At 40.3% G+C, this 144,179-nt stretch overlaps 1 protein-coding gene across 6 annotated transcripts; it reads right to left on the bottom strand.

Moving 5' to 3' along the window:
- Nucleotides 1-23,254: 23,254 nt before the first annotated feature.
- add3a (adducin 3 (gamma) a) lies at nt 23,255-143,091 on the bottom strand. Of its 6 annotated transcripts, none has more exons than XM_022189460.2 (16): nt 142,940-143,091; nt 68,408-68,653; nt 54,034-54,172; nt 53,252-53,403; nt 52,737-52,817; nt 47,816-47,965; nt 47,307-47,450; nt 45,835-45,933; nt 43,994-44,170; nt 41,251-41,505; nt 40,191-40,295; nt 38,313-38,399; nt 36,549-36,572; nt 35,752-35,875; nt 31,924-32,016; nt 23,255-28,485 (listed from the first exon to the last, which is right to left on the bottom strand). In XM_022189460.2, the coding sequence occupies exons 2-16, from the start codon at nt 68,600-68,602 to the stop codon at nt 28,235-28,237; spliced, it is 2,076 nt and encodes a 691-aa protein (XP_022045152.2). In that variant the 5' UTR covers nt 68,603-68,653; nt 142,940-143,091; the 3' UTR covers nt 23,255-28,234. The 6 variants fall into 6 exon arrangements, with proteins under 6 accessions (XP_022045152.2, XP_022045151.2, XP_022045150.2 ...); XM_022189459.2 differs by lacking the exon at nt 142,940-143,091 and adding an exon at nt 110,795-111,076; XM_022189458.2 differs by lacking the exon at nt 142,940-143,091 and adding an exon at nt 74,075-74,470.
- Between the last annotated feature and the right edge of the window lie 1,088 nt (nt 143,092-144,179).

The following is a 144,179-nucleotide window of genomic DNA, read 5'->3' as shown; positions in this document are numbered from 1 at the left end:
CTCATCTGTACACATTCATACACACATGCACACCAGGCCCTGTGATGGCCTTTGGCAGAAACAGGCCCTTGAAAACATGGCAGCAGCTGCCAAATCCTTATAAGTCTAATACTTCAGTGTTGCTGTCAGCAAAAAAAATGACAGTCTTGCCATGCATTTGGTATTACAGGATGCTTGGGTCACGCAAGTTGTGATCAGATGAAGTGTATGTTGAGTGTTTGTTGTGTTTCTCAATCCCCAGTCAGGAAAAAATAACAAAAACATGCAGATATGATAGAACACACAGACGAAAGTCCAATAATACAATCGGAGCTGAGACTGCAACAAGCTGTTTGTAAACCTTCTGGTAACCATTTCAGATTAAAATCACATGTCACTACTTCACACATAAGTATCCTTGTTCATTTATCCTCATAAGAGCCTTCCCTTGACGAAGTTCATCTCGCATCTGGCATTGACAAGCTACTTGGGTGATCCCATCACGAGTGCAGAGTTCAAAGTACATCAGTTCACAGCTGGCATTAGACTGTGTCTCTGCATGACTACTGGTGATCAGGTCCCATTTCCCTGCTCTAAACTGTAAATTATTTTAAATTCATTCATCTCAGATGTGAGTTAACTGCACTTTGGTTTATCAAAGTCATTTTATAAGTTAAGGGAAAATCTAAAACTGAGTCAAATTATCTCAGCTTGAGAAAAAAATTGAATCAAGGAGTTTCTTCTTCGTGTAACATTGAGTCGACCCTCCAGAAAAATGCGATTATGCGATCGCATGAATTCCCGCATTAATAATCAAAATGCCGCTGATTATGCGGGGGTCAATTATTTCCCAAAAGGCCGCATAATCCCAGCAAAACAGCACATAATTCCCGCAAGAATCTCACATTTCCACAAAAAAAAAGAGAAATATGCGGGTCCCGCTTGATTTCACAATTTCCGCATAAAATGAGAAAACTATAACCAATATAAATGGAGTTGTGAGTGAGTTTTTATGTGACACCCGGCCTGACGTCATCAGTTCGCACATTCACACACACACACTAGAAGCACAAGCTGATGCGGAGCGCGGCGCCAGTGTTGCCAACTTAGCGACTTTCTCGCTAAATCTAGCCACTTTCCAAAGCGTCCTAGCCACTTTTTTTTTGTCAAAAGCAACTAGCCACAAATCCAGCGACCTTTTCTGCCGTTTTGGAGACTGACAGGAAAACTCGGATCATTCTGCAGTTACTGTCCTCAGCAAGCAGCAGGTGCTTCTGTGAGCTTCTCCCAGTCCCAAAGCACAGGCTGTCAGTCCAGTAACCCCGCAGCAGTCCCATTGTCTGATTAGAGGACACATCTCTCCGCGGCCAGACGGCAGGTGAATCGCGCATATTTTTGCATATTTCACAACAATTCGCATACTTTACAACTTTCCGCAATTTCCCCGCATAAAATGGCATAAAAAACCCGCATATTTATTCGCATAATCAAGGATTTTAGCCCGCATAATCAAGGATTTTAGACAGCATAATCAAGGATTTTTGCCCACGTTTTTCTGGAGGGTCTAATTGAGAAATGACCGCATCACTTGTTGAAGATATTGTTGTCAATACAAAGACAATCTGTGAGGTTCCTCCCAGGTACAGTGGGATAAATATTGAGTCTATGGATGTAGGGACTGAATTCAACATTTGTCACTGTTAAAATCATTTTGATTATTAGAAGAAGCAACAACCATAACTTAATTTAACATACATAAAAGTCAAACAGTAAGTCTCCCTTGTGATTAATTTCTCAAAGTACAAATATCTAAGAGTCTCTCTCTAACAATGCATCCTGGGAATTTGGCTAACATGCTAATTTTGCTTCTGATAAACTTAATTTAATGAATTCAGTGAACTTTTAGCTGTTCAGTCATTCAATTCATCATTTTAAGTCAAAATGCCTCAAATTGCAAGGATTCTGAAATAATTTCACATAAGCTGTCATAACTCAAAAATACTGATGCAAACTGTTGCATTATTTATTTTTGTTGAGCCTAAACATATCTTTTTAGAATGTACTACTTAGTGTATAGGGAGAGTAAGTAACTTTTAAAAATGTCAAAAATGGAGTGTCAAAATACAAAAATAAATAAATATTAGCACTTGTGAAATCAGTGATATTCTGTAACTGCCCTAGTCATGATTTAGAAAACAACACAGCACTGCTAGTGCAGTAGAAAGTAAAACTAGTGGGATTGTGAATTTAAAAAAAATATTAAGCAGCTCTTTTTTATTGTATATACGTATATATATTGTATATTGTGTGTATGTGTATGTATGTATGTATAAATGTATATATATATATATATGTGTGTATGTGTATATGTATGTGTGTGTGTATATATATATATATATATATATATATATACACACGTGGACAAAATTGTTGGTACCCCTCAGTTAAAGAAGGAAAAACCCACAATTCTCACTGAAATCACTTGAAACTCACAAAAGTAACAATAAATAAAATTTATTGAAAATTAAATAATCAAAAACAGCCATCACTTTTGAATTGTTGATTAACATAATTATTTAAAAAAACAAACTAATGAAACAGGCCTGGACAAAAATGATGGTACCTCTATAAAAGATTGAAAACTATTTGACCAGAGTGACATGATTAACTCAGGTGTGTCATTTAATTGACATCACAGGTGTTTCCAAACTCATAATCAGTCAGTCTGCCTATTTAAAGGGAGACAAGTAGTCACCCTGCTGTTTGGTGAAAAGGTGTGTACCACACTGAACATGGACAACAGAAAGCGAAGGAGAGAATTGTCCCAGGACATCCGAAAAAAAATGATAGACAAACATCTTAAAGGTAAAGGCTATAAGACCATCTCTAAACAGCTTGAAGTTCCTGTGACAACAGTGGCTCATATTATTCAGAAGTTCAAGACCCACGGGACAGTAGCCAACCTCCCTGGACGTGGCCGCAAGAGGAAAATTGATGACAAATTGAAGAGACGGATCGTTGGAATTGTATCCAAAGAGCCCAGAGCAACCTCCAAAGAAATTAAAGGTGAACTCCAAGGCCAAGGTACATCAGTGTCAGATCGCACCATTCGTCGTTGTTTGAGCCAAAGTGGACTTCATGGGAGACGACCAAGGAGGACACCACTGCTGAAAAAAACTCATAAAAAAGCCAGACTGGAATTTGCAAAAATGCATGTTGACAAGCCACAAAGCTTCTGGGAGAATGTCCTTTGGACAGATGAGACCAAACTGGAGCTTTTTGGTAAGGCACATCAACTCTATGTTCATAGACTCAAAAACCAAGCATACGAAGAAAAGAACACTGTCCCTACGGTGAAACATGGAGGAGGCTCAGTAATGTTTTGGGGCTGCTTTGCTGCATCTGGCACAGGGTGTCTTGAAAGTGTGCAAGGTACGATGAAATCTGAAGACTATCAAGGCATTCTGGAGAGATGTGCTGCCTAGTGTCAGAAAGCTTGGTCTCAGTCGCAGGTCATGGGTCTTCCAACAGGACAACGATCCAAAACACACAGCCAAAAACACGCAAGAATGGCTGAGAGAAAAGCGTTGGACTATTCTAAAGTGGCCTTCTATGAGCCCAGATCTGAATCCCATTGAACATATGTGGAAGGAGCTGAAACATGCCATTTGGAGAAGACACCCATCAAACCTGAGACAACTGGAGCTGTTTGCTCATGAGGAGTGGGCCAAAATACCTGTTGACAGCTGCAGAATGCTCATTGACAAATACAGAAATCGTTTAATTGCAGTGATTGCCTCAAAAGGTTGTGCAACAAAATATTAAGTTATGGGTACCATCATTTTTGTCCAGCCCTATTTCATTAGTTTGTTTTTTTAAATAATTATGTTAATCAACAATTCAAAAGTGATGGCTGATTTTGATTATTTAATTTTCAATAAATTTTTATTTATTGTTACTTTTGTGAGTTTCAAGTGATTTTAGTGAGAATTGTGGGTTTTTCCTTCTTTAACTGAGGGGTACCAACAATTTTGTCCACGTGTGTATATATATATGTATATATAGTTACCTCCGCCAGGAGGTTATGTAATCACCGGAGTTTGTTTGTCTGTCCGTCTGTGTGTCTGTGTGTCTGTGTGTGTGTGTGTCTGTTTGTCTGTTAACAGCATAACTCAAAACGTCATTGACGGATTTTCACCAAATTTTTACAGGATGTCCGGAAGAGCAAGAGTAAGAATCGATTAGATTTTGGAGGTGATCCGATTCACCGTCTGGATCCAGGACTTTTTTGAAGGTCGAAGGACAATTGGACAGACAGAGGTCGCTGCAACGATCCCGGGCGATGGCCGAATCCCCGCAGCAGGCTCGGGCTAGTTGGGCGAGTCGGGACCGACGAAACGAAGCGGCGGCGACGTGTACGGTACCGTCACACGCGCGCGCAACAGTACATGCGTGCGGCGGCGCCGCGTGCAAAACACTGTGCTGTTACACTGTACATGCATGTTATGCTTTCTGCACAAACTGTTGAAACTCAATACAATCCATCCATGACTTTTTGAGTTATGCTGTTAAAAGACAGACAGACAGACAGATGGCCTGGCGGAGGTCTGCGCTCTCCGAGTGCTTTTCTAGTTGGTTATACTATGTTTTTTACTCTCTCTGTTGTTTTATTCTTTTATTTTGTGAAGCACTTTGTGTTGCATTTTAAATGGATGAAAGGTGCTATATAAATAAAGTTTGATTTGATTTGATTTGATATTGATTTGTCCAAGACTTTTGACACAGTTGAGCATGCCACATTGCTAAATAAACTCTATTCAATTGGCTTATCTGAGTATACTGTAGGTTGGTTTTTGAATTGCTTGTCAGAACACAAACTTTGCTGGCTCTTCTTCTTCCTTCCTCCTTACATCAAAAGGCGTCCACCCAGGTTCCACTCTAGGACCACTGCTGTTGTAAATATGTTAATAATCTTTGTGGAAATGATCAAATTCTATGTTTTATTATTTTGCAAATGACACAATTATCTGTATTTCATCCACTTGCATATTAGAAACGCCTAACTTCCCGCAGTCTTCCTTTAATGTTGTTCAGTCTCAATTATGTCAACATAAATTGGTTTAAATGTTTAGGATATTTTAAAATAAAATATAAATTGTTATATTGCATTCATGGATCAAACATTATCCTGTAAATCACACTTTGTGCTTTTTTATTCCACTATTACCTGTAAAAACAGCATACACCAGTTCTTTATATGCTGCTGCCATGTCTGCACGGTGGCAAAACAGACAGTCACATTGGCAGGTTTTTATATATAAATCTCTTCTTGGAAAGATTTCTTGTGCTATGTGTGCTTACACTCGAGAAAAACATAGTTAATATGCACAGCACTCTCTGAATGTTCTATAAATGTTTGTCCCCGGCGCTAGGTAAAAAGCTTTCACTACGCTCTTCCTTTTTCCTGCAACAATGTACAGCAGGAGGTGAAATTGTCAGACCTGGTTACTGTGGGGTAATTCAAGGCCATTTTAAAGGGTCATGAAAGAAGCACTCTAAATCTGCAATAAATTCATTTTTGAGATTGTACCCATTTATCTTTTATTGCTTCTGAACTGAATATTGTGTTCTTTCAATTGCACTTTGTAACAGTTATATTTGTCTGTTTGTGCTGCTGCTCTCTTGACCTGGTCACTCTTGAAAAGAACTAAAATCTAAACTTTTACTTTTGGTTAAATAAAAGCTACAATAACAGAAAATTAAAATGAAAAGCAACCTTTATAGTCCATTAAATCACAGTAGACCCACAGTTAATTGCGCTAACAAACTGGAACACAGTATGATTGTCTTCGCCATTTGCAAATGATGCTTAATTTTTTATGTTCACATTTTTACGTAGAAAATCACTTACAGATTGACAGTTTTCTAAAAGTATGCAAGTGTCAAGAGTTATGCAAAGTGAACCAAGATGTAAAAAAAAAAAAGCTTGAGCCTAGCTGCACTTATTACATTGCAATGATGCTACCAAGGCAAGTACGCAACTCAAGTAAACGTGTAGCTAAGATGCTCTTGTTACACTTTGACCACCAATGGAAATAAGATAACCTTAGCAGTTGGTTATTTCTGGGTAAATAGGTCCAGGATGGACCCCGAGCAAACCAGAGGCCCTTTCCAAACAATAGGACCCAAAGGGAAAGAGTGGTGGAGAGGGTCCTCCAACCTCTACAGCCAAAACTAGGTCTTCAATTCACCGAGCTGCTCTCTTCAGACAATGGGGCTGGATGGGGGTGAGTGGGTGAGTCAGTGAGGATTTTACAGCCATGTCGAGCTTACCGGTGCCAGGCCAGCACATTTATAAATCAATCTACATAAGCTAAACACATAAGTAGAGACAGAAGGAGCCCCTATGGATGAGCCATGCAGTCCAGTTACGGGTCCGCAGCAGTCATGTCTTCCTATTGGACATCTGCGCTTTATCAAAAGCAAACGGCTCTCCTCTATTCATCTCCTACTCTTATAGCCTCTGAATGGTGATTTGATGTGTATTGTTCAGCCCTCTGGTCATGAACCCTGTTCTGTGATATTTTACTCCCAGGGAGGTTTTTAAAAAAAGTGGAATAGGTCTTTAGTATTCCATTTCCATGGCTGATTACATGTCACATGTCACTTTTTCTTTTTTGCAGAGTTTTGTCCATTCTGCTCCTTGCAGGACATTAAAATGAGTTATGAGTTAAGCCACAGTTGTCACCAGGGAGGCTATTTTTTCTTCTTTTTTTCTTTATTGTCTCTGCATCATGTTTGATATTCAAATGTACAAATTTTAATCCAGTGGTGTTTGGTGAAAACGACTTTGGAGAGAAGTTATTGCTCTGTTGAATAATTCAAACATTATCTTTGAGGGGCGGGGGGAGGTGGGGGGTGTCTAGTCTTTTTTTTTTTTTTCCCAAAAAAGTCTGGCCAGAGACAATGAGCTATGTGAACAATTTCGGCAAGTCAATCGGCAACTCCCAGGCAAACACAGCCTCTCATTGTGTACCAGCGTGATGGGAGAAACTGAGGAGAAGAAAGAAGACGAAAAAGTTGATATGCCACACTGAGTGAGTGAGAGGAGGGGCAGAGCTGCACAGAGCCAGCTGCAAAAGGCAAAGAAATGAGTCTTTCTTTCTTTCTTTCTTTCTTTCTTTCTTTCTTTCTTTCTTTCTTTCTTTCTTTCTTTCTTTCTTTCTTTCTTCAGGTTGGAGAAGGATGAGTGGAATCCATGGACGGAGAGGAGTCAGATCTCCTCCACCTTGAAGAAAATCCTTATTTCTACCCCCTGCCCTGTCCTATTTGCTGTTGTGTATGTGTGTGAAGGGGTGTGTAGAAAAGAAACAGGGCAGCTATCCCCCTCCTCAGACAAAGGGCGCAGATGGCTGGCCCTCCTCAGCTTTGGGGTGGGGTGGTGCAAGCAGACGCCTGCGACTGAGCGCCATGCCCTCCCATGGAGTTCATTTCAGTTCCCCACTGAAAGAGACGGCAGACGGGGGGGCCCTGCTTATAACAAGAAGGGCTTAGAGATCCTGAACTCACCCCCTCCTCAACACCACAACGCCCCCTCACCGCTGGCCCATGACCCTTGCTCCTCGCCGGGTCACATGCACAGATACGAAGGTGGGAGGAATGCCAAAGCAGAGAAAGGGAGAGAGGAAACACAGTGAGGCAACCTGACCGGACTGTGATTGGTTGGTCATCTGGTTGTAAAAAGGACTAATCATCTTCATTTTGTACAACATACATACATTTCACTATCTACCCTGTCTTTGTGACGTTTGTTATTCATGCTGTGAGACATGTTGCTATACAGTTCTAGCTGCAAAACTGAGAATGGTTCAACTGATGACCAGATATCAAAAGGTCTGGGAAAAGAGTCGTCTTTCAATTTCTGTCACAAAAGTATAAATGCACATAATGTTTTGGCTTAACTCCTTTTCAGTTAGAATACAAGATTAATGTTATCTCGCTTTTCTAAAATACTGTAAATGTATAAGCATTTTTTATATCTGTATTTTACATATACACATTGAAGGCAGTATAAGCTTAGTGACATGCAGTTCATTAATATTAAATCTGTTTCATATTACTTTGTATGGCAAACAAATGCTAGCTTCTCCAACTAGCTACCATTAGCTGCACTTCACATGTGTCTTTGTGTTTTCTAGGTGATTTAGGGAAATATTTCCAGCATCAATGATATAAAAGTACTTTACTTTTTTTTAACCCGACAAAACCTTACATCAAATTGATTTAAATATGCACCTGATGTCTGGGGACTCTACTCTCTTATCATTGGCTTGCACACCTGGGGTTTCCAGATGTGAGGTTTGCAATTACAAAAATTTGCATATTGTACAATAATCAAAATACATCAAATAACAAAGCTAAAAGGATGTTAAATACAAAGTGGGCATTCATTATTTAACTGTTTTATGTAAATGCACTTGTTTGTTTTCTCACACAGCGCTAAATATGAAGCATGAACCAGCAGGTGGTTAGCTTAGCTCTGCTCTGCTGGCCTACAAATAGTTCCAGCATGTAAATGTTTTTACCACTGGGATTATTTTTTGTTCTGGATTAAACAAATGAGATATAGCATGTTACAAAACCTAAAGTGAGCTTTAGACAGAGCCAGGCTTGCTGTTTTGCCCTGGTTCCTCTTATTATGCTTAGCTAAGCTGAGCTGGCTTTAGCTGCATTTGACCACACATGAAGCGTGTGGCAGCCATTTTTTTTCATGTAACTTTCAGCAAGACAGCAGATAACAAACAACAACCATGGTGTTGACCCATTTCTTAATGAAAAATAACTGGTGCCAAGGTGAAAAAAGAAAACATGGCAAAAAAATAATAATCTAAAGCATCAACAATGCAACAGTAAAGCGATATTAAAGAGAGGCTATACAAAGATAGTGAAAAAGACAAAAAAAAGCATATGGAATATACACTAAATTTAAAGTTATCAGGCCCTTAAACTTCTCTCTGTTTTTCTTTCTTTGAAGGAGGTTGTTTTAATGTCTACCCATGTTCAAGTCATAATCATCCCTCTTTAGTTTGACCCAAAGTAGACCACCTTGTTGTGTTCATTTTATCCACTTTAGATAGCTCATTCTGTTTCTGGGCATCACCCAGGTCCTCTGGGATGTTGATTAGCAGTGAGTTGTTTGCACTTATGTTTAGACTGCACCGAAACATGTCAACATACACTGTCTACTTTCCCTAAGAGGAGTTTGATTAAGAGCAGGATTCAATGTGGGATAATCTGCAGGTGATTATCTGTAGTAGATAGGGAAGAGGAGCGGGGATGCACATTCATAATTCCTATGTAATACACAGCACTTAGTCCCTTTGACCCAATGACCCATATCCTGTCTTGTAGAAGGGGGAGCCTATATTGTGATACTGAAAGGCTTACAATGGCTTATCTGGAGGGACCTCAGGCACAGTGAGGCGCTTGTCAGCCCACTCCAGATCCAGGGGGATTTGACCACAATGTGTGCATTATAATGGGCAGTGGGATGTATGAAGGCGCTTTGGCAGCTGTCCCATGCACTGTACGGAACGTGTAGTAGATGTGTACGTGTTCGTGGAAAAAGAAAGGGAAGGAGAGAAGAGAGTTTGCAAGTCTAAGTGTGTAATAAAAACAGAAAAGGCGGGATAAAATATTGTTTGCCAGTCAAAGGGGGCATGTGTTGTGCAGCATATATTGTGCAAATGTGTGCCTGCAGAGAGTGAATGTTTGCATGAGGACATTATGGACAGTCTGTTCAGGTTCAAAGGGCTGTTTCAGAGTTAAGACTTAGGTTTTGAGTTCAGATTAAAATTAGGTTAAATTAGTTGGGCGGCGTGGCTCAATGGGTAGAGCAGCCGTCTTGTTGCCGGTTCGATCCTTGGCCCGTTGTGCTCATGTCGAGGTGTCCTTGAGCAAGACATCTAACCCCTAATTGCTGGGGTTAGACATTTAGAATGCAATGCATCCTCTCAGTGAGTGTCCTCCAAACCATAGAAAGATCAAGGCCTGCATATTTCTGAGTGCATTCATATCTGTAGCTTGTTTAAAATGGCCTACTGAGGCAAGAGAAGGACATGTTCATACATATTAAACATTTATGGATATGTACTCCCAGATTGTTTGCAATTCTGAGTACGTAGTATACAGCCTGTGTGGACTGGTATGGATCTGTGTGCATGCATGTGTGTATTGTAGGGTGGGAGCGATAAAGGGCAGATTGTTTTTAAGGCTGTGTGCATGAACTCATTGTGTGTGACTGGAATGAGGGAGAAGAAGTGCGTAAGAAAAGGTTTTGTGTTGCAGTTGAGCACTGTAGTCCCGGAGTGTTGCCTTACAGTGAGTATTGGTGGAGCCCTCGTTAGTAGCCAGTGAATGGAGGTCAGTGTGACTCTTGAATAGCAGAGCAGAGAGAGGAAAACATGACAGATAGGAGATAAATCAACAGCTACTCCTCTCTCTTATGCCCTTTTACCCTTTTCCTCCCTATTTCCATTTGTCTTCTCCCTTTACTGTTTTACTACTACTCTCTGTTCCCTAAAGCCTTGTTTTGCAGTTGAGGGGAACTGCCCTTTAACTAGTTCTAGAGGACTGAGATTGTACTGTGGAGCTGTTTTATGTGAATGTATGAATGGCAAGCAACAAAAGGCAAAAAGTTGCTCTTGAGTAAAAAATTTTTATTATATTGCAACAACTGCATGATATAGCAACATTCCTTGCTGCTCTTTTGATGGTAAAATTGCAACAGAAGACTACAGACAAGCCTAAAGTCTGACAAAAACACTGTAATACATAAATAACGAAGTAGGCTTTTACACCACTTTTAGGCCTGAGCAGTAATTCAGTATGTTTAATGCTGGTATGAATAGGTCGCCATCTAAACCGACCTCTGACCATGCTGCACACCAGTGTTTAATGTGTGTCACAAACAGCTCGGCTCTGGTATGAAGGGGCGAACAGACCCGAGGATCGGTCAGACGTGGGTGGAGAGCTGGTGGATGATCCCACATCAAACACAGTGTTTTTGTCTGAAAACAGGTTTTAATCTCAGGCAATGAAGATGAATTCCTTTGTGGGAAGCATGAAATTGAACCAGTAAATGTCATTACCGTAATTTGTTTTTCAATTTAATGCAATCAAGAAAAAATGTTACATGCTGTATATTATTTTTTATAATATAATTTTAGGTGATTCTATTAAACCTCTTACCTTATGATCTCTTTTTGATTTAGATGTTGTTTTTTTTGGTTGCTGTCTGTTGTTATTGCCATATTGAGTCGCTTGATCAGCTCAGCATCAGAGTAAATACAATATCTGTAAATGTACAGTGGAGGAACAAGATATCTTTTTTTCCTACTTTATCACAAAATTTTATCTTAGTAACCCGCTCAAGTCATTACAATTAAAATGAGTGTTTACTTTGGATCTAATTCCAGTGTGTATTAAAAATATTCTCTCCTTTTCAAAGTTTTCCCCTTTTATTGCCTTTCAGCATTGAATCGTGGTCCATTTATTCGGCTTTTAAAAAAAAAGGATTTGGCAAAAAGAAAGACTCTTTCATGTCAAATTTTCGGTTGATTAAGTTCTGGGCTCTGACACATCCACTCCAGAACATTTACCTTGCTGTCTTTAAAATCTGACTGTGTAGTTTGACTCTGTGTGTCATGTCATTATCTTGCTGGAAAACAAATCTTCTCTCAAGTTGCAGTTCTCTTCCAAACTGCATCAGGTTGTCCTCCAGTAGTTCCCTATGCTTTGCTGCACTTATTTTACCCTCTACCTTACAAGCCTTAGAGGGCCTGCTGCCTAGAAGTATCCCTACATCATGATGCTGCCACCACCATGCTTTACATTTGTGTTAGTGTGTTTTTGTGATGATGTGCAGTGATTGATATCCATCACACAGAACATCTAGTCTGATGGCCAAAAAGTTCAATTTTGGTATCATTAGAGCAAAGAATCTTCTTCCAATTGACTTTAGTCTCCCACATACCTTCTAGTGAATGTTAGTCAAGATTTATCATGACTTTTATGCAGCAGTAGTTTTCTCTTTGCCACTGTCCCATAAAGCATTGCCTGGTGTAGAACAGGAGATTATAGGTACTGCATCTATAACTGTGAAATTATACATAATACATATAAAAGTGCAGCCCTGTGATGGACTGGCAACTTGTCTAGGATGTACCCCACCTCTCGCTGAATACCTGGGATAGGCTACAGCCCCTATGACCCTCTTTGGGATAAGTATTGATTATGTACAGACAGATTTAAAGATGCAGGTTTCTCAGAAATTGCGAGCCATTTTATATCTTACTCTCTCCTCCGCTCTGTTTTACTTGTTATAATGCCTCACACATCACAAGAAAAACTTTGACTGCATGAAGATTAAACAAAACAGAAAGTTCATCCTGATCCATCTTCTCCCCTCAATGCCGTCCTTCAGCCCTTCGCCACATCTCACCTCCCTCCTGCTGTCTGCTACACCTTTCCTCCCCCATGCCCTTCATCCTCTCCATCCACGTCTCCCTCCTTTCTCACCCTTTTCCTCCTCCAGAGGGTTGGTCTCTAGGTAGTCACACTTCTGTCTCTCTTCCCTCCTCCCTTCAATATGCCCCACTGCTGTTGTTGTTGTTGTTGCTGTCCTCCAAATCTCTGTTGTTAGACTACGGAGGGGCTGAGATGGGTAGACAGAAAGAAATACACTTCTGCCTCCCTCATAAACCCACCTCACCACCCCCCTACTGTTGTCACCCCTCCAAATCTCTGCTGGCAGGCTATAGACACACAGAGAGACAGAGGGAAGGTAGAAGGGAGAGAGAGTCTTCTCAACAGGGGGATGCGGCTCTCAGGACGTCAGGAAATTACCCATGTTGTTTTTCTGTAATCCGTTTTTAATATCAGGTTTTGGGACAAGAGGGATGGGAGAGGATAAGAATGCAGGAGTACAGAAAGAGAGAGACAAAAGAGGGATCCAGACCAGACAAAACGATTGGCGGCTCCCAGGGGGACGATATGGTGTCTGTGTGTACATAACACACATCTCAAGTGCTGGAAATGAATGGCAATATGAGACTCACACAATATGTCTTCACTGCTCGGCAATGCCATTGGTATTCACTGAAATTAATAGTATGAATAGCTTTAAAGTTGCTTTTCTGGGAAAGATAGTGCATTTTTTCTCACATTTTTACCTTTACATAGCTCCTTTCACATGGCTTTGGTTCCAACAAGACAAATTAAAACCGAAATTAAAATCTATTTCACATCCAAATTATTCTGCAGGAAAGAGATGGGATTGTTTGAAACACTAATAACTGCTGGCCTTCCTAATTCCATACCATGTTAGCATTGTTATTACACATTTAACCAAGTTACAAAAGTTTAAAGTTGCACCAATCAAATGATAATTTTAGTAATGGATCAAACCCCTATACGTAAGTGTTATTTGTATCAACAAAACAAAAAGCTCCATTGTGTCTCTTCTGGCTCAGTGTTTTGATTTTCTGGCTCACAAATTGCTTTAATATGTCTCCTTTTCAACAGCAGCAAGACTTTCTGAAAAGAGTTGGTCAAGTTAACACTCACACTAAAGTGAATAGTGGACATAAATTCAATAGGCAGCAGAAAATATGGCTCAGTGAAGGCCAAACTGTCTCATGATTAAAACGGACAAATGTGACCTCCGATACAGCTTTTTATGTCTGCCATTGACAATTGACAAATCAATTGATGCAGCTCTTTTAAAAAAAAAAAAACTCTCATTGTTTTCTTTCATTGAGATAATGGACTCACAGACTAAAAATAACTAAAAATTTAAAAGCTGCATTATATTATCAGTATTTTCACACTAATAACAGATCAGATGACTATGTAATGAGAAAGGTGTCTCTTGGAATCACAAACTCACAAACGATTATCCTTTAAATTCGCATTGTCTCTCAACTTCATGGAGGATTTCACCATTTTACAACTTCTTGTTTTGGTTTTGCAGCCCACAACTTCAATGTTTTGGATGACTCTGACCACTGTCATCAACCTGTTAAAAGCTGCTGTCTTTCACTGATAAAGTGCACATAACATGCCCAATGTCAAACAAACGACAGACATACTTAAAAGCTAGCTGGCGACCGATGGAGCATTTTGTAAGTTAGACCCAAACTAGACCTAACCCTTCTTAAATGACAGAGAATATTAGACTCACATTCTCTTCGTGGTCATGAACACAACACAAAGTGAATGCAAATGTTGTTTCGCATCTGTTGGGCATGTAAATAGGAAACATTAGCTGTTAACTGTTGGAAGTGATAAAATGTCTCTTTTGTGTTTACAGTTTGTTCCACTGCCTTAAAGGAACAACAGAAACTAATTTAGCTGCTTTAGTTTGGAGTACATTTTTTTCTGCACTTCAAAGAATTTTGATATAAGTCCAAAATGTCAAAACATTCCTTCAAAGGCACTTCACTTCATGCATCAAGGCTAGATAAGTACGAGCTCATACTGATAAGGGGAGGAATGATCTGTGCCTGCATTCTCAGTCATTAATCAATGTCATTTAGGGAAATCCAAGCCTCCCATTAGCGTTCTATTGTAGAGATAGGGGCCGACACAAAGGAAGAGGATCAGGCCACAAGACGCAACTCAGTGGTTGTACCTTATTGACCCCCTTTATGGCAGATGTACCCCTTTTCTAAAGAAACTAGGCGTCTGTCTCAGCTGTCTTCCACTCCTCCCCCATCCCCTTTTCTTCATCGTGGTGTGGCAAATAGAGAAGGGACAGAAGAAAGGAAAGATGGAAGAAAAGGGAGGGAAAAAAGAAAACGATGCAGGGTCTCTATTAAGGCATTGTCAACAACATGTATGCTGCCCTCTTTTCAGGAGGCCTCGTGGCCGTGGCGCTAAACACAGAGTTGATATATGCCCATACAACACCCACACTGTACATGTGCATGTCGTTTATCTGTCAGGAGTTGGGCAGTTGCTGGATCTCTGCAGCTGGTGGTTTTCGAAAGATACCATACAACTAAAATCCTGTTCATTGCATGGTGGAATAAATTAGATGTTAAAAAAAAGCCTGCTTTATTACAATCTGATTTATCTGAGTCATGTGTACATCTAACTCTCCTCTTAAATCCCTTCTCACTTAAGTTTATAAAGTTTCAACTTTAAGAAGTTGTGGTGCTAGAAGGCAACAATGTCTGGAATATTGTATCCAAATACATCTAGGTTGCGTTTAAATCTGCTTTTGGTGGCATAAAGGGTCAGTAAGTATCTTCAAGAGGGACATTCAGAAAGCAGGTGGAAAACAGGCAGGTATGCTGAGAGGCAAAACAGGGAAAAGAGAAAAGAGAGGGGAAGATGCAGGACTAAATATGTAAGGGATAATGCCCGACCAGGCGTGCGGTTATACGATTTATTTGCATGACGCGGAGGTAGTAAACCGGTTTCCCTCCGCGGAGTTATGTATGTATAAACACAGAGATCTAATTGGGGAGACAAGACACAGGTGACTCACAGGACACAGTGAAAACTAATCAGGGCAATCAAAAAGGGAGGAAAAAGAAGACAAAGGGAAGAAGGAAAAACACAAGCAACACAGAAAAGAAGCCGATTTCAAAATAAAATGGGAAATAGCAGAAAAATGAAATAGAATGCACGCATGTTATTGTAAACTTTGAACTGTATGTTTTATCATTTGACATGTCTTGTTTGTTTTTAGGATGACTATTTTACATCTGTCCAGGGACTACGGATGAAAAATAGCCTTTTGGCTAATTCTGGTGCATTGACAGAAATGTTCATTAATGTACACTGTCCCTGTCAACTAAATAAATAAATGAAATGAAATGAAATAGACAAACAAATCAAATCAAATCAAATTTATTTATAAAGCACCTTCAAAACAACCACAGTTGACCAAGGTGCTGTACATAGGCATAAATAACAAGATTAAAATAAAATAATAAAAACAAAGATAAAACATTAACTAGGATAAAAACAATAAGAAGTAAAAGCAGACTGCACAATAAAAACAAAAACAATAAATAGACTAAACAAACTGGACTGCCCCTCCCAAAAATATATACATGCACATGAAACAACAAACCTATGTGGTGTGAAATGCCAATGAGAAAAGGTGGGTTTTAAGAAGAGTTTTAAAATTGGACAACGAGGAGGCCTGTCTAATGTGCAGTGGCAGCTCATTCCAAAGCTTTGGAGCTGCCACAGAAAACGCTCGATCCCCTCTGAACTTCAGCCTTGTTTTGGGGATCCTCAGGAGCAGCTGATCAGCTGACCTGAGGGAACGGCTCGGAGTATGTGGATGAAGAAGCTCAGACAGGTATTGGGGGGCAAGACCATGTAAAGATTTAAAAGCAAATAAAAGCATTTTAAAATGAATTCTAAAAAGGACAGGCAGCCAGTGTAGTGAAGCTAAAATCGGTGAAATGTGCTCAAACTTTCTCGTACCAGTTAAAAGACGTGCAGCGGCATTCTGGACTAGCTGTAGACGAGCAATGGAGGACCCACTAACCCCCATATAAAGAGCATTGCAGTAATCCAACCGAGTGGTTACAAAGGCATGGATTACTGTTTCAAATTGCTGTCTCAGCAGAATGGGTTTGATTTTTGCCAGCTGCCTTAACTGAAAGAAGCTATTTTTCACCACAGCTTTAATCTGGTTGTCGAACTTCAGGTCTGTGTCCACTTTTACCCCTAAATTACTAACAGTATGTTTGGTGTACTCTGCCAAGGAACCCAGATCCATTGGAGGAGTCACAGAACTACCACCAAAGACCATCACTTCAGTCTTTTTTTCATTAAAACTCAGAAAATTTAGGGACATCTAGGCCTTGAGGTCATCCAAGCAATTTAACAAAGGTTTGAGGGAAGATGACTTGGCCTTACTGAGAAGGACATAAATCTGACAGTCAGCAGCATAACAGTGGAATGAAATGCCATGCTTCCTGAGGATTGAACCAAGGGGGAGAAGGTAAAGAGAAAATAAAAGAGGGCCCAGCACCGAACCCTGAGGAACCCCACATGAGAGAGGAGCAGTGGAGGACACAGAGTCACCAAGGCTGACACAGAAAGTCCGATGGGAGAGGTAGGACCTGAACCATTTCAGTGCCGTGCCACTGATGCTCACCCACTGCTCCAGACGAGCAACCAGGATGTCATGGTCCACTGTATCAAATGCTGCTGTTAAATCTAAAAGGACAAGGATCACACTGTGACCAGAGTCAGTAGCTAAAAAGATATCATTAAAAACTCTTAAAAGAGCCGATTCTGTGCTATGCAGTCTTTTAAAACCAGATTGAAAAATCTCCAGAACATTTTGTTCATTTAAAAAGTCCGTGAGCTGGGAGTACACAGAGGAAGACACAAACAGGAAAATGTCAGGGACATGGAGAAGGTAAACATAAAGAGAGGAATATAATACAACAAAAACGAAGCCAAAACCCAAAGACCATGACACCCTGTGTGGAAACAGTCACGCACTGAGAAAAAATGAAATAAGTGCACACAAATCAGGTAAATAACCTAAATAAAATACTTTGGTTTGTATAATATGTACTATGTTCTAATTTCACATTTTAACATAGCATCACAAATAGCTGTACAAACAAACTGTATTTAGTAATAGAGTACTTAAAGCAACTTGTATTTGACAGGTACTCTTAAGCATTTGCAAGCTTTTTTGGAACCATTTCTGTCTCCAATATTATCAGAAGCCCTCAAGCTGCATCAGTTTATCACTTAAAGGACTTAAACAACGTGAGTATTAACCAGCGTGTTCTCACAAAGTGTGCTGATATACTTGAATGTAACAGCTGAGGCAATATTACATCATCACTTGTAAGTGTCAGTCTTATCTTATGCAATCTGCAAGAAATATTGCCACATACTGGGGTTATTCAGAAGACGATTATAATTTTAATGGGTAATGCACTTTCTTTGAACACTGCTGTAACTTCTGGTAGCAGCAAGTGTATGATGATACAGTACTACATGTCTTGTAATTCTGGGGCAGCCAACACTTCTTGAGTAGGGTGGGGAGGCAATGTGAAGGTAATAAATTTGAATCCAGATCAGGAATGGTGGACTCCACCACTAAATAGAGAATCTACTATACAGAAATGTAATTATAACAGAGAATGAATTGTTTTTGGCATGTGAATGCCAACCTAAACTAGTATTCACAACGGGGTCCGATTGGATAAAAATTACAACTTTAAACACAACAATTTACAACTTTGCTTGTAGGAAGACTTTCCTTTTAAATCTACTAGATCCTAAATAAATGCAGCTGACATTTTTTCCAAATTATTTAATCCTACTTAAGAACATTTTGGCCCAATTACACTCATTTCAGACCAGCGTTATCCAATAAACTCCTGTTTAGTTCAGTGCAGCAAAATCCAGTTCAGCTGCGGTCAGTCCAATTCAGGCCTCCTCGGTTCAGTTTCATCGACTGGAGTGATGCCCAAGGCAATAAAACCCAGCACAATTTAGCCTACTTTATCCCACATCAGTCCAGCCCGGCAGTGTGGCCCAGTTTACCCCAGAATATTCTTGCCAGCTCATCCCCTCGTCTTAACCTGCACAACAACACAAGTCCCACTGTGCCAAACGAAGCGTAGATCAGCACATTTCAGGCCTTTCTCTGTCTCTTCCTTCCTGGATCCCTGGTTTCTTGTGATAAGGAGGTTATGTAGTGTACAGTGTGTATGTGGTTGACAAGAGACGATAGATCACAATGAGGCGTATTTCTTTCTTTTTCTGCTGAGGAATCACAAAGACACCCTTCCATCATCCCTTTTGCAAAAAAACAAAACATTGATCCCTCAACAGTTTAAAGCAATATTAACAAAAGATCAGGTCAGAATGAGGGCACAGCGTTGACACTCATCAATACACTTTGAGGTCAACACATGACCAAATTACTAGTGTCATATGAATGCTTTTACAATGCTCTCTTTGGGTCATCATATGTGTGTTTGGTATCAAAAAAATGCTGAATTTTAGATAATACTGAGCATAAGTCCAGTCCATGCCACTATTCTATTGAATCCTTGACAAGCAAAGAGGAAATAGGAGGCTATTGATCTCCAATGGAGGATTAGATTTCCAGTAGGGAAAGGATACAGGTTTCAGTGTACAATGGGAGCATATGACAGAGTGCCTATATATAACCCGTAGCAGGGAGTCAATAGCTTGGAGAACAAATGATACCGCTGCTAACTGCAATATACTCCACTAATTCCTCTCAGCAATTGGCAAATTTGTCATATGGATCTCTTCATTGTAAGATAAAACAGCAGCGTTCCATCTATTTCCACTGCACTTCGTGTCCATTATTGTTGGTTGACTAAAACGTGTAGCCACTGTTTCCATTTTTTGGCTATTATTCCTTTGTTTTTGTATCCCTACTGCTTTGGAGCATTGTAAATGTTGAATGTATACTTAGTTTTCTTCAGTCTAATTCTGCTACTTCTGCCTGCTTTATGCAAAGATTTCATGCTTCTCTCTCCTGTTGCTCTTCTCCTGATGCAAACCTTAGATTTTTTGTTAGATAAAAAAAGGCTAAGGATTGTCACAAGTCATCATATACAGTCTTTTTTGTCTGCTGCATGCCCTTGAAATATATGTAGGTGTATAAAGAAAACAAACAAAAAGATGATTCTGAATATATCTTTAGCTGTATTCTTCTACTTGTTGGACAAAATTGACTCTCTTTAGAGCATTAAGTTTAAATATCCTTAATGAGAGACAACAGCTTGATTATCCTGTCTTTAAAGCAATTATCTTGAGGTGTCTCCACAACAGCAAACAGCAGGCTATCAAACTCGTGAATGGACCTTTTTGGAGCTAAAAAGTCAGATGTTTTCCTCTGGAGTTGATGGGAATCAAACAGATCTAAAAGTAGAGAGAATGTTTGTTGGGTAGCCAAATAACCAACTCCAAATGGACAACTCTAATCCCAGTTTTTGACACAGATATTGTACAAGAAACAATTGTAATTAGTTTGCAAATGTCCAGCTTCAGTCATTTTACGCTGTGAACCTGTTGCTCATGTGTCTTTAAATTAAATTGAGATACATTTTTCACCATGTTTCTCAATCTGAAAGCAGAGTCTGACTTTCCCAGACAATTTAGGCATTCACACCAACAACACATCAATCACAAGCTTGTTTCTCGAAGTATCAGGCCATTGTGGAGAACCCTATTGTGTCCCATGCTCTTGAATGTTGATGCTAAAAAATGGCATTGGATTTGCCTGTTGGAAGAACAGTGATAAAACACCAAGATAATGGCGCTCAGCAGATTCCCTTGTCTTGGATTCCAAAACAACATCTATAATGTCTGTCCAAAGGCTTCAATAACGATTAAGGGGCAATAAGTGAGCTTCTTACAGGCTCACAGCGCAAAATGAACATAATACATCTTCAAGGACTTGATAGAGCAGCTGATCAATAACAGTGACTTCACAAAATAATCACATCCAACAAACCAACACATAGACACTGTTGCAACCTTCACTTTTTAACCTGCTCAGTAATGGAGGACAGGGCTATGAGGCAACATTACTGTATGTACTTAACATACAGCCCAATGATGTTAGAAATACAACTGGTCAGCTAATCTTCCTTTATTAGCTATATGTGAGAGCTATTAGCAGGTCACTTCATATCATAGTGAAAGTGCTTGCAAAATGAGTAGCCTAAAGGTCTTGAATTCCTTAATACCTTAACTTAGCATTGCAACAGGTCATTGTGGGTAATGGAAGACATCTGCTGTTATTAGACTACTGTCACTTTGAAATTTGTAAGGAAAATCTGCAGCTACAGCTAACAGGTGATTAGCTTAGCATAGACTAAAGGGGAAATGGTTAGCCTGTGAAAAGGTAAACTAGCACCTCTACATCTCACTTTAAACAATTTATATCTTGGCTGAGTACAATAAGTACCTAAAAATTCATAAATTATGGTTTTGGTGTGGGTCATGTGATGGTCTTCTCACAAAAAGGTGAGCTAACTTAAATTTGATTGTGCTCATATGCATATGCACACATGCACAGCTGCAGCCACATAATTGTTATTGTTGCACTTTACAGGGCAGAAATATAAATGCAGAATGTAATTTTTTTAAATTCCATTTTAAATATTTTTTAAACTAATAGAAAAAGCAATTGTTGTTCCAACACATGGCATCCCTACAACAGAATGGATGTCATGAAACAACCAAGTATGTTGGAAATGGTAACTGCCAGATGGAGAGTAGGGGTCATAGACCAGAAATCATAAGTCAATAACGAGGCATAGAGTTAATGATGGTGTAGATGCTGCTAGAGGAATGTTTTCTAACTCTTCGTGGCATTTTAGGGAACAGAAATTGTGCCCAGACAGAGCATCGCATGGCAGATGTCTGTTGTACAGTGCTGTCTGAAATGATTCCTCTGACAACAAATGGTGGAGTTGTGGATTTTAAAGTGCCTGGCTAATGTCCTGACATGCCAGTATCCAGCATGCCAATAGCTGGCTCTTGTCTTTCTCTTTTGCATCATTACATTTGAATCAAGCTACATTTCAAGATGTCCTTTAATAGTCACATTTCCTGATCATTGTCCTTAGTTAGACATGAATATTGTGTGGATTAACTCAGTGGTTAAAAAAGTTATCACAACAGAAACACTATTTTTAGCATTTTATCTAATTTAGAAAAGACGATATGTATTTTGTATAGTTTCTCATCTGCTGCGTGGATTCAGTCCTCCCCGTGCGCAGCAGGTTATTGTCTACATTTCTGTGCATGTACACCACTGCAGAGCACATGCACTACTGCCCTCGTAGCATAATTGCCACGTGAACTGTCTACTTGCACACTGACATATTTTGGTTTGCACACAAATGTTTGCAGAGTGGTTAACATACAGTCTCAGACTCTCCTAGTGGAACTTCATATACTTCCAGACACAGCACCATTGCATTGACTTTATACTGAACAGACAGATCCAAGACTGGAATTAATCTTTCTATCTAACCCTCAGCATGAAAGCTAATAAGCTTATTTCCTAAAATGCCAAACTTTAATTCGCATTGGAGCTGCCTTGCTTGGGACATGTGAACTCACTGCACTGCATGCATATAAAAGTATCCACACTATCCAGCTTTTATCAGGAAAAATATGCACAATAAAGAATGATGATGATATTTCAACGACATTATGATCTGCCAGCAAGTTAAGGTCTGGCCTCCTTTTTCCTGTCTTCGCTCAACATATTCTCTCAAGCACAAGAGGTGCCGTGCATGAGAAAATGTACCACCAGCTTGCAGCAGTTGTATGACTGTGTGTCTGTGTGGGTGGTCCCATGGGGTGTGCATTTGTCCCCAGACCATACTGACCCCTTATGTTGTTTATCAGTCTCTAATTCATCCCAGTGGCATCTGGGCATCGCTGCAGTCTCTGGTAGCTGCGAAGCTTGGGGTGGTTGGGTGTCTAGCCGGGTATGTTGGGGTGGGGTGGGTGCTTGTGTGTGTGTGGTGGAGGGGAGTTTGCCCCCCCCCCCAAAAAAAAAAATAAAATAAAAGGCCTATCATGGTTTCCACACTCCCCTAGCAGAGCATCCATCTGGACGCAAGTAGGCTCATTGTTTCGACACTCACAGCGTGGTGCAGTCTGGAGAGGAGAGGAGAAACCCCTCCTCACCTCTTTAATTGTACTGAACAGGATGCAATAGGACGGATCTCTGTATAATGTATGAGTGTACTTTTTGCTGTTGGTTTGTAGTGCTTTGAAGAAAAACGCTAAAAAAAACCGTCATTGTTTTAAAAACTTGGGCATGTTGGAACAAATTTTCAGAATTAACATTAGCAATCAATCCTATATTTACTCCTACTTTTTTAGACTGATTTTTTTTTTTAGTAAATTGACAGCATATGATATAATTTTGGAAATAAACATAGCAATAATGAATATGAATTTTACACTTACCATAATTAGAGGAAGGAGATGAAACTTTATTGATCCTTAACCTAATTTCGCCAACATGATCAATATCTCTTCTAATGTTTGTCTTTTCATATAGAGTTAAAAAAGAAACAACACATAAAAATAGGTCAGAATGGTCAGAATACAACATCTATAAGACCAGCAAATGTATGTACATCCCATTGAATTTTTTCAGAATTGCTAAAAACTGCAATTTTCCACCATTAGACACACAAAATGCACAGTGTCACTGGAAAGCTCAAACAGTTTTATTGTTCATAACAGGAACGTTTTCAAATAAAGTGCTGTATACTGCACTGCACTCTGCTGTATAGCACATTCACCAATGCCAGGACAGGATTACAGTGTTTTAAATGCTATATATGGAAGCTATACGTGTGTAAAACATTATATGATCCTTGCATCAACAGGAGAAGTGAGATTAAAAAAAGGAGTCTTCCAGTTTACCTCATCTTATTCTCGCCATTCACTGACACACTCACAGTCTTAGTTGTTGTGTTAACCTGCTTAGAATGCCATGATGAATTTCATTCAGAGTTCTCTAACACTAAAATGATGGTAAATATTTTTTTCCCTAAACATTCCCGCATTCGTTAAAGTGCCAAACAGAACTATCTAACTGATAAAATATTTAATTGTGGTCAAATACTGTTGGGAGCTAAGCAGTGTTTTCCCCAGAGAAAGTTCTTGATATAAACACCAACAGAATGTTGACAGAAATTCAAATTGTTTCACTTTCTCATATTATTTAAAAAAGAGACATCATAAGAAGTGATGGACAGTCCAGAGTGGACCGTCCCACCAAAAATATCTGTAGCAGCTTTGCATCAAAAAGATATCTGAGGTCACTGTAAAAGGTGAGGACAGGTTTGGGGTTAAATAGGAGTAAAAGTGCCTCTAGTTGTACATCAGAATGGAAATATTGAGTCAATTGGAAGATGCTGACAGATCATAGAGACATCTTACAGGGAAGTTAGCACACGCTATCATAATGTTGGTTTTGCATATTTTGATTTGCATCTTAAGATATAAATGCAGTCAAGGCACATTGGCTGCTTGTGTACACACACTGTCCTAGTTTGTTGGATAATGGACAGTCCATGCCGTGTTGTGACTGTGACTGGTTTCCAATAACATCTTGGAACCCTCCAGTTGATTTGGGTGTTAAGTGTGAAGCACTTTTTGATGACAAAGTGACTATACAGAAACGCAACAAAGGGAAATTAAACAAAATGTAACTCCTGTAAGTCTTACATACATGCAAAATACTACACGAGCAGTGGTTCCCAACCTGTGTGGGAACTCCACCAATTATACATGTTTGGATCTATTTCTAGACTATAAAGGTGTTTTGCATTTTGTATAAGGAGCTGTGAGACCTGATATCACATGCAACAGTGTTGGCTGGGGCTGGAGAATATAAGTTTCAAAATGGCAAAAAAACGCTCTTTCCAAACGTCTGTAGCATCTCGGCTTGTAGCAAGCAGCTCCAGGATTGATTTACTACTACTAGTATAACAACATATCCGTTGTTGTTTGGGTTGTATTGTGGGTAATGTAGGTGTCAGGTTTTGAGAAGAATAGTGCCTCAGTTTTGATCCTTTTTATAGACTATCTTTTAGGCAAAGAAATGCAGTGTTAAACTGTTGCAGTTTGCTTTAAATGTAATATATGCAACCCGTCACCGCAGAATGCATGATTATCAATAGTGAGGAGAAGACTTTCCATTGTCATAGTTTGATTTTACCTATTTATTTCTGAGAAAATTGAAATACTTCTATCATTCCCTACTTGTGACCCACTGAGCACACCAGGTTGGGAGCCACTGGTTTAAAAGGTACACTAAAATAGGAGTTCACAGGTAAACAGAATGACAATATTTTTAGCACTTCAGGAAAAAACTTTGTAGCAAGAAATCAGTAAACTTCCAGCACTCTATGAATGCAAAAATCTTCCTACATACAATCCATTTTGATGTAGAAGCGAATCACCTCTTTTTATGGCCATAGGATCATGCCGCACTGCATTTCTCAGTGTATAAGTCAGTGCCAGTGTGCTCTCTCTCCACTTAATAGCATTTCTGTCCTTCCATATTTAATGTGCCTGGTATGATTTATTCACTCATTCAGTGGCAGAACTCTCAGTTTAGCCCATTCACACATACGGTATATACATTCTCATGTTAGCATCATTAATAAAGACAACAAAGGCACCAGTTAGTGTTTTTTCCTGCTCATTCAACACCGACGTCCTGTAAGTCAGCGTAGGTCCTTCCACATGCAGCTGCTCTACAAATCAGAAATAATGAATTTGCAGCATTAAGCTTGTCAAACCACTCAATTCATGATAATGGTAAAGTAAAATGAGAGTGTATGACTTATGCTGAACTCAACTTGAAGAATGGCATGGATTGTGATGCACAAATATGAAAAAATGAATGAGCTTCCATTTCTTAAAATACAGTTTTATTTGTGAATTTACACGGATTAGCAATACATCTAAAAGCAACTCCATTAGATAACCATTTATATAGGATTTTCACAGGTCACAAAGTAGCTTGGCTCATTCTGGCATGCCAAAGCAAAACTCGTTCTTTTTATTTATTTTTTTAAAAACAGAAAAAAAAGTGTGGATAGAGAGGCATTAGTAAAGCAAGGTGCAAACAGTCAGAAACAGAAGAGGAGGGGAAAAAAGGATGCAATGCACATTCAGTTCATCTGGGAGCAATTTCTGCTCATGAAATGGTTAATAAAAAAGAAAAAAAAAGCCTAGCGCTCTCTGCAAACTAATAGAAAAAAAAGCATACTGCGATACAAATGGAGGATGAAAGAAGAGAAATTTCCAGGAGAGATGGTATGAAAGAAAAAAAAAAGAGACAGTCTGAGTGATAAAACATGGTGTGTTAGTGTCAAGTTGTCCTTTCCCCCTGCCCGTCTCTGCTACGCACACACATGCAACTTCCATTTCCAAACTCACACCTCCATTCTCCATCTTTCAGTTGTGTGACCTCGGCTCTTTGCCCAGAGCCAAAAAGCTAGCGTTTAACGCAGCTAAAGGTGCCGCCCGAAACCCTCCCGCCCTCCCTCCAAATCCAATACTTCACATTGCTAGCTGGGATATTGGTACATCTGGTTAAACTGTGGGGGGAGGACATGTGGCAACCCATCACACTTTGGCTTTGCAGAGTTCAACTGTGGGTCATCGGACAGTTACAGCACGACTGTGTTTACTAGAGAAATTACATGAGGGGAGGCTTTAGAAGCTGACATATTGAACTGGGCTCGCAGAGTGATCCAATAAAAAATACCATGTCCATATGACCTCCTTATAATGTTCCAGTTCTAGGAGGAAATAAATGGCGAATTAAGCAAGGAAGCGTAGCTGCTGTGAATGTAGCTACAAGAAAAAAAAAAACGATAATAAAGTTACATTTTGGGGAGCCTGAGGGGTGTCGATGCAGTCACTGGGGTGATTTAACAGAGGTCTTCTTAGGGTCCATGACGCCTTGGCAGGCAGATGAGAATCGCAACCCTTGTCTTATTAAAAGTAATGGAGGAATAAAATTACAATATGGCTTTAAAAAAAAAAACACACAAACATGCACACAAAAACCAAACAAAAAGACGTCAGCGCTCCACTCTCTCTGACCCATGAGTTGAGGAGTAGAAATCTTTTTCTCATGTGTGACACCAATAAAAGATTTATTCTTTCCGCCTTCATTTGACTCACTTTCTGGGTCCTGACCTCTCTCCGACACCATGCCTCGCCTGCTACTTGCACAACTTTTACCAAATACTTCACAATCTCCTTCACTGGTGAAACCACCTGCAACGAAAATGTGTTATATAACCATAAGAAAAGTGCTGCACAATAAAATAAAAAATATATAGTTAAAAATCTATAGCCAACATATCCAGTTTTCTTTTTCATACGTCTGTGTTATATAGTAACTTTGTGTACTCTGAAGATTAGAATATAATTTGAGCATTCAGCCATCACTACAGAACATAGTCAGCCAAATAAATTCAATCCTTGCAAAAAAGAGAAAACATGCGTAACATCTGTATTCTCTGTAAAAGCTTAAAAAGGAGTACAAAACACAGTCGACTAAATTTGTGTTCAATAAAAAAGATCAAATTTCATGAGATGACAAACGAGAAACAAACAGTTATGCTCGACTAAAATGAGATTGCTTCGTTTCCATTTCATTTGGCCAAAAAAAAAAAAAAAAAAAAAAAAAACACACCGAGATGAAGAGGAGGAGATATGAAAATGCTACATAAATATTTAGTTTGAGATCAATGTTGCGATAGACTACCAGACTTCCTCCCGTCTAGTCTAGTCTGCTAACCCTTTATAACCCATCTGCAGATCAACCACAATCAGCTGAAGAGAACGTTTGTATCAGAAGCCTGCGCCTAAAGTAGCCTGAAGAATGTGAGAGTCAGAACAAGGAGCAAACTCTCACGGTAAATAAATCAACACTAACCCAGCGGCTGTTTTTCTGAGACCACTTTTCCAGTGTGACTTGAAATTTTATGTAACCTCTTAGTTCTCTATCCAGAGTCAGGTGACCAGGAAGTTAAAAAAACAGAACCCACAAGCCTCAAAAAGACAGGGGAGTTTAGTTTCAACTTATGCATTTTTACAACGCTCACGCTGCAATCCAAACATTTCATAAAATTGGATTTTGAAGCAAGAAAATACGCAGCACGGTTTCAAGTTCTGTTTTCAGCCTGGGGAAGAAAAAAAAAAAAAAAAAAAAAAAACACAGGAGGAGCCAGTTATTCAGGATCTAAAATGGCCTCAAATGACACTTCCAAGGCGCCCTGTTAGAGCACTGCATAGGTGATGAGGAGTGGAGACAAACCAACACCTGCTCCAGTCACCCCACATCTGCTGCACTTTTAACTTGTGGACCCACATACCCACCCCGAAATCTCCCAAACATTCTAGTCTTTTTGCAGAAGGAGAGACCTTTTCTTTTTTGTTACAAACCAACAGCTCTTTTTCCTTTCCTCTGCCTTTTGCACATAAAACCTTTTGTTAAAAAAAAAATCAAATAAAATTAAAAACATAAAAGGACATTGAAAACGGAGACAAAATAAAAACACAGACATTAAACAGAAAAGGAGGCTGCCGCCTCTCTTTCTTCTTCTACGCAGATGGTCTTCCTGCCTGCCTCGCCCATGCTGCCTGTTTGCTCTCAGGCCTCCGTCTTCTCTTTCTTTTTGTTTTTCTTCAGGAAGGACGGGGTGCGGAACTTCTTCTTCTTCTTGGTGTTGGGCGACTTGGAGGGGGAGCTCTCAGGGGACAGCGCCTCCTCGATCTTCTCGCCGGAGCGCACCGTGATCTCCACGCTCTCCACACTGGTGGTCAGCTGACTGACGCGCTTCGACAGCTCCTCGTCCACGTCACCGTGGTCGTCTTTGCCGTTCATCAGGCCCGTGTGGTTCTCTGAGGGGAGGAGGAGTTGGACACCGGTTATGTGAGGACATGGGTGAAATCATCTGATACTGTATTACTAATTCTCTATTATTGATCATTTGATGTCCAACATTTTCAGGTTTTTGCTCCTGTCACATTTGAACTCAAAGCAGGCTCATTTTCCACTGCAAAATAAAGTCCTGCACCTCCAGGGAAACAGCACAACCATCGCTAGAAGTAGAGAGAATTCAAAAATGGCTTATATGCAGTTTAAAAAGTTATAATTAAAAAACAGCAGAGGCAGATGAACCAAGAAAACAAGGCACAAAATGAAACGTTTCATCACTCCTGCACCTCTAAAGCTTACACAGTTTTGAGGTGTGTGTGATTTTTTTGTTTTTGCTCATTATCATGTTTACTTTTACTGTGGGCTCATGTTCTTCTGCCTCTCTATCAAAACACCACAACTGTAGCTGGACATACAGAGAACACAAACAGGCCTTTTGTGCAGCGGAACAAAGTTATAATGCTGTGTAATGGTCTCGCATGTACCAGACGTTGTTTGTTTACAACTTCACTCCCGTTCCAAGATGGCGGCCGGTGATGCATCGCCAGCCTATGCTGGACAGTGGCGCGAGGCTTCTATGATTTCTATGGTTGTGCCAAGAAGCATCTACAACTAATTTTTAGTTTTCAACAGAATCTAGTTAGAGAAAATGGTTTATTATGGGGAATTATTTAGATATGGCATATAACGTGATTTTGAGGAAATATCCCAACTTTAAGCTTAAAGTTGGATCATTTCTCTGATGGAACAGCACGTCACAGAAGGGTAGTTCAAGAACAATCAGGAAGGCAAAAATCTGATGTTTCTTTACCGTTTATACGTTTTTTTGCTTGGATAAATGGTGTAATATTTAAATTTTCAAAAATAAAACATGCCTTTCAAACTTGTGCAGTCGTGAACTTAAAATGAAGACGTAGAGGAGTATTACATTTTACTAACTTTGACCAAAACTGTACTTTTTTTCTGGAATATTCTTATACAGGATATTATTTTACAGGTGTTCATGTACTCTCTGGATGTCTCAAACCGTCCTCTTGCAGGAAATCTGCGGCTCTCCTGTCTGATGTAGGAGACACATTAATTCCATTTACACTGAGTGTTGAACTTCTGCTTCCCACAGTCACACCGTGCCCCTGTGCTCTACATATTTCGTAACATCCCTGTGTAAAAACCCCAGTGACCTGATAGCCCAGAGAGTCTGTCCTTGTTTCAACTTAACAAAATGGGGCTTTAAACAGCAGACTACACCCACTCCCTTAATGACTGTTCACGTAACAGGCCTGCTAGTGTCACATCCTTTTCTCTGGGCTGCAAATGCAGGTTAGGGAATCCAGGACACCAGCTTCAAGTTACACACTACAACCCGAAAACAGTGACTTTTCAGGTTATTTTCATCTAAGCACAAGAAAACATACGGGGTGACAATAAAAGCAGTCCCTACAACAACTGACCTGGTTTCAACACAACAACAGGCTGACCTCATAGCGGTGGCGTCAGAACATATATGTCCCCTGGGCCACTGTGCTGTCGTAGGTTAATAGTTATTGTGTGGTTTTGTGTATTTGTGCTGGAAGGAAGCTGACAGGAAGTCAATCCCATAGTGCCTTTATTTACAACTTGTAAAGAGGCCTCTGTGATCTTTGTGTTACTTGGAGGTACACCAACCAGCTTCAAATGTCAGACACTTGTTGTTGTAACAGATACAAAAGTGCAGATCCAAAAGCCTGGAAGAGGCAAGACCAGTGCAGCAGGTCTGTGATTCTTCAAATAAAAGGGATTTTTTTTATTAACAACCCAACTTTGTGGTGAATATGAGGACACTTCAAAATCTGACTTTATCTGATTTTGGTAGAAGACATTTGTTTGCTCTTGTGCCAAAAGTTACGTGAGAAGCTTAACACCAGTCTCATAGGCGTGTCCTGATCAAGATTCTGAGATTGGGAGTCAATCAGAGCAGATCAGGGCACATTTTAACTGATCAGTATCAACACAAACCAAAGTCCAATCTTTGGTTTACATCACTGTAACACAGTGGTCACAGATTTTAATAATTTTTAAATGAATGTAGTGTTATCAATCAATCAACTTAACATAGAAAAATAGAAAATGAGCAGACGAGGCATTTTGCTATTTCAAGTCACAGGCACATAATTTGGGCTGCAAAAACAGCCTCTACGATGCTGTCTTAGTTGATAATGTGACTGTGTGGTCGAATGTCATTATGTGTCACAGAAGACTTATTCATGGTGCCCTTTAACTAGCTAAAAACCCAACAGTGTTCTCTGCATGCCAACAGAAACGGCTTGTAGTTTGATGGACCCTCTCCTGTGGTCGTTACGGTATTAAACAGTACAATGCGTCACCTGGTGGAGCAACAAGGTACTACAGCTTATCAAGTCAAGATACCAGAACATACTAAGTACTAAATGACTCGCATTGGATCAGGGGCACAAAAAACACTTGATTGGGACATCACTAATCTAAACAGTTGGTGCCAAGAGAAGTTTAATTTAACTTATAACAACAGAAGTGGTGGCTAAAGAAAAAAAAAACTGTTGTCATGAGGCAGTTCCAATGTGAATTGTCCTGTAAAGCCACAAACTCTTGTGTGTGGAGACAAAAAATAAGGTCATTTGCGAATATTAGTGTAGTCTGCTTCCAGTTTTTATGTGGAACTATGTTAACGTTCTCTCATCGCTTTGGTGTAGCTTCAAACAAGTATAAAAATTGCATCAATCCTTTAGAACTTCCGCAAAATGTTGAATTACACCTTTATGGTCAAAAACAGTCCCCATTATGCTAGTATTACTTCTTGTGCTATCTACAGAATCCAAATTGAATAGAATCAATGTGGTCTTTGCTTGCATGAGTGACTCTTTGAAGCCTGTACTCTGAAATCCTAAATGTCCCCGAATGGCCCCACAAGGAAAGCTTTTGAGAACAGTTCAAGTAAGGTAACAGATTTGCCTCTGTGATGGATTATCTGTCAACAAAACCTCTTTATTACGTGTCTCATCTTGTAGTGAAATACATGGAATGCAGTCGCTCTGGAGGCAATGTAGAGCAACATTTTCTTGTAAAGGGTAACGGTAAGGACACATTTTCATGAACAACAGAAATGTAGTGTGAAATAAGGGCAAACTAGGTCTTCGATATGCCAACGGGACACTATTGCAGCTTCATTGATTGACATTTGCTTTTTTTAGATGAAAAATCAGTAGTAGTGCAGCATAAATCTGTAACACAGATGAGTAGTTTAAGCATCGCATTATTAAGGTTTTAGTCCGTTTCAGTCAAATTTGCAACATCATGCTCAAACACATCTGATCTGAAAGACAAACGGCAAGGCAGTGAAGATCATTCAGAAAAAAAGTCTCTCTCTTTATCCGAGTGAGTGATACCTTCTTTAGCTGGAGTGCTTTGCGGGGACTGGGTGAGAGACAGAGACTGAGAGAGAGTGGAGCCGTCGTCAGAGGTTAGCTCGTGTTCGCCATCTGCAGGGAGGGTGAGGAGGGGGTGAGAGGCAGGTGGGGGGTGGGTGGGTGAGGTTGCAAGGGATGGATGAGAGGATTGCAGCGTGGTGTAAGAGGGGGGTTGAAGTGGAGGGACGACAGCAGGGATGAGTAGGATGAGAGGTTGGAGGGATTTGGGGATGAAGGGTCAGGAGGGAGGAAGGGAGGGGTGAGAGATTAGTGGTAACACACACACGTTAGAATCAGGCCATGCACAGCTGTTTTTCCACAAAATTTCCAGAATCCTTGTCTGCTGATCATCAGGGCTCTCAGAGCTCCACCAATCGTTTGTTATCGGTTTGTCCTGGTACTGAGCATGCACTGTAACATCCTGTCGAGGCTTAACATCCCAGACAGATGCTCTGAACAGTAACTTAAAGGGCAGCAGGTTGGACTGCCAGAGCATGCTAACAGTTTACCCTGCTGCAAATTAATGCTGTGAGATATTAGAAAAAAAAGTAAAGACAGATGACATTAATGAGTAGATAACATCTCAAGAATTTCTAGACAAAATGAATACGTATACTGAGTTTCAGTGGAAAGGCATGTCATTTTTCCAAATTATCTGATGGTATATCTAAATAATGTTATCCAAATAGCTGCACTGGGGCATTCATTTCGTTATTTTTTTAATGTAATCGTGCAAATATTGCACAGATATTGGAGAATGTTCTTTGCAATTTGTGGTATTAAAGCCTACAATATCACCCCAATGTTAACCCCATGAGCATACCAAACCACTGTCAAGGCCAAAAATCCTTTCTATACTTTAAAGAATTCAAACTTTTCAGGTCATCCTTTTTAAAAAAAAAAAAAATTCAAGAGCAGTTGATTTATAAAAAAGAAAATATATATCTTTCTGCATTTCTTACCTGGTTAAAAGCAGTCTGCAGCAGGTTTTAAAGCAACTTTCGTAAATGTAATAGTCTAGTCCTCCATTAGTAGCTTAATTGTTTTTAAACACAAATTAATGTGAATGAATGACATTCCTATTTCACTATAACACATTCATTTGGGCATTCAGGGCATCAGCAGGCAGCTGTCATTCACAACTCCTTCGAGCACAGCATACAATATGTGGTTGCATAAGAGCCTGGTCTGTGCAGTGAAAATGTGCACATGTTCTGTAGGTAAGGTTTGCAGATAAACAGGGTTGTGTGCGGGGAAAAAAAAGATGAGATTTGAGACATTAACTTAATTTAAATTCAGTGTGTGTTTTGAATGTAGTTTGCATGAGTTTCACCATGTGATAATTTATTGAATCTAGTAAAAGCAGGTATAATAGCAGGTATTTCCAAACTGACAGTTTAATACACACACAGACTTACGTCACCATGTGTGCATTAATTGAATCAGTTGTTATATGTAATGCTTTAAATAGCTGTTTTGGCTTTTAAATTATTAACGCACACACTGGAACATGACACAATCAATCACAGGCTAAACCTGTGTGTGTGTGTGTGTGTGTGTGTGTGTGTGTGTGTGTGTGTGTGTGTGTGTGTGTGTGTGTGTGTGTGTGTGTGTACGCAGGCCAAGCATGTATCAGGCCTTTCCAGACGGACTCCAGCTTGCATCCAGATTGGTCACCGGGGACTCATGGGGCTGTGGGGGCAACAGTGTCATAGCAACGGGCTCCACTCTTGTGGCGGGTGTGAAGACCTGCTGTCTGTTCAGTCTGCCATTTTAGTCATACTGAACACACACACGCACACACTTGCACTGCGTTTCATGTGTTCATATGAGCCTAAGAGCATTTGGAGCACACACATGCAGAAACACATGCCTCACACCCGAATACATACAAATACACATTTTCATCTGGTCCAACGTGACAGGAGCTCTGCAAACTATCCGTTCACTATTGATTTTTCCCCCCCACCTCTCTGAAAGGCAGTGGGAAACAGGGCTAATATGATTAACATTGACTATCCTGTGTGTGTGCAGACACAAGGTTAAAACAGCTGAAGGCAGCTGTGGAGCCTGTGGGGACAAACCTCCATGTTAAAAAGCGATGCAGTTGTGCGTGTGAATTTATGCAACACCATAGGTGTTGTGTAAGAATACAGGAGTGTAATGGGACAGCTGCTAAGGAAACAGTGCTACAGATCTGGCTTATATGGATGTTATTACCCCGTGAGCGCAGAGAGCACGGAACAAATTCAGATGTTCAGTAATCAATGTGCAAGTCAAAATTTGGGGATAAGGAGGGACAGATTTGTCATTGAAATCCTGATTAGGTTTAAGCTCAACTTGAAATCTGCTCCAGCTGTTTATTCTGAGCTACTTGTTAACAGCTTTAATGGGCATCAATAGCACTCGAGCATATAGGCTGTTAGGATCTTATCTTTAAAAGAAAATTAAAAAACATGAGAGGTGATTATAAGGAGGAGATTCTCATTCCAGGTCAAGAACAGCAGATTTGACTTAACTGTCAATGCATGTGTGAGACTGAAGTAAAGCTAAGGTCATAATAGATTTTTGCAGTTGTTTTTTGTGCAGTGCCTCAGGATTATTAATGATAAAAGTAGCAGTTAAAATTCTGAACCCCAAAAATCATTAGCGTCATTTAAAAAAAAAAAAAATCACAAAAATGACACCATTTATCAGTGCTTAAAACTGTCAGAACTAAAACTGTTTTTAATTTTTTTTTAAAATTTCTGGCAGTTCTTGAACTAATCACCTGTAATATGCTGTTCTGTTGGGGAAACGATGTAAATCTAACCTTAAAGCTGGAATATTACATTTAGAAAAAATGGAAAAAAAAAAAAATCACTTTACTCTGTATGCCGTATTTAAAATGTGCTGAAAAAAACATTTACACTTACTAGACTCTGCAAAAAAATAAAAAAAAGAATGTGGCACAACTACAAAGTCATTAGTGAGTCAGCTGTGACCAACAGTTGCGTGACCAAAATTGCATGCTAAATATGTATGAAATATTTATAGTATGCAGAGTTGCCCTTTCCCCTCAGCATTAATAACACTTGTGGGACTTTGGAAAAAATCAAGTATTTTTTTCCCCCTTTTTTACGGTTTTAAGTTTATATTACAGCACAAATGACATTTTAGAGTTCAGTGTACTTCTAACCATTGCCGTGCTGTTCAAATAGAAGTACAAGACGTTTGCAGGACATTGTAGAAAAAAAGCAGCAGCAAAAAAACTGCCTAGAAACTGCCTGGGGTTCAGAGGGTTAATACACCATAACTGTTGTAAACTGCACAATAAAAAAAATAGCTCTAGTAGGAACTAACTTTAAATCTAAATGCAATATATCAAGCTTAAGGTTGGCAAAATCCATTAAAACCCTGCAGAGCAACTGCTGCTGCAATTTACTGCACCGCCATTGCTTTGACAGGCCAATATGGAGGCCTTCTACAAACTGCTCAAAGCGACAGCTATTAAGATGATAATTCCTCTTGCTGACTCAAACTAATCTCTTCCTTTGCACTCCCAATATGTGGCTTGCATATTGATTATTGATCCAATTTGTTCTCAGCCTGCTCAATATTTTGTTGTTAAATGAACCTACACAGATTAGTAAGCGTAACCCATCCTGTAGCCCTGAGGTGCAAGTAGCTGCTGACACTGACAGACAAACCGAGTACAGATCACCGCGTGTGTGTGTGTGTGTGTGTGTGTGTGTGTGTGTGTGTGTGTGTGTGTGTGTGTGTGTGTGACTTTGCATGTTTGTTTAAGTGCATATCCGTGTGTCATACCGCTGAGGCCGAGTTGCCTCCTCTCCACGTTCTTGCGGTACTCCTCCAGGTCCTTCTCTGACAGCTCATTGAAGGGGTTGGGAGGCAGGGAAGCCATCTGGTCCTCCTCTGTGGGCACGTATGGCTGAGGGGGGGAGCAAACGGGGAGACGGGTGAGTGTAAGAACACAGACACACACACACAGAAACAAGTACATGCACACACTCTTTGAAAGTCAAAATATAAAGCATGCACACACATAAAAACAGCCCCTTTCTGTAACTCGCATAAACACTTCAACACATGAATTGACTGAACAAATGTGCATCATGTCTGAGGGGGTCCATCATTCATTACAGCATGACTAAGGCTGCCCATATGAAGATAAAACAGAGTGTGAACCACATCACATAACACAGAGCTCATCTAATCGCCAGCTCTGCACAGAAACATGTTTATAGCGCACTGTAAAAAAACAAAAAAAAACCAAATACCACACTCATGCACCCACAACACACTGACAAAATTACACGTCTGCTTAGTTGTGTGTGTAAAAACTGGTCATAAAAAAGACAGGCATGCTCCAACAAACCACCTCACTTCAACAAACTCACAAAAATGAGGGCGACGTTGTGTAAAATAGATGGAAGAAAATTGAAATAAGTGTTGATCTTAAAGCACAACGCTAATAAACACATGCACGTGTTGTTTTTCTGTTCCGAATGAAGTGTCAAAAACGAACAAAAAAAAAAAAAACAGACTTTAAAATCAAAACCACTGCAAACATGAACATTAGAAGTACATTTGTGTATATTTACCAGAACTTTAATCTGCACCAGATCCTTCAAGACAAGACACCAACCACAAAACCATGAGCAAAGTGACTTAACTACATATTTTTACTTTACATGACCTATGCTTTTAGAATTTTTATTCTATCTTTTATCCCGAGTAAAATGTGCTGACTTACCTCCACCTAGTGGTGAAAAGGTGCCATTAACTTACTGCACTATCTGGTAAAAAACTGCAGTCCAACATACACAAAGTTGTGGACGTTTATAAACTGTACCTCTGACATTTACATGACTTTTTCTTCTTTATCATCCTTATTACCTCAGATCATTTCCAGAGGATCCACAATACTGCAGCCTGAGCAGATTTCTTTGAGCCGCTGCTCAATAAACAAGTAATTAGGAAAATCTTTATGTTATTATTCATGCATTGCAGTGGGGAGGCTCGGTGGTTCAACAGACTATGGATTCTGCATAAACAGCTGCAGTCCTGAAACATAACTGTGAAATAAATGTTTCCAAATGGACTGGAGTGTTAAAGCTGTTCTGTCAAATTAGGACATGACATGTTTTAAAATGGGTAAAAATGAAATAAAATAATAATGAAAATTAGATTTTGCAGTTTGATTATATTTTTTTTAATCCTAGGAGTGGCTGTGGCTTATTTTCACTGTGACCAGCAGCTATGTTGGGTTTTCTTCATAATATCTATCATTGCTTTCCATTAATAGTAAGTTCAAAGCTGTCCTTGGTGCCAGAGAGTCTTGTGTAACCTTCTGAACTCCAATCAGTTTCTGTTCTCTTCATATATTTACTCACTGTAAGCTCAATTTTTATTGAATGAAGTCCTGCACCTTAATATAAATGACACAATCATGGCTAGAAAGAGGGAAAACACAAAAATTACTTTTGTGCAGACAGAAAGTTATACAAAAGTCAAAGGTAAAAACAGAAAGGGGAAATTCATTGACTACTTATTAAACAGAAAATGAAAAAAAATGGAACATGTATAAGATTTGGCCCCTAGCTGTTAGCAATACTGGATAAAAAGATGGTGACTACATATTAAAATACTGTACATGTGTTTTCTTACTTGCCTATCTGCTTTGTGTAAACACATCCTGCAGTTCAACACAGTTCAGTCAAAAAAGTCCTTGAATTTTTGTCACAAGGCTGTTGGCCACAGCTGAGTCACTGATGGCTTAATATTAAAGCCGTGGTGTGTACAATTTTTAAAATCTTAGCAGAATGTGCCTAAGCCCTTTTTGAGCTAATTTTTAAAGGACACGTGTAGATTAAAATGACTAAGATTAGATCTGGCTATGTCTCTTGGAGCAATGGCAAGACACGAGTAGTTCAAGGACAGTCAAAATCTTGAAAATCAGACAACACTTTCTGTATTTACAGTTTCTGGCTCTGACAAATGGTGAAATTTCAGCAGCTTCTTTCTTTGAAAACAAGCCTTTACACCTGCTGCCGATTGTGAGAGTGTTAACGTAAACTGGGTCAGCTGATGTCTCTCTTGTAAGGAAACAAAACCAATTCTTAGTATTTAGTGAAAACAACAAACTGCTTAAAGAAATCTATATTTCTGGCTTTTATGGTGAAAATCTTTCTTATTTCTTTCAGTAACCAGCTAACAGACATGAGATGATTTGGTGCAGAGCTACGGTGGCATTTCATTTCATTTTCATGACATCTATTTGTTTGTAGAGCTACAGCCTCAGACCACTGTTTTCAGCAGAACAAGAGCAGGTTATGAGGCCAGAACATCAGAGTGGAGCTTCTCACCCGTCGCGGTTCATCAACAGGGATGCCTGCAAGGTGCTGAGAGCGCGGCCCCGATGACATCACATCAAACCGGTTCTGCTCTCTTATCTGTGATTAGACAAAACATATGATGATGATGTCATCAGACAGCTTTAACAGTGACTCAGAATAACACAGGATTACTGTAACTCTGCTGTCAAGTTTGTAAACTTAATAAAATGAAATACCAGTGACTGACTTCAAGCTGTTAATAAAAATGAATCCAAACAATCAAATTTATGAATACAAATGTTCCATTAAGAATATGCAGCTTGAGTTCAGAAACAGCTGAACGATTGCAGTATTTCTGTCAAAAATCTTTTACTATATTGTTCTATACCCATATGATATTTCCACAAGCCTTTACACTTTTAGACTGTCATTATGTTCATGGTATTACACATCTGTCAGAAATGTTAGTCACAATAAACCATTTTTTCAGTCCAGGAACTTGTAGGCTGTTTTAGGGAGTTTTCTGATCCTAAGAACAACAGAAAATTCCCCATAAAATCTAACATATCAAACTTGTATTGTTTTGTTCCATCCAGTAACTACAGTCGTAACGTACAAGTCCACAGAACTGCATGTACACGGTAATAGCAAGGTGTGTCTCTGGGAAATTGTCATGTTTCCTGCAGGCAAATAATTACTGTTGTGTCTAATAAGGATCGCTGTTTGTAGCAATACCAGCAATGTTTACAATGTTTAGGTGATGTGTTTGGGATGTCTATTTTCCTTGTTGGTATTCTCAAACATAAACTTCTATTCTTATTTAAATTCCTAAACTGTAACTGTAGGTTACATGTAAAATACAGAAATCATATGTTTTGCATTCATGCTTACATCTCTGCATTGTTTTACTGTCTCTATGCCCTAGATTTTTTATCAATTCAGCCTTTGTCACCAGTTGTTTGTGTATTGGAATGACTTGATTAAATTACTGAGCATCCTATTTTGAAGATTTTAGTCCACTCAGGTGTTTTCGTCTATTAAAAAAAAAACTTCTGACCACTAATATAACACAGAGTGCAGTTTTCCTGCCAAAAAGTGATTATACCTCCTACATTCAGTCTGAAAGATTTGAATAACTTGACTTCAATTAAGGGGGTTGTATTTAAGGTTTTATGCCACTCACTCCTTTTTACCTGGTAAAATTGTTTTACAGGACCACTGCAACACAAAGTGCAGTTTTCCATGTGATTACAACTCCTACCGCTTGTCTGAAAGCAATTTTTTGGTGTCAAAGTGACTTGACTTCATTCATGGTGGTCTTACAGTAAAGATTTTAGGCCACTCACTCCTTTTTACCTGGTAAAATACCTTTTAACCATCAATGCAACTCCTATATTATACATCATTTCTTTATTTTAGATGCATTTCATCTGTAAATTATGCTATTTAAGTTTGGCATTCAAACATAAACATGGAAAATAGACATCACAAACACATAACTTAAACATTGTAAACAATACTAGTACTGCCAAGTAAAGGTCATGTGTAACTCTTCTATAAACTGCGGAATCCTTCTTAGTCACAACCATAAATATTTGCATGCAGGAAACATGAGCTTCCCAGAGACACACATTTGCTATTACCGTGTACATGCAGTTCTATGTATTTGTACCTTATGGCTGTTAAAGATAAGAGCTGCTGGAGGAGACAGGACGTCTCCAGCTACAACTGGGTGGTACAACTTTAAAAGCACTGTACGCTTCCGTGGAAGGCTTTATAGGTTTTGGGAGAACAATGTGACCGTTCCTGTAAACATTTGAGCCACTTGCCCCCATATGTGAACTTTCTGCCTGCAGCTATACATGTAAGAATCATTAATGCTGATTTTAAGGGAAGAGTTGGACTCACTTTATTCCTTTTCTGCAGAACCTCACTGGGGTCTGTGTTGAGAGGGACAAACTGATTGGGGTCCTCGATCCGGATTGGGGTTCCTGTCTCCTCCGCCTTCATCCACTGGAAAAAAAAAACAAAAAAAGGCAAAAACTGGTGAGATGAATCTGCCTACTGTAAGAGACCCAACTGTAAACTACTGTTTACTAAGCTAAATGTCTCAAAGGTTAAGAAAGAAACATAAACCAAGCAGCTCAACCGGTGTAGTTTTATGTTTGGCCACTAGATGGCGATCTAGTATCAGGTCGAGTCAAAATTTGGCCATCAACACTAAATGTCATTGACACTATTTGCATTGGTTTATTCTAAAAATCTGTGCTCATGTGTAAATACACCAACATGTAATTTACTAAAACCTTAGAGAGCTTTTTTGTTTTTAAAGTTTTTTTGTGCCTTTTTCAGCTTTATTTAAAAGACAGCAGTGAGAGAGAGAGGAAAGTGGGGAGAAGATTGGGGTAAGGACCTGCAGCAAAGAGCCATGGGCTGGATTCAGACACATTGCCACTGCGTCTGGGACTATGGCTTCTGTTTATGGGTTGGCATAAAGGAGTTTAAGTTATTTTAAATAAGATACAAAGTTGAATGAGCTGCACAGTGGATTGATGATTAGCACTGTTGCCTTGCAGCGAGAAGATCCTTATCCTGGACCTGAGATCTTTCTGCATGGACTTTGCATGTTCTCCCTGTGCATGCATGGGTTTTCTCCAGGTACACCGGCTTCCTCAGACAATCCAAAAACATTCTGTGGTTAACTGCGGTTTCTAAATTGTCCGTACGTGTGAATGCGAGTGTGCTTGTTTGTCTATATGTAGCCCTTTGATAGACTGGTGACCTGTCCAGGGTGTCCCCTGTCTTCACCCTAAGTCAGCTGGGATAGACTCCAGCCCCCCACCACCCTAATGAGGATTAAGCGGTGTATGGATAACGGATGGATGGATGCAGTTAAACTTCACACCTTGGATCATTATCCCCCGTTTGCTATGCTTTCCACATCAGCTTACAGACACTCCCTGCTCACCGTGGTTGTCCGGCTGTTGTAGCGCTCCTCTCCGCCCTCCACGCTGACCTTGGTGTAGCTGTTGGGTGAGTTGAGCCAGCGTGTTTTCTCCCTCTGCTGCCGCTGCTGCAGGAACTTGAAGGGCAGCCGTGTAGCAGCGTCTCCGTCCTCCTCGAACATAAATGCTGTGACGGTGGCAGGGATCTCCACATCGCTCTTGTGCCTCGGCTTCTCCCGGATGATGGGGTGCCGGTATGCGTAACCCGTCCTGTAGCCCTGAGGTGCAAAAAGAAGATCCCATCAGTTTGTTTCCTTTTATCTCAGAAGATTAGGTTAGTTTAGCTTTGCAATGACAAGAAAACAGAATCACGTTGCCTCACTGGAAGCTGATTCATACATTCACATGTGTCTTGTAGTGCGTTTATGTGGTCCTTCCACTGCTGTGGAATTTGGTTTAGCTCATGAGGATCACTAATCTTCTGACTCCCTAGCCATTTTTGGGCACCTTTTGCTCATTTTTTATTGTAATATTAAGTCCTGCGATAAAGAACGATAAAGTGTCTTTTGTACAAAAAAGCAAAGTTATAAATTTGAAAAAAATATTGAATTAATTATGCATCCTGGAGTTTAAAAAGCTGTCATGAAGCTTTAAAATGTTTTCAAGTGTTTTAATGTGTTACAAACACTAGAACACTATGGATATTTTACTACTTGTATTTTAACCTGTTTCCATACTTGCCTCCTATCAGCTGTCTGCCTATTTATATCTGCTGTCAAAGCACTGCCTGCAGTTCAGCCTCTGACTGCTGATCAAAGCGGAGTCACTAAGGGCTTCACGGCTGTACTGGGGTGTGCAGAATTTTTTTTATTTTATAAAATCTGCTTAATACAATCCGTTTATATTTAACAAAATAGCAACAGAGACATGCAGAACAAATCAATTTTGAGAAAATAACATTACAACAGAACAGAGAACTGTCAGAAAGTTGAAAATCCAATAATTCTGGTTATTTTTACAGGTTATGGCTCCGATAAGTTTAAAATTGGTGTTTTTATAAATATCTTTCCTTTCAAAAATGCTGGAGGGTTCTGGGGTTCAGAGGGTTACATACTCTCACATTTCTTTCTTATGATGCTGGTTGTGCTGCCAGTTTCATAGTTAGGAAAATGGAAAAGAAAGACAGAGGGAGTGCTGTGACCGCGGGGTATCTGGCAGCACAGAGGACAGAGTCAGAGAGTCATTTCCTGGCTGACCCTCTCTCTCTCACCCTCTCCCCCCTTCCTCTCCCTCCACTTTATTCTCATCTCTCCTTTTTCTCTCACATTCTCATTCCCTTTCTCTCAGTGTCACTGCTGTTTTTCAGACCAGTTTTCACACTGGGCTTGACAGCTTTTCTATTCATCTATACTCTGTGGTCAAAGCTGACCTTTCAACTTGACTTCATCACCCCTTTTTTTATTATCCGGATACAGTCAACCAAGCCTGCAGGATCCTTTCCTGCTTTATAGTCACACATTTCTACACATTCAAAGTTGGAAGCTCGCTGCATTCTCATCACTGTGCCTGGATCTTGTTCTGAATCCAAGCGCTTATCTGATACTAATGCAGTGTTTATGAAGTGTGTGAGAAAAGAGGGATGGTAGGAAGGGAGGGGAGACACAGAGACAGACTGTTCAGAGTTTCAACAGGCTGAGAGGGGATGATTCATGGAGAGGGATGAAAAGTGTGGGGTGAAGGAGGCGAGAGAGGGAGGCAGGAACAAGTCGCGTAGGAGGACAGACGGTATGAGGAGCTCAGTCAGAGGGAACAGAGTGACACTTCTACAATCAGCAAACACCCCCTTAAAGCTGGTCATGAACCTGCAGGGAATGAACAGCTGCTTCTGACCGATTTTAAAATCGTCTCAGCCCTCTCAAAATCTTTTCCACAAATGTCTCTAGGCTCCTCTAAAATTGATCTCTTTTCCCTTGAACCGTTTTATGTACTGTGCGCCCAAAAGGTCACTTGTCAGTTAAACAGCACAGTACTGCTGGTTTCCTTCCATTTTCCCCTAATAGAATTTAGATGACTGTCCTTAGCTCGCTAGTCCACTTTAATTATATTATAAAGAAGTAGAAATGTACTAAAAAGGAACCATAGACATTTTCTCTGAGGAAGGATAAATGACTACATGTGTTTAAAGCACCAAATGTTACACCTTTATGGAATGTTTATAGGTCAGTCAGTGACAAAGACTTCTTTAAGAAAAAATGACATGTCATATTGCATTAAAGAGAGGTTTAAAAGAAAATCAATGCTTCACAATGTTGCACTTGATTCCTATTAGCTACTTATCTGTAACTATGTGCTAACACAGCCTGCAGTTCAGTTGAAAACTCCCTCAATTTTTTTAACAACTGTTTCAGCTGAGTCACTAATGGCTTCACAGGTACAATACAGAGCAAAACATTTTTTGTTTTGTTCAGAATTTACTATGATGAAATATCGTGATTTTACACTTAGAGTTGATTTAGTTTTCTAATGGAGAAACGTGACAGACAAGAAAGCTCAAGGGCTGCTGGAAGCTTTTGTAGAAAATCAATGTCAGTGCAATGTCCTGAGATGCAGAAATTAAAACAAACTGTTGCTGATTTTCATGTAATTTTGAGCATATTTGCACAAGACAAATTATAAGTAAAGTAAAATGTGCTACATATATTTAACCTGTGTAATTTTGGGTGTCAGGTACACAAATCTTATCACATCTGAGGTCTGCGTACTCACCAGATTATCCAGCATCCTCATCAGAGACTCAAACTCCAGCTCGCCAATCTTCCACTTGTACTGACCGGCCATGTTGACAGAAGCCGCTGAGGCCACGGCGAACACTCGCGACTTGTACTTCTCCTGGTCCAGCACTATAAGGTTGTCCACACCACCAGCACATGAGATTGCATTCACCTAAAACAACAAAATACAAACAAACGGAGAAGCATGTGGGCTCACTGATGGATTATGCACCACGATACAGAGAAAAAGGCCTCTTTTCTTACCAAACATCTGCAGCATTAGATCATCTACAAACACTCCGACCATTTCCCATGCAGAGGAAAGACGCCACAACCAATATGAGACACCCCTCATTCTAACACTGCGACAGCACAGAATATACAGTACACGGCATACAACAAACATGTTTGCGGGGATTTATTTATAGAAATTAAGCTGGGCTTTGCAGGATGGATTAATGTTTTCTTTTGCTTGAACGGGGAGAGTCAATCAGGAGATTTGGTTTGCTGGTCGCAGGAGCGGATACAACTCTTCATCTCTAAAATCCACCATATTTACAAATGAGCACAAAAACCCACCAGAGTCCAAAAGCAAAACACAAGAGGAATCCCTCACATCATGCAACTAATAAGTTTAGACATTATGAATTCTCTGAAGTCTGTGCAACAACAACAAAAACATCTGTTGAATATATTCGCCAATAAAAACACTGCAGTTACTGTGACCTTCCTCACTGATACATTATGATTTTACCCAGATATTATTTAACTAACAATGAATGATTAATATGATATTCTTAAGATAACAATATATTTTTCATACAACTGAACTCTCAGTGATAAGGGCTGATGGAAGTGACAGTGTATCCACTGATCTAATTCAACTATTCATATCTAGTATTTTTAGCTGTTCCAACCATGTATTCATTCCTTTTACAACTCGGAAATGACCTTTGTGCAGTAAAACAAAGTTACAATGCAACAGGTCATAAAAAGTAAAACAGAAGCTGACATTATTTAATGATACTAGGGCTGGCCCGAATAGTGGTTTATGGCCTCCGAATATTCGGGCCCTATTAAAGACGAATATCCGGATATTCGTTCTGTCCCGTAACACTAGGCCAGCTGCCTGCTGATGATCATGATCCTACTACAAATGCTGCTGACCACAAATTGCTTAAAGATTTCATCGATCTGAAATCATACGACTGAGCAGCCTTGGCGGATTGCTGCGCTCTGAGTGCTTTTCTTGTTTAGAATGTTGTGAATTTCTTCTGTATCTACTGCTTTAAAATAATGTTCTTTTTCAAAATAATGTCTTCTTGTTACTGCAGAGCCTTGAGGAACAGTAACTTTGGATTTCACTGCACACATTGTATGAGGAAAGATCATTCAAATCCATACATGGAATATGAATTTTAATATGAACCTGCAATTCATGCTGAATCTATAATCAGTCATGTCTCCTGTCAGAAATCCCCTCCGCAATCTTTAATTCCAGTTTACTGCTGACTTAATAAAAAATTTTAAAAAAGAGGAAAGACAACACCCTTCTTTAAATGCTGCTTTGGACAGACATCAACAACAACTGATCAGACTGCTACTTCTGTCATCAAACCCCTAATAACCCGATTATAAAACCTTGTTTAGCCAACATTTTCCACATGGCAAGAGATTATGAGTTACAGAGTGTTGTTAAAAAGTCCAAGAGGAAAAATGTGAAAGCAGCTGCAGGGAGATTAGATTTAGCGGGAAAGCTGCTGCCCCGGTGCCCTAATGCTGGAATGTGCTGGTCGCCCAAAAACAGCAGCAGCAGTTGTCTGTGTTTGTGCGTACCTGGATTTCGCAGGCGTACTGGGCGTTGTAGATGTAGTGAAAGGCCTCTTCGATAGTCTCTCCGAGAGCAACCACGCCGTGATTCCTCAACACCAAAACCTGCAACAGAAACAGTCAATGTAAACCCAACAGCAGCACACAGATCAAACACAGTCATTTCACTTTCATTTGTCTAACTTGACTGTACGATTACGCGACAGGCCCTTTAATTAACACGTAACCACAAAAACATTTCTGATTTTATGTATCAACAAGGGTTTGGCCACTGGATGACAGCAGCACAATCTGGCAACACATCGGCAGTGGAAATTCCCTCGACTTCCCTGAAGTGTTGCCATTCTAAATGCTGTTGATCTTGGTTATTTTTTAAACAGAATCCAACAAGTCAAGACACTCACATGGAAGGCACACAAATACGGTGCAGAAGGTAATTCAAACACCACACACATTTCAACAGGATGTGTTCACTCCTGCCGTTTCCTTTTTTTACATGCTCGCTAATAATTTGTTCTTTTTATAACTGAAGGACAAGATATAGAACACTTCCTTTTTTAAAAATATTTCAAGATATCACACACACATTTTTGGACCAAACTGTGTTACAATTTATGAAATGTTCACTTAATTTGTCATTCTTGCCTGCTTTCTGATGGAGTGACGAGATTAGCAAACGAGTCAAGAAACAGTCTTCTCCATAACCTTGTGAAAAACTAACACTTGGATTTAATGATTCTGTTTGGCAGATTTTAGGAACTTTACAGAGTAAGTCCAGCTGTTTCCGCTTGTAGGGTTAGTCTAAGTTTATCAGAGTGGTTATTTTCATGTAAAACTCAAACCTCAAATCACATTTCATTTAACCCTCTGAACACCGAAAGCTGTGACAGGTTTGAAAGTCATTATCTTTTAAACTAACTGTCATTGTTGTTTAGAGGCAGAAAACCCCCAGAAAGACTCATCAGATTTTCAACAGTTCTTAACCTAATCATTTGTGACACACTGGTCTGTCTGCAAAATTAACCAAACAAGCTTAATTGTGACATTTTTTTTTTTAAATTATTGTATCTGCATTTCCAATTTTTGTAAAAAACAACCCCAAAACAATTCTGTGCTCCTTGGTGAAATCATGAAGTTATTAGTGACTGAACTGTGACCAGAAGTCACGGGACAAAAATTCAGGCACTTTTCAGTTAAACTGCAGGCTGTGCTTACACAGAGCAGATACCAAATATAGAAAAAAATAAAAATCTAAATTATCTATGATTTGTACAGTCACTATTTTTTTCCAGTATTAGTAACACCCGTGGGTAGTTGTAAGAAATGACGTTCATGTGAATTTAAAGTATTCAAATTAAGCTTTTTTAAATGAATTTTAATTTTGTTATAGCGCACAGATCACATTTTTGAGGTCTCTCTCTACCTCTAGCCAAGCTTGGAGAGGATGGAGGACTGAAAAAAATTCTTGGTTCTCTTACCTTCGCTGAGGGGCCCAGGGCCTTCTGCAGCTCTCTGCGCTCCTCCTGGTCGTCCAGGCTGCCCTGGTAGTTGTAGTAGGCAATATCTCCGAGGATCAGTGCCTCCTGGGAAATGGGCAGAATCCCACACTTCATAGATGACACCTAAAGCAGAAGAAAGGTGTGGAGAAGGCAGCAAAGAAAAGTGAGAGATGAGAAGTTTTGACAGGTGTAGTACAGCAGCCATATTCATGTGAGTCTGCCCCGAGTTTCCCCTTAGATGCTTCTTTGTGAGGAAAGCTTTCAAACTGACGGTGCAGATGAGCCTCTCTGTCGTCATTACATTTTTGCACTGCAGGGGATTTTCTTTTACTTGGGTTGTCAAGATCAACTTTGGTGAAATATTTATATTGCTCCAATTTACCCACTCATCTCAAAATGCAATATAATGTCAGATTCAAAAAGAGCCTCAAGCAGGTTAATCAGTCCAGAAGGAAGGTATGAAATGGTCTGGTACAAAGTGAACTTACGGCTGCCATGGCAGGAGTGTGCACGTGTATGATGCAGCGGATGTCTGGACGCATGGAGTAGATGGCAGCATGAGGGCTGAAACCTGCAGGGTCGATCCTCAGGTTGGTGGAGCCCTGGTCGATGACATCCCCGATGATGTTGACTTTGACCTGCGGAGACAAGGACAGAATCAGAGTCATAACGTGCTTCATGGATTCATGTTTTTGATGTAGGAAATAAACACAAATCTCCTGCTGTAGGAGACCGCAGGGAAATATACAGTACAACTAAACATGCCAAACACAATCAACATCAAACACATCAGATGACACTAAGCACATCTACACATTGCCTCAAAACAGATCCACTGACTTGGCCACAAGCACAGTTAATAACCCTCAAACATGCACCAGGAAGACAAAAACAAGTCAAAATCAATGAGCTTGATGACAGAAATCACATTATCAACGATTCCTCCTCTCCATCTGCCCCTGTCCAGGAAATGAATTGGAGCGTTACCAAGAGACATAATATAGTCAAGGAGTAGACATGATGTTCTTTACTATGACAACTTCATTACCAGCCAGTTGGCAGTTATTACATTACAAGACAGAGAGAAAACTGTTAGAGGCAAAGAGAGGCAGAAGACCTACAGGGAACGGAGTCGGAATGAGGATAGATGGACGGATCGCAGTATAAAACCTGGAAGAAGAGCAACGAACAAACTCAGTGCAGATGTCAGTAAAACCTAACAACAACCAGAAAACACAGCTTTGTCTGCAGACCTTGTGCAAAATTGCCATTACTGTAACCACATGTTGTTCTAAGATCCAAACCAGAACCTACCAGCTCACATTTCTCTTTCACAATGCAAAGTGTGTTATCACAACAGGAAAGGGCATCCATCATCCAGTCTCATTCTAATGAAACACACCCAGTTCAACTGGAGCCGGCTAATGGAGCAGAAAGGAAGAGCTGCAGCGAACGACAGCGAAGGGGTCCGTGTTTAAAAATGTACATCATGCAGCAAATACTGTGTTCACCAGATGAGTCTCATTCCAAAAGCTGATCAAACTGAAGGACAGAAAATTAAAAACCTGCATGAAATAACTGGTACAACAAAGTAGAGCTTCTTTGTTTTGTGCACTAAAACATCTACTCAATAGCTTTGTATCAAATTAGATTTTCATCATATTTATATTATATTTTTTATCAGCTCTATACTATTAGTATAGTTACGCATTATTTACTTTGTATAATAAAGAAAAACTCCATAAATGTGCTTTTATTGGTTACTTCATGTGCAATCATTTACACAGTCAATTACACAAAGCAAATAGGAGACAAGTATGGAAACAAATTGAGAATGTAGGCAGCAAAATATCTATATATTATGCAGGCCATTTGTCTCTATTATTGATAAAAACCTTTTAGAGTTAAAAAAAAAAGTTTTATATGTTGAGTTCAAGTAATTTCAAATTTATGGAAAATAAATAATCAAAGAATTCAAACTTTTTTTTAGGATTTCTGGTAGAACAGCTGTGTCAGATTGCACAGTAAGACATTTATGAGTTCTCTGTACTTCAAGCCACAATTGTGTTCTTTCTATAAAGGTCTGGTACTTTATACTGCAGTAAAATCTGACCCCACAGAGAGCAAAAACACCCAGAAACTTCTTGAGGTTTAGAGGGATAAACAACAGCGCAGAGCCCACAGCTTGCTTGTAATCTTCGGATCACCTGAAGATGAATAGCTTGAGGCGTGTCCTCAGTGGGGCTCGGCCTTTTAACAGCCATATGGATGTTTGAACAGATGACCGTCTATTGATCTTTCACCCAACAGACGAAAATGAATGGCACAAGTCGAGCGTAAGCAACTACCACCATCTTTGTCTCCACACGACCCCACAGCCACGACCAGCTGTCAGGCGATCGAACATCGATTGGGTTACATCACATGTCCAGTGTGGAATCAGACCATCCTGTCACATCCTTCAAAATGCAACAGTCTGTCAGTCAAACAGCCTCCCAGCTGAGAGGCCCCTTCTGACAAATGTAGCACCTCTAATTATAAAAGGAAGCCAAAGGACGTGTCAGAAAGAATCTGAAATGTGAAGCAGGAAGGAGCAGATAAGGAGATGATAAGGAGAGTGGGGCATGAAGAACACATGTGGGCAGCGGAAACTTCAACGTGAAATTCCAGGATTTTTTTTCAAGGATAATTCAAGTAAAGCAAATCAAATAGCCTCACTTAAACCCTCTAAGGTGAAGCCAGTTGTTAGATCAGATTAGGTTCACAAACATGGAGCCAGAGACTTTGCAGACCTTTTTTTTCTAAGGACTGAAATGACCTCACCTTCACTTCAGCACTCAAACAGAGATATTTAAAGGGAGCAGCAGATGGAAACTGACCAAATGCAACCGTCTCTACCCAGGTGACCCCAACACGACCCTTTACAGTCTTTATTCTGGATGACTTGCTCTTAATCGATCCCTCTGCTTCTCTAAACACTTGAGCTCAACCATGTAACTACAGAGCTCAGTGAAACAAAACAGGCTGAAAGAGGAGGAGGAGGGGAGGAGATTAGGGAAAGGCCAATAAACACAGCAGTGGCAGACTGGTATCAAAACACAAACAGACTAAAACACAGTGAGGGAAACCCATAAGTGCCAGCCTACATAATTCAGTTCTGCTTCTCAGCGTTTGCAGCGTTGTGGTGTTCTGTCTCATACAGACAAACTTTACCGCGCGACCACGGAGAAGATGGATGTGGTCCAGACGCTTCAACTAAAAATAGTCAAGTTTAAATGATTTGCCATGTACAGTATTTCTAGAGCTGAGTTTTAACATTTTAACTTGTTGTCTTCTGTGCGGTTAGGTTTAAATGTTAAATTTTGAGTTATGAAATTCTTTTTAGTCACTCGTTAGCCGATTTTTAAATTTTTTTTGCCAGTGGCACAGGGTAGGAGCATCACGCTAAAAATGTAAACACCAGTCAACCATTCAGTTACAAGACACATACAGTTGAAGATGTCACTGAGTTTAGTGGCATAAGCAGACGGAGAAATTTGAATTCTAGTTTACGTACAGTCAATACAATACTGCTGCTACAAAGTTTTCCTCCATTAAAGTTATAGTTAATTAACTGGCAACTAAAACAGTTTAGAAGGAAACAAAATAACTCCAGATTAGCAAAGTTAAGTTCCTAAATGATAATGCAATTAAATAAATATATATATTCATACATATAAATATAACTTTCAGTTTTTCTAAGAACTACTACGGCCTCACTTTAACTATAAAGCACCTTTTGAAAACAAAATTACAAGCTACTATAAAAAAAAAAAGCAAAAGCCAAGTTATCCCAATGATGATAATGTCAATAAACACATAGGATCCTAAACATGCAATATAATAAAATAATAAAGTTGTTGATTTATTTTTTATAAATCATATTTAAGAGAATGGCTATTGTAAAAGTGCCCTCCAGTAAAAAGGATTATAATTGGTGTTACAAAATGAACCTAACGTGTAAATATTAAACCCTAAAAAAGTTCCATGTAACACTACTTTATCTGACTATATTACATCGTAAAACTGAGACCCTGCAATGTTATTAATCTCGGAGAATAACCTAATTAATATCATAATGAAGCCAAGACCCTGCGGTATTATAAAAACAAAACTTAACAGAACTAATAAATATTATGGACAATACCCCACAGTACTGTGAATTCTGGAGCTTTATTTGGTTAATTTAGGGCTAAAGTTTTAACCCTAAAATATACACAAAAGCCCAATGATTCTATGGATTCCCAATGAGAAAGCTCTGTATTTATTTTTAAATAATTGTTGATTAGATTTAGTTTTGGCTTTTGGGGTATACTCATATTAATGCAACCTTTTACATTGTAATTCATTTTTAAATTGATCCCTTCCTTGGGGAAAGTTTTGCATTATGTTTCCACATAGTGCTCCCAAAGTACTAATGATAAAGATACAGTACCTTTGAGAAAAGCCTGCATGGATGTAATTACAAAAGCAGCTCTGGTAAATAAATTGTAAATAAATTGGATGTGCTTAACAGAAACTAAACCCAGTCTAGACACTGAATATGATTTAGCAAAAGAAACTATATAAAATCAAGAAAAGCCCTTAAAACGTGTGCAAGACAAAAATCGCTCGGCTGCATTTGGTATCAGCAGAAAGCAGGTTAAAATCTGGAGCGGATATTCGTATCACTGTCTGCAAACCAGTCTGACAGTTTAAACAGTGAAATCTGTCTGTCAGCAGTACGGCTGCTACATCCAGCTGTCAACCAACACCTGCAGAGACTTTCAGAGACTTCTTCGGTATTTTAAACATGCCGACATGGAATAAGTCGAAATAAAGATAATTGGAGTCAATCAGACAATGAGAATGAGACAGCTGCAAATAGATCAGAAGAGGAAGCAGACGAACAGATGGAAATAGACACCGAATTAGAGGGAGTTAAATGTAAAGCGGTTGCCAGCAGACTATTATACACATTAGGGCACATCAGTTGGCACGGCAAGGCTGTGAAATGCAACATGTGCACTGGCTTGAACTGAAACTAGAGAGAAAAACAACCTGAAACATCCAGAAATGTTTGCTAACAGATAGAAGGGAGGCTGCGGCCGGACTAATGTCAACACGAGAAGTGACACACGAACACGACAAACACACGCACACAGAGAGAGTAAATGGAACGCCAAAACACGGAAATCTAGGTTATCTGCTATTTTCCCCCTTCACTGAATTCACAGAGGCAAAGTGAAGGAAGTAAGCGGGTAAAAACATCAGCCCTGTGCAGTCAAGGCCAAAACCTTTATAGAGTCACAGGACACAGATTGACATTTACAACCTGTTATACCAGAATATATAATTAAGTAGAAGCATTTCTGTCCTCGTGTGTCTTACCAGGTTTGATGCAGACGCCTCAGCAAATGACAGCCCTCTGGGGATGATGAGGATGTGGTCTTGCTCTTTACTGACTCTGCCCTGGAATACGAAAAGGAGGTGAGGAATAATAACATTAAGGAAAAAATTGAAACTCCAAACTATACAAAAAACCCTCTGGAAAAAAAAAGAACAATCAGAGGCCTCTTCACAAATTGCATAAGAATTAGGACAGCATTAATGAGTGATGAACTAGTAAAGAAACCGATTAAGAACCAACCATTTTTGGGTTCAACTAGTGCACATTTAGCAGCTATGACTCAATTTATTGTGGGATTGTTAAAAGAAAGTGATGTCGGTCAAACATTTTTCACTAATGTTTACCACTGTGGGAATTTCAGCAGGCTCTATATATGCTGAAATTATATGCTTTTTTTTTTTTTTTTTTACACTTTGCACACCAACATAGTAAAACTGCACTAGATACTAAAAAAGAATTTCTCAGTCCATTTATTGCTCTTGCTGTGACGTCTTACTGTAATATAAGAGCTGGCGAAGTGTGCCCAGCTGAACAGGTCCACCAGTCTGTAGAGGCTGGCCAGTTTACAGCGTGTCAGCTTCTCGCCTTTCACCAGTGTGGTCGGCTCCACTCCGTACATGTCGTTGATGGGCGTGACCATCCCCAGACCTAAAAGATCACGGACGATTCGAGTCAAATCAACAGGACACACGTGGAAAAATGGTGTTTGCAAAGCTGGTGGTATTAATTACATCAGTGGCAGTCACTCAGCAGCAGCAGACATCTGCATCCAACATCTGGATTTTTATCCAATGATGTATGTGACACATCTGGCTCAACATCAGAGTCGTAATTTACACAGTGAGGTGATGCAAACAACACTCCATCCTTTAATACTTTGTTTTATGACAGCACCTTCTAGGACATATATTTAAGGAGGAGCTAAACAGCTCTGCTATATAGTCTTTGACATGTAATTCAGCATTAGCTGTGCATTCCAGCACAGTGATTGGAAGCAGATTTCACATATGGACTCTTGGACACAACTCACAAAAGGATCAAAACCTGCTGAAATATGCAAGGCTCTTCCGGAGTCTGGGCTCGGGTTGTCTAAGAGTATTTATGCCCTTAAGCACGCAAAGCTCATGTTTGGGTATGGATCGCCTGTCTGCTAATAATGGTGCTGTGTTTTTTTTTAGTTTTTTTTAATGCAGTTCAAAGTGGCTGCACTGTTGGCAAGGGTGACATGTTCTGCTGGTTGTTAGTGTCTGGTTGTCTGGGGGAACAGTGAATACTCACTGAGAGGGGAGGTGTTGAAGCCGGCCACTGAGCTGGCCATGAAGAAGTCTGCGATCTGTCTGAGGGCCAGCAGGCCGGTGGGGTTGTTGCCCTTCCGCTGCTGCTCCTGGATCAGACTCTCCAATTCATCTTTGAAAGCCTGGCAGAGAAGACAAGAGAGGAAGGAGTTGAGAGAGGGAATAATCTAAAGCTGAGATGTTGCAATGTGTCAAAAACTACAAACCCAACGAAAATTTACCGAAAGGTTGATAACAGCAACAAGGTAAGATGGGTAAATTTAAGATTATAAGTGCATGTTATGACGCCTGGAAATGGACAATATTTCCTCACAGATATCTGTACATTATGCATGAGAACGAAGCCTTTAAGGGATTTAATTAGAGTTCAGGACAGGATGTTATCCAGCTTAAACAGGAAAGAAAGAGAAAGAATTTATTGTATGCGTGTCATTACCAAAATTATAAAAAGTAAAAGGCAGGGAGTAAAGACACGAAGATCAAGGGAGAAACGTTAATCGCAGATTAGACATCCTTCTTGGGTGTCAATCTAAATCGTCCTACTGTGAAAACGCTTTTTGAAGCTGGATGTGGATTGGTTAGCCGTACAATAAGCTGCGACTGGATTGGTTGCCTGACTTACTCACAGCTTGTGTTACTATTGGCGGCTCGGTGTGACCAGGAGAGAGAGACTGTGTGTGTGTGTGTGTGTGTGTGTCACTAATCCTCATGTCCAGACTACAGTCATCTGCTGAATCCACACACACACAGACACACACACTGCATGCAAACAATCTCTTATGCAAGACCACACAAACACACAGCTGGCTGACTGACATCATGTACAGTACTAGATGATTTTACACTTCCTTCAGAGCAAATGTTTCTCATTAATGCAGCAGCTCATAAATCAAAAGCTCAAACAGAAATCACAAGACTTGCTGTATATATATAAAGATCACAGCAGAAGGTTTCTGGTTCAGTCTGAAATATGATGTTTTAACTGCACATATGTTGTTTTCATGCAGATGCATTCAGTGGCAGGCTGCAGGGGGAACAGCAGACGAGGTAATACTGCATGGATAATCTTAATAAGGTTGTTAACCTCTCTGGGGACACACTCACCTTATTCTACCTGCTAATGTAATTAAAGCTGTGACCAGGACAGAGGATTTTCAAGATGCAGACCCCAACAGACACACACTATACACTGTGTACAGTACATTCTCACAATAAAACCACTAAGAAGCAAAGTGAATACCACGGCTTGTCTTGTTACAATGCAATGTTCATGTTGAAACCTTAGGTCCCTGCATACATGTTGGATAAAACTCTGACGGCACTCCTGAGGACATTGTACCACACTACAACACAAAACAGCTCATGTATGACACAAGGAGCATAACAGAAAGAGCCCAAGTCTTAGGTCTGGCCTTTACAGTCCCCACGTTTGAGTGCTATCAAGCTTCCTTTCCTTCGAACGCAGGTCTCCCCAAAGGTCCTGCGCCCATGCCCTGATGGATCAGAGCTTTTTGACGGCAAAATGGGGGCCTACACAATACTAGAGAGGTGGTTTTAATGTGGCTGACGGATGTAAATTACAGTCTCACGATCTGGAAATCTGAGATGTGCTGATGTGATTTGATCCATTAGTGGTCACAATTTCATCTTCATTTGCACTGTACCTTGCAAAAAACAGATCATTACATTACCCTATCCATTAAGTGGAATCCATTCACCAAGTCATTAAATCACACGGCTTTGTTTAACTAGTCAACAGTAAATGTCAACAGCATGACACAGGAGTGTTATTGCAGTGGTGGACTAGAAGTTTATATACTCTGTGCGGTAACTTCTTTCTTTTTTACATGTCCACAAAGAGATCTTTACTTTCAAACTGAAGACCAGACATCTCCTGGCTTAAGAACCTTACTCTGAGTTAGCTCTCATTAGCACTTCTGACATCTTTCTTTATTTTTTATTTTTTGTCAACAAGTATAATTTGACACAGACTTCATTTTGTTTCAGCCACTGTTAAATGGTGACTCAATTTTCTGGGATCATTTAACCGTGTTTGGTCACCATCTGGTCTACCTTTACATCTACTATCATTAACCAATTCATTAAAACCCCGGTTTGCAGCACGGAAGTCCTGCAGGCACCAAACACGCTGTGTATACCATTATCTGTTCGGCATCAGATCCGTTCTTGGCTGTAAATCAGCTTCAGCTCAGCAAAAGTTAAGTTAATTTCAGACAGACTGTAAGTCGGATGAAATTTATTCATTTAAAACCTAGCACATTTTTTGGCAAATTTAGTGGAGTCTCAGAGTGAAATAGGCCACGATAACATTTCCATGCTATGGCACCTCAAAGTCTAGCAATATCTAATATTTATGCTCTTATTTAATCTTAATGTTTAAGCAACAGACAATGTTCTGGTAGTGAAGCTGCGTCTGTACACATCTCTTGCACTTAACTTCCTCTTTTCGCTGCTCATCTCTCGAGTCCCCCATGGGATGGATCCATTAGTGTTGCTCAAATGGAGTTGGGTCTTTGGTTTTATGCCCATGTGGGGCTGTTTTGTTAAAAGTGGAGCAACCACCAGTGTGGTTCTGAACCCCGGCCAGACATTCCTCCGTCCTTGGTGGTGAGGTTGCTGTGGCAACCCGTCTGTTGCGGATGTCTGACAGTGGTGGGTCAGGGCTTTGTTGTTTGAAGTTGTTGTTCTGAGTATCTGTCAGAGACTGTTGTGCCATCAAACTGACATTATAGCCGCATTGCTAAAAGCATAGCTCATTGGAATCAGAGCATGAACACTATTCACTCAGGCAGATTCTGTGTTCCTGACTCGGCTAGAAAAGTCTTTGTTTGCAGTTTGTGCTGGAGAGTTCCCACTAGCCTCATACTGTCAGCTAGCTGGACACTGGTTGCTCGAGTAAAACAACAACATAACAAACAGAAATCCTATCGTGTGATACTATTTAACCTGCACAAATTAACTTGAAACTTGGGATTAGAAGTGTAAGCTGTGACACTGAAAATCTGTCAATGTTTTAAGTTGATATGGTGAAGGTCAATTTCCTGCAAGTGCGCAAAAGTCTGCTAGGGACTGAGTAGTTTCACTAGGAACCTGCCATTGGACATTTTCTTCTCCCTGTCCACTATCTACATTTTACCGTTTCACAACCTCCTTCATTACAGGAAACAACAACAACAACCAACAACCTACACGCTGCAAATTTTTTGCTGAAGGTATGGATTGTTCACTCAGTCAGCGTTTAACTCCCCTGTCACTATTTTGAGTTAACATGGTAGTTGCATCCTGTTGCAGATGATCATGATCAGATTAAAGAAATACAAACATGCTCTGGCTTTTCCTCCTCCTATAGAGGAGTGATGATGAGGTGCAGTCAGACCATTTTACACAGTGATGTGTCTGAGCTAGAAAATGATCTGACTTTGAGAGATGAGAGCCCAAGTGATGAAAATGTCATCATCTGCTCAAATCTGTGCAAACCCCACTGCAGAGCCTAAACGTGCCTGTGCAAATGACTATGCTACAAAGACGTAATACTCATGTTTTACAGCAGTTTGCACGCATGCAATACGTAGATTCCATCTTACTGTGCTTGTGTGAAACGTGTCCTGTAGAGAGACTAACATGTGGTATACTAACTGCACATCTGTGATGTCCACATTAACAAGGAAGTATAATCAAGGCTTGACCTAAAGGCAAACAGGTGCCTACTGAAGCACACAGCAGATTCAAAACAAATTAGCATTCATTTGGAGTTATGTTTCAAGACGCTTTATTACAAATGCGAATTTTATTTTTGACTGAAGATAAATATCTCAATTTCCAGCGGTTAAATGTTCCACTATAACCAACAAGAAAAGATCTGTCTGCAGCGGTCAGAGTCTGAATCAGTGAAGTTGAAACAGTAAAGTTGCAGATCAAATTAAATTAAAATGATGAACTGAAAGGTGATGAAAACCTCCATGGGGCTAAAGAAAACTACCGAGTCTGGTAATAATTCTACAGTGAGGTGACTTCGAACAGCAACTCATTTCACATACTAGTAATCGTTTCACTCATTGTTACATAAAACATTGGTTATAGCCACTTTGAATTTGATCTTTACTTTCTGCAATTGACCACATACAGAATCACCAGGGAAATATTTCAGAGAGCAAACTTTGACACTGAACTTGCAGCATTTTGGGGTGAAACCGACTAACAAAGCACATGAGCATAACAACACACAAACAAAGAAACACGCACACATGAGCAGGCATCTGCTCTACAATTTCTGTATGTGCTTTCCCAAGAAGATTATGACAGCAGGGATTTGATTCCCATCATCTAAACAGATTAATCCACCAACCTAAAGTGGATCGTATCATTAATATTTCAGCAAAAAAAAAAAAAAAACACATCTGCAGCAACCAAAACAACATCACATGTCAACTGTGTTTTTTTAGCTGCTGTGGTTTGACTGCTCACTTTTTAATCACAACTTCCACTTTGATCCAAAGACAGGAAATCAGATGAACTGAAAAAAAAAGGTTACGTCATTACAGTTACAACACATTCGCACCTGTGGTGGAAATACCACAAATATTCATCCTTTGCCCTGCCAATGAATTCACTGACAGACAACCAGCTGAAGCAGATCTTACTACAGGAAAAAATGTGATCCAATCAGAGCGATAAAGGGTTTCCGTGACGGCTCTGAAATGGCAAAAGCTAATCTTTTAAAATGGAACTACGGCAGTCTTGAGGAGTATTAAGTCGACAGAAAGACTGGAGCTTGGCCAGCTCTTCTGTGGAAGGCTGACAGTGGAGACAGACTACTTATGTAAAGTAATAAAAGATTTTAAGAGATCAAACGCCAGTCCGCCTGAGGCACATTACATAAAAGGTGTTTCAAATCTTTGTACCTCAGTCTTTATTACTTTTCTTATTTTATATTGTCTTTGGATTGCTTCCATGGGACAATGCTGCTAATCTGAAGACAAGCTGGACTGTCAGGATTCATGCCTTACTTAAGGATATTACATCATGGCAGATGCTTCCTGACACGAGTATTTTATCACCTTTTTACCATTTGGTGGTTGGTGAACAAAAGTACATTTTGGCACAATCACATTCTAAAAGGACGACAGAGACTTTTCTTCAAACTCTTGATGTGAATACTGAATTTCCCTTCGGGGATGAATAAAGTGATTCTGATGTAACAGGAAGTCAGTTCATCCAAGAGTTTGTGTCATCTGAAGTTTCTTTTAGCTGTAACGCTATTGTTTGTGTTGAAATTACTGTTGCAGATACAGGTGAAAGTTAAACTGGAGTACGTCATCCTGTGGGAAAACGACGGGACTTTTTTTACGACTTTGTTGGAGCAAAGCCAGTTCTGCATGACTGGGCTTGTGGCTTCAAAGAAATCTGTGACGCTTCCGATGGTTTCATCATTACCTCTAATACACTCGTGTCCTCATGTGGAGTAGACAGTGGCTTTCTGTGACTCACTACAACACAGTTAATTAAGTGCATTAAAAATAAATCTGGCTATTGTTTAGGCTCACAGCACAACAAAGCTTGAAAACAACAAGTAGCCTGTATTGGACAAAGACTAAACTCTGCTTCAGCAGCTGAATATCAATGTCAGGTAGTGTTTTCTTATAACTGTGAACATTGTGTTTTGGGGTCATCTACTGTAGGATTACATTCTCACTTCTAAGTGAAAGAACATAATGACCTGCATTTTCAAGTATCTTGGTGATGAACTGCATCTATGGTCCCCTGGCCAAATGAAAATGTAGGAGTAAGTACAGAATCTAAACAGAACTCCTCTGACATATTTAGGGTGAAACTACTCCACAAATGATAACTAAATGGCAAACACACAGACCAGATGAGGCCTGTAATTTCAGACAGAGACTCTTCCTGTGTCAGCACAATGCTGTTCTTTCAAGCCACCAATGTGACAGTGTTACAAAGTTGAGGAGCGCCTGCCTGCCTGCAAGCTTGCCAATGCTATTGATCCCCCCTCATCTAACCCAGAGTCTGCGTCAGTGAAATTGGTCCCTGACTTCAGTGCCAACGTCTCGCTGCTCTACATAAACTCTCTGCCCTTTTCTTAGATCTTGCACTTGTTCACCTCAACAGAAAGCACAGAGAAGTCTGAACAAAGGAGATAATTCACACCGATACTCATCTTCGAAATTAACAACAAAGTTTGTCAGTGCATGCAGATGACCATGAACTGTGTTTGGATTCACATGTATGTTTGTCAATAGTATACAGGCTGTAAGGTAGGGATGTACCAATCCAGCATTTTCTGTCCTGATTCAGACTTTGGTAGCTCATCTTAGATCACCTGCTGGTAAACATAATACAAATTTAATTCCAGTGTTCTATTTTCCTTTAATTACTCTGCCAAGGAATGTGGTGGAGTCATGTGCCGTTTGTCCTTCTGTGAATCCGTCTGTCTGTGCACAACATTATTCTAAAACGGAATAACGGATTTGGATGAAATTTTCAGGGAAATTGTGTCAGAAATGATAAGAACCAGCTCAACTGGCAGTGATGTGGCTTCCAGTCTGGACCTACGGATTTGTTAAAGATTTCCATATCATTGCGGGATAGCATCACTGTAACTATGACAAGTGAACACTACATCAATCGCCTGCTGACGATTGCATGACTGCGATCCTAGTACAAATCCACTGGGACTTATTCGTCGGAAAGATACAAGGAAAACCTGATTAAATTGTGGGGGTGTTTCAGAGTACCATCAATTCCCACCTGAATATTTAGGTCACGCGATTCGGTATCCGTACATAAAGTACACACGCATAAAACACGCCATAATTTTTAATTAAAGACATCATCTGTCAGAAATGATACAAAGACTGAGCAGCCTTGGCAGAGCACTGCACTCTCTGAGGGCTTCTCTTGTATAAAATTTTTAGTGAATTACAACACTGCCAGGGATGAAAATTCCGATCAATTCACAACAGCCAATTAAATTATACAGCAAAATGACCACAGAGGACCAAGTTTCAATCTCTGACACAATTATGTTGAGCATGATCACGTGACCAAAACAGACCTATTGAGTCACATGAAATAGGGCGCTTGGTTGCATAAACAGCCACAAGCTTAAAGAGACACTATCATAACACATTTTAACTTGTCATGGAAATGATCGCACTAGCCGGCATCCATTAAGCATCACAGGATACTTCGTCATGGTTTACATTTGACCCACTAAACTCCCTCAAGGCTCTTTGCTGAAACAGAAGCGTCAGTAAGTCTGAGAAACCACCGCCTTGGGTCACTACAGTGCTAAACAGTAATAGATCTCACCTGCTGTTGCCACCAGGTACTACAGCTAATCTAAAATACATTATGTGGCATTCATGTCCTTCTTCTGCCTAATCCGTTCATATATTTTTGATTGTTTAAATTATTAATGGCAGTCAATTGATTAATCATTAACATCCCTACACATTACATAGAGTGGAGCTCACTGGAATCATTGCCATGCAAAGCAACAAGAGGCTAGCGACCGCTGTACAAACAGACATGGGCTGTGTCCGAAATCGCATACTAACGTACTACTCATACTAAATGTGACGTCAAAATAAGTATGTAGTGCGTTCCCATTGGATAGTATGAAAAGATTGAGTATGCGAGAAATACCCGGATGTATACTATATCCGGAAAAATTTTAAGTATGCGCGGTGACCACACTAGTCATATTCAAGCTATCCACCGAAATGCAAGCCTCCGCGGGATATGTGGCCGGACCGCGGCAATTTTTATTTTATTTTATGTGGTTAAGTAGTCATCCTAATCACCCACAGATTTGAGAAATAGGCATTTTCTGACCAACGTTTAAATTTGTCAGACGCCTCACAACGTGCTACTGAACGCTAGCAGCTAGTTGCAGCAGCTCGCTTTGCATACAGAACAAGTAGCAGCTACCTCCAGTAGCCTGCAGCTACAACTGAAACGATTCGCATAATCTGGCTAATAACTGCATGAGGAGTGCCGGCTTGAAATTGCCACATTAATTATGCGACTCTTTGTTAGCGTAAAATCGACCTGAAGCCGGCATTCAGCCGAGATATTTGATAGCCGTACTTCCGGTTTTTGTGTTGGAGGTTTGAAATGCATTATGGGAAACGGAGTAGTATACTACAGTGTGAACGGTCGGCATTCTAATCATACTTATAGTACGTAGTGTACAGTATATACTCATTGAGAATGTAGTATGTAGTATGTTAGTATGCGATTTCGGACACAGCCATGGACAAGGGAACTGTATTTTATGTGGATCTGCTTCATACGGTCAGTATTCGCAGATGGTCTAGCTCTATTTTCAGATATGTTCTTGCACCACAGGCACAAAACAATCCCTAACTGTATTTTGGTGAGTGACAAACTTTCGGTCTCCGATTCTGAGACAGAATACAGATTCCAGTTGCCAAATGGAGAAACTAGTGTAAAGCTTGCTTATACCAAAAGAACCAGAAACAGTCTTTTGACTTTGCCCTCTCTTTATGTGGTTGCCAAAGCAGTATGTTGCTCTAATTCCGAGAGCACTGTTCCACTCCGGAGGCTTTGTTAAGTTCAGCACCCAAGAGATGTTGTGAAAAGCCAAACTGAAACAGCTGCCAGGACATGGCTCTGAGCTGGAAGGTGGCGTGTTCAAAAGTAGACTCAAGTGAGTTCAACCACTAATGTTCCACCAAATGAGACCTTCAGGACTTTAAAAGTTAAAAAAAAGGAAAACATAATAGTGAGCAGTCGTGACATTTACCTCACACGAGGGGGTTCTCAGCAGAACCCACCAAAGCACCATAAACTATCCACTTGTGTTTTCTCGTGTACGTGGTGTGCACTTCCTCCGCAAACCACACGACGAGAGCAAATAAGGCTGAGTAAATTTACCATTTGGCATCGGTGAATAATTTCTATGGATGATGAATAAACTGTGCCACAAGCTGGAGAAGCACAAAGGAGGAGAAAGGAGAGGAAAAAGAAATAGAAGGGAAGAAAGCGAGATGAGCAAAGACGCTGAAATAGAAGCAGCATATGGAAGTACGACTCCAATCCAATTTCATCTTGATTTAATCTCATGCCTCTGATGGCTTTTGACCTTCTGGACTTTTCCAGTGGCAGAGTCACGGCAACCTATTACCCAGCAACTACAGGGGAACACAGAGAGGCTTTACCGGAGAATTTAACACTAACAAATTAATAATGATTTACCAGCCATGACATCATGAGACTCGATTGCAGCCAAAAATCTGTATCCAGGATCCTTCTTACTTATGAAATGCACAGAAAACCAGCTCTGAGTGCCTCATAAAAACACCTCGGGCAAATTTCAATCATTGCAGGGTCATACAAAACACTCTGACTAACCAAAAGCTCCTGAAAGGTTCTCCTCCTTTTCTCCTCATATGGCATAAATGATCAAATAAGTAACAGAAAACTGGCATAGACTGCTACATGCACAACCAGGAGTCAGTAAGGGAAAAATAATGCTTTTCTATTCATCTTGAGGCAACTAGGGAGCATTTTTCTTTGCATGAATGTGGCATATTCCATCTTTAATAGCTTAAAATGTCATATCTACATCCAAATTATGCTGTTCTAATTTCTGTAGAAGAGATAAAAGCATTTTCATCTTTTCGGCTGAAACTGTGATTAATATTTATGCATATAAGCAATACAAATATCACGCTGCTGTACATAAAGATCACATAACTTGGCGAGTTAAAAACAACGCAATGGTTCAGCGGTGTAGCTGTAGCCTTTTGACTTTGAAATACACACAGCTGCATGAATGGAGTGCGAGTGGATTGAAGTCAGCTGAGTTGATTTCAGTCCCGCCTGTTCTATATTGGTCCTTCTTTAAATACAACCTGCCATCTGAGCAATAGAAACATGTAATCTGGGCTGCACCTAGACCCATAACACTGGAATGAAACAAATATGAGAAAAGCAATGGGAAGGAAAGGCAGGAGAGGGGAGGGAGGCACATGCGTGGACATCCAGCTGGTCCCCATGTGTTTTGTTGTGTAGCCGAATATAAGGAAAGCAGCCAAACTGAGAAGATGGAGAACACATGGAGACAATGGCCAGCTGGTGTCAACAATTTGTTGTTGTTGTTGTTGTAGCTGAATGTGAATAAAGCAGCACTGAGGGGCACACAGTATCTTCATGTAAGAGCTGGAAATACTACGCAATCCGCAGGAGGCCACCTGTCACTGCCGACTGAGAGCTGTCTGGCTCGCAACCCAAACCACATCAAGAGGGAAGAATGTCCACAACGTTCCACGACCACCAGTGCAACAGATACGCAGAACAACAAGTAGACACGCAAACACAGTGTGATGCAGCCGTAAATAACGGTGGTGAGCAACCGGTGACATACAGCGGTTGAATAACAGTTATGAGTGGTGAACAAGGAGCGGGCGTCGTAAGTCACACCAAGGTATTAGCGTAATACAGAAAAATAACCACAAAAATGATAATTAAAACATATTCTACATTTTTAGCTACTAGAGGGCAGAGAATAAGCTTAAAACACTGACACATTATACCTCATAAAGATTAAAGTGAATCAGTAGCATGCATTACTAAAAAAAAAAAAAGCAAAAGAATTACAGAAAAACAAAGTAGCCTGCCATTTGATTTATGTCACAGTGGTGTGGAAAACATATATACGTTAGACGTGCTGAAATACTGATAATGTCTTGCACTAGTGTCAACAGGTTGTTGTCTTTGGCTCAGGAAATCACCAAATCAGGTCAGCTCCTACCAACTGCCTCTGCTATGAAATCAACAGGCTGAAACGCTGCCGATGAGGACGGACTGGAGCCAGCTGTGCCAGACACACCAAAAATATCAGTGATGGTTGGTCACAGATGCTCAATAATGTCCCATCAGTGTCCTCCAGTCAACCCCAGTTTAGAGCCCTTAAATGTACTGTACCGTATCTGTTCACCCATGACAGTAGCTGAGGTTCTGACTCACACACACATTCACAGACACCACCAGGGTATCAAGTGGAAACCTGCATCAGCAGCACCATGTTCCTGCCCTTCCCAGACATCTGGCACAAAACACGGCATGCCAAGAAAACCACACCGGGCATGTGCAGAATGCGGATCACATTTAAAGCTTAAAAAAGGAACGGGCCAAACCGCCAAGCAGCTACTACCCGATATCAATCACACTCACACAGGCACACACACTCCCAGGCTTGTATTACTGTACTTGTGAGGTGGGTTTGTTCATAACGTGCATCACCTCAGCAACGCCCATCCTTATCTTTTATCTGACTTCAGCTTTACCATAAATCTGTCCCTGCTGACTCTATAACTGCCACAGTGTATTTGTGTCTTCAAAGTAATTCAAAAGCCAAATGCATACAGACACATACACACCTTGCACCTGCATCCCATTGTAAACAGTGAGCAGCATTTCAGAGAGAGACCAGCCTTAAGTCAACAGTGCAGAATAAATATTCTTAGTGTGTCGGCTGAAAGGCAGGACAGGATTGTAAAATCTTCACACAAGGTGATGCAACTGTCCAAAGGGTGCAATAACAAGATAGGACAACACCGTTTCAAGAGCTTGACTCGTCTATGAGTGCTACTGGGTTATTGTCACCAGGGTTAGGTGTCAAGTTCCTGGCAGTGATGTAAATGCATATTTTGAGTCTTTGTCCTTGTTTTGCCTGCAACTCCTAAATCTGTTATTCTTAGAAAACCTTAATTGTGTCCGGTCTCATTTTAGAAAGTCTAGACACCATGAAATCCACATGAAATGCATTTTTTTTCCAAAATTGGATGCAAACCACATTCAGAGGTGTTCTGAAATGCAATTCAAAACTTGCTACACAACACAACAGCAATGTGACAAATCTAGAGCGGCAGCAGTCTTGAGTGGAATCCATGCTGCTACTACAGTACTAACAGGCTGTGGACAGATGCCACAATAACTAACTAACCAGAACAAAACAGTTTATCAAAACATATCTTGATGTTGCGTAGGCTGGTGATGTCTAGACACAGTAATCCAATCTGATCATGTGCAAATACTAGTGTGGACAGTCTGTTCTCAAGATCTGATTTGAGAAACAAATCTGATTCGTCTGCAATCTGAACAAAGCCAAAAAGGAGACGACTCAATCAAGATTCAAGGAAAATATTCAATAGACCTTAAAAAATATGAAGTGCATTGCTTTTCTGTGACCCTGAAGTTAGCTCTGAGCTTTCTGAGGTGCTCCGTCTCCGCACTTCATCCTGATCCTGGCACAGACTGCAGTCGATAATAAACCTGTAGCATACAGATACTTTATCCGAATACTTTACAGTACTATGAGCAGCTCAATAATTAATATGTGCCATAGCCAAAGGGCTCAAACCTCCAACTGTGCATCCAGCACTTGGCTAGTAGAGCAACAGTAAATCTTCAGAATCCAGACCTCCAGGGGAAAGAAAATCAAACAACATTACTTGTGTTGACTGAAATGTGCCCTCTGCTCATGAAGTTGTTTGCTTCATCAAAACCTGACCTAGCATGAGTACTGTCGGCCTGAAGGGCACCTGAGAGTTTCCACAGTAAGCCTGAGCGAGGGTGTGGTTGCTGGTTGGTATATAAGGGTTTTAGCGGGTTGCTGACAGCAGTGAATTTGTGGTCAGTGTCCCAATATCAACACAAGTACATGTGATGTACTCACTGCTGTAACTTCTTTAGAAATCACACGATTAAGGAATAATAACTGACAGAAAAAGAAAACGGGAACTGATTGCTCAAACTATTAGTCAGTGAGGTGAAAAGTTCTTTGCTCACAGCCATTTCTCCACTAAGGGTTCTGTCATCTTTATAACTAAACTGTGGCTTGGACAAGAACAATCACTTATTATTTGGGCACAAAAGTAGACAAATAGCTTTTCATTCCTCCATCTTTTCAATAAAACTGTTGATCTTGGTCACAGTTGAAGGAGCTTATCAAAGTATGCATTTAATAACACTTGGGATTTAAACTGGACAGGTCACTAATCTATCAGGGAAAAAGAAATAGAGACAGATGGCTTTCACTCTCAAGTTCATACCTACTGGCAAGTAACCAGTTCACCTCAGGAATCTGCAGCACCCAAACAAAGCCAATTCAGACAGGGTAGAACATACAAATCCCAACAAGGAAGCCTGAGTCTGGATTGAAACCTACATCCTTCATACTGTAAAGGTTTCTCACTGCTCCAACCTGCAATCTATAACTTCCTCTACCTCCAGAATCCTGTCTTTATGTAGCACTTATGTAGAAAATATGCTGCAGCTGTACACAAGGACCCATTCCCATCTTTTCCACACCGTTTGCTTCGAATAACACCAGGGTTAAAAGAGGCTTTGGATAACCCCATTACCACGGTTCTCATCATTAGGCACACAACAGGTTTTGTTCCCTTTCACAGTGATCTCCAAATGAGTAATTGCCATCACTGCCCAACTCTGAAACCTAAAACTGAGATGTCTCCAGAAAAAAGCTTGTGATTGTTTAAATTTGTTTAACCTTATCCAAATCCCACCAGTGGGTTTCAAAGCCATTTTATCCTTAAACAAATGTGAAAATTACACTAGAAGGGCCAGAAACTGTGAGAACAGAAAATATTAGTTTTCACCTTTCAGACCATTCTAGAAGGAATCGTGTGGTTTTCAGTTCTTCTATTGGAGAACATTAACAAAATCTAAGCTTAAAATCAAGACGTTTGGTTGTTCTACAGATCCACATAAAAATTAACTGTTTGTACAAACTAGATAATGCAAAAAAAAAACAACTACAGTCTTTAACACAACCAAGAAACCATTAGTTAAGGTGTTCGGCTAAACTGCAGGCAGCGCTTACACAGTGCCAACAGGACACAAATATGGAAATAAATTATAAATGTAAGCAGTAAACCTACAAAGCATTTAGAGGCACCTTTCTATTTCCATTATTAGTGGCAGTTGAGGTCACTTGGGAAAGTGTTGTATATGGTGATTCTCTGTTTTTAAATTTTTGTAGAAGAAATTAATAATTGTTTAGAATTTATTGCAAAATAGCTGCAACAAACTGCACAATGGACATGCCTGAGCTCTCGCTCCGTCTAGCATGTTTGTTTCCACAGAGGTACCAGATTTTATATTGCAGTTAAAAAAAAATGAGTCCACAGTGAGTAAAAATCTGTCAGGAGCAAAAATCGCCCAGAAACCCCTTGGGATTCAGTGGGTTTTTGGCTTCAAGGTTTGGATATAGGACGATACCCTCTGGATGGAATACTGTAAATTTCCCTTTCTCTCTTTCAACTTACAGGACTCTGTAGTATCTGCGTGACACGTTTCTTCTGCTCCAGAACGTTGAAGTCCTGTCGGAGGTCGGGCGACATGTTTCTGGACCTGATGTACTCTGGATCGTTGACGTTGACCCGGTCGAAGTATCGCTCCTTGGTCCCTCCGCTGGGCGGGGGAGGAGTGGTCACCACCACCTGATGGCTGTCCGCACTCATGCCTGCTTCACCTCAACTCGTCTGCTCTATGGCTGCCGCTCTGACTCTCACCTGAAAGCAGAGAGATGGACATATTAGAAGATGAATCATCATGTCTTTTAAGAGGCAAGTGGGGAAAGTTTAATATGAACCATAAAGCAACACGTGCTTGGATATGTTGCAGTTTCCTATGAAATTCAAACGGAGTGCGGTGAACAAACGGTATATAACAGGATTAAAACTAAAGACGCATTAAGATGTGGTACACAAAGAAGGAAGAAACAAGGATGCAAAAGGAGAAGGGTGCCACATTTTTGGAATATATTTTCACATTTATTTTTTATGCTACACAACCCCAAAACTTTTACTGGTGAACAGACACCTGATTGAATACACCTTTGCACTCAATTTGTAAAATTATTGTACTACTGTTGCAATTTTCTCAACAAAAATTACCTTCTAATGTGAGGAGTTACCAAAAATAGTGAGCAGGAGTGACAGAATCCTTTCAGAACTAATGGAAAACACCTGGAACAAGAACATCAAATGTACTGACAAATAAGATAATGACTGGTCTATCATCATCAGATGAAACAAATGGAGTCACACTAGGTGTTCATCAAACAGGAAAAGCACAGCCTTATTACTGGTGGAACCAAGATGAGCTGCTCTTTGATTAGATGTAAATAATGGCATTGTGCTAACAACAGACGTTTGTTGAGTCACGAGTGGATGTATGCATTAGCCAGGTCACACTGACAGGCCACCGAACAAAGCGTACGAGGAGTACCGGAGCTCTGCTGTTTGAACATTCAGGCCTTGACCGGTGAGCTAGTTTACTCCCACTGGTCATTCTCAGGTCACCTGGCAGGAAAACAAGCATTCTGCAGGATACAGGATGAGCTACAGCAAAAGCAAAACAAAGTAACTGACCTTCTCAATATTTTGTCATGCCAAGAGTTACAGCCAATCAAGGCAAAACAGACAAACACATGAGATCTAATACATCTTGGACAAGAAGGAAAATCCTCCAGGAGCACATGCGGCATACGAGGCTGCTGTTGTAGCAGCGATGGATAAGCTGGTGATGTATTAGAAAGAGGCGGGGCTTACAGGATCGCTACCAGATGGTGCTTTGGCTTGGACAGCAGAGGAATGAGAGCGAGAGAGAGTTTAAGAAAAAGCATCCCGCTGCTTTCTGCCTTCAAAAGCCCAGCGGTCATCTGACAGCAGGGGGATCAAAACGTAGAGGTTACTCTGCCAGCAGCGACTCCCTTCACTGCTGTCAGCTCAGCATGGTGGGAAACAAGGGGATGGAGAGGCGACTTGGTCTGACACATGCCGCTAAGCTACTCATTTGGGTCAAATGCCACTTAAAAAGATGGCTAAGATTAGTGGAGTGATATGCAGTTCAGAGTCTAGAGGACTCACATTTAGACAAAACAAAGCAGAAAGGAACACTTCCAGGTGGTTGCACATCTACTCTGGTGTGTTTTTCTCTCTTGACCTCATCTCTCCACAGTACTGTTAACGGAGAAAGAATTAGCTAAACAAACATAGATTCCATATTTATTGACCATTTAATAGCGTAGACAACATCATTTATTTAATCCAGTGGAATCTCTCAACAGGTAGATTTGTTTCTCCTCCTTTCTTGATAAATAACCAATCCACTTATCACTGGAGTTCCTCCAATAAAGTTTCCACTACTAACCTTTTTTGCAGTTGAACTTTGTTATTTATATGCAACAAGCCAGAGACGCACATTAAAAACTTTTAGAAAAAAAAAAACCTTTGGCATATACCAAAAGTATCCATATAAACAACCAATGTTTCCTATATATTCTTATCTCTACAGATCCATCAGGAACACCACTCACTCTCTACCTGATCCTCCTACAACAGCTGTGATTTATACTATGGAAACAAACAAAAGCCGCCCTAAAAATCCTCTTTAATTGAAGGCAGCTGGGTAGTGCAGAGTTATGTAACCTGATATTGAATTCATCCTCCTGCCAGCACTGTTCTGCTTACAGAGTAGCTGTACACAGGACCGGGTGGGACAAAGCAAGCTCTGAGACAAAAGCAATGATTACTTGATCAGTTAGCTATTTCAATTATTGGCAACTATTTTCACAATCACAAAAAAAGTCTAAATTCTCTAATTCCAAATTCTTATAAAGGTGGATATTTTATGGTTTCTTAGCTCCTCTGCGATAGTAAACTGTGACGTCATCTTGGGCTTTGGGGAACATGGACGGACATTTTTCATAATTTTCTTGCCACTGATTGAATGATCAAGTGAATAATCAACAATGAAAATAATCATTAGCTGCAGCCCTGGTGACAAAAGTTCTATAAAATGAAGGTATATCAGGTATAAAAATAAGAACAAAAAGAATGTCATGAGCCTTTTGTTGCACTAATGTCTGTACAGTGAAACAGATACTTTATAGACATTGTACAGTCTGTAGAGCTTTCTCTTTACTTGTTTTTCTGTTGCAGTTATGAAAAATTGACCCAATGCAAAAAATCTGATCCTAATCTAAGAAGGTGAAACTGACAGCAGAGACTCGCGCCCAAACTTTGCTGAATGAGTGGAATCCTGCACGGCTGAATGCAACAGCTGAAGCTTCACCAAAATAAAGCCGCCCCCCTTCTTGCTACCGCTTACAGCCACATAGCTCAGTGCACCATCCCATCCCTGCTCACAACTCCAGCAGCCCCCAGCATGAACTTCCACCCCCTCTACTCCCCTCCACCTCCCTCCGTCTCTGTCAATAGATCATTGTCCTCATCCCGAACCATCTCAGTCTGGCCACGTCCAGAGAGATCGACAGTTTGAGGGGGTGATGGTCGGGTGGGGAGGAGGCTTTGGGTGGTCATATGTGGAAATTTGAGAGACCGAGTCATAATCACTGTGAGCAATAATGAAATCTGATCCTCACATTTGCAGCATCAGCCTTTATAATATAAATTTCATGCTTCAGATGCTCGGAATGCAGCACCAGTTCAGACCGAGTTGAGTTTAGTGACCGACTGGTGTCACGGTGCTGGATTCTACTTGATTTAAGCTCCACAACTGTGTTACTGAAGGGCGCGAGCCTGCGACCGCAACCTTTCACCCGTGACCTTCACTCACCCTCCCCCACTCCCTCTCACCCGTGATTAGTAGCTCCAGCAGACACAAGTTGTCTTCATGTGTGGGGAAGCTGCCCATGAAAACTTTCACATCTATAAACAGTTGATAAAACAACGCCATAAAGCCAATCAATGCCATAAACCAAAGGCTATTAAAGGTGTTTTTGGTTACCAGCAGTTACATGATGAATGGAGTCAGTCAAGGACTTGTCATCTCGTTTTAGCCTAGTCTTAACCACAGAGTAAAAATAGGCTGTTTCCGAGACAGGAAATAAAAAATTAGCCTCTGTAGGATTCTGTCATGTTATACAGAAGTTATGGATACATTTAGAGGTGCAAAAATAATTTAGTATTTTAGTTATAACAAAACTCAAAATAAAAACTGTACTAGGTCTATAAATAACCATTTTAATAAATGGCCATTCTCAAAACTAGTTTCTCAATTAATTGATTACTTTTAAAGTAATAGTTGACCTATAAATTGACAGAAAATAAGAAAAGCTGCTGGTACTCTAATTTCTAAAATTACCCGTCTTTTCTGACAAACAGTCCAAACTCGATACGTATTTAATTTTGAGTACAAGATACAAAAGCAGCAGATCTCTTACAAACAAAAAAAAAAAAAATCAGGAACTGCATAACATTTGGCATTTTTGCATTAAAACTAACAACTATTAGGCGATTATCAACATAGCAGCAGATTTATTCTCTGTTCAATGACTCAACAGACCATTTCAGTTCTACAGAAGAGAACATTCTTAGATACAATTTTTGATTAACATATAGTCATTGTCTGGAATTATAGCCTGATGCAAGAGAAAAATCCATGTTGTACATGAAAAGATTTGCTACAAGGATAAAACAAGCAAGTATGGACAAATATATATGCATGGGAAACTTGCTGTCTTCCAGGCTCTTTTACATTTCTTTGGTAGAATTACTTTCCTCTTTGATCTCTAAAATGCAAGCTCACTGTACATGTCTAAGCCACGGTGTCACCCATAATGCCTCAGTGTTCCTCTGGCATTTGAAGCTGCAGAGCCGGATAAGAGCCAGTGGCTGACACAAAACAACTCTCCATCATCGTCTGATGACAGCCAGCTAATCTAGAAACCTACATCTACCCGTGTATCTGCTACTGCATCTCTTTGTCCGGTCTTGTTGCACCGACACACTACATTTCTCTCCATTCTTGCCCATCGTTTCCTCTCTGATTTTATCTCTCTTCATCTTTTATTCTCTGTCCTTCATGATTGTGCAGGGGATATCGGAAATATGCAAGCTCAATTAAAAAAACAAAGTCACACGACTGCTTACATCCCATGCAGTGCACACACACACACTGTAAACAGTAACCAAACTCACTAATAAGACGCCCACCAACCCCACCCACGCCACTCACACACACTCCTCGTATCTATATCTTGCTTCAAAGCCGACCTTCCTACGTCTCTGCCACCTCTATAAATAGACAAACTGCCTTTTGGGTTGTGTTACAACCCCAATGGCAACAATACCAGGAAAGAATCCGTGCGGCGCTAATTATATCCACGCACACTGTAGAAAGACAGAGCGAGCACACATGCACGCAGACAGTCAATTGTAGTGCAAACCCTGTTACCGCGCACACAAACAGAGGAGTAGGTGTGCTCCAAGTCTAAACACGCCTGCATGAAAGATCTAGCAGTGAAACTAAAGGAGAGTGTGCAAGCCAAACGCTCAGCGGCTTACATGATCCTCCCGCGGCTTTACTATGAGAGGAGGAAAGCTCTTCTGAAGCCCACCAACGTGCCAGCAGCTGACGTTTCAAGAGTGCGACTGTAAGTTTGGGTTGCAGGTTTCTTGCAAAATCAGTGTAAATTGCAACACAAAAAAAAATATTCGTTTTTTTAGGCATTCCTTAGAACTTATTGATACAGAATATGCAGATTCCTGTAACTGCAGTGACAGTAAAACACTCGGCCGTGTCTTCCTTCATGTACAGCCTCCACGAGATAATAACCAGAGCTAATCTTCTCTGGTGCTCACACTCCCTGCAACATTACTGCCAAGCGTGTTTACAGTGCAGGAGAGTGTTTCCGTGTGTGTTTGTGCGCGCCCAGTTGGCCATACCAACATGGAATTCCCCCTGAAATATAAATCAGTTTTGAGGGATTTGTGCTCATGCAGCTGGTGGGAACACAAAAATAGAAAACAAGCTGGCTTCTTTCTAAAAAATGAATGAGACAAAGTGGTTCCAAAACAAACGCTTAGAAATAAATATATTCCGATCGGATAGGATTTCTAAATGTCCAGCCAGGAGAATTCACAGAAGAAAACGGCATATACATGTAAAATCCAAGCCCAACCAACCTTGTATTTCCTCTTTGGTCAGTGAATACGAGAGAAGAGGCAGTAGTGGCAGGCGGCTGAGGCCAAACACATGTCTCTGTTTTTCACTGCTGCTGCTCGCTATCTGCGCTCAAAATTCCAACACGGAGTCCCAGCAGAAGAGAAGCCGGTAGAGGACGAGAGAGAACGAGCGGGATACGAATGACAGAGAAAGTGAGAGCAGGGCGGCGAATCAGAAAACCAGTTGGTCCACTCGTCTCTCCAGGTTTCCCATAAATGTGCTCTTTGGCAGAGCTGCCGGCAGACAGCAGATCCTCGCAGATTCCTGCAGACTCTGCTGCTCCGGCGTTCATCAGAGAGAGAAGTATCAACAGCTGTGTGAGTGTGTATGTGAGAGGAACAGTGTGTGTGTGTTGTGGGGAAAAGAAGCTGAGGCAACCACGTGACGCAAGCTTAATCGCCCCCCCCAACCCCCACCCCCCGCCGGCTAGAGCTGCACACACAAACAGACCAATACGCACGTACAAAGCCGCTCGACCAATCAGAGTTCAGCCTCGCACACTAATCACTCCTCCTCCTCCTCCCCTCCCCCTCTCTCTCTCTCTCTCTCTCTGTCTCGTCTCGCCTTTTTTTTCTTTGATCCATTCACTTGCTGGTCCATCTCCCACATTCCACCTCCCTCTCTTTCTCATTTACTCCCCTCCCCTCTCCCCTGTCACCCCCTCTGGGCGACTGTATTAAAGGTCAGTGTTTGAGTTCGGCTGCAGCAGTACAGCGACTACAGCCACACAACCTACTGCAGCAGACACTGGACGCTTTTTACTGCACTCCACACTATCTGGCCTCACTGATGAACTGAGATGACTTTTCAGAAAGGACAGGAACTGAGACCAAGTCCTAGTTTAATGATCCCATGACAGAGGTCAGGGTCAGCCACATAAACAGCTGTCTGTAATTTACCGTCTCGCCTGAGGCAAAACTGTTGGACCCCACACATTTTTCAACTACTATTTGTTTCTGTTTGCTGCAGCCCACCAAAGCCACCTACACTGCTACTGACTAACTACATCTTGTTTTACTACAGCCCCACATCCCCAAAATCAATCAACCCCAAAACTACTCAAAGCAGGTTTTCCTCATTCTTCTCGCCCACTCTGTGCTGAGACACGGTGCAAATTTGTGAATGAAATGATAAAATGTCTCGCTTGTGTTTCCCGCTTTACTTTATGCTGGTCAGATGAATAACAAGATGAAAATTAAACAAACTATTTACTGATAACTTGAAGTAAGGGGCATATGGTTGAAGCAAAAAGTTACATAAAGAAATTTTTTTAATCATGCAGACATATACAATTATGTAACAAATGTGTGGAAATCTCAAAAAATGATTGAAACAGATATTGACTAGTTTGTACATATGACTTCAGACTAGAAATCCAAAAGTGAGCAAAACAAAAACTGAATGAATGAACAGCCTTAGAGTACTGTGCTCTGTGAGTGCTTTTCTTGCTGTTATAATGTGAAACTCGTGTTTAAATGAGCAGACGGTGTGCAGAGAACAGGCAAATTGAGAAACATGGCTTATTTACATATTGAAGAAGTTCTACTTAATGATGAGGTTGAAACATTGTTGAGATTTTGCTGATGACCAAAATGGATCATGTTGAGAGAAGTACATACACACAGGGCCGGATTATATAATACATGGAGATGTACAGACAGAGGAATTAGTCGGCCTATTTGGGGGTGAGATTAACTACTAAAGTCAATGAATACATTAGTTATGACAACATCATCCATCAATTTAAGCAACAACATGAAGCATGAAGTAGAATATTTAATTGCAATAAAATTTATCAAGTTATAACATGAAACATTTGACATTAACAACAAGTTAATACATAATGTAAGAAGCTTCACGTCATGATAAATAGATTTCTTGCTACATGATAAGTTTGTATGTCATAACATGAAAAACATTGTCATAATAAAATGTTCATGTTTTGCTGATCCATTTCTGTGGCAACAATATGCTTCCACACATATATATGATGTCAAAATATTGTCGTAATTTTGTAGACAATAATGCAAACTTTACTTGGTAAATTTTAGCAATAAAGTACCTGACGTTCAAGTAAAACACAAATTTCTATATATTTCCACTGTCTTCAAAGCAGTTGCTACTAATTTTCACAACAACTGATTGGTAGGATTAAAAAAATTGCTTTTAATGGTAAAAAACAATAACTTTGCTGCAGTTTATGGAAGGCCTTCCTGTTCTGCATCTGCTTAACTATTAAAGCTCCTGAGGGGAAGAAGCTTAACTGCAGATGACTTAAACCACCAGAGAAACACAATTCACACATACAGAAGAAAAACAAACAAATCAGGCAGTTAGCAAGATGTCAACAACCTGTCAGCGAAGTCATGAATTATGCCGCTTGCTTTTAGCAGCATTACACTTTCCCTCAAGTGCTATGCAAATTTACATGTGGATCTCCTGCACATAACACATCACGCCCAATTAATGCTGCAAGACTGCACACAAAGATAACCAAGCATGTGTATTTAAAATCACTACATAGTACAGAACAATGAGGAAACATAGTACTGTGCAAAGGTTTTAGGCCCTTCAGCTGTTTAGATTCTTAACAGTCACTACAATGACTGCTGCAGCAGAAGATATGGCCCCTACCGATCTCAACATCGTGGAGTTATTCGGGAATTACAAGAGGAAACACTGAGACAGCACAAATATAAAGTTTACTGCACATTTTCTAAAGACAGCTGATAAAAAACTAAAATATTTAAAAGCATCATCACTTTATTTTCAGTGCCTATAAACATCTGCACAGTAACGTAGGACCTTTCTTTCCTGGCAACAGTACTGGTATGTGAATTACCAACCGTCTCTGGTAGTAGGATTGATAGCAAAGTTTTTAACTGTCTTGTAAAAGTATGTCACAATCTCCCTTTGGCGCAACGCTATCATCAAACAGTTTATGCAAAACAATCTAGGAGGTTTTAGGGCCAAGGGTTTTTTGGCTCGGAGCTATCAGATAATAAATAGTTGTTGCTATCACCTGATAGTCGAGATAAGGAGCTTTTGTTTCGGCTCCTGCAACAGAAACTGTAACAACACTGCAGCAAACAGACGCCCAAACTCATCTGATGACCCAACGCCGAGGCTGGAAACCTGCCAAGCCTAAATTTTGATCAAAACCTGCATTGTTTTGTGACACGCGAATCAGAGTTTCCACTTGTTATCAGTTCTAACCAGTTTTTACAGCTGTTAGTCAGTCGGTTTTGAAACATGCCAGAATACTCAGAGGTGAAAGTGTCGTGCTCATCCGCATAAACGTTCAACAAAATGGTGAGAAGTGAAATTTACTGGCGTGTATGTCACAAGGTCTGAACAAATTGAGAGCTACAGGTGACAGCCGTTGCACTTTTTGTAACAATAAGAAATTACACAATGGTTTTCATGATTACAACGGACTCGATACACCGATTGTGTCTTTTAAACTAGTTCATATGTTGATACTACAGTTTATTACCGTGCAATTAACTAACTAAAAGCATTTCATTTTTGTGGGTGACTGCAGGGTCTTTCATCGGCAGGAGGATGTGGCATCAGTGACATTTGATCACATATTCAGTAAAAGGCCCTTTATCTCGGAGCAGTCACAAGCTCACACACTACTGAGTTTATCTTTACAGCAGAGCAGGAAGATCGATTTAGTGATGTCCCTGGTTGACAGTGGCCACAAACACAAGCATGTTCGGCACTCCTTGTATAAAGTGCTGCTGCTTCTGGCAATGTAAAACAAGCAGACTCCTCTAAATGGCATCACATGCATGTGGAGGAAATCGGTGGAGCGTTTGCTTAGGGGGCTACAGCTGGTTTGCACCAGCAAACAAGAGCCATCATCAAGTAGATGTCACGTGACTTACTGTCATTTCTCACAAACGGTGTCCTTCTTCTACAAAACAGGAATAAAAATTGTGCCCTTGGGATTTTACTTGCTGGTGTATGAAACTGAATTGAAAGCAACGCTTATTGAAAATACCACTATTTGTACGAGTGCCCTGGAAGGACCTTTATATTCTGGAGTGAGAGTCATAGTAGTCACTGAAATAAATATATAGGGATTTGTCTTTTTAAAGCAGAAATACACAATTGATGTGGATCTCACAGATTTGTTTCACCCATTTGAGTGGAGAGAAGTCAATCAGTGATAGTCAAATCGCTCATACCCTTCGCCAACCATATTAAACATTTACACCCTGGTTCTAGTTAAACAGTCAACACTTAACAAGCAATTCTTTCTTTACTTCTGATTCATGTCATGGGTTGAGCGATTAACTGCAATATACTTCCCATACAATCCTGTACACTTGTTTCTTTTGCTTATAACACAAATGTTTCTCATGAAATCACATCTAAAAAAGCAAAAAAAGAAAATGGCTCTATCTCTTTCTTTATCAAGTAGTAGGTGCTAGAGATCCAGTTAATGTCCCTCTTGAATCTACACCAGTCACCCACAACACTAAAACCACCTGCTTAATATCATTGCAAGTCCCCTTTGTGCTGCTCAAAACAGCTTCTGAATTGTCAGAGGCAACAACACCGGACCTCTGTTGGGTCCCTCCACAGATTTACTGTAGGTTTGTGAGCTGGGCTTGTTCTGGTGCATCATACTGGAGATGCCTTGAGCAGATCTGCAGATGTTTGCCAAAGGCTCAGCATTGCTTTGAGCTCTTGCTTGTGCTTCCTTGAGCCTTTCCATCACAACACTTTTTTTCCATGATGGCAGGAGATGTTACCGTCCTGGCTGCAGCCGCCATGGAGAGGTTGCCTGCATCTGCCAAGTAATGTCTAGTGGATGGTGTGCGTCAAAGTAACATCTACTTGAACATGAGCAACCAAGGTTCCTCAGCAGGATGTCTGATTTTTCATATGCTGGCAGGACTTGGCTGCGTATCGATATTGTCGTGTGCAATCAATACAATAATTAATAACTTCCATATTCCCCAGACCTGTGTGTTGACCCTTTGTACCAGTATTTTCTCCTCTGCAGTGCAGTGAAAATGCCAAGTAGAGGACTGGCATAGAAAGGAGAGAGCTCTCCTTCCAACACCTCCACCTCCACCCCTCCTTCTGGGTGTTGATGCATCACTCAGCACTTTATTTCTTTACTTCACACACAACACACCACTCAGAAACACACCATCCCCAGCTGTCACTGCCAGGTCTGACTCAGGAAACGGTCCCACAGCCCCTGCACAATGCTGAATGCTGCCACTTCTGAACAGACTCCAAACACAGGCCACTGTATGAAAATACAGTTTTCTAAAAATTTTGAAAGGCTGATATATTTGGTGGTGTTTGCAACAAATGATTTGAAACAAATCATTTGATTCAAACTGGACCATTTCGAACAACCACTGTGGAATATAACATCTGGACTGCAACTTTTGCACACCATCTGAAATGACCACACCTTGGAAGAATCCCCAAAAAATTTGGAATAAATATAACCGGTAAAGAGTACATTAAAAACATTGTATGCAAGCTTAGCTGTATCTTTGTTTAGCCAATACAATGAGAGCAAAAACAGTTAAAAATCAAGGGATCCCATCCAACTGGGACGGTCTCAAGATGGTATCCAAGCACCTTGAAAACAGGACACTTGTTTCGAAAAGAATAGCTAATTATGCCCCTGTGGAGACTAAAATTACTGTTACTGCCTCACGATGATTCACTTAAAACATCACAGACAGGGTTAGACTAATCCCAGGCAGTTGAATGCACCCTTAATACTCTACCACCTCCACACAACTGTTATCAAGTCTGATGATTAATGAGTCTTTTGCACACCACAGTACACTGAAGTAATCCCATATTTTTGTTGAAGTCATCCCCTCCTTGACCTGTGTGATAAGCCATGGACGAAAACAAAACACAACAGAGGGGAGGGCCTGACCGTCTGCCGAGCTGAACGTATGCTGGTATCCATTTACTGCCAGAGCCCTGCTATCAGCGTTCTGTCAGCGTTTCCCCACTAAACGTGGGGGCATGTTCACTAACCGTTCAGGAATGTACAAACACTTTAGCTCATTACTGGGACCTCTGAGGTTTGTCCCAGGAAAGCTAAAAGAAAAAAAAAATCTCCTTGGTGAGGGGACCCCTCAGTGGGAAACTGACAGATGTGGAAATTCTCAAGAAAATAAAACTTGTTCAGTTAATGGTTGTGAGGCCAAACCCACTGATATAGAGAGGGATTTTTTCAGAGATGTTTTGACCAGTTAAACTTGAAAAAACATTTTCCCACATGACAGGGAGGCCAAGTTGATCCTTGAGGACAGTATAAAGCCACACGCTGGCCTCCAAAATAACTCTTGGTAACAGCTTGTCAGTTCATATGCAACATCGTGTTTCATATTTAGTAAATCAAGAACGATTTGGACAAAAATCTGCAGAGGAGGTTGAGACAAGCAGCAGATTACGGTGATTGTCATCTGTCATTATTTGGGTGACACTTTTTGCACTGTCACATTGTTTTTACATTTTATGATAAAAATATAGCTTAAAGCCACTTAATTTGAAATTAAACAGAAGATGTTTGCCACTATATGCAGACATTATCAAATGTGTCTTATCAGGGATTAACAGCAGAATATAGTGTGTTTTTTCATCTGTGACCATATGGGCATGAGCATAAAGCGATAGTAGTCGAGTTATCAAGAGCAACACTTACTGGGGATAGACACGTCATCAACAGCAATAGGAAAATTGTTCAATACAACAAACAATGGATGTGAGAGATGCAAAACGCCATGAAAAAACACAACAAAAACACAGATATTGGTTGCATGCACAAACAAACATGCCCCATCTCTGGCTCATACACAAAGTATCATACACCTCGATAACGGACCATGCTGCCCTCCATCACTCTCTGTTGGCTGATGTGCAGGCATCCCAAGGTGTGCTAATCTGAAGCCGTTTGTGCTTCTTGAAGCCTCATCTGTGCCTTCAAACGTCTATGTGACGGCGGCTATGACTGGTGGGGACGAGCTTTACAATCATGACTCTACTTCAAATGTGTGCAACGGCTGCTTTGGGGTCCAGTCCGGTGACACCCAGTCCTAGCCAGCTACTCCGAGTCCTGATGTGGTGCAACAAACCTGGTTGCCCTCCATGGCCTTCTGACTTTTACTTTATCATCATTCTTTTCCAACTACATAGCTTTTGAGCACATAAAAGTCACAACAGCAGCAGGTGGAAGAAGAAGGATTAAAGAAAACAACCAAGATCAGAGCCTCTTTGTGCTGCTGTCAGCCTTTGTAATGATGATAGTGAGTGTTACAGGACAGCAAACTTTCATCATTTATCTTATTTTTTTAACCCCGCAAGCCTAAAAAAAAAAAGCATCATGACACCTGGCGTTCACACGCAAACACACAGAGAAACCTGTAAAGCTGTCAATCCACTGCTTATCCGGCTCTTAACAGCCTGTCTAGTTTTACGCTCGTACGGGAGTGATCCTAAGTAGCTACTAATCCATGTTTGAGGGGTAAAGAGGCATTTGGAGGGCAGCTAATGTTTAACGCACTGAACATGCTCAGATTCACTTCCTGGAGCGCTCGCTGATAACAATACTGTCACTGTCTGAGCAGCTGTGTTACTTAGCAAGGAGAAGAAACACACATACACAACCAGTACAGGGATGTACTCAAGCATGAACAGGGAAATCTGTCTCTGTCTCAAGGTTCAGGTAGAGATAATAAACTTGTGCAACGGCAGACAAGGGTATGCGAGGAAGCAGTGGCCTGTGAGTGTATTTTAAGCAGTTTGCTTCCTCTTTGATGGAGATGAAACATGGCAGAGAAGAGACAATGGAAAGTCTACGCCCAGTCGACGCCTCGGTCAAATGTGCTACTTCAGGTCAAGCTGAACGATGGTACAAAAGCACTTCAGTGACAGATTGTTTAGAAGCAACGTGTTGGTTTGTAGGAAATCTAAAACACAATAAGATACGATTTCTGCTCCGGGCGCCTCACTAAGAATTTAAAATTAGCAGTGTGAGTCACCTGCTAAGTGTTTATATCCTAAAATTAAAAGTAGATTGAAACATCCAAACAGCTGATAAACATGATGAACCAATTTCTCTTCATTCTGTTGCCACATGTGGAAAACTCAAACGTGTACTGACACTGTTCGATTTTCATTTGTCACTTGGTGGGATTCCATTTTGAAGCACAACACTGATGTTTTAGGCTTGATTATGTTAACAGATGTGTTGGCTCCAGCAAAAGTGAATCAGAAACAATAACCAGCAAATGTTTAATATGTTTACTGAAATCTGCTTGTGGCGTTGTGCACTTTTTTATGTACAAATTATACTATTGTCTGGCCATGTAGCCCTGAGCACTTTCAAACTGCATGATACTTCAGTACATTTGACATTTTAACCCTCTTCTAAAACAAAATCACCCAACTTCCACCCTTTATCAGAGCCAGAAATTAGGAAAATAACTGTCCTGGAACTATCTGTGATACGTGGCATTGTTAGGAATTTTTTTTAGCATAAAATAGTGACATTCTCTTAAAGTTTCTTTACATATCTTATTGAAAAGTTCGCTAGAAATAACCCATTTGCTCTAACCAAATTTGGAGTAAAGGGGGAAAAAATGAGAGACAGAGAGAATGTAAATGGTTGAATGTCTATGGTGTGTTTTTTCAGTAATTACTAACACTTACAGGCACTTGGAAAACATGCTGTGAAAGCTGACTGCATTTCCCCCCCCCCCCCATCTTTCAAACAAAGTACTTAAGTACATTCAGCGTATTTATTTTTTATGGTTCATGGCATGAAATCTGTGTCAACTGCACAGGTGACATTTTTGAGTTCTATCTATTCCAGCCATGATTGTGTTGTTTCTTATGGAAGTTATTCATTCATTCATTCATTTCTGTCACATTGGATAATGGAAGAACTCCGTTGATGAAGTGAAGTGAAGTTAAGCTTCCAGGAAACAAAGCTGTACGACATTTCAATGCGCAGCATATCTGCAAGAAAAGTAGGTGTGGTCTGCATTGAAACTAAAACATTAAACATCTTCAAATATTTTTGAGCTTGAGCCATGAGGTTCAGGTTTGTTGTTGAGGCCTGGTATGAGGGGCAGGGGTTGGGTTTCTAGCTGGTGTTCATTCAGGCGCATTTCAGCGTCTTTATCTGTACTCTTTATCACATGTGGAGGCCCTAGACTTATTCCAAACACAGCCAACCATACCTGCATACTGTCGTGACTCCCACAGCAATCACAGCATATCAGATGACCTTGTTAAAAAAAAAAAAGAAAGAAAAGAAACCTACACACACATCACATCTTTTCCTCTCCGTGCTGACAACAGAATGCCGTCCACACCTTCAGTCAACATTACAGGAGAACAAATATTTACAATAATATCATGTCCTCTGGTCACAAATAATGACCGTCTTGTAGTTAGTCAGTTGCCACTTTATCAGCTAATCCATTTATCCATTTTATTTAAAGGTAAATGGCTGATAAACATAGAAGATGAAAATGGGGCTGAACAATGTATCTAAATATTACTGGCATCACTATATGTCCAAGAACAATATTCAAATTATAATAAGGGTATATTGTGTCACAACATGCCTTTAAAAATGCAGTTTTGTGTTGTTACACAGATGCCCCTGACCTATTAAACATATTCTGCAGATGTAAGGCATCAAGTTTGTTTGGCAAAGGCTGCCATAAAAATACTGCAAAGTTACCTGTCGCTCTAAAAATGTCACTTCTAGTGCAATTGCAGCATCTGTACAAAACAATCACAACTTGATTTCTATTGCATATTGTTCAAACTGCACTTTTTGTTGTCTATAGACCCTTTAATGACCCACGTCACGAATGACGTCACAGCTTTAGCTGGAGGCAAAAGAGGAAGCCCGCGGCCGTGACCGAAAGGCGAAAGACTGAGGGACTAGGCTCTGTCAACTTTTCTAAAATGTCGTCCTGCTGTGTTTTTGGATGCCAGAATAGGAGGAATTACATTGGCGAACGCAAATTAAAGTTTTATAGGATTCCACCGAACACTCGTGCTCAGAGGGAACGAAGACAGTTGTGGTTAAATGCACTGAGGCGAAAAGACTGGACAGAGACGATCAGCTGCAGTCAATTCCAGCCATTTTCAGTACAAAAAAATCGCTAATATTCCATTTGTAAATAAAAAATATTCAATTCAATTCAATTCAGCTTTATTCCAGACACTGGGTCCAAATACACACACCATAAGAACAAGGACACAACAAGACACAGAAAAAATACAATCAAAAACAATAACCCGTTAAATATGACAAGAAATACAGGGAATATTGGACGCGCATCGCGAGGTGCATTTCCTTGAAAACGACCGATTCGTGGATTTTATACCGACTTCAAGACATGTTTTGGACAAAATAGTTTACTGGCTTGTGTTGTCTGGATGTCCAAGGTTGGATTATGGCCGTTTTTGTGGAATATTTTCATCTGTGTGTAATAATGAACCCGGAAATGTGAGTCGCGCTGTGTACGTTAAAGCCGTGTATAGAGAACGGATGGATGGATATTCGTTGTTTGTCGGACAAATGTGTTTATATTACCCGCTGTGGTAATCACATCTGAAAGTGGTTTATACTGGCGGAATCATGAGAACCTAAGCTTTCCATCGGCGTATAGTGTTTATATAATCGCGTTTGCAGCCTTCGGACATTCTTTAAATTCCTATGCAAATTAGTAAGTGTACCGCCGGCGGTACACTGAAGTTTAACAGGTTAAAAATGCTCGAGTTTGCAGCGCAAACTCCCAGTCCCGCTTGACTTCTCGCTCCGCTTTTGCCTCCAGCATAAGCCCCGCCCACAAAAAACGTCACAATGTTTGTAAACAAATAAAGGGTCTATTGGTAGTGTTGAGGTTTTAAATCACCAACCAGGACTAAACTGACACTGCAGATCTGCCCTGAAGCATCAGCTACATTGGGAAATTTGGTGCTTATTTGACCTCACTCTAGAAGTTCAAAGCCCACATTGCATTTCTGAAGCTTGTTAGAACCGTGTCGATCACACTCGGAGGCTATTTGCTTGACTTCTACGTGACTATCAGCTAACTGTGACATGGAAGCCAAACATACTGCTACTTAACGACATTTTCAGGAGACAAAAATCTGCTACGTAGCTTCACATCCCAAAGACCAATTCCTCAAAAATCAAGGAGGGTTGCCTACTTTTATCTGTGGCATGGAAACCAGCTGTGCATGTAGCATGAAAGAAGCTGGTGACCTTCAAACCTGGAAAATATGTGAACGTGCATGTCCTAATGCTATACGTGACAACAGAACACAATCAGCATCAGTCACAACTCTTTAGCTGTGTTGTGGCACTCAGAGTTACTAAGATTCTTAGTTCGCAATTAGGAGTACACTCACAATGGTGTAATGCTTCAATAAGTCATAAAAATCATGGTTTTTTTATATGCGACTTGTAAGCTGGAGTAAATGTCTTGTAAAAAGCTGCTAGTAAGGATGAAAAGAGATTTACAGCTGCAATCACTAAAAGCTCGATTTATCTGTCATTTAGTGGTAAATTTAATGCATAAAACAAAAGCACAAAGCTTTATCCATTTAGCAACAGCATTCAACTATTGTGTTGGTCGATGCAAAATTCTTTATGCAAGCTAGCTTACAGTCACTAAATCGGAGAACAAAATTTTGTAAAAACAACAAAATTGGACCACAACAGCAACATATGATTCAACTGAAAGTTAGTATGTAATAAATAAATCAACACCGTCATATTTTTGTTGAAGCAAACCTGTAACCGTTATATCCTGGTATGACAGTTGGGCCAGACAACATTTTTATACGTTTGGATAGAGCCAGTTTCTCTGCTTCTTGGCTTTAAACTAGACCACGTTAATCAGCTGTCACCGTTAGTAAATGGATACGAGAGTGGTAAAACTTGTCATCTCACACATAGGAGGCAATGTTTCTTAAATGTTGAACAAATGAGGCCTTTCCTCTTACATAGAAAACAACAATAAAACCAACATTATACAAATACACCATTTATCAAAGCCAGGAACTATAAAAACAGAAAGAATTTGAATATTTTTAATTTCCGAATGATCCATTCATGAGCTACTCATCTCTAATGTGGCTTTCTATCTTAAAACTTAACCAAATCTGAGCTTAATATTGTGGCTGATTTCATTAAAATAGCTTCTTTGTTCGTCTCCTTTTTAAAAAATTGCCTAAAAGAAACCGTCTGCAGTAACCAACGTGCAAAATTAGAAAAAAAATTCTGCAGTTCCTTGTGCAACTGTGAAGCTATTATTGATTCAGCTGCAACCAACAGTCACGTGACTTTTCAGCTGAACTACAGGCAGTGTTTACACAGAGCAGAGAGGAGATGTGTGAAATTTAAAAAAAAAAAAAAAGTAAGTAGCAAAGCATCTATAGTCTGTGGAGAGTAGATTTGTTTTTGTAATTTTGTGAATACTTCTGGGCACTTACAAAATGTTGTACATGTTGATTCAATGATTTTTTTTTCTAAATTTTGCAAAATTTATAATTAGGAATCATTTAAGAAATTCAACTTTCATTTTATCTTCTTTTATGGTACTGCAATTGTGTCTTACTTCACAAAAAAAAAAAAAAACATGTATGCATTCTCTCTGCTTTCAATTATGGTTGCGCTGCTTCCATAGAGATGTAGTGAAAAATGAGCCCACAGTGAGTAAAAATGTGACTGGAGCATAAACTGCTTTGGATCCAGAGGGTTAAACATTGATTGTTCACAGGTTTCACCCTTCTAGCAGCCACATCTGGTGTTACTGTTACTGAATTTGTACAAATTATAAGTGTTTTATGTTATTTTGCAATAATGTCACCAAGCGAAGGTCATTTATTTTGTTACATTTAGGTTAAACTGGCTTGCTCTGTGAAGTGATAATGACGTACATATTAGGCAATTTAGGATAATTTTAAAAGAATCATGGTCAAATAAATGAAACAAGAATAAATTGTGATGCACATAAACACACCCATGCACACACAGTGCTGGCTGCTAATCACCATGTAATCATAGCTGGTAATGACAGAGCCGTAGACACATTTTAACAGGCTCCTGTTGCTTCAACCACGCAAACAAAAACAATCCATCGCCTGGTTTCTCAGCTGCTAACTGCTACCGCATGTCCTCACCGCCAGACGCTGGCTTTATAGCTGAACAGCATCCAGAGCTGCTCCATGGATACGCGACACAGTCAGGTTTTACAGAAGAGCTGTGTGTGTTGAATTAGCTTTGGTGTAAATTACTTGACATTTTCTCAAAGCTCTTGTTGACATCAATGCCTGATTGAAGGAGGCTGGAAGAAGCAAGTGGATTCCTTGAGGTTGACTCTGCTGTTTTCTTCTGAAACCCTGATTTGTTCTACAAACAAAATTCCCTTTAGAGAAGTTTTCAAGGTAGCCGTTTAGGATTCAAATCACAAGTTGAGGCTCAGTAAATCTATACTCACACAAAGCCTCAGTGTCACCATCACGCTGATCACTTACGAACCCGGTTCACATTTCAGTTAGTCTAAATATTTTGCTCAAGGGTGCAGCTGGATTTGAGTTTCATAGAAAAAAAAAACAGCATAAACTTGTTAACTCTCAAACTTTCAGATCACTAAAGTTGATATAGTTAATGAACAAGCAAGCAAGCTTCCCACCTTGCCTACCTGCAGTTGGGTTGGTTTATACATGAAGCAGCTGTGAATGTCAGATTGTGAATTGATTGTAAATGTCAGTATCCTCAATCACGGCTTTGGAAAACGTCTGACCATCTGACAAGCAGCTCTGCAAAACCATGTCTGAGTAAAGCTGCCAGTTAACTCAATCTTTTTGCTTGTTGGTTTAGTCTTGTATGATTAACAGATCACAGAAAGTTTGAGCCACGTAATCAAGAACCAGTTTTCATGGACCACGGCTGCAGTTTTTCCTTGGCAGCACAAACAGAAACTGTGCAGAACCTTTTGTAATGTTCTGTATTCACGAAATCTCCCAGAGGCCTTCCTGTACTGCAGTAGCTCAGACTGACTCCCTGGTAGGAGACAAGAATACACCAGTGTCCTGAATTTCCAACAGATGAGTGAGTTTTTGAAGCGGCAGTCTCAGGGGTAGCAACTGCAGAGAGAAGGATTGTCAGTATTACAGTGCCAGAGCATATAGAACCAAAAAGGAAACCTTATCAAGTGGGATGTACTTAACAAAAGAAAGTGTCTTTGATGTCCCATGACAAACGACTGAAATCGGATGATTGTGGTTTGAAGGAAACGTCACACCATAAAGCATAGAGGCTCATTTTCAAGGCAAATGGTTTCTGCACTAATCCCATTGCACCAATCTGAACCTCCGTCTGCAGCAGGTGAGCACGCACTTTGCCTGAACTGACATGTGGGAACAGATAAGTAAATTATCCACCCAGAACAATGGAAGCTTTGGGGGATTTCAGCGCTGCGCTGTTGAGTTGATACATGTTGAGTTGTAATCCCTGAAACCTTTCAGAAGGTGGTTTGAGACGTAATCAAGTCAAGTACTTACTTCATTCCAATATGAAATGCTGACTGTTTGAAACTACACTTGTACAGCCGCATTAAATAGGATAAGTAGGCATGTGTGTCCAACTGTGACTGATCTGTGCTAAGTTATGGAGCGGAAAAATCAAAAATTGACAACAATCAAGGAAGCAAATTGATCTCTGCAGCATTGACCCAGCACTTTGAGTGTGTACCGTGGCAGTGCTACTGAATGTGCCCTTTTCTGCAGTCAATACAGCATTTTCATGGAAGACCACAGTCACATGGCAGGTCAGTAAATAGGCTTTTAATAAGTGTGTACATTTATGCTTCTGGGGAAAACAGATCTTCCAGAAATCTTTGTGAAACGAAGCATAACTTTTCCCCTTCAGAGTAAGCGGCATTCTTTTCCACATGGAAAAGATTTCTTACCACTGACTAAACTTTCAGCTGTAATAAATGTACTTCAGCCAAAGGGCTGCGTTCCACATTTTCACACTGTTCGAGATTAGCAGCTGCGAAACGTCAAGAGTGTGACCCCAAGGTGATAAGGTGGGAGTGTGGACAGTTTTAGTAAAAACACTAATATACGGCACATACAATATATTAGGACCAGTGAAGTTCAAGGGTTCACTGTCAGTTCGTGAACTTTTTTCCCCTTTTCTAAGGAGACGTCTGATACAGAACTCTATTCAGATCAATTTAATTATGCACTTATGCAGCAGATGAAATCAGATTATCAAGCAATCACGCATTGTTCCTGCTGTCAAATAGAGTTGTAGCGCTGGAGCCGAGCGCCGTGACTCGTCCGTGGTCAAGCAACGAGGCAAAACACTGAGGGGGCGTCGGCCAGAGAGCTGCATGGTGTGTGTGTGTGTGTGTGTGTGTGTACTATCCATTACACAATCCGAGGAAGCAGACGGCTTCGATATGTCAGAGTCTATGTCTGGATGAGGTCATTATGCAAGAAGCAGAACTGTAGCCCAATCTCACCACCACCACAAACACACACATGGAGCGCACAAACAGTCACATACTCACATATGAGTTTCTATAGCAACTCCAAACAAATAGTCCGTGCATGTGGTGACCCCACCCCAGCTGAAAAAGAGCTAGAAACCAAGACAGAGAGGCGAAAACAGACATGAAAGTGAGATAGAAAGCAAGAGCGGAGATGAAGGGACATCACATGGGACTCAGCAGCAGCATGTGTTTCACTTTACGGATTCCTTGTGTGTTATTCACTGCAGAGGCATTTAAGAAAGATGGAAACAAGCATCAAAGAAGCCCTTTGCTGTGCTTTTAAGTGTTATTTACTTCTGATATAGGTCCTAAACTGCACAGCTGAATCGTTCTTTCACATTCTTCATCCCATCCTCAGGTTTGGCAACAAACTGAAAAGCTTCCAGATTCTCTTGTTTAGTCATTTGGAAAGCCTTGATTTCACAAGAAGACTGAGGGATTGTGAAACAGCCTCATCCCACCACTATCCCACGAGCCTTTTATGTTATTCCACCACACAGGTCGAGCACCGAACACACACACAATGACCGCACATCAACCAGTCTCCCAAAAGGCATTTTCACTCGACTCAGAACTCACCAACAATAGACATGCAGCTTTGTATCAAAGTCAAGGCCGGTCATTGAGGCTTAGCAACTTCTAAGGTCAAACCAGGTTGAAGACGCCCACATCCGCAGATTAAAAGGACAGTGGCATTTAGATGTTCTGCTATGACCACTTGTACTTTTGGCATTTTCCCATGTTTTCCAAAGTCCATCCTGCTGACACAGAACATGCAGCTCTGCTATTGCTGGTGAAAGGTTATGGGGTAGATTCCACTAAAGCAGTATGCACTTATTGTACTATGAACATGAAAGATAACATTTGTGTATTTCACTGCTTTACAGTTGTATAAAAAAAAGGCAGAAATGAACCAGGTTAGACCAGAGGATTCCCAATATATATATATATATATATATATAAAATAAAAAAACATTTCACCAGCACAAATTCTACATTTAAAAAAAAAAAAAAACTGTTTCAGCGTTGTCATATGGCGACTTTTTGTCATTTAAGGCACTGTGTTACTAACGTTCCTACTCAGGTTATTGCCATAACAGCTGTTACTAATTTTGATGAGCTGTCTACCTTGAGACAGCCTGGAAAGTGGGTAGCTGGCATCCTCAGAGCCACTGAAGGCGTTACAAGTTATCATCGACTATCTATAAACTTTCTTGAAAGACCTTTCCTGGCTGCACATTTCAGAAATAAAGTCTATATTAACCTCTAGCATTACTGTACAGACAGAGGAGCATTAGAGGGTCGGTGTTTAGTGTCAGCAAACAGTGTTCCAAAGAAGCAAAGGTTAGGATAAACTAACCAAGTACTGAGCCAGAATCTTGAAGACATTTCTCAGATCTTTCAATGAAGACGTCAACATCACTAGTTACAAATGCTGCAAACAAATCTAATACCAAGCTGTACTGCTAATACTATTAACTTGTAGATCGTTAGGCACCTTCTGAAGAACTGTTTCAGTGCTGTGAAACCTCATTTAAATGCATCAAAGGGGTTGCTGGGAGTCAGATGGTCTACTAATTCCTTATGGGCTTCTTTGATAATCTGGGGATGCTTGTGGATCGCAAAGTCAGCTACATATTCAGTGGGTTGCCAAGGTAAGCATGCAAATTACTCGCCAAATGAATAGCTAAGCTCAGTGAGTGGGTGACTCTTCTCATCTAGAGTCCCTTCAGTCTTCACCACTGGTCTCATTTACCACAGCCGGCCTATCAGCCACTAAATTGGGTACAACACAGACTATAGGCTCTTACTTTTGGCAAACCTCCTGCACCACATTATGACGCTTCTGCAATGTGGCATACGTTCACTGTGATCAGACCTGAGGGCTGCTGATGCTAGTAGGAAACAGCTGGAATATTACAACTGACAACAAACTGCTTCACTATACTGGTGAAAATAAAGCTTGTGTCTGCATTGTCTCAGGTTCAACAGTGATGCAAGTGAGGGCTAATGAGCCAGTAGCTCTTTGCATTAGAATGTTACCCACACAAGTGATTAGTTAATATCAAAGTGGATATTTATCTGGTTCATTGACAAAGCCGGGTGCAGAAGCTTAAACATTTATGGTGACAGATAAGTGCACAATTTTCTTTAAGTCCCAAAAGCTGCTCTCTAGGCAAGTCTCTCTCGTTTGGATCAAATGGGTGGTCTCAATCTGGAACTCAGCCAAGGCCTTTGATGAGTTTTTGTTTTATTTGAAAGAAGATCTCAGCATGTCTTCACAACAACAGGAAAGCGAACCAGCAGAGTTCTTCTCGGTGAGTCCCTGTCACTGTGCTGTGACCCCTTCTGCTTCATCTGACCGCTCCATAACATGCTGTCAGGGGGGAAAAAAAGGGCAAAGAGAGCCTCTGGAGTGTGTGCATGTTTGTCAGTGAGTCCCTCCATATTTCCGGGCCTGTCAGGCATGAACCTCGGGGGTTACGACACAAATTCATACAAAGCATCCATCATGGAAAGGAAGATGGCAGCAAGTGATGCAGATGGCATCTAGAAGGTCAAGCATCTTGCTGCAAGAGTGTTTCTGCCATGGAAACTCCAAAACACAAAGTAGATGACAATAGAATTTTACTTTTGAGGAGGAAAGAAGTCCATTAGCTGGATCTTGTGGTGGCAGTTAAAAGTGTGCAAGCGCTAAAATGAAACGGCAGCAAGAGAGCATGGGACTGTTAAAGGCATAATTTCACATTTCTCATGTTGTCCAAGCAGTCAAAGTTTCAGTCTGTACGGAAAAGAGATTTTTTTAAACAATTAATTTGAATTAACTGTTTTAACTGACAACATGTTACCAAACGAAATTTATCCAAATGAAGTTACAAGTAACATGAATGCCACTGGTTTAGGGGACATGTGCTTAAATCACAAATTAAGTACAGTTTAAGAAAAATTTTACTAGAAATCCTGAATTGTCTTGAAAATAAATCTGAAAAATAAAACACCACGGGTGAAAATATTGTTTTACTTCAGGCTCATCTTTCGAGGCTTTTGCACCTGTTCAACTGAACAAACAAATCACTACAATGTGGTGAGAACTTCAGCCAAAGGAGATCATCAAAAGCAGGACGAGCTAAAAATTGAGCTAAATACTTGTGGATGGTGTGTATTTGTTGGAAAAGAAGCTATCTTGGAAGCTGTAGCATCTTAGTTCTGCTGCAGAGGTTCTTTGGGAAGGCCAGACCCCATGTGGAGAGTTTCCCAAACTCCAGCTGTAATTCCCCCCATTTGTGGTCTGTGTAATTAATTCTATTCATCCCTTTTCATCTGTCTCCTTATCACTGTTATTTTCTGGCCGCCTACATGTGTAGCCTGCAGTGCTTCAGTGTCTCCCCCTTTCTCTCCTTGACAGTGTGAGTGGTGTGTGTGTGTGTGTGTGTGTGTGTGTGTGTATAGGAAGGACAAACTTCCTGTCAGGATGTGGGGTCCAGCAGAGGGACAGTGGACCAAAGCCAGAAGTCACAACTTTCTGTTGAAACCAAGTGTGTCGTGGTTTGTGTGTGTTGGACAGAGTTTGGGTGTGCGTCTTCTTGTGCCGCATGCATTCATGTGCAATTGTCCGTGTCCTGATTGCTCTGACCACTGAGCAAGTATACTTCATTTCAGAGGAGTCATTGCACTGACTGTAGGAAATTGTCCTCCAAGATCAAAGAGATTTCAGGCTCATAGCTTAAACAGCACAGCTCCAGATGAACCTGAATGAAGACAATTATCAGCGTCACTCCTGCTCCACAATCAGAGCAGAGCTTCACTGATCGGACTCCAGATAATTAGACCACCAAGGAAGGAGAAAAATGCCTCAGATTCCCTTTTTCTCTCTTGCTTTAACTGCACTCTTTCATATCATTCTTACTCTCTGCATTCATCTCCTTTCACTTCTCTATATCAGTGCAAACAATTACAACATTGTGTAAAAGATCTTTTTTGCTGCATGATTTCATTCAAAAAGGTCAACTTTTATATATTCTATATTAGCTACATGCATATTGAAATATACTATATTTATCGATTTATGGCTTGTAGGTGGTAAAAATAAATCCAGTATGTCAGATTATTCCAATATTGTCTAAGATCAATAAAAAGGATTTACGAGACCATCTGTGGCCTATCCTCCATGTGGAGGGTGTCCATGATCATCTTCTGTACAATTTTCCAGTCAGCAGTCTTCCCCATGATTGTGGTTGCGTGGACTGAAATAGATTGAGAGATACACAGTATTTATACTGTTTGAATAGTATTCACTCAATCTCTGAATATCTTCAGATATGTTTTTGTTTTCTTAATCTTTGCATTGTATTCCATAAATCTCAAAGTAGAAAAAGGCTTGAAATATTCTAGTTTAACATAATCATACATTTTTCAGTTTCAGGGACTGATGGAAAAAATAAACTTTTCACAATATTCTAATTTATTTATTTTGATTGAGATCGTCATGCTCATCTCTGTCACAAGAGCAAACATGGTTGACACTCAAAAATTATTTTGACTGAAAAAGGTAATGATTAGGAGAGTAGCAAGGAAAGAAGAAAACAAGCACTAATTACAGAACAAATCAGAGTTTTGTGACATTGGAAATGACCACATAAAAAGGTCAACAACCTGGGCACTAACTCACAAAACCATGTACAATCAGGATATTAATACATAAAAAGGTGTAAAACTTTGCTCATAAAAACAGACAAAGTGGAAGGAAGACATTATCACAGCCAAATGGGTACCGTTTTGAGGATTTGAATAGGAGAAGTGGGCCATCTAATTTTCCTTGGCACAGTACTTGGAATAACTTTGAAAAAAAGGTGCTAAAATGGGTACAATTTCAAGGCATAAAACAGCTTTCTACACAAATGTACGAATGACTTCACAGTCATTTCCAGCATTGTGGATGAGTGTTTCTCTATTTGCACAAGAAGGTCCAGCTGTTTCCTCACACACCCTTCACGTTCCCACTTCTATTCCCGTTCACACACCAACTACAATCCTTCCCGATCAGGAAGAGCTTAAAGGATACCCAAATAGAGGCAGTGTGTTTTCTTGGCATGTCATTGTTCCTGACAACCAGTGTGCCACATGACTCACAGTCACCATGGAGAACAAGACTAGTGAGGCAATCAGGAAGGAAGATTTTGAAGCTAATGGTAACAGCTTTGTGTGGACGGAAAATTTCTGTAAAACTGCAATTTAACAAACTACAATAGATGCTGCCTCCAAAGAAACTGACTGTATTAAGAACACTTATGAGACCAAGATATTCCATTAGAGTTTTCACTGGTGATGGTTCTTTGGTTGCATGTGGGGTTTTTTTCTGGTTTTAAAATATTGTTTCCAACCTGGCAGATATAAAAAGCTAAGATTTGCTTAATCTGGAGGACTCTCAGCTTATCAAACACACGTGCATTGTTGCTGTTGACACAAAAGGTTCCCATTTTTCACCCAAATTTAAACTTTTTGTTGCCACTAAGTGTGAAGGTGGAAACAAACCAGACTTGGAAAAGAACTGCATCACAATTTATGAGTGATACGACAGATTCATATCCGTGGAGTGAGGCTGGTATTGGTGTAGCGACTGGAAGCTTAGAGTTTTCACAGCAAACCAAAATACTAACAGAAGTAAAAGGATTCGGTCCAGCTCACTAATGCTTACTTACAGCATTCATCCGGTTTGTTTTGTCTCAAATGCTGCCTTGGCTCTTCTACACACGTGGACAAAATTGTTGGTACCCCTCAGTTAAAGAAGGAAAAACCCACAATTCTCACTGAAATCACTTGAAACTCACAAAAGTAACAATAAATAAAAATGTATTGAAAATTAAATAATCAAAAACAGCCATCACTTTTGAATTGTTGATTAACATAATTATTTAAAAAAACAAACTAATGAAACAGGCCTGGACAAAAATGATGGTACCTCTATAAAAGATTGAAAACTATTTGACCAGAGTGACATGATTAACTCAGGTGTGTCATTTAATTGACATCACAGGTGTTTCCAAACTCATAATCAGTCAGTCTGCCTATTTAAAGGGAGACAAGTAGTCACCCTGCTGTTTGGTGAAAAGGTGTGTACCACACTGAACATGGACAACAGAAAGCGAAGGAGAGAATTGTCCCAGGACATCCGAAAAAAAATGATAGACAAACATCTTAAAGGTAAAGGCTATAAGACCATCTCTAAACAGCTTGAAGTTCCTGTGACAACAGTGGCTCATATTATTCAGAAGTTCAAGACCCACGGGACAGTAGCCAACCTCCCTGGACGTGGCCGCAAGAGGAAAATTGATGACAAATTGAAGAGACGGATCGTTCGAATTGTATCCAAAGAGCCCAGAGCAACCTCCAAAGAAATTAAAGGTGAACTCCAAGGCCAAGGTACATCAGTGTCAGATCGCACCATTGGTCGTTGTTTGAGCCAAAGTGGACTTCATGGGAGACGACCAAGGAGGACACCACTGCTGAAAAAAACTCATAAAAAAGCCAGACTGGAATTTGCAAAAATGCATGTTGTCAAGCCACAAAGCTTCTGGGAGAATGTCCTTTGGACAGATGAGACCAAACTGGAGCTTTTTGGTAAGGCACATCAACTCTATGTTCATAGACTCAAAAACCAAGCATACGAAGAAAAGAACACTGTCCCTACGGTGAAACATGGAGGAGGCTCAGTAATGTTTTGGGGCTGCTTTGCTGCATCTGGCACAGGGTGTCTTGAAGTGCGCAAGGTACGATGAAATCTGAAGACTATCAAGGCATTCTGGAGAGAAATGTGCTGCCTAGTGTCAGAAAGCTTGGTCTCAGTCGCAGGTCATGGGTCTTCCAACAGGACAACGATCCAAAACACACAGCCAAAACACCCAAGAATGGCTGAGAGAAAAGCGTTGGACTATTCTAAAGTGGCCTTCTATGAGCCCAGATCTGAATCCCATTGAACATATGTGGAAGGAGCTGAAACATGCCATTTGGAGAAGACACCCATCAAACCTGAGACAACTGGAGCTGTTTGCTCATGAGGAGTGGGCCAAAATACCTGTTGACAGCTGCAGAACGCTCATTGACAATACAGAAATCGTTTAATTGCAGTGATTGCCTCAAAAGGTTGTGCAACAAAATATTAAGTTATGGGTACCATCATTTTTGTCCAGCCCTATTTCATTAGTTTGTTTTTTTAAATAATTATGTTAATCAACAATTCAAAAGTGATGGCTGATTTTGATTATTTAATTTTCAATAAATTTTTATTTATTGTTACTTTTGTGAGTTTCAAGTGATTTCAGTGAGAATTGTGGGTTTTTCCTTCTTTAACTGAGGGGTACCAACAATTTTGTCCACGTGTGTATCTACTTGGCGTCTTTACAGGACACTCTTTAGATTCTCCACAGTCAACTCGCCGCATGCCTGCACGGCCATCACACGTGTCATTGCCAACTGGAGAACAGCAGGGAACATACCATCAGATCTAGTGACAGTCATTTTAAAGGTACTGTAGACGGGAGCACCTTTGAAAAGGCAGAACAGGAGCAAAGGAAGGATTACACAACTGACTGCAAATCATAAAGCATGAGGGATTATCTTCTCAACCTCGAGACTTGGATGTCTGATCATTTTTCCCGGTAGGATAAGGATCACTCAGACAATAATTCAAGAAAAACTCCTGCGGGCTAATGGTTATAGAAACTACAGCATGTCATGGTGCATCACCATCAACTTCAATTGGCTCAGCTCGCTAGTCTGGGAATTTTACACAACAGCATCCCTAAGAGCTACTAGATGCGGCCTCCAAAAAACTCTGACCAAAATAAATTAAGAGTCATTTTGTGTGACATGGAATTTAATTAAGGCTGTTACCATTACCACTAAAACATGTGTAAACAGTAACATAAAATGACCAGCGGAAGCTGAAAACGTAGGGAAATTCATAAATCATAGCTTAAATGCAGACAGAAGAGCATTTGTCAGCTACTTACTTTGGTTTTAGACTTGAGGATGATTCATGAACTAGTTTGTATGATTATATCACAGTGTAAACGCCAACGAGTTTATACTTGTTCCAAATGGCTGCATTTCACAGGAGAGTGAAAATCAGCTTTGATCCAGTCACAACCTATTGTAGTCTGTGATAAATCACGTAAATAAGGACAATAGTAGACAGTGACAATTTTGGATGTTTTGTTTTGGACGATTCCATTTTTGGACGTGACAGGACCTTTGATTCAAATGGAACAAAAGGTTTTGGGGTCATAAAGTCAACAAACTTTGGAAACCAATGAAATACCACGAGGAAAATACCTTCTCTTGTACATGTTTGATGGATCTTTGATTGATCATTAAAACTCATTTATTAACTTCAGCATGCCAAGATGTTCATGGCATACCAACCCAAGAGTAACTCAATCGGAAATTTGCTTGTATTTTTTTTTTCCAAAGATGGCTATGTAAAATAGGCAATCACAGCAAACTTTGGTGTCTTCAAGCAATAACTACAATGTGCATCATGTCTTTGGTATAAAGGAATGCAGCTGACCAAAGGTACTGATGTCACATCAGGTTTCCAGACACCCACATAATGATTTAAATTGGTAACCCAGACATGTAATACCACACTTGGATCTATGTCAAAGGCTACTGCCTTCTGGGATGGAACACTAAGGCAAGAGGGAGATGCGAGTTCTCATTTTACGTCTTAATTAGCCACCGATTTGTCGGCGAGGCAGGTAAATGCAAGGATCACCCCAGGGTTCGCATTGCAGTGTCATTTTCAATTAGAAATGATCAAATACAGGGAAGTAGACAGAGTTTCTTTCCTGTGATATAAAAGACAAATACAAGTGGAAGGTGACCTCACTGAAGGCCTGTTGCTGCAATCTTCTGGCTCATGATGGAGGGGGAGTATTGGCAGTGAAGAAGATCACGTTCATACATTTTTCAGCTGCACGGGGTGATACCACAACTATGTACTGAGGAATTCCACAACTCCCTTCTGTCTCTCACTGTTCATCTTAATCTGTCTCGACTGACAGCAGCATCCTCATCCCTCATTCCCTCCCCTGTGGTGTCACTACAACCTCCTCATACATTTACTGTGGTTATGACATGAAAAGATGGATTGACTGGATGGATGAATGGATGGAAGCACAACACAGGAGTTCACCTCACTGTAGGTATTACCGGCAATCGAGGTGCTGTAGCATCAGAAGGCAAACGGAGCACCATCTCTAGATAGGAAAAACAAGAGGATTGCAGTTCTTTAAAGTCAAGCTGGTGGCTTGACTCCATTTACAAGGTGTCTGATGGAACCCACAGACCTGTCATTTCTGATTTTATCTCACAGCATATTACAGTGTCGGTTGCCTCTGGGGTAACACTCTCCCGCCAATATCCCTTTCAAGTCCTTCCCTCTGTTTAACCAATCACTAAAAAAACACCCACCAGCGCAGCAGGCCTCTCTTGAATCCTGGTGTTTAAGACAAGCATGAAGGGTTCTTTCCACATTTAAAATGAAAGCGAGGAAGATTTATGGCTGGTAGGTGGCGATACAAGACTGACTGTGTTTTGCACATGGAGGAACTAACTGGTCACAGAAAATGAGACGCCATCTGAGGTTCTCTTGTGAATGACCCACAATGTTGTATGACTTTAACAGAAGACAATGGAGTGGAAGGACTGGTCCAGGACTTAAAGCAGGGAAATGATCTAATGGTCTGACTATCTGATTTGTCAGAATTAAGCCATTTTTGTGCAACATTCATGACTAAATAAGCAAAAGAAGTGCAGAAATATTCTTTATACTATGTGTAGATTATGGGTGCGACTTATTCCTTCCACTGTACTAACATCTGCATGAGTGAACAGAATGCTGCAGTTGTGTTCATTTTTCTTTCAGATTTTACCATTGTAAAAAAAATGCGGAGAACAACCTGCCAGACTTGAAACAGAAGAAGAATCATTTAGGCAGCTAATGATGCAAATGCATGTTATCATTTTCTCTCATTAGGTTGTCCTCTCATCCCTCTACAGTAGAAATATGAGGTATGATCACATTACCTCTGTTTCTTTCCAAAGAATCTCTCAGACACCTGTTGAATTCTGCTAAGTCTCACAGACAATGGTTCACTCAAAGGATTTAGCCAAATTCCGCCCATAATTCACAGAAAGTTAGATGGTGCCAGCAATGAAATGGATGCACTTTCTTTGTGTCTTTCTCAAGACCAACTTTCCTCGACTACCTTAGCTGTGCCCCTCTGCTGCCACTTAGGTTTCTGCATCCCTCTTTGTCTCCCTTTGCCTCCAGCCTGTGGGTGAATCATCCGTCTCTAATCCTCATCCTGTACGGCTGACTGAAGCCTCAACGTTCATTTGTCCGACTCTTTGTTTGGCATCCAATAGAGGGTGTCTGCCTCTGCGGCCTCCTCTCTCTCTCCTTTCATCCCTCCATCCTACATTTCCCTCTTCAAGCCACTTCCACCGTCTGTCCTCTGCTTCACTCATTCCCCTCCCTCTCCCCTAATCTGTCTTTCATCTCTTCATCCTTAACCAGGTCCTCCTTCGCTCTCTCACACTTTCTTGTTGAGGGAAGGACAGTCCGGCGTCCTGGCAGCTCTCCACCCTCCCGCCTGGGTGGAAAAACAAACAAGCGTCCACATGTTCCCGAGGAATTTTAATGACTTCCATAACTCTGGCTACTTTACCTGCCAAACTCCAGGCAGTGCGAGGGAAGCGGTGGACACCGAACGAGTTCGTTTAGCAGCGCTGATGATGAGCCTTGTGAGCCTGAGCCAAGTAGTATCCTTTAAAGCCAGAGCAGCTTTAAAAAAGGACGGGCCAGTGAGACACCATATGGACAAATCTATCAAAATTCAGGATGAGAGGAAACGAGGCATGCAGTGCTTGCATTAATAATGTCCATGGGTGGAGTGGGACCTCAAATGCAGCCTCATGCTTCATGCAGCGGCCAAGGACGAACATCCCAAAATAATGTCCATCACTGTCCTCAGTTCTTACCATACCAAAACAACTGGGTCAGCATTTGTGCTTAATCAGGAAATAAAATGTTTCTATACGTCTCCTGTGCTCAACTTTTAGTACTTCAGGTACTCTTTTTGGCTGCATCCTTCTGCCTCCCTAATCCGTCTTCACAATTTCTGTGTCTTTTGAAGGTCTTGAAGTCTCAGTGCCATGAATCACACAAATGAGGATGAAGGGAAACATTTACAGTCAGAGTCTTCCTAAAGTTTCATGGTATTGAATTCAGCCACAAACACTGACAGAAACTGTTTAGAATAACAAAAGAAAACCTCACAACTTCACCAATTGACAAATTCAGCATTTAAAAGGGATGTTCAGTTGGTGTCATAGGACCCAACGTGCATTTGTTTTAGGTATGAGACCCAAAAATGTCCTACTAAGATCTAACTCGGAAACTCCGAGAAGGCCTATATTGAGAGGCAAGAGGCTATTATCAGCACTGTATGTCTGGCTGCACGTATCCCAACCTCACAGAAATTCCTCATAATTGATTCCAGTCCATTCTTGAACGGTCTCAGGTGCAATAGACGTCCATCCATGATTTGCTGAGTGGGTGTTTGTGTATGAGAGAGAGATCACCACCCTGCAGTGTCCAGTAGAGGCTGTCAGGTGATAAAACTCCTGAGAGTATTTTAATGGGGTCACGGCCCCACAGGCTGTCAGAGACCTGACCCCGAGCGGAGACACAGAGTTGATGGAGGTCATTGTCAAGGGCCAAAGCAAGGCAATAAATCTGGGGAATTGCTCCTGTCAGACTGAATACTGAGATTTATTTAAAACAGTGAGAGACAAAAAAAAAAAAAAAAAGAGCCAGTTCACGCATGAAATAATTCAGCTCAGCAAAGAGTCCATCGTAACCTCTGAATGTCGATTTCCTTTCTTACATTGGTTTGAATCAACAGAATGCCTGTCCATCACTTTAAGCTGTAACTCCACATATAAAGTAGTCTCAGTTTTGCAACTAATGATTATTTTCATTATTTCTTCATCCGTCGATTATTTTCTCACAAAAGCTATTAGTTGTTTGGTCTAGAAAATGTCAATCAGTGTTTTTCAAAGGCTAAGATGATATCCTCAGATGTCTTGTTACTCAGTATACTGTCAAAGGGGAGCAAAAAAAGTTGAAAAATTATTCAAATTAGAGAAGCTGGAATCTCAAAATATTTATTTTCTCTGAAAAAAATACTTCTACTAAATGATCAAATATCTCAGTTGGTGCTAATCAGATGAATAGCTAACAACTAATCAATTCATTGTAGCAGCTATACTCAGTATTTGGATTTTTTAACATGAGGGCTGCATTACATCTGTATATTCTTCTCTTGGCCTTCATTAGCAGCCCATTACGAAATCAGACAGTGTTTTATTACAGATGTGTCAGCGGCGGGGAACACCCAGCTCACTGCCAGGACACTGTTTGGATTTCAGATCTCCTAACTTATGTTTTTCTTTCCCTTTCAACCCGAGACCAGCTGCAGAGGAAATGACAATACAACGCGAAAACAACAGAGGTTCATAACATCTCCTCCCACCAACCAATATTCACCCATTTCTGTGCTTCATGTCAGCCAAAAACCAGCCATTTTCTGTATCCACTGCTTCTTCTACCTCCTGCCCTACTACTAAATCTGCACTTCTACTTGTTTCATCTGAGGGGTGAAACAACCCTTGACCCTTGAAATTGATACGTGCTCTGTCTTGCACAAACTTGGAAAGTTTCTCTCCTCCTTTCCCTCTTTGGACCCCATCCTCTCTCACGCACAAGGAATCTGGGATGTGTTCTACCTCTAGCACACATTAGTCGGCTTTGGGGTGTGGACCCGCAAAACTCCCTCAGATTCGTAATGTTGGATCTAAATGCCTCAGTGCAATCAAGATCCTCGTCTGTTCCTCATTGTTTTGCATGTGTAGATGCAAACAGTTTGGCCCTTTCCTCATAGCTCTGGCAGTGCATGTATCTTTTTTATGCACTTCCCTTTAATTTTATCCACTCCTTTTCTCTGGTTGGGCAACACAGGCACATGCTAACTTTAAAACTCCCTTTAGAAAAGCAGCACAAAAGCACATCCTGCCAACACAGAGCACCCATGTCGGGTGGATTGGGCTGAGTAAGTAGAATGACAGTATGAATTAGCAATCCTCCAGCCCTAATCCAGTTTGTACAACAAACGTAAGATACAAGAGGAAAGAAGCTAATTGCTACAGGCGAGGCAGCAGTTCAAGACTAACAGGATTCAGAGAGGATGAGAACCAACGAAAACAGAAAGAGGATAAAGGTTAGAACTAAAATGTGGTTCTTTGAGAAATTCTACTTTGTTTTCCCTTTGGAGAGTATTTTGAATGACAGAATATTTGGACAGGATTCCCTCAATAGGAATTCAACAAAACCTTACTCTAATCTTTGACCGTATAAAGCAAAAGGAGCAGCCCATTTGAAGTAATATTGCTGAATTTTGCACAATTATCTGCTAAAAAGTCATTAAATGAATCTTATTTTTCTTGCCACCAATAAACATCCTGCACTCCAACCCTCTAGATTCACTTGACTGCTTTAGGTAAATCCATATTATAACACCATGGAGCCTTGAAAAAGGCAAAATGTGCAAGTTTTTTTCTTTTTACCAGTGTCTCCTCATACGTGTTACACTAGAGTGCAGAGAATGTCTACCGTGAATAGCACTGAAACTTCACCTGTTGTGCTTCAATAATTAAGTGGAGACACCCTTAAAAATCCTGTGGCTGTGGTAAATAGTCTCTGCTTTAGTGACTAGATTTAGTTATAGTCAAACATCAAACCGCAGCTGGTTCCAGCTCTGAGATATTCAGTTCCACTCTGATGCAATTCCCTTGATGGGAGGTGTGGGACGTCAAACTGGAGTCCCTACTCACTGAGCTCTGCTCATATATCCACTTCTGGACAGGAGAAACCCCATCCCGATTTCATAAATACTTCCAGGCTTTAGTTAAGGAAAAGGGGAGAAGGAATGAAATGAAAAAAAGATTTACGGGGAAATTAGAAGATTGTGTCCTCGGACTCTCCACCACCCGAGTGAATATTTGTCAGGACAGAGAAGCTTTCCATTGAATTATGAAGTCACTGTTTTTGGATTTTAAAAAAGCTCCATGGGACTTTGCACTGCACCCCAGTGATATGCTGGAAGTTCCTTTATGCGTGTTTGTGCTGGTTGTTTGAGATCATTTTCAGATATGCAGAACTGACAAGGCCAGGATGAGTAAAACAATATCGTACTTCCTGTGCTCCACTCTCCCTCATCCAATCCGTCAACCTGCCACACATCACAGTACACCGAGCTGGACCTTCCTGTACAAATGTCACATCTGGAACAAGTCGAAAATGTGTCAGAAACATTCTCCCTTCACACCTTTCTGTGAAATTCCTGCTTTCTTCTTAAAGCTTTTCTTTTTTTCTTTTCTTTGAAAACGGCAAATTAGAAGTTTAGCAAACTCTTTTGTTGAAGATTTTCTTCCAGGTGGTTGAGAAATTAACACTTACTATGTGGCATTTGTTATCAATTACAGTGAAAGCCAATAGAGCGTTACAAGTTGTTAAAAAAAGCTCATAAAACACCTTTCAAACTGTTTGTTCCCTTTCTTCCGCTAACCACAGCTGCAGAAGAACCAAGAATGGCTGCTGAGTGGTGATTTCCTAGAATAACATTACGAACTACTGCTGAATAAAGCCTTAAGCCAGCTTTATACAAAATAAAAAAAACCAAATTCCTCAGCTTATCTGGTGCAAGACACATGATAGCCCCTGTGATTCAGCACTAGTCTGCTGTTATCACCGCCAAGAGAAAAAGTGAAGAGACTCAATATAAACTGCAAATATCAGATAATACAAAACAGACCACCTCTGCAGATTAAACTATTCCCTCTGCATCTCAGGTCAAAGGGGACGTACAAATTTTGGGTTACAAATAAGCAAAAAGTGAGAGCAAGGCGAGGACAAACTACAGTTAATGACAAGGATGCAGAAAGAACTGGATGGTAGCGAAGTTTTAAGTTTGATGTGATTGAATGAAGAAATGTCCCGTTGCATTATAGCCCCAAAGACACACTCATTGTATCGGTTCTTTATCATGTGCATTCCACGCACATAACACTGAAGATGGTTTTTGCCAGGCTCCATCTCCTCTATGCTCCCATGTCGACAGTGTTTAAGTCACAGATTTGTAATATTCAGATTATATATCGACTGGGTGCCAAGCACAGAGCTCCTGGTGCACAAGAGAGAGGAGATGCACATACAACAGTGCAGAGTAAACTGCTGATGTTTTAGTAAAGAAAAGCAAACTGTTCTAGAGTTTGCACAAAGAATAAAGTCTCAGGGCGATATCTGTAATCCGGCTTCTGTTTCAGAGCGAACGTGCAGCAATGATAGAATAATGCTCAAAACGTAAACAAACCATTGTAACTAATCAATCCATCAATCCACTGAGCTGGTCGGTGGGTTTAAACTGCCATAAAAACTGTATGTTTTTAGTACCATATACATCAGGCTGATCTGTCAAGTCTCAGTAATCTGTTGTTTACAGGACAGGTCTTGGATTACAGCCCTCCCAACTATTATTCTTAATGAGGTGCAAATGCTGCTGTTATCACATTTTATGATGTGACTATTAATGGTGCAAGATACGGCAGAAATATTGATGCACTCAAATGTCCTCGTGGACATTTTAAAAATGAATTTTGTTTATCATTGTATGTAAGTTAAATCAAAATCTACACCATCTGTCTACCTGTTCATGTCATGTCTCTCTGCAGCAGCTGTTTCTGAGCAATGAGACCAATAAAGTGAGTGGCTGAGAGTGAAACTTTTTAATTGGACCACTATCTGATTTATGTTCAACTTCAGTCAGCCCTTTTTGTGCTGCTGCATTTCTAGGAATAAAAAGAGGAAGTGCACTTTTCTTTTAGAGCTGCTCACACAGCCGAAGACACACAGCTCGTCTCTGCATCCCTACAAGGTCAAAATTAATATGGTCTATAATGTAGAAGACAATGTAGCTCATGCAACTCTACAAAGCATCTAAACAACTAAATCAGCCACCTTTGAGTTTCACAATAAAGCGTGGAGCACAAGGTGTAAGTACTCTGTGTGTGTGACTGCAATGCACAAAAAAAGCATTAAAGGTTCAAATATAGTAACCTTGAAAATGATTTTGCAATGAATAAAAGTACTTTTATTCATGTTTGAGTTGTATAGAAAAATCTACAGAAGTGTTAATTGGTATTAACAGAATCAGAAATTGTTTTAACAGCATAAAACAGGCGCATTAAGATTCTCGCGTTTTCAGACAACTGTGGGATCCAATTTTCTTGACATCGTATTAAAGACACGTCAGCAGATCCTGTCATTCGGGGAAGCCAGGTTCAGAAACCCCTGGAAGCGGAACTGACTGTGGTCAAGGCCAACTGGGACCCTGGGGTCAGAAAGGTCTGACCACCACCTGGCAAAGAGCAACCCAGACATTTCAACTTGAATTTAGCTATTTAACTGATATTATTTTCCAGAGGAATCTACAAAGATTGTAGTGAGAAGAGATTTCTGTTTAGTCCCTCTCTCATACATGATTCAACTGCAGCAGTAAACCAAACAGCAAAACCACATGGCATCCATCCCTCTTCTTAGGGGGCGTTTCCAGGAATATGATTCAGTAACATGCTGAAACATGATTAAACATCAGAGGGAGACAATCAGTCCATGTAAACAAAACACACAATCACAATTTAAGCTTGGAGGAAATTGAGGATCAGATATGCTTGTCTATGTGAATATTAAAACTGGAAAGATGAAAATGAACCTGACTGTAAAGAAAATCATCCATCAGCACTGCTGGTTCAAGCATGTTCTTGTTTTACTGTCTGAAAAAATAAATGAAACAATCACAGATAGTATGGACAGTGAGTCGACAGACACATTCACATCAAGAGGTCTTCATTCTTAATGAGCGTTTAAAATGAAAAGCATCTCTGAGCAGACAACTTTAGCACTGTTTCAGAAACAAATTTGGTACATATTAATGTAAAACACATACCAGTTATGTACAACGGAAATGGGGGTGCGGATGTAAATATGAAGCAGAGGGATTGTTGCTTAGTTGTAGAAATTACTGTAGAAAAACAACAATGGCTTAGAGTAAAACTGGAGTTTACCTGAACAGCAGAACAGTTTCTAGGATAGACAAAGTCAGCAACACCTGTAATTCGTTGTTAGTGTTGGATTAATCACTGAAAGACAAGGTTTTGGAAACATGATGGGAGTGTGACGACTCAGAACTACTCATGGTGACAACTGAGGCCAAAACAGAAGGCAAAAATGAGTATCTGCTTCATAAATTCTAAAAGTCTTAATTTCAGAGGGCTTTAAATGGCAAAAAAGTGTGGATGCTAGGTGTAAATGATGCATTTAAAAAAAGAAAATGGATGCAGTCTACCTGTGCTGGGCTGAAATGTGTGCAGCCCTTTCCTTAGCCCACGTGGAACCGAGCCGATATACATTTGGCTTAACTTAGAGCTGGAACAGAGTGTTCAATCAGGCCCAAATCACAATCATCAAACAGAACCAAAAAAGGTTCAGAGCTTTCATTACTCGGAACCCAATTTTCCTCACGTCGCGCGCCAACAGGTTCAAGCCGAAAGAGATTAAATGTGTATGTTGATCCAAATAAGTAAGCACAAATCTAAAAATGGTACAAATATACACAATGTATTTCCACGCACACACGAAAGACACATATGCACAAAGACTCGGACTATGGACGAGGAAGACTTTCTTGAAAGCCAAATTAAGTTCAGTTGACTGGGACAGCTGGAAACCATGCTGCATGACATAATCGTGGAAAGGCTAGCCAAGCTATTTCACACACACACACACTAAACCAGTCATTTGAAACACAAGTTAGACAGAAAAATAACACCCATTTCTTTAACAATATGACAACCAACCCCCTCCCATCTTTTATAAAACACACATTCATTTACTCATGTACACACACACACACACACACACACACACACACACACACACACACACACACACACACACACACACACACACACACACACACACACACAAAGTGGAAACATAAGGAGAGGAACTGGAGGGGTGCTCAGGTCACTGGGGTTGATTGAGACACCAGGATAAAACTTCAGCATCACAGGAATCTGTCCACCTCCTCAGTTCTTCAACTCTTTTGCTAACTTTTCAAATCAAACTACATGGATAGAGTGCAGCAAGTCACATGTAAGATCGATAAATCTGTCTTAACTTGCTTCAGAGACATCTTGAAACCCTGACCTGAGAGCAGGCATGTGGTGTTAAATTCACATGGATACAAAAAAAAAAAAAAATGCCTCAAGAGCGGAAATCAAGGCCAGCAGGACTGCAAGTCATTCAGCCTGAAGCAGCAACATTTTCTTCAAGGGCCTGGCACACAAAGTCATGCAACAATGCAAAAAACCTCAAAGAAGACCAAACAAAGCCTGTAGCAAGTGTGCTGTTTTATTGCTTTTCTGCAAAAGAACTCTGGACAAATATTTGATAAGATGTTTCAAGATTTGAGGACCGAGGCCATCGCCATGGCAGCAAGTCACCGCAGACAGAGTTAAATCTTGAAGCTGAATGTTTTAGATCTGATTTAAAATGAACACTTTGTAACAGCATGTAAAATTGTTGCTGAAACTATCTTCAAAATACACATTTTCTTTTTTCATTAGGGGTTGTTAAAGTCTCAAAGTGTGCTTAACTGGTGAATTCAGATCAATCTTTCTCATCAATCTAATCAACATAGCGCCTGAAATCTACTTTTCAGCAAAAATAAAATCTAAGCCTCAATAACAAAAAGACCTCTGATACATACTTTTAGCATTGTACTAAAGTAATGAGTATCTTGATGAAGACCACAGGAACAAACTATAAGAAATGATAAAACAGAAAAAATGTGTGCACAGTAAGTGAGGAGATTACTGCAGGTGTCTGCTTCACTGATGTGAATCTATCAGACTTCATTTCAGCACTGAGGAGACAAACCTGACAATAAGTCAGGCTTTATTAGGCAGCAGCTGGGAACGTATTTCTCCTGTCAGGAGGAACAGTTAGATGACAAGGAGTAAGCCAACCAAAAAATTCATTTTGTCAACTTAATTCTGTATGGACTGACATTTTGAAGCTTTGCTAGCTAATCACAACCCAGTGCACACATGCACATCTTTGTATTTGCGCTGCAGGATGGGCTGTGCATGGTCTTAAGGCAAACTCATGGTTTTAATACCTACCAGAAACATTTTTTATGATATAGATTTTGCATACGGATATGCACCAAGTTGTCAAACTGCACTTCTAAGGTGGCTGTCGTTCTGCTACATAGATGCACTGTATTGCCACGTCACATGAAAACAGAAGCCTGCTATGGCAGCTTCATAAAGTCAGAGTCTGAGTTTTTAACAACATGAAATTAAGTTATACAGCAAATGCAGCTAAGTACGGCCTGGACTGTAGTGCAGTGTTAGTAATTATTCTGTAAAGAGGTGCAATGGGATTGCACACAGTGTGGTCAGACATAGCACAAGATATCTGGAGATTTTAGAACTTCTCACTGTGTTGCGCTGTAGACGCCTGACAAGGACTACTTCAATTGCAACTTTTATTAATGAATTATAAAGGCTTGGATAATGGCAAAGCATTCATTTTGCTTCCCTGGTGCATGCTTGGCTAGCGTGCTAGCAGTGTGCATGTTCACAAATTCAGATAAAGTCCAGACAAAGAAGTGTTCCGACACTTGTAACCTGAAACTATCACCTAAAAAATGACAACGCAACACAAACTAGTTTCAACGTTGGCTCAACTCTTCCTTGAACACACTGTTACCACACTGCCAGAATAATTGCAACAAAGAGGGAAAAATTTGTAGCAAATATCTGCTGTGTTGAAATCAGACATGCGTAAGCTGACCTGCTACAGATTTTCGTGCTACTTCTTGTTTGAGAAGAAAACAAGTCATTCTATAACTTTGAGGCATCGAATCCAAAGTTTGCGAAGTCATGCAAAACACCTCAGGTAATACAGATCTAACACAGGGAAGCGACTGTAAGTAGCAAATTCAGGGCTGGCAAACAAATAACAACATGAGCAATCAAACCACAGACTTTCCCATCAGTCGGTCTGTTATCCAGCCATGAAAGGAGGCCTTTCATGGGAGCACCCAGAAAACAACAGTCAGAAATAGAAACAAGCTGTTTCTGATGTCTCCGTGTCACTGTTCAATCAACAGTAAACGGACACCTATGAAAAGACAGATTCACACAAGCACTTGACCGTACCACTCCTCTGGTCTATCAGAGGATAAAGAGTGAGACAAGAGCTTTAAGAAAGGAAGCGAGCAAATTTAGACATCCTCAACCTTTCACACACATTTTAAAACATGCAGGAGACTAAATACAGGTAATCACTCATATCTTATCATTGTGAGAAGGATGCAGAAAACCCAGCCCCCTCTGCAAACTGCAAGCGCTTGAACCGACCCCCGCTGCCTCCCCATAAGCATGCTGACACTTGAGAGGGCGGCACCTCTCTTATGCACACAGAAAGCCTTCTCGGGCCCATTCAAAGCTCCCTGCTCTATTCTTCTCCACAGTAAAAAGAACTCAATCTGAAAGGAGGGGAAACGGTCTCTGCTATTTCATTTAGCACACTGCAACCCACTACAGTCGCAAAAGCAGAGAGTCTTAAAAGTTTTAGAAACTTTTGAGCACGAGATACAAAATGCATGCTTCAGCTTCACAAACATACATGAGTTTATCACAGATTTAGAGATTTTTTCTTGGCGCTGCCGGCTCGAGGGAATGTCACAACTGCACAGAATCAACAAGATTGGACAGCAGTGATCCAGCAGCCCTGACCATTGGGAACACAGCATCTATTCATTCACAGAAAACACACTCAGAAGGGCAAACCGTCCAATAACAAAAAAGCTTCAATTGTGAAGAATCGGGCGTACAAACCTGCTGCACAGACAAAACGGAGTGCTGCCTCCAAAATCTTCCTCTTCACCAGACTGCTGGGATCCACCTGCACTGCAGCGAGTCCTCTCTGGCTGTACTGCTCGCTCTCTCTCTCTAACACGCCTCTCCCATCGTAGCCGAGCGCAGTGTAGAACTGTTGCGTCGGCTGCCCTCTTTCCTTCACGCTCCTCCTACAGTATCTCCCCCTGCTTTTTGTTTTTTTTCCCTTTAGTGCTCTTCCTTCCACACTAAAGCAAGAGCCACTGTCTGATAGAAAACACAACGAATCTGCTGCAGAGGACTAGCCAGTGTGAAGAGAAGGGAAAAACTGAATTCAAAGGGTGCTAATCATGGTTGAAGAGGGAAAGGGGGAAGGGAAAACCTGATTTAAATTCACACACACACACACACACACACACACACACACACACACACACACACACACACACACACACACACACACACACAGAGGAGGGAGATGACAGGGTCTTTTGCCCTCAGGGTGCCTCGGCGATCTTTTGTGAAAAAGCTGTTAGACCTTCAAAGGTGTTTTTTTCCCCAGTCATTCCTCCTTTCAGAAATCTGTATTGATTTTCGAACAAAGAGAATTCAAAGGGAATGAAATACAACAAATTATTCTCTAACTTATCCCCTCAGTTTTTTTAAACTTTCCTATTAAACCTTCCTTCCTCAACACTGAACTTTTAATTTTGTGAAAGTTTGCAGAGTCCTTAAAGCACAAAAATGCCAAAACCTTCCCCTTCTTTCCCTCCACTGAAGGGTCCCTCCCTCCCCATTACTCCTCCAAAAGACATCCAGCACTTTCCCTGATAGGAGCTTAACAACCTCCACATGAGAGGAATCTCTTCGCACACAAAAGAGTCTGGAGAAGGATTTGACCAAAACAAAGAAAGGAGGGAGGTGCTGGTATTTAGAAATTGGGAGATTTGCATTAAAATGTCAAGATGCTGAATATCTGGTGAGAATTTTCATGCAGTCTTAAATTTCCAGATACACTGATGAAATTAATCTCATCTTTTAAACAGTTGGATGAAAATATTTCTTGAGTGAGATGTTTGTATATGAAACTGGAGTCAGCAGGTAGATATAAATGGTAAAAATGTTAAATGCTACTTTTGGCTCAAAATTGCGGGGCCTTAACTGTATTTTTTTCCAAATTTACAGAAGATTTACAATGACATTTTAGTGCTGTAATCACTGAGGTTTAAGTCAATTTGTTAACCAGAGTGATATATATAGAGGCCAGAAGGGTCACATTAAATTAGCATGTGAAAGGCTTCCTCTCTGACAGGGCTATCTGTGGAAAGTTCAACATTCCTACTCTGGTAACTTCCATACCTCCCAACAGACTCTCACATGCTGCACGTAACACACTTTTATGGACTTTCATTAGTGACGTTTCAACTGACTGTAAAAAATATCAGCACTGATGAAAAACACTGTCCACGAGACATTTCTCTAAACTCCGTTTTGAAGCATTAAAATGGGAATCGTCTGACGTTTAACTCGCCTCATGTAAAGGAAAATGCTTGGTGTGTGTAATTTATGGTCAGCTGGAGCAACAAACAAATCTCAGATGAAGTTTTAATTGCCGCTTCCTTGAAAAATACTCGACTTTATTGCTGACTAGCAGAGGAAAAAAAAAGGGGCAGACAATAATTATAGGAAGCAAAAATACAAGCTGTCCATATCCAGCACAAGAAGCAAACGAGCCAGTTGAGACTAAATCAATTCAGAATCAATTATTCAAGCAGAGAGAAGGAGGATCATGGGGAGACACGAGTCCACCAAGCTACTGCATATCCAGCTGTCAGTCTCTAAGTGGCAGGGATTCCCCGCTTGTCTGTGTGGCGAGCGTGGTTTTACGTTTGTCTAACCACGTCTAGGGTGAGAGGATCAATCCCTCATGGAAGCTGAAAGCAGTGAATCTCCCACAATGGAAACTATTTACAAGTAGCTGTGATGTGTTCAAGCTGCGCTGGAATAAACAGAATCTTCAGTCTTGTCTGAAACAATATGTAGATGACAGGCTATTCTTGCAGAAAAATCTCAAAACTGGACTTCACTTCGCAGTTCTGATAACACCTCACACATGCATTTACACAGAAGAACAAGAAGGCATCCATTCTCAGTCTCCCTTCAGCTTTCTTAGACTGGGCATACCTGTCCCAGAATAAACCTCGTCCTCTGACCTCCTCCTGCATAGCTGAGGCCGAATGCCCGGTCTAACATTAGCACATATTTAAGTGAAATGCGCAGGGGCACGGCAGTCTCTGTGGGTTAAAATAGGATGCACGCGTAGATTATTTATGAGCAGAATTGCTAGTTTTAAATTTCTACAATGCCTCTTCTATAGAGAGAAATGAAGTTGAAGCACTTCATTTTGCAAATGATATGCACACTGTATTGTTGATGAGCACTCATGCTTGGAGGTAATTATATAGTTTAAGTAACGCACGATGAGCTGTGAAGGAGTTGGTTTGTAATTCAGTATATACGTGTCATCTGTGCATGTAATGTAGCAAACTGTGCAGCATTTTTCTGTCAGTATCACTCCGTTCATCCTTATTTAAGATTAGGATCCTGACAACATTGTTTAACTTCAGATATGACAACCAGACAGTGACGTGTGTTCACATGTATGAGCTCTATAGTGAATCTTGCTGAAACTACCTACTTATGACACATTTCAAGCCCTCATTTTGACATTGTGAGCCACTTTTTTATTTGAAAATATTGTTGACATGACAGTTGTATTGTAACCCACAAGCCAGGAGCAGAGAAAAATACTCACAGAACTGCATGTATCAACAAGAACAAAGCATCAATAGTTCTCTCTGTATATATTCTTTTGAAAGAGAGCAAAATGTCCACACAAATCAGATGAAATGGCTAAAAAAAAAAAAAAAAAAAAAAAAAAAAAATTTCTCAACCCTGAATCCAACTTTGAGCACAAACACTGTACAAACCCTGCCTACTCCCTGCAAACAGCAGAGGATAATGATGCAACGCAAACGCTGACGCAGGCTCAAAATCCCCTGAAAAACCCAGAGGAAGTGCTAGGATTCACCTGCAGAAGCCTGCAGTGGCCTACTGGCCTGCATCCAGCTTTGGAAATTAGTCTGGCTGAGGAACACAGCAGCAAGAATTATTACAATCTACTGAGTTTGTCATACTGAGACATGAGCCATATGCTGTCAAAGTGCAAAGATAATACAGAAAGCAGCAGGAGAGTTTTGCGTTTGTTTGCACCAGACAAGAAAATGAGACATATCCCAGCAATGACTGATACTACAAATGGGCCTGTAACAGTTTCAGACAAAACAGTGGGACCTTGAAAAATATTTTCCAATTTTTTAACCACCATCAGGAGCCTGTGAGGTTTATTATTTCCTAGCCGCAGCGGTTAACAAAATATGGCCTTTAATAAGCGATCTATGAATAAATGCCAGACTCTGTAATAAGTAAACATGACAAAACGCCCTCAAAGCTTCATGAGTCATCCAGATTTTTTGTTCCATGATTGTTCACAGAATTCAGACCACTTCTGTCCAGAGATGACTGAAAGCTGAGGCAGAAAGCTCAGGACTCAACCTGAACAAGGCTGAGATGTAACAAAATATCTCACTGTAGATAATAAACTGAGGTGAAGAAAGGCAAACAGTGTGACTTGTTAGATCCTTTCTTCATGTCTCTCTTCTTAATTTATAAATCTATACTACAACTAATTTAAGAGGTTACTGCTGTTGCTCTGTACTTGAATGCATGCAACACTGTCTGATGCTACAGCTATTCAAAATACTCAGAGGAAGTAGTCCTAAACAGCTGGAAGCAACCAACAAAACTGTCATTCTGTGTGTGATAGCTCAGCTGTCTAATGTAAAGTCATGTAGGCTAACACAGTCTGACCTGCCGTTGGATCCTCACCGGGACTGATCAACTCTCCATTCTCTCACTGGGATATTTTCATGTTTTCAGAATTTCCTGACATTACTGACACTGTTCCACTTGGACAAATGCACGTAACTTTCTCTTTGGACAAACACAAATGGACCCTGTTGCCATTTGATGCTGTAGATATTTAATAAACAGCAACTATACAGTTGTAAGAAACAACTCAGATTACATTCATTATTGATGAGTATTATTATTATTATTGCTATTATGGACAAAAAATGTAAAATATTTCTAGTTATTTTAACCAAGGTCAGGAGCTCAAAAGGTTTATCATTTCCTAGCCATAGTGGTCAACTAAATACGGCCTTTAACTAATGATCCATGAATAAATGTCACATGCTGTAAATGATTAAATGTGACAAAACGCCCTCCAAGCTTTATGAATCATCCAGATTTGTTTGTTGACAGAATTCAGTCCACTCCTGTCCTGAGGTGACCTGCCCTCCCAATAAGGGGTGTGGTGACTCCTACATAGCGCAGGGATGGAAGCAGCGCTCATTTAAATTCCCCATGTTGACTGCAACGCCATGTGACAGCAATAAACACGGTGTTTTCACCAATGAGCCCATGTCTGCCACAAGGTCAGGAGGTGCTCATTAAGGTCAAAATGTGCACAGTTAGTTATTTAAACTTCACAGCATGACATGCTTGCTCATCTTCATTTGAAATTCAATAAGGCAGGCTTGAAAATGAAGTTTAAAGCTCACAGATTAGCTGAACGCCTACTGCCACCACTCAAAGAAAGAAAGAAGCGTGTCGGTAGCCTCATAATAATAATGATGATGTCAGCTTCAGCACAAAGCATTAAAGTAATCTAATACAGGCCGTAAAAATATTAAAATTTAACTTTATCCCCTGGAGCGAGCCAGAGGGAGCTGTTAAAACATGGAGTAAATCTCACACATATCTGAAGGAGGAGGTTTGGTTCGTGAGACTATATGAGGTCTGGACTTAAGTCTGCCTGACTCCAGCGGAGACATCGAGGGAGAGATCCACACAAACACAGTCACTGCCAAACATCATTACTTACAACACCCTCTTCACAGCATTTCCACTGCCCGCTGCCAGATTCAATAATGATAATATTAGATAAAAACAAATTCCTTCAATTTGCATTTTTTTCAAATCTGTCCTGCACTGTAAATTAATTAGGGATGAGCTATTGGAAAACACTCACTAGGACATTTTTAAATGTTTTTTTATGCATTAGGGACAGGCTATAAATATTTCTGGAATCATTGTATGGCTCTGTTGTGAATATGAATGAGTAATGGTGGCTGTCAGTACTCTGTAAATCTGAGGGTTTTGGATGAGCCAGCTCATAAAAATGAAGCAGAATGTCTGGATGGTGCGCTTACATGGCCAATGCTGGTAATGTAATTCTCTATAACACAAAAAACAGCCTGTGAGAAGAATTTGGCTGCAGCAGATATATATATATATAAAAAAAAAAAAATCTGTATACAAGTGTATAAAAAATACATACAGATCCATATTGTGACAACACTACTGCACACAAAGACCTTGAGTGAGACTTAACACAACAAACACCCATCCACCCTTGAGACTGAACACTGTCAGGTCACACAGCGCCCTCCGTAATTATTGGCACCCCTGGTTAAGATGTGTGGAAAGCCTTAAAATAAATTCAGTTTTTATTACAGAAGCATACTCTCACACTGAAAAGTGTACAAAAATGTATGATAGGAGAAGATTAGGTGTTGTTTTGTTGGCAAAAGGAGGCTGTACAAAGTTTTAACATCAAGGGTGCTAATAATTGTGGCACACATGATTTGATGTAAAAGAATTATATCTTAATGTGATCTCCCCCCCCCACTGAATAAATGCACTTTAATTAAAGGTTAGATTTAGTTATTTTTTTCCCCATTGTGGTCCTATATTATTTAGAAAAAAAATGAATTCATTAGAAGCTAAAGAACACATCTTAACCAGGGGTTCCAATAATTATGGAGGGTGCTGTAAATGTCGATCTAATCCAGACCTGACCACTTTCAGGTCACATCAGCCTCAGACTGCTGAGCTGTGACTCTCCCAACTCCTCATCCTCCGGTTACTGCAAGTCCATTTTCCCCACTAGTGTCATGAGGAGCCTCTAATGAATCAGCCGATTGAGAAGGACAGAGCTGTGCACTGCCTTCGACACTTCCAAAGTGTGTGTGTGTGTTCCTGTGTGTATATGTGTGGTTCCACTTTCCCAGCCTTCCAAAATACAAAGCGGTCATTTGTTGCTTCTCAGCACTACAAAAGCTCCACAGGCCACCAAAGCTGAAAGCAGAATTTGTTTGAGTTTTTTTGACTGTATGTGCTTGTATAGACGCTTGTGCTGTGTGTGTTTGGTTAAATGCATGCACATGTTAGCTTAAAAAGAAAATGACTGAATCATTTTGATATTTCCTTTGTGTTTGTGGTTAAAATGTGACCACATACACTCAGTCTGCATTTCATTGGGATGTGCCTGATGATTACAAGACGCATCATGTGGCCCAGAACCAGAGTCAAACACAAACGTCACCGCAAATCCGCGGCACTCAGACAGACGTCCATAAAGCAGAAGATATACAGACACTCCAGCAAGACCAGAACTCTTTCTTCCATCTTAGCACAACTGCAAACAGAGGGCTACAAATCATATCAGATGTGGCTGTAAAACACAAATCAAATAAAGCACATGTGCAATCAGGCACAGCAACAAACACACAAGCCAGCCTCCTCCTCTGGCTGCTGTCAGGACTTATGAGTCACTGAGGAGGCAGCTGATATTTATCAGGGAAACACCCATTCTAATTATAATTAAAACAGTTTGTAACTACAAATCAGAGTGTGGCACTCTAGAAGGAAGACCACTTTTGATTAATATTAAAACAGCAGTTGGTCAGGGTGAGAAAATACATATAAAGATAGATACACATATGCATTTAAATTTCAATACTTAGTGCCTCAAAATCAATACAAAATTTACAACAAGAATTTACAGTGAGCTCAACCCTTGTAACACTGGAGGGCTGGGTTGAACATCATTATACCATTATCCCTGTCAGATGTGCCCAGCCTTTTGTGATTTACACCAAAGACTCTCCCAGTAAAGTCCAAGAATTGCATGCCTTTTTCATTTCCACCATCTACAAAATCCAACCCTTTGGCCGAATGCCTGCAGGTTTATGTTTCCGCAGCCGGTGCCCACCAACAGCTGCCCATCCCTGAGGTGAAAATGTTCATAAATCAAAACCTCTTTTGTTCTACAGATTCTCTCAATGCACAGCATGTGTGTTGACTTTTCTTTGACTGAGTAAATGAGTTAGAGGCAAAGACATGTCTGGCTCAGGATGTGGCACCAGATCTGTGGTAGAGAAGAAAAGACTGTAACTATGTAAATGTACAATATGTGTGGACAGATCCTCAACTGTACCCATATTTAAAAAGAGTGAAGCTCTGGATCACACTAAAATTTTCATATAGAAACATCATTTTTGTACTTTAAAAGTTAAAAATCACAAAATCCAGCAATTTCAAAATAGAATCCTATTGCATTGTCAGTGGAAAAAAATATTCAAATGAAAAGGTGAATGCAGCTACAAATCCAGAAGAGCTTTCAAAATAAAGCTTAGGCAAATATCAGGTGTGCGACTCTAAATTAGCTGTAAACAAACTGGGATATTACTTTTTTTGGTTGGTTTGTTTTCTTGGTATACAACACAAGTGAACATACTGCACTGCAATATCCTCTGAAACAACATCCTTTCCACGAGCACAGGATACGTCTTCTGACATGGTTATTATTGAAATGAGAAGCTACTTACTGCATCAGATAGGGTTAAAGTTGTTGCCAGCTGAAACATATTCATCGCTGTAGTAATCATCCAATGGAAGGTTCTTACCTCGCTTACTTAAATCCAGCTTCCGATTTTTTTTTTTTTTTTTTTTTTGGACAGGCTGTGTAGTTGATGAACAGATAGGCAGGCGTTATCAATGGAAGGCAGAGTTTTTGTGACTCAAACAGTGTGAAAGAAATTGTGTGATGTCAACTTCTATGTGTGTGTCCAAAAAAATATCCTTGCTTGCTGTTTACAACAAAAGGTGCAAGATTAAACTTTGCTAGAGGTGTATGAAACTAAGAATGGCCATAAAAAAACAATCCTGATGAATGAATTGTGTCAGTTACAATCCATCCATCCATCCAATTTTCTTCCTTTATCTTTTCTGAAAAGGCAGGGCCAATAACAAAAGCCCTTGACTATGAACTTCTGCCTCCCAAAACAAGAGCAGGCAGCTCCCACCAAGCCACTGCAAAGATATTTCTACCTCAAAATTACCAAGAACCGACAATATAATCAGTGCATGACAGAAAGGAGTGTTTGGGCCTGAGGTGTTTCAATTAGTCACCAAATGAAGGAGAAGCTGACCACAGCTTTATGTCTTACTGAAGGAAAAGTAAAAGAGAAGAAACTGAGTGGGAGAGAGAGAAGCAGGCGATAAATCGAAAATAAAGCCTTACCGACAAACAAAATGACAGATGGCAAGTCTCAACATTGGCCTTCACTCACATAATTGGTTTAGCGTCATGTGGTTTTATATCTCAATCATTTCTTTCTGTATTTTTGGCTACTACTCAACTTGTCTTCTTAATTCCCTTGCTGTGCTGACAGCTTTAAAACTTGTGGGTACGTCTGGTCTGTTTACTCCTCACTGTTGGCTACACAGACACCTTGACAACATCATGGGATGCCAAGAGAGTTTTTCACTTTCAACTTCTCATAGACATGAGTCATATTAGGCTGGTTAACGGGAATAGAGAACTCAAGAGGAAAACAGAAAGTGACTGGTGATTTTGCTGTGAGAACTTTATTTAAAGCTGCTTGAATCAGTGTTTTTATACTACCAATGGGTGAAATGACTAAAGGGTCACCATAGTAACAAACCCAGGCAATTATCAATATGCTTGGCAGTTATCAACCATTTCAGTATTTTTAGCTTGCGGTTTTGGTTTCACGGCTCAAACCTTTACTCGTTGGTTCAGTCTCATGTCAAGACAGTTTTCATTAAAAAATATCAACAAACTGAAACATGCATGACCAACTCACATTTGACCAGGAACTTAAAATATCTCTGCTGCTTGATTCGTAAATAAGCAACTGTTCCCCATCATCCTCACCACATGCATTTATTAGGTAATAACGTGTCAGTGTTTACCGTTTCTTGCATTTTCGTTTGTGGCTCAAAATCCAAAGATTCTAATTTTTAAAAAATAGGGAAATTATTTTTAAAACTAATTTTATTTTTTGATTTCGCTACTTTTTCATTTTATATATTTCAGTCTATTCAGTGTATTACATGTTCATTATTTTCCTCATTCTGTTTTTATCAATTTTGACTTCTATTTTGTCCTTTATCATGATGGATGCTATGTGTAGCTATCATATTTTCCTAATTGCATGTGGTGTTCATGGCTGCATTTCCTCAGTGTCTCCATCCCTGTATTTTTGAGTCCTTCACACGTTACACGATGTGGTTCTGTTTGCATCATTTAATTTTTACTCTTCACATTTGGTGTCACATTTCATGTGTAGCAAAAATGCTGTATAATTAAAGTCTGATTGCTCGACTAATTGAAAAAGACTGACTTGCCATCTTGTCAGCATTCATTATTGTTGTTGAACGTCCACATATCAACCAAGATGCTTAACTCGGTGCAATAGGGTGTATTGCTTCTGACATCCTGCTATCAACACAGGATAAACTAAATCACAGAAAGGACTACGAAACTCATTAAGGGATTACATCAGCAGCTGTTAATCCATTTTCTATTGTGGTGTAATTTAGAAATGGAGCATTATGAGCTTAGCCAGATGGCTTAGCTGTGGTTTGAACTTTAAATGTCAAACACTTCCAAATGACAAAGCTGTCGGCTCCAGTGGGAATCCTGTGGCAGAAAATTTGTTGATAATTACACTGAGTCAACTTGTACAAGAGAGTTGTGACAATTTTCTAGTAACTGACTGAGTGTTTAAGAAATATGTTAACCACAGCAACAATTATCACTGGTTGCAGCAACTTAAATGTAGATTTTTCTATTCGTCATCTTTTGAGTATCTTGGACATTTTGTCCAGGATGTCACCTAAAGCTCTAGGGAGGTAAAATGGGCTTGGACTTTGTATGAGGAGAGTCTGTAAATGTCAAAAAAGCCTGCAGCCTCCTTTTAGCCACTTTCAGGCTGTTGCAGTTATACCCAAGCATACACAATAGTAGATTGTTCATTTTGCCACAATACTATTCAGCACATCCATTTAAATAGACAGCACAATATCATCAACCAGCCTGGTGTCCAGCAGGAATCAGAGATACAAACTGAAGCACTTTGCAGCTAAACTTGGACTCAAATCATCCCATGCAGGAATAAAGCATCCCCATATGAAGACAACCTGTCGCCTCAGACTGCAACAGTACTTGCAGAGGTATTCAACACATTATGAGACACATCAGCTACCAGGGCTGAACTGATTTCTTCTGACCCTGCAAGCCCTGGACCTGGGAGAGATGCCAAACTGGGTACAAACAGAGACACTCAGAGTATCTGACAGAGAACAAGGAGAGCGATAAGACTGGGAGACATAGAATAAGAGAGAGTAGGTAGAGACAGACAGTGAAAAACAAGGGATGAGATGGATGAACTTTTGTCAATATGGACATTCGTGTTGCTCATATGTCCAGTGCTCAACATTAGGATTCCACAGCTGAAAATCCTTTCATTTTTCAGCTGAAGATAAATCTGATTTCGGCTCTGGGATGTTAACTAATAAGAAGCCCCATAATTCACTAAGACAAGAACCTACCTGTCCAAACAGTGCTGCAGAGTTGACGTCAAAGGAGTCAAGATAATTTAAAGATCCACTTCAAATATGTCGTCATAAAAATACAAGATGTCTGCCACATCAGTAACACTTCATTCTCAGGTTTTAAGTTCCCATATCCTGCTCAAAGTTAACCATTGGAGTAGATTTGGCTTCCAAACTAACAGTACACAGTTTGAACTCAAAAACTTTCCACTTTCGGCAGAATACTTTGAAAAACATCTTGCAATAGCAAACTCCGAGCATTTTTCATCCTGTACAGTGAAGGTCAAACCTCCAAGGGAAGTAATCAAACTGGCCAAACCAGATTTGTTAGTGGAGAGGGATTTTAAACTTTTGTGGACAATGAAACCTCGCTTGTTTGCTTCAGAAGTTCATTCTCTGCGAGAAAACTTGTGAAAAAAACTCCTCCACAAGGACGCAAAGATTGACATTTGGAAAGAGAAGGATAACAACCACCGACCTCAAGCTTTGTTTCCAACCAAGTATCATGTAAGCTGTTTTGAATTGGAAAATCTGCACAGAAGCAGAGAGATCTGCAACATATATCCAACACCATAAAAAAATATGCTCAAAGGAGACACTTCTGAATGAAAGAAAATGACACTGGCTCAGTTAAATGTAATTTCTCAACAGTCCAAGGATCCAAATGTGTCCTTGGTTTCGGACATAAAACATCTGAACCAGAGTACTTCTGTTTCAGCCATGTACCATACAAGCTGTATGCTAATCTGCACGGCACTAGAAATTTGCCAAGTCTATGTCGTTAAGCAGACTATATGGTGTATATAACCACCAAGACAATTTGCAGCAAAAGCATTGAACCAATAAAGAGTTTTTGTAGTGATGAATGTTTGCAATTCCGTTTACGTGACATTTCTGAAGTTTCAAGAAAAAGAGCGCCCTGTATTAAAAGCTGAAAATGAAGCATGAAAGCTGCTGCCTTTGCAGTCTGATGTAGCAAAAGCTATTTTCAAATCCTCAATGGCTGAGAGTGGAATGAACTGGTGTTCCCCAACTATAAAGCCGGCACTATTGACTTAATGCTGCAATGATCAAACTCAAAAAAATGCTGGAATAAAAGACTGGCAAATTAAAGAGTTAGGAGAAAAATATAGTATAGCAGAGCTGTATATCAGCCTCCCCAAGTGTCAGAAAAATATACTGTAACAGCCCAAATATGTATGAAAGGGGTTGAGGATGAAATCCAGCAGCAGTAGCTGCATTTATCAGAAAGTGCTGTTGCAGCAATATTTAATCTCCAACATTATTAAAAACCAGTTCATTTACAATGTCCATGTTTGTTTTCCTAGAAAATCCTTTGCACAGTTATGTAGAGAGGAAAGATTTGGCACCATTTTCTTCACAGACTGACTTGGAGCACATAAAGCGTCTGGTCAGAAGCAGTTTGTAAGTTTACCACTGACCAAAGCCGTGTCATTTGTTCAAGGCTTTCCAAAAAGTGCTCACTGTTACACTCCACGTACCTTCTGTGTCCTTGACAAAACCCGAAGAGGAGGGCCGAGGCATTTGGACAACAGACCAGAAGTTTCCACTTCAGCCAACACTACATGAGAGACTTTTCCCCCTCCATTTTATTTCCCATCAACTCTGAGTGTTACGGTGTAAAATAATCCTCATAATAGAGCTTCATGCATTCAGCAGGTGTTTTAAAAGCTTGAGCAAGAGCTGAAATAGTGCGTGTTGATGTCAAAATTGTTACCTCTCTGAGGGACTGCTGGAGTTAATGACGTCTCGCCAACTAGGACAAAAATAAACAGATTTTTAATTTCTCTGTTCAAGTCTTCTGGGGGCTGCTAAGACTCAGAACCACATCATGTCTCTGAGGTGAAGAAATCCAACACAATTAGAAGCAGACACATGAAACTGGTTTAAATAATATTTACTCTCAGTCTGTACAAAAACACAAATTAGCCAGGAATGAGTGAAACAAAACCCTGAAATGAAAGGAAGGCAGCTCTCACAAAAAAAGTCGACTTTACATCCTGAAGCCTTTTAATTATCCTTGAAATCTCAGTTTGCTATGTAATTCAACATACTTAAAAAAAAAAAATCGATTCGAACAAAAAGATGTTTAATGTTAGAAAAAACCTCTAATCTTGTACACACTAAGATCAGGTGACAGATGGATTTGTGCTATTTTTACATCACATGTGGGCTACACTACAAACCACCCTGCCTATACTGAGATCCAACAGACCTTGTAACAAACCAGCTTCCTTCCAAAGGAAACGTTTCTTCCTCTCTCATGATTCATGAAGTGCTACATTTATTTTTATGATGTTCTCCCTGCAGTCTCAATAGTACCAGAACCTTGAACATCTCTGGCTGTCTGTACTAATATGCATGTGTGCGCTGGTGAAATCCTCACGCGAGCCGTTTTTGGCATCTACATGTGTGTTCTCGGCCACAGCGGTCGGTGGTTTCCACTGTGGAGAGCGGGCCGAGCGGCAGCAGCGAGCGACAGGAGGCCTCAGGGAGTCAGTCTGCCCTTGATAGCCATCTAATGTCATCTGCACAAACACCAACTGTGTCAACACCAGGGAGCACAGCTCACTGTAGGAGAACACCAGAGCTGATTGATAACATGTGAAATGTGTTATTGCTGTGAGTGCTGTGCCAGAATTCCATTAGAACGATAATTGGTTACTGGGAATTGTGGGATTTGGAGCAAAACAACATGCCAGAAATACTACAAAACTATATCTAAGATAATCTCAGATCAACATATGGCCAAAACAACCACAGCAACCAGAAACAGGAAAATGGAGACAATAACAGTAAGGATGAACTTTATCTATATAGCAGCTTTTTTGATTTACAGCCAGAAAAACAACAAAGAAGGACATACAGGAACATCATTCAACAGCAGCAGCAGGCCAACAACAGAGGGCCAGTCAGTCCACAAAGTGGACAGAGTTAAACTTAGTGAAAAATTTACTAAATAAATCAGTGCTACTTTAAAAAAAAATGTAAAAAGTGTCAAAAATGCCACATCCAAGTAAGAAAAAAGAACAAGTGGAATAAAATAAAAAGGTAAAACCATATAGACAAGGCTAGAAGTAATAATAAATTACTTACTTAAATGTGTAAATAAACAGTAAAAAAAATAGAAAAACAAACAAATGACATGAATAAATAAAATTAACTAATGTGCACGAAATAATAGTGAACATTTTCAGACAGTCTCACCTCAAAATAAACATTCAAAGTATTGCACTTGCATTAAAAGGGATGGAAATAGCTGCATAACGGACTAAAAAGAAGTTGGAAGCCAAGTTTCTTTCTTACTTCCACACGGTCGTCAAATCGCTGCCAAACGTGGGTGTGAATGCTGGATTGTTCATTTTAGAAAATTACAGAGCAGGAGTTTGTGCAGTCTAAATTATTCAACAGTGGGCATCATGACTGGAAGCTGCTCCTGGAAGACGTGTGAGAGCTTGTCGAACGCCTGAAACGTAAAAAGGCCCAGATGCCACAGCAGCTGTAGAAACAGACGTCTGTCCAGGTTGGCTGAACGAGCAGAAATTGAAACCACCTGCCCAATCTGTTGGGAATCAATCTCACCTGAGCGGAGGAGAAGAATGAGTTTTCCTTCAGTTCTTAAGTGTGGGAAGACAATGAGATGTGTGAGAAGCAAGAAGCTTGTCAACACAAAGTCTGTATTCCTTTGTAAGATCTAGAATCTAGTCAGGCAAAAAGCATTAGGAAGCCAGAAAATCCCGCAGTGACTGAATGATCTGACAGAAAATCTGAGGCGGAATTTCAGTGTCATGGCAGAGGTGGACTACAGATTCTAATCAGAGCTCAGCTTCTTTTTCCTGTGGAACCACAGAATTTACAAAACACTAAAAATAAAAAAAATAACTGGGTCACCAAAACAAACAAAAAACATATAAAGAACATAACCATCTCAGAAAAATACCATACTTTTAGATAGTGTCTACAGATACGGACCCGTACCCGTAGCCTGTGGGTTACGAGTCTAGCAAGTCAAGAAGCTGCTAACCACTGCAAACTGTTGAAAGGTAAGCTAAAGTTAAGGTTAGGTTTAGGGTCCGTACCTGTATTACCGATGCTACGGGTCCGTACCGCTAGCGTCTACCGGGAGTCACGTGACCAGATCTCGCGTATCTGATTGGCAAATGGCAAGTGCCATATCCGTAGTCCACAGGCTACGGGTACGGGTCCGTACTTCTAGCAACAACCATACTTTTACATAATTAATAGAGAGGCTGAGCATGAGATCATTTTGTTTTCATTTTTGCTTTGGCTGTTTAATGTTTAACAAAAAACATTTTGCATGTGGTAAAATTATTAAATTACCTATAAAATATAATCATTATAATAGCTACTGTTAACCTACTGCTATTACTACTGTTTACTTGCTTGGTAAAATATTTTAACAGTCTTTAAAGGCCATAAAGTGTGCATTTCATGGTTAGTCACAGTGACATATTTTATGTAATTTTACATTATACATGCACATTTAGATGTCTTTTTTTGTTGCTATTGCAATAATCTTTTAATTGACTCCAAAAATACAGAACTAATCTGTAAAAGAGAATAAAAACAAACACTTTTTTAAAAAAAATCTTTTTGTTTTTACTTTTTTTGTGTAGACCTTGTGGCCAGTCACACTGGGATGACTGTTACAGGTGCCATCATCTCAAGTGACTGTTTCTGATCAGATTTTTCTCTAGCAGCATTTGGACATCTTCATTTAACTGGACTAACTCAGCTTTACACAGTGAACTGTTTAAAGAGCTGTAAACACTTATTGCAACTGGGGCAAAAAAACCAATCTTCAACTAACAAAAGTCAGCAGGTAATTATTTTTGCCATATCTTTGCTGATATCATAGGCGTATCGATTTCTGTTAACATACAAACAGTGGGAGACTTTGGCCCCATCTTTCCACTGACATTTCCCACATTGGCCACTGAGACAAAGGTGTGACACAGCTGCACCATTTGGAGTACGACGTGTTTGCTGGAGCAAGAGACCCTCAAGGTTACATCGTCTTTCTTGGAGATTCATTTTTATTTCTCCAACTGATTTTCTCACCGTTTGCTGCCGTTTACTCTCACTCTTGGACAGACAGGAAGATGTGCAGAAAAATCAACTAATTAGCATCACTAGTACCACTAAAAGGACATGATCCCTCACCCCCTTCCCTTCCCATCAGCTATGAACTGCTTTTCAGTGGGCCAAGCCGGAAGAAATTGATGCCAAAAATCTGTATGACCTCTGCAAGAGTGGAAAAAGCATTTCCCCTAAACTTCCCTTTCTCAGGTTCACGCTGTCAGCAGGAGTTGCTACCAAAGCTGGGCATTGCACTTGACATACCAATTATTTTTTCTTTTGGCGACATGCAGAGAGACAAGGAAAACCAGCACAGTTACATAACAACCCTTTCTGCTGACCGCTGTGGTGGCCTTAGTGATTTGGTGGATGTGACTGTCCAGTCACACAGCATGGCCCCTTTATGGCCTCATTACATAAAATCCAGACATATTCATAGTGTACTTTTTAACTAATTGCTGCTTTAATAATGGAGGTGAGGTCACCTAAGATGGGCAGACAACACCTATAATTCTCCTTTAGGCCCCAATAGAGAACACCTTACTAAAACAAGCACCAGAACCAGAGGAGTGTGGACTTTGCTTGCTGTCTTGTTAGTTTTGTCGCAGTTACACAACATTCCCAACATCTCATTAATCTGATTCTGTCAGAGGAGTTTAGAGAGATGCCACAAAAGCTGCAATGTCCAGACTGGTGGCTCCAGCTAATTCGGAGGAATAAAGGGGAGGACAGGTGATTCGTTCACTGCTGCTGAGCTGATTCGTCTACATTGTGACTTTGAAATTTAAAGAGGATGAGTGAGACGAGAACACAGCCGGAGGTCAGGACACACAGTATGTAGGAATCCACAAACGGCCAAGCAGGGGTCAAATTCTGAACTGAGAAATGAAGCTATTTAGTTGAACAAAAAGCAAAAGCAGGCATGTGTTACAATTTGTTTATCTTCAGCATCAGGCTCAGAACAGATGGCACATAAGACAACGTGTCAAGGCGGTGCTCGTTCTGCAGGAAACAACAGCAGATGACATTTTGGGAAATGTTACTGGGGTGTGAAAATCAACCCATTTATCCAAATATTCACACATGGCCAGGACTATGCTTTGATAAGATAATAAGGCTGCACACAAGTGAAGGCAAGTTGGCTTTTAGATTTTCTCAAATTCTGATAGTGATGCAAATATAGTGTGGCACAGCAAGACTGAACCGAAGTAGACATGCCAAATGTTGCCAATTAAATCAGTACAAATTAGATTAGAGAAAAGATAACATATTTAGCATTTACTTTTAATTGTCCTTTCCTAAAACTTAGTGATACTTTTTAACAATCAGAATTAGGGCTGGGCGATATGGCCAAAAAATAAAATCTCGATTTCCCATTTAGTCATCTTGGACGATTACGATTTTAATCGATTTTTGTTGTTTCTTTGCGGTCTGTTTGCTATGGCTAGTGCTAGCCATGCCGCACTCCGGTAGCTGCGAGCACTCTTCCCATTCTTTAGGATGCCTCTGCCGGAGGTGCTGAAAGAGGTTAGTTGTGCTGCTACTCTTCGTTTTCACAGTACTTTTGCAAACCTTGCGCACGACTGTAGTTTGCTCTGTGTCAGTCTTGTCAAAGCTGAACCACTTCCATATAATCGATGTAACATGAGGCCCTTTTCTCGCGACCAACTCTTCGTCTGCTGTTGTGTCCACCATGACAGGGGTGTGAGTGTTTTGGCGGAAGGAGATGAGAGGCGAATTAATCTAATTAATTCGATTTATCCCCCAGCCCTAATCAGAATTCAGTTGAATGATGGTGGCCTGCCTGAAGAAGAGCAGTAAGCTGAATATCCACATGGTAGCAGCAGTTTTTCAGATGGTGCGACTCTGTAAAAGCCCCTAATCTGACTACTGTTGACTCTGCTTTGTACAGATGTGTGTGGGTAAATGCTTCCACCAGAATGCTGACACTGTCCAGACAAAACCATATAGCCTTCCTCACAACCTCCAATAAATCACTATACAATAATACTATAGACTCAAGATGTAAACAAAACACAACAGTGAAATGGTGGTGAGCCACATATACACACAAAATTAAGATGCAAACAGACTTAGTGTTGCATTTATGGCACAAAAATGCAAAGAAGTTAAATCAATATACAGAGCAGCAGCCTGACATTATCATTGGAGCTGCTTTCTGATCCATCATTGACGCTTTTGCAGCCCGTTTGCCTGCAGAAACAACACCACTGTAAATTTTCTGCCAAATCTGCAAAATGACTGCACGTGATGTGTGAGGTGAAACTTACAGTGAATTCCCTGCACACACCAGGGATACAGGCAGGTTAGTACTACTAAAGGAGGATAAACACAGCTGCCCAGGTCTGGAACAGTGCACACAATCACACCCACGTGCACACAGTATTCACATGCAAACGTGCAGATGCCCTCATGGTGCACATTGTAGTATCAGATTTAAGCTTTGGCACAAATACACACAAAGTCTGGACCATCTGTAGTCGTCAGTCAATTTAAAAAAAAAAATCATCCCCGTTTGAATTTATATGTTTCTCTTTCTTCTTGTTGTAGTTGTCTTCTTACAATGCTTGGTCCTAACATTATAATACAATTAACGACTGAAACTCACTCTTGTAATTCTCACTACAACAACAGTGTTCACTTCATACAGCTCAACATCTCATTTTACAAGAAGGAACCCCACCCATAAACACACACACACACAAAGTCACTTATAGGTCTGCAGCCCCTTTTTCCACTGTACAACAGTTGGGTACACCCTCTGTGTTGGAGGGTTTGTTTTGTCGATGGAAACTTTTAGCAACATATTCACCTACAAGAGGGAAAAGCAAATAATGCAAATGCAGAATCTTTTAGTAATTAAGATCTGGCATCAATAGCTTCTTGAGCTCTAAATTCCAACTTTAAAACCTCGAAACCATATTTTAACCTTTTGATAGATACCCAACCAATAACTGAGCACAGGTTGAATTATTGAAGGAACAGTTCAACTGACTGTTCCACTGAGTCACGACAGTGAACCAGCAGGACCTCCCAGAAGTGAAAAGCTAGTTTCGGACTAAAACTTTTAAAATCCCTACCATATCAGTATCAGCTAAATATGCAAACCTCATCACTGTTTGCATTGATCATATCCTGTTCATTTGTTTGAAAGATAAGCATTAAAGATCCAAAATGTTAAGCGCTGTCTATTGTTCTTGTGAAGTGAGTCTTGTGCTGCTCTTTTTCTCAGGTTGATCTGTGTTCAGTGCTGGCACACAGCCACTGTCTACAAAGCCTCTCTGAAGAGATCATTCAGACAGCTGTATTAACAGGAAGAGAGTCTTGTTGAAGGATGGGTTCAGGCAGAGTACATGATACAACCAGCCTGGATACAGACCCATTAAACACTCTGCTTTGCTATCATTTGTTTTATTAATAATAACAATTTGAAAATGAGATAGGCTCTTAATCCCAGCAGACAAATGCTTCTCCTCGTGGAGGTCAGGGGCCATACAGTGATGCAACTGAAGCTGATGCAGATTCAGTGTTTTGCTTCGAGGCATTTCAGCAGGGTTTGATGATGCGACAGGAACCATGTAGCTGGAGAATAGTTTTAGTATCATTCGGTGTCTGCAAACTTGAAATTACCTCTCAGAGTAAATGTACTGCCAGAGAAGAATGAATTAAATTCTCTCTCCATCCCAGTGGACAGCAATTAGCAGGAAGTAAAAATATCTTTACAATGGAAAAACAGGCACATTTTATCACCGGTGAGTCAAGCGCTACTTACCAATCGATACATAGAGAGCACTGATTGATACTGACACAATTAACAGTAACTAGGGCTAAAATTGTCATGATGTCCATCTGTATGAAAGATTTGATCTGACTGAGGGGATGTAGACTCTGGGTAACAGTCTACCATTGGCTGCATATTTTACAAAGCATTCTCTATAAAACAACAGTTTTAATGTTGTTTTATATATATGCCAATACACACGCACAAAGCAGGAATGGCACTCCAAATCTAATTGTATCTTGAATAAAATGACAATAAAAGCTTTCTATTCTATTTGACTCATTAGATATTTCTGTGTAAAACGTTTCAAAATCCCCAACAATAACAACCTAGATGAAGAAACCTACACATTAAAAGAGAAGTTTTGACAAAGATTGGACACGTGCATTAAGGTTGCTTCTTTTATGAATATCTGCAGTTGAACAGGGACATTCTTGCATGTTTTCTCACCAATTATGGAAAAAGTTTCATTTTCCAAGACTGTTCTGCCAAAACAAGTTTCCTCCCTGAAGCTGTTTTTACAGGGGCACCACTACTGCATCCTGGGCTTGGTTTAAATGGTTTACAGAAACAAGCTGGATCATTTTTTTCCCTACAGCAGAACAATAATGGATGAAGCTGGGCCATTCTCCAGCACTAACACATAACTTTGGAGGTGTGTCTGGCTGTTTGAGACTAGTTCTACATAAATATACATGCTGACACCCAGCACAGTTCTGTCAAGTTCAGAAGTAGTTGTGACTTCATTTTGCAGCTGGTTGTGAAATCTATCACTTCCGACATTCATCACAGTAACACATTTCCACTAGCCTAAACTAGCCTGTGCTCCCACTGCAGTCATGCAGCATTTCTATCTCTGCCAATGAAAACAGCTCCATTATAGCTCCTAGAACTGAAACAGGGTTCTCCTGCCACCAGGTATATCCAAAGTCAAATATCTGTCATTAAATAAATAACAGATATTGCATCCTTTAAATCTAGTTATCAACTTACAAAGGTACGTTTCAAAGCTTTTCTTCATTTTGTTACGCAATGAAAATCAAATTTATGTCACATTTATACAGCAGATTAATGTGGAAGTGACAAATACTCGACATTTTCATCAGCTGAGTAATCAATTAATTGACTTATAGTTGCTTTTCTACTTAGTCCTATATGGAAAGCTTTGGATGTGGAAAACCTCTACCATGTGCACACACATGCACCAATAGCCTGTTTGTCATCTTTTCCTCTTATTGTCACGTCCCAGAGGCCATGAAACAGATTTTTCCGGAACATAACATCAGTTTTTTTGGCTCAAACTGATGACATCATCTTTGGGACAGAGCACCGCCATCCCTTTGACCACCAGAGGGATGACATCATTCATCTAAGCTGAAAACAATTGTTTTAGAAACACCATAGTGTGTCAGTGGCCCACAAACGGTACAGAAACATGGTATGTGGGATATCACATGGAATTGTGTTTGTGTAACTTCTCACCCAAAACGTATCGGTGACCGTCCTGGAAGGACAAAACAAAAGATGGGTCCTATCCAGTGATTTCCTTTGCTGAGGTAAAGGAAATACGGCCTTCCCATACTTCCCATCCTGCGACAAGAGTCTGAGAACATGTGACAACACACACATCTGATAGTGTATCTCTCCTTCACTCCAACCAGGCACATCCTCAGTGGAAACTGAGCGAGTATATATGCTTGTGTGTGTGTGTGTCTGTGTCTGTATAGACGTCAATCCAACAGAAACTGATGAGACAGAACTTTGTCATGTGAATCCGTTTGTCTAAATGCTTTAAAGAAAGCAGAACTAAAATATATACAGTGAAATATGGAAGCTGTGTGGGTTCTTCATTCAAAATAAAGGGATTTAAATAGTTTTCAGTATCTTTCCCATTTCTTTTTCATGCAGTTACAGACAATTTCCAATCAGATTTGTTTTTACAGTTTATAGTAGGACAAATAATGGTTTAAATTATTAACTGCACATTTGTCAAATCAACCTGATAACTGGTCTCATCTATCCTTTGAAACAGAAAAAACTATAATTTAGTTAGGATAATAAATTGAGAGCAATCCTATTGTCTCATCAGAACACACTTTTGCAATTCTGAATGTACAAGGCAAATCCTATCATGCCCTCTAAACTGCTCTGTTTTCAACACTAGAAATGCACCACAGCAATGTTTCTATTAATTCATTGTTGTGTCGACAGGAAGAAAAATTAGATGGTTTGAGATTTTTTTTAGTTCTACTGAGAAAAATCCTCCTATTTGTTATTTATAGCTGCATAACTCATTTAGTCAACTGAAAAATATAAGGTACTATTTCTATTTCTTTAAGGTACTTCATCATTTAGGGTGGATCCTTCCTTTTAACAACAGTCGTGTTGCCATCTGAGTACACAGGATGTAATGCAACATCGCTCCTTGAGTAACTGAACCGGTAACACACAGGGAACACTGGGTGTGACAGTGTGCAAACTGCTATCTGATGATCAGACTGTTTATTTCTGCTCATATAGCCTCAGCAGGTTCTCCTCTTTGAAGACTGAGACACTAATATGGGGACAGAGCTGAGGAGATGAGTGGCTGTAGCAGGTATGACAGATGGAGAGGCTTGGTTCTGTACCTGTGCTGCTGCAGAACACAGAGATGCATATATTTACTTGCAGTTTGAAGACTTTCATTAATCAGCTTTGCAGTGTGGCAGTTTAGATTTACAAAACAATTATGTTTCCATTCTTTTGGAAACAGATCTTGGAGAAATGATGACTCAAATGGGCAACAATAGTGCCTACAAACTAAACGCTTGCACAAATACGCCAACCTACACAGGCACCAACTGGCTGCAAGAACAGAAACATTTACACTGTACATCAAAATGTGTAGGTAATGCCAGCAAATCCAAAGGGGAACCCACTTGGTTGCACATTTAAAAAAAAAAAAGTTAATAGTCCAAACACAGAAGCACATAAATGTGTGTACTGTGCACACAAACACACACACAATGCAGACACACACAGAGGCTGCTCTGCGATGCCCGGGGGGCTACTGAACAGAATGCAATATGCGTCACTAATGACAAGCACTGGCCCTCCAGCAGAGGAGAAGCACAGCAACAACGGCACAGTGCAAAGACACACTGTTCCTGTATGTACAGTAGTGAGATTTGTCTTGCAGAAACACTGACCTCAATGCAAGCCTGAGGTGAGGTCACAGCTTTGGATGTCCTGTCAAAGCACAGAGGACACATGCTGAAGTACTACAATGAACGTGCATTGGCGCTGTGACATGTAACATGAACACAAGGGCAACATGGCTATTTGTGTTCCAGCAAGAGAAGTAATAAAGTGTGGATTAGCACCATGGTGATGGTGCAGATTTAGTGTCACTGGATACACTAAAGTACCCTTCAACTTTAAATATACTATCACTGAGGCCAGCTCTGTCAATAAAAAAAGAAAAAAAGTAATCTTTGGGACACATAAGTGCAAAAACACCACATTAATCTTTGTGTGGCATTTCCAGTGTCACCGAATCAAAACAACTCTGCGCCACATTAAAGTGAGCACTGCTTTACAGGATTACATTCAGACTCATGTCACGTCTTGTCGCACTCCACCACACCACACATTCAAATGACGCTCACCGAATGAATTAAAACCATGACTAAGGACAACAAACAACTGCCAAAACACACCATCAAGGCTCGGCAGTGCTGACGCAGCGTTTTAGCCGAGTGGCAGCGAGGACGAGAATCATCGTAAACAAGCTGACCCAGTTAGAGACGAGGTGACAGAGGAGCAGCAAACCCACACGGACAGCAGGACTCAGCCGCTAGCTGAGCTCAGTGCTGCCCAACTGTGATTTGTTACTGGGTGTGTGATGTGACAATAGCATGCTGTGTGTTTGTGTGTGTGTCCATAAGCAGGAACTGAGGCATGGGTGTGCCTGCAAGATGATTTGGTAAATGTAGATGTTTGGCCACAGAGGCAATAAAGTGTGTTTCCTGAACACACGAGGCCAACGAGAGTTCAAACACACACGCGCACACGCACATTTTGTTTAATTTTTTTGGATGTAACAGATGGCTTTTCCCAGGCCATCCACTAAACTCTCTGCCACAGAACTGAACAAGAAAAGCACTCACAAGGCGCAGTACTCTGCCTAGGCTGCTCAGTCGTCGTATAATTTCCGACGGATAAATCCTGATCAGTCCGCAGCGGTCAATTTGTAGCAGGACTACAGATGACACATTGTTCACTTGTCAAATTACAGTGACGCCATGCCGCGGTCCTGCAATGATAGAGAAATCCTTAACAAATTTGTGGATCCAGACTATAAGTCGCATCACTGCCAAAGTCTATTGATGTGGTCCTTGTGTCATTTCTGACCTTCCCCAGTCCATTTCTGAGTAGTGTTGTGCACAGACAGACAAACGTATGCTGATCACCACATAACTCCAGCATCTTCCTTGGCAGAGTACTAATAAACCATATTTATCAAACTGAAACTGGATTTACTCATCCAGCAAGTAATCACAATTTAGTAACTGACACAGCAACCAATTATATCTACCCAGAGGTTTGATTAGCAAATCATACAACAGTTACATACTTTTACTGGTCACATTGAAATAAAACTTCAGACTATACTAAAAGTGACTGAACATTAAATAGTAAATACATGTACTCATACTGTAAACAATAGTTATTAACAACAGTAGTATTAATAGGATAAAAACAATGATTAATGTTTATCCTTTATTGTGATCAGTGAATCCAATGTAGATTTTGGGTCTTTATTATTTTTGCTCTACTGTGCAAAAAATTCACCAACACAAAAACAACCAAAGAAACTATCCCCATTGAGACACATTGGTCTAAAGTGGCATAAATCAATACTGTATTCCAAAATTCCAAAATTAACCAAGAGATGGTCAACATAGAATGAAAGTAACTGGGTAACCATGTGACGATATTGAATTTTAATCACCCAAAATTGCACATTTGCAATAAAAATAAAAATCTTAGTTTACAAAATTTAGCAGCCCAGGCACTCCAGACAGGGTTAGCCACAGGCCTGACAGCAGCTCATTCTTAGCTCCTCTGTGGCTCAGCAGCCTTCAGCGTTGATCGGCTTTAACTCATGACATGTAACCAGTCAGAGAATGCTGTGGTCAGGGCATCGCTTAGAACACAGCGTGGTGACTACAGACAGAAAGGCGGCTGCATCAGAGCGAAAGTAGTACATTTTTAAAATAATTTAAGTGATCAAGAATTGGTTTGAAAACAAATACTGACTACTGGATCCAGCAATCAGCCAGACCAATAATCAGTCAACCCCCTACTTTGCATCAGCGCAGTACTGACCTCAATATGTTGTGTCAGTGGCTGGTAAGACTCCAATGAGAGACCCATTAGAAATACACATTTAAAACTAGCCTGATCATTACACAAAAGATCAGTTACCTCGTGATTTATCTGTATATAAAGTGACAATGACACAAAAAAATGCCCTCTGAGCTTCACCCAGAATGAACAAAGAACAGCATCAGAGCTGAATGCCACAGCAGGATTCAGGGCTGAACTTTGTGCTTTTTCTGTGGCTGCATGTATAGAGTTCTGTCGCTCAGTCGGCCTTTCATAGCAGGGCAATAAAACAGCAGAGAAACATGGGTCAATAGAAGGGAGGAGAAGAGAAGAGAGTATTGTGGATTTAGATATAGTGCACACACATGCAATTTGAGCTTTGCATCACAATCTGAAATACTAACAGTGCATCTCTTCCAGTTCCCCACACAGCGAGAGGATCAACACCCGTAATGAAGGCATCCGTAGAAGCTGCTCACGTGTCCACAAACACACACTCACAGATCTGGCTATAATTGAACCTTGCATGAACACACTGTGACGAATTAAATCACATTGGCTAATGAATCCAAACCCCACGGGCTCACTGTGCATGCTAGTATTTTCCCTCTGACAGTAAATATGTGAAATGACAGTCAGTTAATTGAGCAGATTTGGTGACCTGGAAGATTTCTCATCTAATCTCCATATTAATGCAGACCCTTGGGGCACAGTAATGGGGAAGTCTCCCTCACGCCCACCCCACTTTGTAGCTGTATACTCACCCTGATGACTGGCAAACAGCCCAGGCAAAGCAGCATACTTTAAGTCAGGGCCTTTCTCTACTTAAAACTGAAGCATTTTTCAGACAATCACGGCTGATGATTGGATGAAGTTTCAAGACTTTGTGGAATCAACCTCACAAGGACAGAACGCTCCGCTTAGACAAGTCTAATCATTACAAAGCCAGATCACTGGTGTTTCCACATGAGAGAATTGTTGACTTTCGGCACACACTAGCACAAGTTAACAACTGCATGTCTTCAAGATGAAAGTGCGATTTCAGATAACACACATTAAGCCTCTTTTTAAAAAAAAGAAAAAAATTATAATTTTCTGGCGGAGTCCACATTCCTGCGTCTGCTCCGACTTTCATGCTCTGAAACGTTTGACCCACAGACAGACACTTTAATAAGGTGAAGACGGCAGGGATCAAAAGAGCCGCTGTCTGCCTCAAAAGCTCATTTGGCCCCAAAACCTGGCACCTCTCCTTCTCCCATGGGCAGAGGCTGACCTCGTAGCCATGGCTACTCCAGTCTAATATCTATGCGAATGCTTCATGGGCAGGCCCACTGTTGGTCGCTCTTCCAGGGATCCCCCCCCCACACACACACACACACGTGATATAAACTGTGAAATCAATACAAAGCAGACACATATGTGCATACAACACACATTTATCTCGGAAAAGGTGGCATATCGATGCACACGTGAACATGCACACTTCTTACTTCAAGTTGGAGACAAGACAGCTGTGCTCCACGTTGAGTCGGATGCTTTCAGTAATTCATCCACCCACTAGTGTATAATAAGATTATTCTAACCCCACCCCGCCGGGACCTCTGGCTCTGGCAACCAAACAACTGTGGAATCTAAACACTCGGCCCACATATGTATCGCATCAAACAGCGCCCTTACTGTGGATGCACAATGGCATGAAACAAGAGACTGTTCAGCCTCGCCTGACTCCTTGTGTCAGAGGAATCAGAGCATAAACTAGAGTTACTGCCTCGTCGATGTAGGCCTCTGGCAACCAGTGAAAAACTGCAGTTTACATCCATGTCTGTCCAGACTCATAAATTATACGTAGTGAAGACATTGAGGGAATTTAATAAAAGGAATTGACAGTATTTGTATTTGGCAAAAAAGATGATTTAGACAGAATACAAAGTTGTAGCCATGTGGAAAAACAATGCTGCCATAAAGAAGCAACAAATTTAAAAACCCAAATACTTAACGCCCAACCCGACCACACAATCACCATACACTTAAGGTAGAGTCCCAAGATTAATACCACCTATTCAGTATCCAACAGAATGTGAAATACAGTCACAATTTCCTCTTCCATTTCTGAGTTATGGTGTCAAATAACGGTCATAAAAGTAAGTTAAATGTGATCTCAAAGTGAAGCCGACCTTTGACCTTTTATATATAGAATGGTATCGCTTAACCATTCTATCCAATTAGGAATTTGTGTGACATTTTGAAATAATTAGAGCATGAATTGCTGAGTCATTGCCAAAAATGTGACTAATGAGGTCTTAATGACTTTTGACCATGAAATTGGACCATGAAATCAGTTCATCTTTCTGTTCAAATGGGCGTTACAAAATCTGCAGAGATTCCCTGAGGGTGTGCTTGAGATACCTTTTTTCCAGGAAAATGGATGGACAGACAACAGATAAAAACAATGACTCCTGTACAGATGCAGAAAAAACACAGATAAACAAGCACTGAAAAAAAAAAAAAAAACACTAAGCTGAACATAAACAGCAACAAAAAGTATCTTAATTTGGTGCTTTTTTCACCGTATGACTAAAGATGATGCAGTAAATTCAGTTGTTGACCAAAAGCCAATGCTGACCTTTGATGGAACCAAACAGTCCACAATGAAAGAGGATACTGTTTTCCTCCTTTGGTGGATTATAAACTACTCCATAACAGAGATGAATGGTCCTCCCCACTAGTCTGATACTTCAGAAAGCTTTGTAGCCCGACTAGTATGTAGTGGTATTTATCATTTGTATTATTTCCTACAAAACTCACAAAACCCACAAGACAAGTGTTACACCTTCAGTTTCAAATTAGATCTGAAGAACTGTTTTGTAGGCTTGAGTAATACTGCGGTAAATAAAAATTTTACCCCTGATATTTTTGCCATCTGGTTTCATTGGGTGTAGCCTTCACATACACACAAGCTCAAAAGCACGGTGTTTAATCCTGTCCAACTCAGCGGGCCTCGGTCCTGTCTGACCAAACCCAGAGCTACTTGCTGAAAAATGCCAAATGAATGACAGATGAAGTCAAAACCCAGAGACGCAAGAAAAATTTAAGATAATAAAATGAAGCTCACTTGCGCGCAAACACACACGTCTCCTTACAAAGAGAAAACATTGGAGTCCAAGACTCAATCAATTTGCAGTGTGCAGGGAGAGTGGAGCCACATGTTTTTGATAAGTCCTCTAGCAGAGCGGGGTGAGGTAATGATGAAGTCATCTCTGTCCTCTGGACAGGTTCAAACTCACTGGGCTGTGAGCATTTTAAATAGCTTCAAGCTCACACATGCTTTTTTGTGAAGTTCTGCAGGTAAAAATACTCCAAAAAACACCTAAATTTTGTGCAGAAGGTGTGGTGATCAGAGAAGAACGAACAGCGCAGCAACATGTGCTCAAACAAGGAGTGACTCTTTTGAGCACAACAAGCTGTATCCATAAATCATTTTCAGCCCTCCTTGTTTTTCTGTTCCTGTTTTCACATAACATTCCCAAGCAATCAAGTCTTACTATGGACACGCCTCATTTAAGGTCCCTCCAGACTTCACCCGCTCGACCGGTCACTGCCACTCTGTTATTAAAGCCACTTAATCTGCGAGGCTCTCAGTCCATTCCTTCCCCATCGTGGACACTGCACTTCCTGTGTCTCGGCATTCATCTGAAGATTAGCCGAGCACAATCGTGTCTCGGTTTATTATAAAAACCATTCATTAGAGGAGAGGGAAAAAAGCAGAGAGAGCAGGTCAAACCGGGAGACTGCTTTTGTGTTGAAACCAAACATTCACTTCTGCTAAACTCGAAATCTGTACCTTATTCTAAATGTAAGTCCTGGGAGCACCATACAGGTCAACACTATGGGACTATTAAAAACACAAATAGCAATGTTACATTCTGATTGGCTGTTGTAAATGTTTGAGACTTTTGCAAGACTCTTGACACATTTTTCCCATTAATGCAAGCCTCCATTAATAGCACAAATAGCATACAATGTATTTTAATTACAAACACATTCTTTAGTTGAGTTTGCAGTCCATGTCTTGAAATTTGGCATGTTGTTAAGTTGCAAAGATTTTTTGATTGTGCTATGAGCAATGATGTGAAATAAAGCACTAACTTGTATGACTTTTAGGTATTCAGATGTTAATACTGATTATGAGAAATGATATGCCGGTGCATTAAAAAGGCATTATCATTAGTCATTTCAAAAACGTCACTGAAACTGGAGCAATTCCTCTTTGTACGATTAATGGCTAATAAGTTTTTACATTTAAAACAACTTCTCATTTGAACCATGAGAACTCTGCAATATTCCTCCTCTTCACTAAACCAACACCACTACAAGAGCCAGAAACATCACCATCTCGCCTCCCCAGAGTCTCACGCAACTGCAATATTCATAAGGATCGTAGGAAGCACTTGGAGCAAAAACACCAGAGAAAATGGAGTTTACATCAAAGGGGATGTGCGGAGGTGGAGCAAAAATAAATAGAGCATGTTTGCCTTTTCAGTCTATTCCGTCATTGGCTCTGGGTTAAATATCTCCCTTATACAAAGTCCCTGGTGGATTGTGAATTAGGGCCCCCTCTATCCGAGTAAATCAGAGGATGAGGGGAATACCGTTTTAGATTTCAGGTCCATATGGTGGACATTCACAGCTTTACAGAGAGCTCTACAAAGCAAAATAGAGGAAGGAAAAGAAGAAACAGAAATGAAAAATCACATAGACCAGAATAGAGGCCTTTTGGATGCAATTATCATCTTTGTCTGGGCCCTTTTTAAGTTCAGACGGCCAGGCTTTGGTGTGGAAATGGATATCCTGAAAGAGGCATTGCAGGTTGAGAAATATTTAATAGCAAGAGGTGCTGAGGAAGTGCACGGGGTGGCATGCAACCTGAGAGAGCAAAAGGAGGAATGAGGACTTCAGATCATGATGAGATGAAAAGAGAGAAAGAGGAACGAAAGAAGAGAAAAAAGAAACAAACAAATGGGGGAAAGTAAAAGGAAATAAAGAAGTAGCAAATGAGAAGAGATGTATTGATGCAAAGAGTAAGTCAGCTGCTGACCATTTACCAGTAAACACACACTGTTGTATGGAGATCTACAGTGAAGGAGCTTCACTGTTACCATAAATAAACAAGACATCAAAATGCTTTCACCAGTGTGAGGTGTGTTTGCAGCACAATGAGTGAACAGACTTTGAAAAAAACCTGTTTACTTTGAAATGATGGTCCCACTAATATTAAGCACTGCTTACTGCACTGTTTTCCACTGACCTCAGTGTGTTACGGGCCCATAACTGTGAGGTTTCCATGAACTATTAACTTGCTTGCTATGGGAGTGTGCACGTCTTGGACTAATCACTGATGTATGAATAATTGCTAATAACTCATGTGATCGTATACTGTAATTTAAAGAAAGTATGAGTTAAAACCCACAAGTGGCCTCGTGGTATTTTTCTTGAGGTCAACACTTTTCTAAATAGCTGTTCCAAATACAGTACTGACTGTTTTTAAAGACCCTCCATGCTTGGAATTTAAAGAGTCTGACTTTGACAACTCCTTGTGGTAGAATCAAAAACAGACACTGCTGCTAAAAGCAAACCCCAACCAACCCTTCCTGTCAGTGAACAGCCAACAGCGTACAGAAATTTTTTGTTTAAACCTTCATTAGTGGATATCTCATGTGCACAGCGGCTGTTTTTAACTCGTGTATGGTGAGTTCGTCAGACAATGGTTCAGTTAGAAATACGCTCTGACTGCTGGCTGACATGTAGTCAAACCTTTTCTGTTGTCTGACAACAAACAAGCTGTATTAATATGTAGTATGTGAGCACAGAGGGCAGAAGAGAAGTAAATAGATGTAAACAGCAGCTGAGTTCAGGTTGCACTGAAGCACAACTAGCACTAACACAGCACAGTAACCCAGCCACCTAATTTATATTAGTTTTAAATCAATATTAAAGTTTTCAGCATCTCTGAATGTCCTTCAGAGCTAATGATAACATCTACATTAGCATGCCCAAGTTTCCCATTGTAGTACTGACATTGCCATCAATAATACAAATAATCCACTGAATCTTCTGTTCCTCAGATACTACGAGTGCATGAAGACTCTTGTCTTCACTTTTGCATCCTTCAGTTGAACATTTGGTTTGCTGTGCTGGTCACTGAGACATTTTAGAGTGAGCAGAAGCTGCTTTTGAAAGCATATAAACCCTGCAAACTGAGAGGCAGCTGCTAATTCTGAGCGGATCACCCTGAAGCAGCAGGGAGTGAGGGAACAGAATGATGCAAAGTTTGAGTTAGACGACTATCGCTTCCTACTGGCTTACGAAGCTGGTGTGCTTCCTAGTTGTGGGATGTTTGAGGAATGGCAGAAACAGCTTTTATTTTACACCTTAAAGTTTCTGGCAACTACAAAACACAATAAAAATTAATTTTCACCATATGAGATTTTAAAATGGCAAAACTAAGCATAAAATACTAAACAAGCACATAATTTGGTTTCTGCAAAAACTGAGCACTTTCCTCTATTAGTGTATAACTTGCAGGATTAACATATGCTATAATGTAGAAATAGTAACCATTGACCTCCACCAATAAAAAGTGCAAAACCTGCACAGGCATGTTTAAAGAAGTTATTTCATCCCAGCGGGAATTTTGCAACAAAACTAACGAGCATGACACTCAAACAGTATACCTGAGCATGTTGTGCACATCTTTGTCCAGCTGACACGCAGCATGTCACTAATCCTGAACAACCGAGCAATTCTGAAGGTCTCACACTAAAACGAAAGTAAACATTCTTCAAACACAAGAAAGCAGGAGATGTGAAAGAACCTCAAGACAAAGCGCGTCCAGAATGTATTTTTAGGCAGCATACGGTTTAAATAAATGACTAAAATCATCCAGATACTTGCTGTTAGTGGACCCGGGTTAGGAGACCTGCGCACACACACTCGTCTCCGGACCTGTTCCGACTCAGACTCACTGTTTGAATCCAGAGGTTCCCTTCAAACACGGTGCGTCCGAGAACTTTCACCGGCGCCCAGAAACCCGCTCCCAGCTGCGGTGTAGACAGCTGCACACATGCTGAGCAGGTCCAGTACAGCGGTATGCCGGCGAAACGCTGGTTCACTATATGGCAGGAAGTGTAGCCCCATTCACTGAAACTGGCGGCGCACTTTTACGCAAATCCCGTGCTTCTGACGCAGCCACGTGATTCCGGCGTGATGCTGCTGTTGGTGTGTATTATTTATGTTTGTCCTGATTCAGCCAGAATCGGAAATATATGAAATGCTGATGGGATTAAGTTTCACAAGTCAGGATTTAAACATAACCAGTTATGTGTATATAAAATACATAATGTATTTTGTACATTTTAAATTGACTTTCCTTAATAATATATGCTCTGTCTATTTTTTTTTTTTACATGCAAATACGTTAATAAATTCAATTTATTGTTCCTTGTGGGACTGACTGTTGTACATAGGCTAAAATGAATGTGCTGATGAATTTATTTTTGCATTAAACTGGTGATTTTGCCTCTATTTGAAATTTTAAGGGTTTTAAAGGTTTGCCAGGGACAGTATCCAGAGTGATAATGTAAACTGCAAAGCAGAATCAAGCGAGGTTCCACTAAAAGACAGCTGTAGGATCCCCAATAGGATTTGTAAATATGGAACAAATGGTAGAGTGCCTCCATCTAGTGGCCCTAAGGTGCATGTACAAAATAAATGGCGTGGGTGCAGATTCAGGGACTTTCTGACTGTTTTTCTACTACGTATCTGTATTGAGTTTGCCTTTTCAGAGCAGTTCAGACATTCATGACAGCAGCAGTCCATGTGTATAAATCTGGGCATCATTTTTGCATTGCTTTGACACAAATCAAGCAAATGGCTGCAAAACACATGACCTGTTTTCACACCTGAAGCCATTTATCATCTGCGTTCTGTGTGAAATTGCTTTAAACTAGGCGTTTTTTTTTTAAAGACATTTGCTACATCTACGGCTAAAATGATATCTTGAAAAAAGAAAAATAACAAAACACTCTTAAAGGAACAGTTTAAGAGTGTTTTTCCTTCTTCCTTGAAGCCCTCCCACCTGTCTTGTCTCAAGTGCACTGGAAAAAATGCTCCTCTCAAAACAAGAAAAAAATCTCAAAGAACTTTTACCTTGAACTAAGTGGGAAAAAAAATCTGCCAATAGAGCAAGTGAAAAATGGCTTGGTA

This window comes from Acanthochromis polyacanthus, chromosome 3 (genome assembly GCF_021347895.1).
Source record: "Acanthochromis polyacanthus isolate Apoly-LR-REF ecotype Palm Island chromosome 3, KAUST_Apoly_ChrSc, whole genome shotgun sequence".
Lineage (NCBI taxonomy): Eukaryota > Metazoa > Chordata > Actinopteri > Pomacentridae > Acanthochromis > Acanthochromis polyacanthus.
This window is presented reverse-complemented; position numbering and strand designations above follow the sequence as displayed.

What these genes read in the sequence shown, in the direction of transcription:
- add3a (XM_022189460.2), bottom strand. Translation starts at nt 68,602, where the DNA reads ATGAGTGCGGACAGCCATCAGGTGGTGGTGACCACTCCTCCCCCGCCC. An exon ending in TGAGGATGCTGGATAATCTG is followed by an intron (nt 41,506 to 43,993) that starts GTGAGTACGCAG and finishes TTTGCACCTCAG; the next exon opens with GGCTACAGGACGGGTTACGC. An exon ending in ACAACAGCCGGACAACCACG is followed by an intron (nt 40,296 to 41,250) that starts GTGAGCAGGGAG and finishes TTTTTTTTCCAG; the next exon opens with TGGATGAAGGCGGAGGAGAC.